Source organism: Thunnus thynnus, chromosome 21 (genome assembly GCF_963924715.1).
Source record: "Thunnus thynnus chromosome 21, fThuThy2.1, whole genome shotgun sequence".
Taxonomy (NCBI): domain Eukaryota; kingdom Metazoa; phylum Chordata; class Actinopteri; order Scombriformes; family Scombridae; genus Thunnus; species Thunnus thynnus.
This window is the reverse complement of record NC_089537.1, coordinates 4,221,243-4,344,957: the sequence shown is the minus strand read 5'-3', so window position 1 is coordinate 4,344,957 and position 123,715 is coordinate 4,221,243. Positions and strand designations below refer to the sequence as shown.

The window sequence follows — 123,715 nt, the reverse complement described above, 5'->3', positions numbered from 1 at the left end:
GAAGTAACATCTGTAAGTTACTGATATCAGTATTAACTAAAAACCAGCTGAGCTGCGGTGGAAGTTTAGTAACAAAAAGAGGGACTTTGGCACTAAAAGGACTGTAACAATGACAGATATCTACTTGATTTGCACAAAACTTTTGCACACTTTTTGCACAGGAGGACTGTGGATTTTGTCCCACATCACTTACATTGTGAGTGCTTTATGAAGGGATCTTCTAATGGTCAGTATGAACAGGAAGAATGATTACAACAAGAAGAACATGTTTCACTGTTCATTTGGGCTCCTGACTGTTGTCTTGGAAAATTGCGAACCCGTCCTTTAATCACTAGACTGGTAGTCAGTTCCACCTTATCTTTTTTTCTATTTTACATCCCTTTTCTGCTAATGACAAAATGTTCCTGCCATATTGATTTTTTTGGAATAAGGAATTTGTCCATTATTTATAAAAACACTTTAATATCACATCTGATCTTTCTGAGGACATTGCAATATTTGGAAAGATTGTGTAACTGTGTTGAGCAGAGACATTTCAACATTTCATTTTTCAAAGCGCCAGTTAGCTAACACACAAATTTGAAGTTGCAAAGGAGAAACTCTCATTAATATGTGAATATAAAAAAACACTTATGTCTGAAATCCAGGATCTGGTTTGAGCAGCTCTGCCTCCAAGAAATGTTTGAATAACTTCAACTTGTTGGGGAGTTGGCTTGTGAATATGATGGTGTTGAATTGTAGTACTCTGCTGGAGAAGTCAGTGCAGGTCAGTCTGGATGTGGGCATCAGTAAAGTGTGAATGTAAAAGCTGCAGCATCACCACTTAAGAGGATGCACAACAAACCTCAACATAGATGGACATGACCAACGAACTCCAGGGCGTTTGTAAGTCTGTCCATTTCCCTTGACAAGAACTGTTCCTCTTTTTTGTGAATCTGCAGAATATAAGATCACACATCTCTGGTTCACTCGTCATTAGACTTTAGCGAGTTGTTAGTAACTGAACACAGGAGGTGTTTACAGCAAAGATCCAGTGTCAACAAGCGTTTGAAGATGAGGAAGACTCTCTGCATTTGTCTGCTCACCCTGGCTATCGTGATGCTGTTCTGTGCATCAGGAGGTACAGCTCTTCATCTACACTTTTTGCATTGTTTTACATACAGAGTAATGAAGTTATACTAGTCAACAGACTATTGATCTGTGATGTCATTATGATTTTGTGCTTCATGTAACAAATGTAAGGCACAATATCTCATGTTTTTACAAAACAATAATAATTTGTACAGTAATGTAGTACCGTACATGAAAGGTTTTCCTCTGACCTATAGACTGCTGCACACAATAGCATTTAGTGTATAGTTTGTAAAAATAATAATTATTATTACTATTGTTTATTTATGTATTCATCTATTTAGCACATTTTCAAACATAGTTGCATAGTGCTTGTTCTACTGTCTACATTTGTTTACAATGTGAGATCTGTGAAACACTTTGAATCGCACTGACCTGTATGAAAGGTACTATACAAATAAATTGATTAAAAGTAAAAACCAACAGAGGAAACAGTAAAAATACTAAAATAATTAGATTACAAGAAGTCAACTCTAAAACAATGAGGAGCACAGACCACAACAAGATAAAAAAAACAGTAGTTACAATTTAAAGGTCTATATTTATATTCTTTGACTCTACTGGAATATATTTGTATGATTTACAGCTAAAAGCTCCTTATTGATCTTATACTGGCCCTTTATGCAACCTCTTGCAGCTGTAGAGTCTTGCTTCAATAAAAACTACAAACTGGGAAAGACCTACGTTTCTAAGTTTTTAACCCCTTTAGAAATGAATCACAGCCTGATGTCTATATGAATAAAGAAGTATTAGTGGTGAATCTTGGACCGATCATATTGTCTGGGTACCTCCCAGTGTGTAACAGTGTGTCATGCTTGTTGTATTGATGAGTAAAACATTAATTCACAGTGACTCTCTCTGTGTGAAGGTCTGGCAGGTCCTGGCATGGCAATTTCCTGCTGCGAGAAGGCCTATGCTCTGAAGAAGGATTGGCAAATCAAGGCGTGTTATGAACAGCAACCACGAAAGGGGTGCCCGCATGCCTTCATGTAAGTACAGCATGTTTTTTTGAACATGTCTTTAAACCAGTGGCGGCTGGTGACTCAAAAAATTGGGGAGGACAGGAGGAAAACCAACATGGAATCTTACAACAAACCACATCAAACTATATCATTGTCCACCTGATGAAATCGGAGGGGTGGGGGGAAATTTTATATGCCAATAAAACAATTTGCTTGAGTGGTGAAAAGGCTGCTTCTTTAAAGACATTTAGCATATACATATTGTTTCTAAACAAAGAAGAGCTAATTTTAGCCATGGAGTGATACAGATGTGTGATTTTACCAACAAAGTGAAATTCAAATTTATAGTATTGTTCTATTGTGACAACAAATTTATGTTCTCATCAAAAACGGACAACATATCACATGATTTACACGTGTTTCCAATATATTCTCTTAGTATACAGAAATATATAAAGAAGCACAAAGCTTATAATGTGATACAGGTTCAGATCAGTGCTGAAAACTAAAAAGATTGAACACTAAAAACATCTAAAAGTGTTCACATCAGAAAGTATTAATGCATGTATCAAATACATGACTTACACACTCTTATCTATATGTATGACATACAAAATATAGTCTACAAAGCTGACATGTTAACACTAGGGGTGTTAACATGAACACAAACCTCACGGTTCGGATCATATCACGGATTTGAGTCACGGATCAGATCATTATTAGGATCAGCGAAAAAAAGGGGGAGACAAATAAAACTTTGTTTTCCATTTATTCTGTAACACACTTACAGCCAGAAACAGCAAGAAACTTTTGCACATGGTCTTAAATGAAAACAACATTTAAGATGTCCAATGTTTGAATAAAATAAAAATATATAAAATATTCAATGCTCAGTTATTGTAATATGAGGCATGAAACCTTCCTCTTTTAAACGGTGAATGAAACAGCCTCTGTCCACATCATCAAAACTTGATGATAACAGACATTCACCGCTAACGTCAGTTAGTGGCTCAGCTGCAGCACATTAAACAGCAGGTAAACATAACTCAAATGTTACTTCGGAACCGTCAGACGCTGGTTTGATCATTGCTCTTCAAAATCCCTGTTAGCGACATGCTGTCTGTCCATGACTTGTACTTACAGCAGTTTGTTTACTTTGTCTTAAATGAGACATTAAATTTTGCAATTAATCCGCAGTTCATATACCTGCCGAACTGTGGGGGGCGATCCGTACGGATCACGGATCAACTAGAATCCGTTACACAACTAGTTAACACTTGTTATTCTAGTTACTTTAAGCTTATTACTCAATATACAGCTCAGCTTAAAACAAACTAAAGAAACTGTCAGAAGCAAGCAGCCAGACCTCCTGCACTCATTCACTAATCATACAACATCAACAGGTGACTGAACAACCGTTCAATTAAAAACGAATGAATGAGTGAGTCCAGACAGCTCACTGTGACTTCAACAAGCAAACTAATGTTACCCACAACACATTATATGATCTCTGCTGCATTCTTGTGTAGGAGATAAATTCAAACAACAGCCACACAGAGAGACATTTAACCATCAGAGATTAAATTAGCGACCAAAGAGACAGAGAGAGAGAAGCTGTATCTGACGCACGTTATCTGACGTTTTCTTCTGTCTTTCATGGAGATGAAATATTCATGTAATAACATCCATTTGTGGCTGTTGGTCATCTTGTTTGTTAGTTAACAGAACTTTATGGCTGCTGGTTAACCAGTCTGATATCATTAGCAACAATGACAAACTAACTCTCCCGGTTGTTTCTCTGGTTGCTTCTCTCTCCAGCCTCCCTGGCAATGTCCTGCTGCTGCTGCGCTGCCCAGTCCAGATAATTTCTCCCGTTAGCTTAACAACAGTCCTTAACAGTCCTTCCATGGATGTATAAAGAGTCCTTCAGGCTGCTACAACAAGCCAGCTGTTGCATTGGCTAACGCAAGGAGCTATCTACTGCTGCTACTCTGCCTTACAGTGGAGAGAATTGAAGATGAATTCTGGAAACTATCATTGGACCAACTCGATGTCAATATTGCATTCTGGTTGTTGATTGGTTAGAGAGGATGTCCTCCCTTGGAGCATCATTTTACGTGTCATGGCCAACCACAGATTAGCATGAAAAAAAATGAAATACATTGAGTCCAATGTAAGAGAGCCCGCCCTGCGGAGGACAGCAGGCACCCGTCCTCCTCTGTCCCCCACTCCACCTCCACCAATTGCCCCCCCTCCACTTCACACACTGCCCTTTCTCCTCCTGCCCTGCAGGTGTCGCTGTTGAAGTATTTTAAACAGAATTTCAGTAATGGATTTTTTCCAAAGAAGAGAGAAAAAATACTTTATAAATAATATTGAGATTTGGTAATGGTTTATTTCAACCAAATATTCTTTTTTATATTTTGATCTCCCTTTTGCCTCTCAAAAGATAGAGGAGGATCAACCTCCTCTGCCTCTATGGACCAGCCTCCACTGCTTTAAACATACTAAACCTGAATAAATCTGTATTCATCTCTCTCTGATGTCATTACTGTAATCTGCTGGAAAACCAGTCGAGAAGAACTTCATGATACCAGAACACCACTCAGTGACATGAAATCATAGCTGTTTCAGGGTTAAATATATGTATTACAGGATACTTGACCTTCATTCAGGTTTGGTTGCATAAAAGAATCTGTCAAATGATAAATGTTTGTCTGATATTCGACACTTAAGACACTGCTGTAACAACAACAGAGGAATACTGGGCTCTCTTCAAGTCAATATTTAATAAAAAAAAACACAGTGGGACTAATGTTTAATGAGGTGTTGTGGATAGAAACATCAGCCTACATTCAGGTAATAATAAAAATGTCTAATTGTTTCATTTCTCTGTTTCCTGTTTCTAGGATTATAACCGACAACGGTTTGAAGTGTCTCAACCCAAATCTCCCGTGGCTCAAAAAGGAAATAAATGAGGTGAGAATTAGCTGTTAAAATCTGCTGGGTTAACAAACGTGATATATTACGAGTCCATAGTGTGCTATAGATAGAAGGTCTGGAGAATCAGAATCGTTTCAAAACTTGCAGGATGACGTTGACTTTTCTTAACTGCTTAAACTACTGTTTTGCTTGTAATTAGTAAGTGTATATTTTAGTGAACTATATCTGAGAACACAACAAAATACTGTAATACTTTTCCAGTTGAGGTTTGGTTCACATAAAGAGAAAAAAGTAACACGTTATTTTACGAGCCTGTGATTTCCTAATTATTTCCACACAAGTATCTTGGAGAGAATAACGTGCTGTAATTTGGTACCAAATTTAGGGAAAGTATAAATTACCTTGACAGAAAAGTTAAATTTCAGTAAATATTGAGAACTTTGTCCTCCGTACATGATGAATTTCAGTTTTAACCATGTTGACAAATTTCACATTTTTGCATGTTCACTTGACTAAAAGATTCTCTCTTGGTTATACTAGCAATTGATTGGAATCAATTAATCTGAAGTGTACCAATTTAACACAGTCTCTATGTTCCCTGTGATAGATTATTATTATTATTATAAATATTATTGTTGTTGTTGTTGTTAATATTATTATTATCATTATTATTATTATTGTTATCATTAAATTATTCAGAAACTATGGGCCCATAAAAGGAGATATATTACACTCAGAGAGTAGAGCATCTAATATAAGTAATGTTGTAACTAGGGGTGTGCCCGAATACAAATACATTATTTGGCAAAGCACAAATAATGTTTTTTTTTTGTTGTTTTTTTTTTTTTTTTACGAATATCTGTTTCATACAAACATTTAAAAAAATATTTGTTAGTTAGAGATCTCTCTGCAATGAGGCAATGAGTAAACTTTTAGCTCAGTAGTCAGCGCAGTCGTCTATGATCTGGGAGACTCCAGTTCAAGACCCTGTGTGGGGACCTCCTTCATAAGGTAGTTTATTTATGAACACTTATTGTAACACTTTAAATTTCTACAATTAAAAGCGTAATAAAAACAAAAACAGGATTTTTAAGCCTCTTTCCACTTTTATTCAAATAAAAATAATTTTGCTGCCTCAACAAATACAGATACAAATACAAATACTGGGCTCTCTGCACATCCCTAGTTGTAACCTAATCATTATTAAATTAAAGGTAAGTTTACTACTCATTTGTTGTAAGAAAGTGGCTCTTTTGGAGACATATACATATATATACATATACATACATATATATATATACATACATACATACATACATATACACACACACATATATATATATATATATATATACATACATACATACATATATACATACATACATACATATACATACATATATATATACATATACATACATACATACATACATACATACATACATATACATACATATATATATATACACATACACACACACATATATATATATATATATATATATATATATATATATATATATATATATATATATATATATATATATATATATATATATACATATATACACACACACACACACACATATATATATATGTATGTATATATATATATATACATATATACACACACACACATATATATATATATATATATATATAAATATATACACCCCATGTTGGTGGGTGGGAAGCTGGTGAGGGATCATATCCTTGTTGCTGCCCTAGTGGTGGAAACTATAAATCATTTTGCTCACTTAAAATTGCTTCATTCAGTTCAGTTCAAAGATTCGTAGTTCATTACGATTCTTGTAAGCCAAGTGATCACCTCACTGTTGAAATGCAGTTCAGTGCGTTCATCAGCAAGCAGTCGTGTCACTGTTAATGCTGTGACGTTTGAGGAATTACTGGTTTTACAATGTATCCAAATAAAGCAAAAGTAATTTAAAAGTACATAAAAAAGAGTCAAGCAGTACAACTCAGCGATAAAAAAAATTCACTAAGATATAATGAATTTAATGGACATCTGCTCTGTCTTTTTTGACCTTTCCTTCTGCTTCTCTGCACCACAGGGAAAATTGAAGTGTGAGCCAGATATCTCAGCCAATCGCAGATTTGAAGTCCTGGATGAAGATGATCTGGAATAAAAACAGCAGCCCAGAACAATTTCTGATGATTTACTACTTATTGCTTTTACTGAAATATCAACATGTTTCAAGCAGAGTTGTTCTTTTTTGGGAGAAATAAACCTGAAGCCAGAAATAAATCATATTAAATTGATTTGAAAAGTGACCGACTGTTTTTTTTTCTACATTTATAAAGTTCACTTTTAGTACAGGAGTTCATAGTAGCAGAGCAGATGGACCCAAATGCAGGAGACATCAGGCACAGGAACTGAAGAATTATCTTTATTAAGTCTCAGAAATGCAGGCAAAGCAAAACTGAACAGGACAGAACAAAACTGAGCTACAAAGGATCCAACAAGACTGAACTAAAACACAAGACTGAAATACTAAATGAACTAACGAGGAGATGAGGTGCAGGTGGGGAGATGGGCTGAGAAACTCAAGTGAGGGGAATGAGGAGATGAAACAGGAGAACAGGAAAGAAGCTGATAGGTTGGGGAAAACACTGAGAAAAGGGCAGGGCCTACGAGGCTGAATGCAGGACAGGTGTGAGGGAAAAGCAGGCTGGGGAAGAGCACAGGAAGACAGGAGGGAAACAGTGCAAACAGACAACCAAAAACAAAGCAGGCTCAAGAAAGCCTTAAATACCAGCAGACCAAATACTAACAAAAAACACTACAGAGCTACGTGGGCTTAAAGTCCCAAAACATAGATCTGTTCCATGACCCAAAAACTGATACTTCACCAGTTGGAGGGTGAAAAGTAACGAAAACACTAAACCTGCAGCTCAGAGAAACCAGCCTGAAACACATTCTCACAACAATCTGGTCATAAAACAAATATTCTCAGTATTAACCAGGTGAAGACAAAAGTATTTCAGATTTCACTTCAGTTCTGTTTGCTCTTCCAATCGAGCACATGTATTATGAACTAGGCAGTAAAATGCCTGGACAAAGGTTCAATGCAACAAGCATCAGTATCTCCAGTGGTCCTTAAATATAATCTGCAACATATCTTCTCTTCTGTATCTTAACAGAATACAATGCAATGTAATGTGAAGCAATGATATACATTTACATGTCGTTCCACTTTATCTGAGCTTCTGATGAAATAACATCTGTCAGTTATTGATATCAGTATTAACTAAAAACCAGCTGAGCTGCAGTGGAAGTTTAGCAACAAAAAGAGGGACTTTGGCACTAAAAGGACTGTAACATTGACAGATATCTACTTGATTTGCACAAAACTTTTGCACACTTTTTGCACAGGAGGACTGTGGATTTTGTCCCACATCACTTACATTGTGAGTGCTTTATGAAGGGATCTTCTAATGGTCAGTATGAACAGGAGGAATGATTACAACAAGAAGAAGATGTTTCACTGTTCATTTGGGCTCCTGACTGTTGTCTTGGAAAATTGCGAACCCGTCCTTTAATCACTAGACTGGTAGTCAGTTCCACCTTATCTTTTTTTCTATTTTACATCCCTTTTCTGCTAATGACAAAATGTTCCTGCCATATTGATTTTTTTGGAATAAGGAATTTGTCCATTATTTATAAAAACACTTTAATATCACATCTGATCTTTCTGAGGGCATTGCAATATTTGGAAAGATTGTGTAACTGTGTTGAGCAGAGACATTTCAACATTTCATTTTTCAAAGCGCCAGTTAGCTAACACACAAATTTGAAGTTGCAAAGGAGAAACTCTCCTTAATAAGTGAATATAAAAAAACACTTATGTCTGAAATCCAGGATCTGGTTTGAGCAGCTCTGCCTCCAAGAAATGTTTGAATAACTTCAACTTGTTGGGGAGTTGGCTTGTGAATATGATGGTGTTGAATTGTAGTACTCTGCTGGAGAAGTCAGTGCAGGTCAGTCTGGATGTGGGCATCAGTAAAGTGTGAATGTAAAAGCTGCAGCATCACCACTTAAGAGGATGCACAACAAACCTCAACATAGATGGACATAACCAACGAACTCCAGGGCGTTTGTGAGTCTGTCCATTTCCCTTGACAAGAACTGTTCCTCTTTTTTGTGAATCTGCAGAATATAAGATCACACCTCTCTGGTTCACTCATCATTAGACTTTAGCGAGTTGTTAGTAACTGAACACAGGAGGCGTTTACAGCAAAGATCCAGTGTCAACAAGCGTTTGAAGATGAGGAAGACTCTCTGCATTTGTCTGCTCACCCTGGCTATCGTGATGCTGTTCTGTGCATCAGGAGGTACAGCTCTTCATCTACACTTTTTACATTGTTTTACATACAGAGTAATAAAGTTATACTAGTCAACAGACTATTTATCTGTAATGTCATTATGATTTTGTGCTTCATGTAACAAATATAAGGCACAATATCTCATGTTTTTACAAAACAATAATAATTTGTACAGTAATGTAGTACTGTACATGAAAGGTTTTCCTCTGACCTATAGACTGCTGCACACAATAGCATTTAGTGTATAGTTTGTAAAAAATAATAATAATTATTACTATTGTTTATTTATGTATTCATCTATTTAGCACATTTTCAAACATAGTTGCATAGTGCCCGTTCTACTGTTTACATTTGTTTACAATGTGAGATCTGTGAAACACTTTGTATCACACTGACCTGTATGAAAGGTGCTATACAAATAAATTGATTAAAAGTAAAAACCAACAGAGGAAACAGTAAAAATACTAAAATAATTAGATTACAAGAAGTCAACTCTAAAACAATGAGGAGCATAGACCACAACAAGATAAAAAAAAACAGTAGTTACAATTTAAAGGTCTATATTTATATTCTTGGACTCTACTGGAATATCTTTGTATGATTTACAGCTAAAAGCTCCTTATTGATCTTATACTGGCCCATTATGCAACCCCTTGCAGCTGTAGAGTCTTGCTTCAATAAAAACTACAAACTGGGAAAGACCTACGTTTCTAAGTTTTTAACCCCTTTAGAAATGAATCACAGCCTGATGTCTATATGAATAAAGAAGAATTAATGTTGAATCTTGGACGTATCATGTTGTCTGGGTACCTCCCAGTGTGTAACAGTGTGTTATGTTTGTTGTATTGATGAGTAAAAAATTAATTCACAGTGACTCTCTCTGTTTGTGTGAAGGTCTGGCACGTTCTCCCATGATATTTTCCTGCTGCACGACAGCCTATGCTCCAAGGAAGACTTCTATTGGGCCAATCAAGGCGTGTTATGAACAGCATCCACGATCTGGTTGCTGGCACCATGCCTTCCTGTAAGTGTAGCATGTTTTTTTGAACATGTCTTTAAACATACTAAACCTGAGTGAATCTGTATTCATCTCTTCCTAATGTCATTACTGTAATCTGCTGGAAAACTGGTCGAGAAGAACTTAATGATACCAGAACACCACTCAGTGACCTGAAATCATAGCTGTTTCAGGGTTAAATATACTGTATTACAAGATGCTTCAGCTTCATTCAGGTTTGGTTGCATGAAGGAATCTGTCAAATGATAAATGTTTGTCTGATATTTGACACTTAAGACACTGCTGTAACAACAACAGAGGAATACTGGGCTCTCTTCAAGTCAATATTTAATAAAAAAAAACACAGTGGGACTAATGTTTAATGAGCTGTTGTGGATAGAAGCATCAGCCATCATTCAGGTAATAATAAAAATGTCTAATTGTTTCATTTCTCTGTTTCTAGGATTATAACCGACAACGGTTTGAAGTGTCTCAACCCAAATCTCCCGTGGCTCAAAAAGGAGATAAATGAGGTGAGAATTAGCTGTTAAAATCTGCTGGGTTAACAAATGTGATATATTACGAGTACATAGTGTGCTATGGTTAGAAGGTCTGGAAAATCAAAATGGTTTCCAACCTTGCAGGATATGATGAATTTGATTTTTACCATGTTGACAAATTTCACATTTTTGCATGATCACATTTTTGCACTTACTAAAATACTTTCGGTTTTGCTGCTAAAAAATTGGAATTAATTAATTAGAAGTGTTCCAGTTAAACAGTCTCTATTTCCCCTATGATTACTGCCAAGCTGCAAAGTTCTCTGAAATTATTTGAACCGTAAAAACAAAATACTGTATTAACTGAACTTTTCCAGCCAAGGATTGGTTCACACTATTTCATGGTCCTAATTACTTCCTTGCAAGTATCCTGGAAAGAATAATATAATTTGGTACTGAATTTAGGGAAAAACAGAAAATTCCCTCAATTCTTCAATTTAAAGCCAAGTAAATATTCATTCATTATCCATTTATTGTTGAAAATTACATGTTGTGTTTAAGTGTTTAACCTTTTTTTCTGCCTCTCTCCACCACAGGGAAAATTGGAGTGTTATCCAGTTACCTCAGGCAAACGCAGATTTGAAGTGGTGGATGAAGATGATCTGGAATAAAAACAGCAGCCCAGAACAATTTCTGATGATTTACTACTTATTGCTTTTACTGAAATATCAAGATGTTTCAAGCAGAGTTGTTCTTTTTTGGGAGAAATAAACCTGAAGCCAGAAATAAATCATATTAAATTGATTTGAAAAGTGACCGACTGTTTTTTTTTCTACATTTATAAAGTTCACTTTTAGTACAGAAGTTCATAGTAGCAGAGCAGATGGACCCAAATGCAGGAGACATCAGGCACAGGAACTGAAGAATTATCTTTGTTAAGTCTCAGAAATGCAGGCAAAGCAAAACTGAACAGGACAGAACAAAACTGAGCTACAAAGGATCCAACAAGACTGAACTAAAACACAAGACTGAAATACAAAATGAACTAACGAGGAGATGAGGTGCAGGTGGGGAGATGGGCTGAGAAACTCAAGTGAGGGGAATGAGGAGATGAAACAGGAGAACAGGAAAGAAGCTGATAGGTTGGGGAAAACACTGAGAAAAGGGCAGGGCCTACGAGGCTGAATGCAGGACAGGTGTGAGGGAAAAGCAGGCTGGGGAAGAGCACAGGAAGACAGGAGGGAAACAGTGCAAACAGACAACCAAAAACAAAGCAGGCTCAAGAAAGCCTTAAATACCAGCAGACCAAATACAAACAAAAAACACTACAGAGCTACGTGGGCTTAAAGTCCCAAAACATAGATCTGTTCCATGACCCAAAAACTGATACTTCACCAGTTGGAGGGTGAAAAGTATGAAAAACACTAAACCTGCAGCTCAGAGAAACCAGCCTGAAACACATTCTCACAACAATCTGGTCATAAAACAATTATTCTCAGTATTAACCAGGTGAAGACAAAAGTATTTCATATTTCACTTCAGTTCTGTTTGCTCTTCCAATCGAGCACATGTATTATGAACTAGGCAGTAAAATGTCTGGACAAAGGTTCAATGCAACAAGCATCAGTATCTCCACTGGTCCTTAAATATAATCTGCAACATATCTTCTCTTCTGTATCTTAACAGAATACAATGCATTGCAATGTGAAGCAATGATATACATTTACATGTCGTTCCACTTTATCTGAGCTTCTGATGAAATAACATCTGTCAGTTATTGATATCAGTAGTAACTAAAAACCAGCTGAGCTGCGGTGGAAGTTTAGTAACAAAAAGAGGGACTTTGGCACTAAAAGGACTGTAACATTGACAGATATCTACTTGAATCTGTCCGTTTCCCTTGAGAAGAACTGTTCCTCTTTTTTGTGAATCTGCAGAATATAAGATCACACCTCTCTGGTTCACTCATCATTAGACTTTAGTGAGTTGTTAGTACCTGAACACAGGAGGCGTTTACAGCAAAGATCCAGTGTCAACAAGCGTTTGAAGATGAGGAAGACTCTCTGCATTTGTCTGCTCACCCTGGCTATCGTGATGCTGTTCTGTGCATCAGGAGGTACAGCTCTTCATCTACACTTTTTGCATTGTTTTCCATACAGAGTAATGAAGTTATACTAGTCAACAGACTATTGTTCTGTAATGTCATTATGACTTTGTGGTTAATGCAACTGCATCTCATGTTTTTACAAAAAAAAAAAAAAATTGTACAGTAATGTAGTACCATACATGAAAGGTTTTCCTCTGACCTAAAGACTGCTTCAGACAATAGCATTTAGTGTATAGTTTGTAAAAATAATGATTATTATTACTATTGTTTATTTATGTATTCATCTATTTAGCACATTTTCAAACATAGTTTCATAGTGCTTGTTCTACTGTTTACATTTGTTTACAATGTGAGATCTGTGAAACACTTTGTATCACAATGACCTGTATGAAAGGTACTATACAAATAAATTGATTAAAAGTAAAAACCAACAGAGGAAACAGTAAAAATACTAAAATAATTAGATTACAAGAAGTCAACTCTAAAACAATGAAGAGCACAGACCACAACAAGATAAAAAAAAAAAAACAGTAGTTACAATTTAAAGGTCTATATTTATATTCTTTGACTCTACTGGAATATCTTTGTATGATTTACAGCTAAAAGCTCCTTATTGATCTTATACTGGCCCTTTATGCAACCTCTTGCAGCTGTAGAGTCTTGCTTCAATAAAAACTACAAACTGGGAAAGACCTACGTTTCTAAGTTTTTAACCCCTTTAGAAATGAATCACAGCCTGATGTCTATATGAATAAAGAAGTATTAGTGTTGAATCTTGGACGTATCATGTTGTCTGGGTCCCTCCCAGTGTGTAACAGTGTGTCATGCTTGTGGAATTGATGAGTAAAAAATTAATTCACAGTGACTCTCTCTGTTTGTGTGAAGGTCTGGCACGTTCTCCCATGATATTTTCCTGCTGCATGAAAGCCTATGCTCTAAGGAAGACTTCTATTGGGCCAATCAAGGCGTGTTATGAACAGCATCCACGATCTGGTTGCCGGCACCATGCCTTCCAGTAAGTACAGCATGTTTTTTTGAACATGTCTTTAAACATACTAAACCTGAGTGAATCTGTATTCATCTCTTTCTAATGTCATTACTGTAATCTGCTGGAAAACTAGTTGAGAAGAACTTCATGATACCAGAACACCACTCAGTGACATGAAATCATAGCTGTTTCAGGGTTAAATATACTGTATTACAGGATACTTGAGCTTCATTCAGGTTTGGTTGCATGAAAGAATCTGTCAAATGATAAATGTTTGTCTGATATTCGACACTTAAGACACTGCTGTAACAACAGCAGAGGAATACTGGGCTCTCTTCAAGTCAATATTTAATTAAAAAACACAGTGGGACTAATGTTTAATGAGTTTTTGTGGATAGAAGCATCAGCCAACATTCAGGTAATAATAAAAATGTCTAATTGTTTCATTTCTCTGTTTCTAGGATTATAACCGACAACGGTTTGAAGTGTCTCAAACCAAATCTCCCGTGGCTCAAAAAGGAGATAAATGAGGTGAGAATTAGCTTTTAAAATCTGTTGGGTTAACAAATGTGATATATTACGAGTTCAGAGTGTGCTATAGTTAGAAGGTCTGGAGAATCAAAATCGTTTCAAACCTTGCAGGACATAATGAATTTGATTTTTACCATGTTGACAAATTTCACATTTTTGCATGATCAACTGACCTGGCAGTGCACTTATTAAAATACTTTCGGTTTTGCTGCTAAAAAATTGGAATTAATTAATTAGAAGTGTTCCAGTTAAACAGTCTCTATTTCCCCTATGATTACTGCCAAGCTGCAAAGTTCTCTGAAATTATTTGAACCGTAAAAACAAAATACTGTATTAACTGAACTTTTCCAGCCAAGGATTGGTTCACACTATTTCATGGTCCCAATTACTTCCATGCAAGTATCCTGGAAAGAATAATATAATTTGGTACTGAATTTAGGGAAAACAGAATATTCCCTCAATTCTTCAATTTAAAGCCAAGTAAATATTCATTCATTATCCATTTATTATTGAAAATTACATGTTGTGTTTAAGTGTTTTAACCTTTTTTTCTGCCTCTCTGCACCACAGGGAAAATTGGAGTGTTATCCAGTTACCTCAGGCAAACGCAGATTTGAAGTGGTGGATGAAGATGATCTGGAATAAAAACAGCAGCCCAGAACAATTTCTGATGATTTACTACTTATTGCTTTTACTGAAATATCAAGATGTTTCAAGCAGAGTTGTTCTTTTTTGGGAGAAATAAACCTGAAGCCAGAAATAAATCATATTAAATTGATTTGAAAAGTGACTGACTGTTGTTTTTCTACATTTATAAAGTTCACTTTTAGTACAGGAGTTCATAGTAGCAGAGCAGATAGACCCAAATGCAGGAGACATCAGGCACAGGAACTGAAGAATTATCTTTATTAAGTTTCAGAAATGCAGGCAAAGCAAAACTGAACAGGACAGAACAAAACTGAGCTACAAAGGATCCAACAAGACTGAACTAAAACACAAGACTGAAATACTAAATGAACTAACGAGGAGATGAGGTGCAGGTGGGGAGATGGGCTGAGAAACTCAAGTGAGGGGAATGAGGAGATGAAACAGGAGAACAGGAAAGAAGCTGATAGGCTGGAGAAAACACTGGGAAAAGGGCAGGGCTTACGAGGCTGAATGCAGGACAAGTGTGAGGGAAAAGCAGGCTGGGGAAGAGCACAGGAAGACAGGAGGGAAACAGTGCAAACAGACAACCAAAAACACAAGCAGGCTCAAGAAAGCCTTAAATACCAGCAGGCCAAATACAAACAAAAAACACTACAGAGCTACGTGGGCTTAAAGTCCCAAAACATAGATCTGTTCCATGACCCAAAAACTGATACTTCACCAGTTGGAGGGTGAAAAGTATGAAAAACACTAAACCTGCAGCTCAGAGAAACCAGCCTGAAACACATTCTCACAACAATCTGGTCATAAAACAAATATTCTCAGTATTAACCAGGTGAAGACAAAAGTATTTCATATTTCACTTCAGTTCTGTTTGCTCTTCCAATTGAGCACATGTATTATGAACTAGGCAGTAAAATGCCTGGACAAAGGTTCAATGCAACAAGCATCAGTATCTCCACTGGTCCTTAAATATAATCTGCAACATATCTTCTCATCTGTATCTTAACAGAATACAATGCAATGTAATGTGAAGCAATGATATACACTTACATGTTATTCCATGTTATCTGAGCTTCTGATGAAATAACATCTGTCAGTTACTGATATCAATATGAACTAAAAACCACGTGTGTTTTCAAACTGCCAGTCTAAACTGATTATTTCATATCTGATTAACCATTATTGCTACAGCATGATATGTTCCTTTTTATGCTGAAACACTAAGACACGTTGATGAAGATAAAAAGACATTGGCATGTTGATGCCTGTTTAGAGAAGCCAAAGAAACACATCGTCATGGTGACAGGACAGATGAAGGACAAATGAAGCAACAGGAAAGTGTTTTGGCTAAACCCAAACGGTGATATTCAAAAAGGTGGTTGCTTCACATTAACGTTCATGAGCATGAACATGTTGTTTATAATCTGCATTTCACTGGAAGCCTTAGCAAAGACAGAGAGAACTTTAATTTGGCTTGTATTCAGCCTGTTTTATTTTATTTTTAACTGGTCAGTTGTAGCTTTGTTTTTCAGACGGACATCCATCGATGGCCTTGCACATTACTTCCTGTAACACCTGCCACGTAATACACTTTAACTCAACCTACGAACACTGTGCCTGTCCCAACCCACCTCAAATCAACAATTATTCCTGCAAGACTCCTGAACCCTCTCACCCTCACAATGGTTCCAAAGACATTAAAATGGTGTGGTGAAGGTAAAGGAACTATTCACTTAGGAACATCCAAATGTGACACAATTTACACTTCAACAGAAGAACTCACTGATAAGTCAAAAAGGAATGTGCCTCTAAAACAACAGCCATCATCAGACCCCATTGATGATTATAATCACCTTGCTACAATGATCGGTCATTGTTCTATACCACTACCAAAGGGTGTATACTGGATTTGTGGCATGAAAGCTTATGAATTTTTACCGGATGGTCTGGAAGATGCGGTCTGGATCATGTGATAGCCATGAGAGTCTTTACTGTGCCACCTGAAGCACGCAATGACAGAAATGACTGCTGTTAGAATGATGACTTTACAAAATCATGCTGCATTGGATTATTTACTGGCTTCTCAGGGAAGAACCTGTGCACTAATTGGAGCTGAATGTTATACTTTCATACGTGACCACAATGCCACCATACAAGAGATAACTAACCACTTGAATAATATTGCCAAATCGTTGCATAACCCTGTCACCACTGGTCTGTTTGATTGGTTTGAAGAAAAATTAGGAGCATTAATTTATGTAATCTTTGAATTTGTCTTGCTTGGATTTGGAATCTAGACTGTTATTAGCCTTTTGATCACCTGTCTTAAATCCATTTGTAACTCATTTATCAAACAACCACTAAAATCATGTACACCACTGCAACTCAACCTATTCTACCAATGGAGGTGGAAAATTCAGATTTTTTGTTTAAAATTGAAATAGATTTCGACTGAGTAGACTATGGCTACATAAAAAAAGCGTGGATTGAAGAAGAATACACATTTGGGAGCAGACTTGATAATTGAAGAAGAATACACATTTGGTTTGGAGACTTGATGATCAAGTGATGTCTGAGACAACCCTTTGATCAAACATATGCCAGTTGTGTCCCTCCTACCTCCTGACCCCTGCTGATTTGACCCCTCCTGTATTTGCCCCTTGATTTGCCTTGATATTGTATGCAAATGCCCTCCCTTCCTATCTTCTGTTCACCATTTGTTGATCACTGCTTTGATCCTTACGGTATAAAATAATTTCTTCTGCTCTGGGTCAGTCTACTGTATCAGACCAGCTCTGTGTCAGTAAGCTCACCGCATTCCCGGAATGCTATTAAACCACTTCCACCACAGCAAACTTTGAACAAGGACTTGAGTGATTTTCTTCAACATTACTTTAAGCTTATTACTTAATATATGGCTCAGCTTGAAAGTGAACTAAAGAAACTGTCAGAAGCAAGCAGCCAGACCTCCTGCACACTAATCATACAACATCAACAGGTGACTGAACAACCACTCAATTAAAAACGGGATCAATTCCACATGAATGAGTGAGTCCAGACAGCTCACTGTAACTTCAACAAGCAAACTACCCACAGCACATTATATATATCTCTGCTGCACTCTTGTTAAGGAGATAAATTCACACAACAGCCACACAGAGAGACATTTAACCATCCGAGATGAAATTAGCGACCAAAAAGACAGAGAGAGAGAGAAGCTGTATCTGACTCACGTTATCTGATGTCTTCTTCTTTCTATCATGGAGATGAAGTATTCATGTCATAACATCCATTTGTGGCTGTTGGTCATCTTGTTTGTTAGTTAACAGAACTTTATGGCTGCTGCTTAACCAGTCTGATATCATTAGCAACAATGACAAACAAGCTAACTCTCCTGGTTGTTTCTCCAGTTGTTTCTCTCTCCAGCCTCCCTGGCGGTGTCCTGCTGCTGCTGCGCTGCCCTGTCCAGATAATTTCTCCCATTAGCTTAACAACAGTCCTTAACAGTCCTTCCATGGATGTATAAGAGTCCCTCAGGCTGCTACAACAAGCCAGCTGTGGCATTGGCTATTGCAAGGAGCTATATACTGCTGCTACTCTGCCTTACAGTGGAGAGAATTGAAGATGAATTCTGGAAACTATTATTGGACCAACTCGATGTCAATATTGCATTCTGGTTGTTGATTGGTTAGGGAGGCCGTCCTACCTTGGAGCATCATTTTACGTGTCTTCTCCAAAGAAGAGAGAAAAATTATGTTGTAAATAATACTAAGATTTGGTAATGGTTTATTACAACCAAATATTCTTTTTTACATTTTGATCTCCCTTGCATGGCTAAAATGAGCTCTTCTTTGTTTAGAAACAATATGTATATGCTAAATGTCTTTAAAGACGCAGCCTTTACACCACTCAGGGGTTTTTTGTTTTTAAAAGCAAATTGTTTTATTGGCATATAAAATTGCCCCCCACCCCTCTGATGTCATCAGACGGGGGACAATGATATAGTTTGATGCGGTATGTTGTAAGATTCCACGTGGGTTTTCCTCCTGTCCTCCCCAATTATTTCAGTCACCAGCTGCCACTGCCATGGGGGTTGAATGCAGTTCATTTTTGTAGGATACAGCAGAAAGGCCTATATACATAGAGTACATTATACAAACTTTGTATGAAGTTTGGTGTTATTATCATTTATTTTAAAAATGGAGTGAGAGTGACAGTTTAGTGATAAAGTGCTGTAGAAAAATACAATCAAAACTAAAAGTTGTAGCTCTGCACTGCAGTTTTTCCCTTATTAGGGCCCAAATACCTAGCGGTTCGCTCACACTCTCCATTCAAATATATGAGTATTTTTCTGTGTCCAGCTGCAGTTACTTATTGTCTCTACACACTTGACAGTACACATTTCAGTCAAACTTTGACCAGGTTATGTGGGTTAAAATTCTTTCCTTTTCTAAAAATAGACTTGATGAAAATTAGGAAAGTAATTTGTTTTACACACAAACTCATCAAGAGTTTTCAATTTACTAATTGAAATTCAAGTGAATGGGCCCAAAACTTGCATAATTTTGATGCCACAGATGTGAGCAAGACAGACATGTCTCACCCTGCAGAAAATTGTCATCCTCACACCGTTGAGATTTGATGTTTCGCCATGACAGAGGAAGTTGCTATAACTTTATTGTAAATGCTCCAGTCTGCACCACACTTTACATGTTTGATAAGACTCCTGGCCTGAACACGTCTACATGACAATATTCCATCAGTGATGCAAACTGGCTGAATAGAGCCCCCTATGAAATTTCAGCAAAGCAGCCCCAGCAGCAGGCAAAATAGAGGACAAAGAAAGTGAAATATATCTCCTTCTTGCACTGTCTGAAAACATCTACATGCCTGTGACAGAAGCCCTTCGATTGCACCGCAGCCTGACATCCGCGGAGGCGTGAGGGCCCGTTCAACGTTGCTTGCAGCTTTAATTTTAAGTTATATTCTGTTAATAACATTGTGCTGCAACCTCAGACTGGGATTAGTAATTTTAGTTTCTTTTAAGATTTCCCAGTGTGATTGGCTGCATAGATGGCACACACATTCCCATCACCGCTCCCTCACGTAATGAAGCCGATTATGTGAATAGGAAGTCCATTCACAGCGTAAATGTACAGGTACATTTAGATTGACTACTGTTTCAAAATGTTAAAGACTGCATCATAGTTCAACTAACATCTGTCATTCTCTGCACTGTCAAGATCATATGTGATGCTGCATACATCATTTCCAATGTGGAGGCCAAGTGGCCTGGGTCTGTTCATGACTCAAGGATATATCGCAAGTCTAACCTGAGCAACAGACTGCAACGTGGTAAGCAGCCTAAAGATTTGCACAATATAATTCACTTGTCTCCCTCCTTTAATACACTCTAATGTATCCACTATACATTACAGGAGAGTTTGATGGCCTTCTGCTGGGTGACAGGGATTACCTATGCCAACCTAGGCTGCTGACCCTTTACCCTGACCCTGAACCAGGCCCCCAACAGAACTTCAACCGGGCTCACTGCAGTACGACAGCCCGGGTGGAGATGACCATAGGCCTGCTGAAAGCCCGTTTCCAGTGCCTACGTCACCTCAGGGTGACCCCTTAGAGGGCCTGTGATATTATTGTGGCATGTGTTGTTCTTCATAATATTGCCACTATTAGAGGAGAGCAACACCCTGCCCTACAAATTGAAGACCCTGATGATGACCCCATCCACCTGCCAGCTATCCAGGACAGCAGAGCAGTCAGAGACACCATATGCCATAATCACTTTAGAGTTTAAGTCACCGTCATCACCACCACCACAGCAGTCAAATAAAGACATAATACACATTTCATTTGGTCTTCTTTATTTCCTACAAATACAAAAGCAAGTTTAGTTTATGTTCCAATAGTTAACAGGATCAACATAATTCACCTGTGACCATGCACCCACCTCTAACTTGTGCTCCAGTATTTCAATTTCCGAATCTGCCCTCCTAATCTGGCGGTCCAAGTATAACATTTCTTTATCGGTTTTCTTTATTTTTTTTTCCAGCAGTGTTTTTTTTCAACTGTGTCAATCTGTGCAGTGGAAGTTGAGGGACCCTCCTGCTGCTGCCCAGCCATGCTCTGTTAAAAAGGATGAGAATGTGTTAATACTTCAGTGTAGGCTAAATGTCACTCTATTTTCCACCAGAATGGTAAGAAATGTGAATGGGAAGAGAACTATCAGTAACATATCATGTTACTTCTATAGGCCTTTCTGGATCCCCGTCTGTAAAGGCAGCAGACACAGTTCCCTCGTCCTCTTCATCCTAGATGAGTGATATGTTTCAGTATACTTAAACTACAATTTGGCAAAATCTTTGGAGTATTGCCTACTTACAGTTACAAGATCTGTTATTGCATGAGGGGGCTCCACCAGGCAGATAGCACCATCAGAATCTGTTGGGACAAAAGAAAAAAAAAAAGACATGAAAGGGAAATAAATATTTGCATGAATAGGCCAAAAAAAAAAGATATATAGGCCTAGGCATATTACATTTTATAAAGGCACTTGTGTCTTGGGGGGTGGGCTCAGAGGATGAGCTCAGGGATTCCCTCAGCCACTGGCCTTCCTAAATTCTGGCTTAGGGCCAGCTCCTCTGCCTCCGTTAGAGGTGGTGGTGCTGGGCCACCACCCGTTTTACGGGCATCTGCCTTCTATCTGTTGGCTAAGTAGAAGTCTGTGTTAGTTTAAATAGGATTAATTATTTAACACAACAGCACAGTCACAGCAACAGCTACTTAATATTTACTTTACAATGTAAAACATGATCAAAATGAGGTACCCCCATGAAGTTATGCCAAGGTCTTACCTGTTTGAACAATGTTTTTATATTTCATCCTAAACTGCTGCCAAGTGCGCTTCTCCCCCGCGGGATTGCACCTAAATGAAATAAATGAATAGGCTACCATTCAAGCAGTTTTCCCCTGTAATATTATTGTGATTGCAAAGGACTAATTTAAACTTACGCATTGACCCGAGCAGCAATGTTCTCCCACGCTGTCTCCCTCTCTTTTGCAGCTGCAGCGGTATTGCACTTCTTTTTGAAAATGTGTTCAAACTCGCCGTATGAGCGCATTAAGATTTCTAATTCTAGTGGGTTGAAAATGCAGCCTTCCTTTTCCCCGTTGCCATGGTGACTCATCGAATCAGGGTTCCACTGATGCTGGCTTTTTATAGTTGTGGTGCATGTGCTTAACTCCAGGTGAAACTACTCTGAGTTGATTAAACTGATTCAAATTAGCTGTTCTGGAACCGGAAACTCAGAGTTTCCTATCTCAGAGTAGATCAACTCAGAGTTCAGGATTAGACTCAGAGTTTGTTGAACCTGCTTTGTGAAACGGACCCCTGTTCCATGACCCAGAAACTGATACATCACCACTTGGAGTGTGAATAGCATGAAAAACACTAAACCTGCAGCTCAGAGAAACCAGCCTGAAAAACATTCTCAAAACAATCTGGTCATAAAAAACAAATATTCCCAGTATTAACCAGGTGATGACAAACATATTTCAGATGACACTTCAGTACTGTTTGCTCTTCCAATTGAGCACATGTATTATGAACCAGGCAGTAAAATGTCTGGAGGGACTTTGGCACTAAAAGGACTGTAACATTGACAGATATCTACTTGCTTTGCACAGAAATTTTGCACACTTTTTGTGCAGGAGGACTGTGGATCTTGTCCCACATCACTTACATTGTAAGTGCATTATGAAGGGATCTTCTAATGGTCAGTTTGAACAGGAGGAATTATTACAACAAGAAGAACATGTTTCACTGTTCATTTGGGCTCCTGACTGTTGTTTTAAGACAGACTTGAAAAACTGTGAACCCATCCTTTAATTACTAGACTGGTAGTCAGTTCCACCTTATCTTTGTTTTTTTTCTATTTTACATCCCATTTCTGCTAATGACAAAATGTTCCTGCCATATTGATTTTTTTGGAATAAGGAATTTGTCCATTAATTATAAAACACTTTAATATCACATCTGATCTTTCTGAGGACATTGCAATATTTGGAAAGATTGTGTAACTGTGTTGAGCAGAGACATTTCAACATTTCATTTTTCAAAGCGACAGTTAGCTAACACACAAATTTGAAATTGCAAAGAAGAAACTCTCTTTAATAAGTGAATATAAAAAAACATTTATGTCTGAAATCCAGGATCTGGTTTGAGCAGCTCTGCCTCCAAGAAATGTTTGAATAACATAAACTTGTTGGGGAGTTGGCTTGTGAATATGATGGTGTTGAATTGTAGTACTCTGCTGGAGAACTCAGTGCAGGTCAGTCTGGATGTGGGCATCAGTAAAGTGTGAATGTAAAAGCTGCAGCATCACCACTTAAGAGGATGCACAACAAACCTCAACATAGATGGACATGACCAACGAACTCCAGGGCGTTTGTGAGTCTGTCCGTTTCCCTCGACAAGAACTGTTCCTCTTTTTTTGTGAATCTGCAGAATATAAGATCACACCTCTCTGGTTCACTCATCATTGGACTTTAGCGAGTTGTTAGTAACTGAACACAGGAGGCGTTTATAGCTGAGATCCAGTGTCAACAAGCGTTTAAAGATGAGGAAGACTCTCTGCATTTGTCTGCTCACCCTGGCTATCGTGATGCTGTTCTGTGCATCAGGAGGTACAGCTCTTCATCTACACTTTTTGCACTGTTTTACATACAGAGTAATGAAGTTATACTAGTCAACAGATTATTGTTCTGTAATGTCATTATGACTTTGTGCTTAATGCAACAAATATAAGGCACAATATCTCATGTTTTTATAGAGCAGTAATAAATTGCACAGTAATGTAGTACCATACATGAAAGGTTTTTCTCCAACCTATAGATTGCTGCACACAATAGCATTAAGGGTACAATTAGTAAATATAATAATAATAATGATTATTATTACTATTGTTTATTTATGTATTCATCTATTTAGCACATTTTCAAACATAGTTGCATAATGCTTGTTCTACTGTTTACATTTGTTTACAATGTGAGATCTATCAATGTATCACACTGACCTGTATGAAAGGTGCTATACAAATAAATTGATTAAAAGTAAAAGCCAACAGAGGAAACAGTAAAAATACTAAAATAATTAGATTACAAGAAGTCAACTCTAAAACAATGAGGGGCACAGACCACAACAAGATAAAAAGTAGTTACAATTTAAAGGTCTATATTTAAATTATTGGACTCTACTGGAATATCTTTGTATGATTTACAGCTAAAAGCTCCTTATTGATCTTATACTGGCCCTTTATGCAACCTCTTGCAGCTGTAGAGTCTTGCTTCAATAAAAACTACAAACTGGGAAAGACCTACGTTTCTAAGTTTTTAACCCCTTTAGAAATGAATCACAGCCTGATGTCTATATGAATAAAGAAGTATTAGTGGTGAATCTTGGACTGATCATATTGTCTGGGTCCCTCCCAGTGTGTAACAGTGTCATGCTTGTTGTATTGATGAGTAAAAAATTAATTCACAGTGACTCTCTCTGTTTGTGTGAAGGTCTGGCAGGTTCTACCATTTCCTGCTGCGAGAAGACCTATGCTCTGAAGAAGGATTGGCAAATCAAGGCATGTGTTGAACAGAAACCACGATCTGGTTGCCGGCACCATGCCTTCCTGTAAGTACAGCATTTTTTTTTGAACATGTCTTTAAACATACTAAACCTGAATAAATCTGTATTCATCTCTCTCTGATGTCATTACTGTAATCTGCTGGAAAACTAGTCGAGAAGAACTTCATGATACCAGAACACCACTTAGTGACATGAAGGCATAGCTGTTTCAGGGTTAAATATATTTTATTACAGGATACTTGAGCTTCATTCAGGTTTGGTTGCATAAAGGAATCTGTCAAATGATAAATGTTTGTCTGATATTCGACACTTAAGACACTGCTGTAACAACAACAGAGGAATACTGGGCTCTTTACAAGTCAATATTTAATAAAAAAACACCGTGGGACTAATGTTTAATAAGGTGTTGTGGATAGAAGCATCAGCCTACATTCAGGTAATAATAAAAATGTCTAATTGTTTCATTTCTCTGTTTCCTGTTTCTAGGATTATAACCGACAGCGATGAGGAGAAGTGTCTCAAACCAAATCTCCCGTGGCTCAAAAAGGAAATAAATGAGGTGACAATTAGTTGTTAAAATCTGCTGGGTTAACAAATGTGATATATTACGAGTACATAGTGTGCTATAGTTAGAAGGTCTGGAGAATCAAAATAGTTTCAAACCTTGCAGGATGTGATGAATTTGATTTTTACCATGTTGACAAATTTCACATTTTTGCATGATCAACTGACCTGTCATGCGTTTACTAAAATATTTTAGGTTTTGCTGGCTAAAAAATTGGAATTAATTAATTAGAAGTGTTCCAGTTAAACAGTCTGTATTTTCCCTATGATTACTGCCAAGCTGCAAAGTTCTCTGAAATTATTTGAACCGTAAAAACAAAATACTGTATTAACTGAACTTTTCCAGCCAAGGATTGGTTCACACTATTTCATGGTCCTAATTACTTCCATACAAGCATCCTGGAAAGAATAATATAATTTGGTACTGAATTTAGGGAAAAACAGAAAATTCCCTCAATTCTTCAATTTAAAGCCAAGTAAATATTCATTCATTATCCATTTATTGTTGAAAATTACATGTTGAATTGTATTCTTAGTAGTGATGTGCAGAGAGCCCAGTATTTATATTTATATTTGTAGCAAAATTATTTATATTTGTATTCAAATAAAAGTGAAAATAGGTGAAAAAATTCATTTTTTGTTTTTATCATGCTTTTAATTTTAGGACATTAAAGTGTTAAAATAAGTGTTTTAACCTTTCTTTCTGCCTCTCTGCACCACAGGGAAGATTGAGGTGTCCTCCAGTGATCTCAGCCAATCGCAGATTTGAAGTCCTGGATGAAGATGATCTGGAATAAAAACAGCAGCCCAGAACAATTTCTGATGATTTACTACTTATTGCTTTTACTGAAATATCAAGATGTTTCAAGCAGAGTTGTTCTTTTTTGGGAGAAATAAACCTGAAGCCAGAAATAAATCATATTAAATTGATTTGAAAAGTGACTGACTGTTGTTTTTCTACATTTATAAAGTTCACTTTTAGTACAGGAGTTCATAGTAGCAGAGCAGATGGACCCAAATGCAGGAGACATTAGGCACAGGAACTGAAGAATTATCTTTATTAAGTCTCAGAAATGCATGCAAAGCAAAACTGAACAGGACAGAACAAAACTGAGCTACAAAGGATCCAACAAGACTGAACTAAAACACAAGACTGAAATACTAAATGAACTAACAAGGAGATGAGGTGCAGGTGGGGAGATGGGCTGAGAAACTCAAGTGAGGGGAATGAGGAGATGAAACAGGAGAACAGGAAAGAAGCTGATAGGTTGGGGAAAACACTGAGAAAAGGGCAGGGCCTACGAGGCTGAATGCAGGACAGGTGTGAGGGAAAAGCAGGCTGGGGAAGAGCACAGGAAGACAGGAGGGAAACAGTGCAAACAGACAACCAAAAACAAAGCAGGCTCAAGAAAGCCTTAAATACCAGCAGGCCAAATACAAACAAAAAACACTACAGAGCTACGTGGGCTTAAAGTCCCAAAACATAGATCTGTTCCATGACCCAAAAACTGATACTTCACCAGTTGGAGGGTGAAAAGTATGAAAAACACTAAACCTGCAGCTCAGAGAAACCAGCCTGAAACACATTCTCACAACAATCTGGTCATAAAACAAATATTCTCAGTATTAACCAGGTGAAGACAAAAGTATTTCATATTTCACTTCAGTTCTGTTTGCTCTTCCAATCGAGCACATGTATTATGAACTAGGCAGTAAAATGTGTGGACAAAGGTTCAATGCAACAAGCATCAGTATCTCCACTGGTCCTTAAATATAATCTGCAACATATCTTCTCTTCTGTATCTTAACAGAATACAATACAATGCAATGTGAAGCAATGATATACATTTACATGTCGTTCCACTTTATCTGAGCTTATGATGAAGTAACATCTGTCAGTTACTGATATCAACATGAACTAAAAACCAGGTGTGTCTCCAAACTGCCAGTCTAAACTGATTATTTCATATCTGATTAACCATTATTGCTACAGCATGATATGTTCCTTTTTATGCCGAAACACTAAGACACGTTGATGAAGATAAAAAGCCATCGGCATGTTGACGCCTGTTTAGAGAAGCCAAAGAAACACATCGTCATGGTGACAGGACAGATGAAGGACAGATGAAGGACAAATGAAGCAACAGCAAAGAGGAAGAGACTCAAACCATGATATCCAAAAAGGTGATTGCTTCACATTAACGTTCATGAGCATGAATGTGTTGTTTATAATCTGCATTTCACTGGAAGCCTTAGCAAAGACAGAGTGAACTTTAATTTGGCTTGTATTCAGCTTGTTTTATTTTATTTTTAACTGGTCAGTTGTAGCTTTGTAGAAAATATCTCGATTTTCTACTCTTTTTTTTTTTTTTACAAAATGTTTTATTTGCATCTAATGAGCTCATCTTTCTCAGTGTGGAACATTTAATGAGGTTTTATATACAATTCTGAAAACATAAACAATTTTTCATCTCATATGGACCAAATTTGCTTCCTGCCAAAAATATGTATTTTAGTTTCCCATTTAAAAAAACATGTAAATCTTTAATCTCATCAATAACTTCTCACCATTTTATGCATTCGTAGATTTCTCACATTAAAGTTATTGTACAACTTCATGGTCTCAAGCTACAATAAATGTTTTCATAGGAAGCCAGTAAGATCAGCACCACTGCCATGTGCTTAAGAAATAAAATGTATATTCATTTTGACAACTTTATTAAATTTTCCAATTGTGAATTGATCTATAAATGTCAAATCGAAGCTGCTGGTGCTCAGAGACCTGAGAAAACCTGTCAGCATTTCTAGATCAGTAACTCAGGGTGCAGCTGTGGATATAGGACTGGCCGATACGGACAAAAAAAATCAAATATCAAGTTTTTTTCAAGCTTGGTGTCGATTCACGCTTTTTGTTTCCCTGCAAAATGCAGACCTGAAACATCAAGCAAGAATAATAAAAGACCTGCACCACCTGCAAGACTGTGATCATTATGCATAAAAAACACAAAACTCGTAATGAAATAGTCAGAGACAGCTCGCAACCTGGAGTCATGACAGACCCGTAAACTGCTGCAGGTGTTTAAGTATTGTGACTAATTAAGTCGTGACTCAAAAGGCTAATGTAGCAGCTATCATCTACCTCACTTTATGACTTAAAAATAAACTTTGTGTGCATAATTTAATATCTCAATTTATCTGATTTAGACATTTTACATATCATGCAAAAACAAAAATTCAAATTAATTTGAGATATCTCCCAGACTTATGTGGGGAGTTTTCAGACTTAATCTGTTTTGTGTAACACACAGAACTCAAACTGGATCATAACTGGGATTATTTTGACTCCAATCTGAAGCAGTTTCTGAAGAGTGATCATTACAATTTGTATTTGCTACGTCTTGTTTGTATTTGTGTAACTGCATATGTATTTTTGTTGCACTGTATGTAGTTTTAGCTGATGCAGTAAATTCTTGGATATGTGGATTGATCCATTGATGAGACTGATTGAGTTATGATTGAATTTATTATATATCAGGATAAACCCCTTGAGATGTATCATCTTGTTTTTAAGGGGGTCCCAAACAACACTCATAAAACAAATGGAAAAGGTACAAGACACAGTGATTTATAACACAGCAATGATACAACAAACAACATACAACAAACAAACAATGTAATGTCATGTAATACTGGAAACACTTGTGTGGGTGTGCAGGGCCTTTAACATTTCCTCAAAACTTTTTTTCATTTCAACTTGGTGGCTGCAGGACTTCTTTTCTCCACTTGCTGGCGACAAAGTTTTGATAAACACTGACCTGTAGTGAACATCGACTCCACACACAGGTGAAGTATGTGCTGTACATGGTGTTTGTGTGCAGCGAACCTTCAAAGACTCTCATCAGACTGGTTTCAGTGGACAGTTTCAGTGTTGCTGATGATCCAAACATCCATTCAGAGGCTTTTCCTGCATGAAGAGAACAAAAAGTCTGAGGAAAACATGAAATATTTCAACATTTTAGCATGAAAATTGGCAAAATATATATATCAACAATACAAAACGCTCCTCACAAATTAGTATTTTAATGGTTTGTCTTAGATATTTTGGGTATTTTTCAGTTAAAACTGTATCAAGTATGTCACAGGCTATTGTTTTTACCCTCTTCCACATGACAGTTGTGCATTAATGCATGTTTAATAATTGTTTTTACTGATTTTTTTCCACCACACCACCACCAACAAATATGAACAGGTCTTCATTTTGACCTGCAGGGGGAGACACTCACACACATCAATCACAGACCCACACCAAAAGGAAACAGAAATATTTCAGGCAAAAGAGAAGCTGCTTCAGGTTTCCTTCAGTCAGCTTAAGAGTTAAACTATGAAGACTTTCTGCTTTAAAATCCAAACATCAACTCTAAATCGGTCACCTGTTTTTGCTCGGACCATGCTTTTAATTTGGAAAAGTACAGGGTGAAATTTGTGTGGTCTATGAAACATTCCTAATCACAGTGCTCACTGCTCTTTTTTGAAAAAGAAATGAATAAATACATTTTAAATAAATCCGTCTGAAGTAAAAAGCAGAGTCAGAACTTACTGGAGATCAAACTTTTCAAAGTAACCTATTAATGAATGAAAATCTCCTCAAACTGCATAACAGATCACACCATCAATCATTCATCACTCTCACTGTATGTGTCGAAATGAGTCTGTGTGACCTTTTCTCTAGTTGACATTTACAACTTTACAGTCAACAGATCTCGCACTAACAAGTTACAAATGAATTAATTGAATAGTAATGATGAACAAGCAGCACAAAATGACAAAGACCAACATCTTTATATTTACATCTTAAAACAATGTAAAAGAGGTCAAAAGTTATATAAAGCTACTGCAGTTACAGACAATTCAATCCAAATTAAATTAAATTAAACTGACTGATTTATATTAAATACAATCTTTTCACTAGTCATTTTGATTCCCCTCTTTAATTCTAATTAGGGCTGAAAGATTCTGATAAAATATCTAATTGCGATTATTTTGACTGATATTGTAGTTGTGATATGATTTGTGATATTAGAAGGAATCATAATTTTTACATCAATTTTTTAATTTTAATTGAAAAACAAAAAAGAAGAGAAAAGAAAAGAAAAGAAAAGAGCAACTCTTCCTCGGGTGACTGAAAATGTCAATGCATGACGTGATCAGACTGTCAGCAAGAACAGTCTGTTGACAATTACATAAAGAGGGATATTATAGTAAGGTTGCGGTGAATAAACCCCTTATTTCAAAGATGAATGTACATTTGAGAGTTCAGTGGTCTACAGAGATGTGGATAAAAGTGATCATATGAGTCATCTTTCACCATATTCTTGACAAGTGGGCGAGTGCACGTGTGGCGTTTGCAATGTGTGCACTAAAAAAGAAAGAAACATACACACCAAGAAGAAAAAAGCAATCCAAGCGTCCAGCAGTGCTCATGTTGTAAAAAAAAAAAAAAGATTCAGTTGAGAGAAGATACAATAAAGCCCAGAAATATACACAACACAATCTGAACATAAACTTTAACATATGTGGAGATACATGGTTTTCACTCAACAGTAATTATGTTCACTCACTTCAGGTTACAGTGCCTCCAGTTTTAATAGCATAATGTATCAGATGAGAAGACTAAAATAACACTGTGCTGTGGCAGGAGGTTGGTACAGTCCAGGGTCCAGGTGTACTATATTTAACAGTGCTTAATGCATCCGTCAGTATTTTACAGATTGGCAGCCAGGGGCCTGTAACACAAAGCAAGTTCAACTTAGTCTGGCTGTCTTGGGGTTGCCTGCTGCACTGAACATTGGCCATCCTGGATAACCAGTATCATGAAGCTGTCAACTCTGATGGAAAAGAGGGAAGATTGGTAATTACAGGCGACATCATCAGAACCATAAACAAAGTACTTAATATGAAACAGTAGATACTGTGCCTGTGGGAAAATTTGGTCATAGCGACAGCAAAAAGTGGTATTCCATTAGGTGAAATGTAAATAATACAATCACATAACTACAATAGAATAAGAAGATGTATTAAACCCAAGTTAAACTAATCTTGCTTCGTGGTACAAGGTCCCAGACGTCACCTGCACCAGCAACATAACTCAAAAAATGAAAATTATATTTGTACCATTTAAAGATAACAGAACTTAAGTGTTGACAGTACAAAATTAACTAAATATGCACATTTGCATTAAATAGTAAATAGATAATTGGCTGCATATATATATATATACGCTTTTATCCAAAGTATTTTACAGTGTTTCTGCTGCTCACTCAACCGTTTACACACACATTCACACACAATGATGACAGCAAGCTACCACGCAGGATGCTGCCACAACCATCGGGAGCGATTTGGGGTTCGATGTTTTGCCCAAGGTCACTTTGGCAAGCAGACGGGAGGAGTCGGGGATCGAACTACAGACCCTCTGATTGGTGGACGACCCGCTCTACCTCCTGAGCCACAGCTGCCCCCTACATCTATGAATTATGTGGATTAGGGTTAGGGTTAGGGTTATGTCAAAAATGCTACTAAACTTAATGCAAAATCAAATTGTGTTGGTTTAATTATGAAAAATGTCCAACTGAATGTAAACCTAAATGAGAAAAAGCAGAATCAAAGTGAAAGTGAATGGAAAACATTGAATATCTTAGACTGCTTGTCACGCAATCCAAACTATGAATGTCACAAGACAGAAGAGTCTGAGATCTTTCTCGGATTCTCTGAAGTTGTTCACAGCAACAGCAAAACTACTGAGAAGTTGTCGTTGTGGTTGAAATGTTTTCATGCTGATTATCATGGGTCACGTGTTTTCGTTTCATGACAGTGAGAAAGAGAGGACAGCAGCAGGTGTGAACTTCACATCTCTCACCAGTCATGTTATTTATGAGCTTGCAATGATTTGTTGATTTAGTTTGAGTTTATTTATTTGTACAGGTTAAAGTCAAACAAATACACAAACAGCAACAACAACATAATCAATGTGCAGGGAGAGGGAAAAAACTAGTAGGCTTATTGATTACCTTTACCTACATAATATACCTACATATGTACATGAAAAACTAAACAAATAACAAACCAAGCAAAGCAAAGTCAACTTTATTTATATAGCACATCTTAACACAATAAAACAAGTACAGGTGCAGAAAGAATCAGTGCAGAATATAAAAATATCAAAATATACAAAATACACACACACACATAAACACATGTTGTCATTGGTCACTTTTGGGGACATTACATAGACTTACATTCATTTCCTGGAAACTTACCCTAACCCTAACCATAACCATTGTTTGCCTAAACCTAAACCTAACCCTAACCTTAACCACTGACCCAAAAATTTTGTCCCCAATTGGACAAGCCGTCCCCCCTTAACTGGTTTTTGTCCCCGAAAGTAGCCTATGACAGACCACACACACACCACACACACACACACACACACACACACACACACACACACACACACACACACACACTAAGAATGTCGCCGTAGACTGTTGTGAGAAGTAAGGTTCTTAACGTGCTTTTAAAACTGTTCAGTGTGGGGGCCTCTCTCAAATGGGATTATTAAACCAAAATTAAAATCTTTTTTTTTTATAAATCTGCTCTAAAACACTTTGAGGATGAATAAATTTTAACCCAATGAGAATAGTAGTTCCATAAATTTGGACCCTTGTATCTGATGGAAAATTGACCTCTGGTTTTCAGATGAAGGTTAGATGATTGTCTGAGAGTTGGTTTCAAAGTGAGACCTGAAATGATCACGAATATTTCCCTCCTTGAAGTGTATCTTACATATAAAAGTACATGTTTGGAAGATGTTAACATCATAAATTGTGAGAATTTCAGTTCCTCGAAATGAAAGAGCCGACGGGGAGCAAAGATTTTGTCTGGTTGCAATTCTGAGAAAAGTGTTTTTGTAGGAGAAAGATTCTGTGAAGAGTTTAGTGAGCTTAAAGCAAAGAATTCAGGTCCAAAAAAGGAGAAAAAGAGGACCAATTGAGGAAATTATTCCTGTAGCACTGATTCCTACTGTGTATATTGAGAACTCTAATACGAGTAAAGTTTTTAGAGATTGATTAATTAACACATACACTCACATGTAATGTGGTTAGGGAATAAATTCTCTATGTTCCTGTACAAATCCTTAGTGTTAATTTGCATTAATATATAACAGAGGTCTCATTTTATCTAAAAGTTAAGCACAGTAATTAGTCATTGACCTTACAAAATGTAGTGACAAAATATTCACAGCAGATCCACATCCTAGCTTTTTTCCTGAATTTTGAATTTATTTATGAAAAGGTCATGATGAGTAGCTGAAGACTACTCAGATGTCACATGAGTAATCAGCAGCTGTCATGATTGCTGCCGCTTTAGACTGTCAACAGATCTATTTCCATGACAACTGAGCAAACTCCTTCAACTGATGAAGACCATTTGATTACGGTTCAAACCTCCAGAAAAATCTACTGAGTGGAATTTGAATTGGGATTGTTTTGACAAACTATTTTTTATGTTATCTCTGTATTGTGCAACCAGTATCTTGTCCTTCACTTTACTGTAAAAACAAATGTGTACACAACTTTATAGAGACATGATTATTATGGATCATGTCTCTATAAAACATAATTTGTTTGTTTCACTTGCTGCAGATATTATTTCTAAACAACTGGTGGTTAAAGTCATTGGCTAACGTGTTAGCAGAAAACAGACAATCATTTCACAACATCCTGTCAGACAGAAGTGTGATGAGCATGACACTGCATCTCATCTGCCCTGGTGAATAATAAAGTACTGAAACTTATTAGTAACATACTGAATGCTGATATCTGCATTAACCCCCATGAAACGGAGGTATGATTATTGTGGCACATGACCCAGTCATCCTCCTCCTTTCACAGTGAATCCACAAACTCTGTCTTATTTTGCAGAATTACTTCTTCTTTTCTGGGTCTTTGCACAATTTGAGGCAGATTTCACAGGAAATGCAGGAAGTAATTGATGGGTTTAAAGGAAATATTGTCTTTCCTGGCATGTGGAAATCATGAAGTCACAAATTTTCCACTGTAAAACAACATGTTCTGCAAAGCCTACCCATCTAAAACCTACCTACATCTATCATTCTGCTTGTCTATTTATATATTTCTTATGCATTTGTTTAATCAGAGCTCTCAAAAAGATGTGACTCATGTGTCATCTTACTTTAAAAATGAAACCATTTGTGGTTGTGGAATGTATCATGGTTGTCGTGGTGACGGCAACTGTTGAAAACATGCACCAAACATGTAGGCGTCCTCCTACAAGTCTTAAATTATCATATGTTCAATACAGTATATATTCGTCTAGTCCTTTTTATAATACATTAAATTAAATGGTTTCGCCAACAAGAAGCATTCACATTTCCTCACTTATTTTATTTTTATTTTTAATCTTTTTAAAGTTGAATCTCATTGCAGTATCCACACTGATGGTGTCACAAGTTAAACAGACGTTAGGCTGGTCAAACCCAGTGAATCCTGGCTGTGTGACCACACAGTTTACACACTATTTAGCCACAAACTCTACTTTTAGTGCACATTGACAAAGCAGGTTAACTGATTGAATACAGGCCACTTTCCAACTGAAGATAACACAATAAAATCACAAGTTAGACTGTAGCTGCACTGCCAACTGTTCCCCACATTATAAGAAACGTTACAGGGTGAAGGCTTCTTGCTGAGCACAGTTTAACTTGACAGACAAACACACTGATTGATTGATTAAAATGAAATAAGGCTTTCAGGAACCAGCTGCCGTCACTGCAAGCAACCACGACGCATTCAACTGAAAGTTGGCAGTTAACACAGTCACTTGTTTAACCGAAAAAGGCGTTTCTGGTGATTTTCAAGGGAATGTGTCATGGTTGTCGTGGTGATGGCAACTGTTGAAAGGTCTTAAAAACCAAATGCATGGCCAGTTACTTTCCTCTGAAGTTAGGAAGGAAGATCTCACAAATAAGTGTTACCACCAAATGTTCAACCTCACTACACTTTTGGGTTTGCTAGGTTTGTCCAACAGCCTCTCACCTGAAGCCGTGTGTTTAGTCTATACCACAATGCTGTTGTGATGACATGATTATCACATCTTGGCTACCCCTGGGTTCAGGTGTGATCATTTGCTTTTTTTAAATTAGAATGGCATCATCTAAACATATAACCATGCATGTAGAAATAGCACTGTAACATTCCCCAGCATTTCAAAACCTTTCATAAAGATCACACAGACGGCCTTCTTGCATCTCCTCTGCACTCGTGGTAAACCACAAGCTTGCAGAGATGCTAAAAGTGTGAGCAGATGTGACAGGAAAGGAAATAACGCCCTTGTGTGGATTTAGAGTACATAGTTCCTCTTTAAGCCATGCAAACTAATGAGATCAATAAACAATCTTACACTAATACAAATACTAATACATTTGTATATTAATATTATATACAAATACTGATGCAGTGCTCACACTGATTACAAACAGTGAACCTCCAGTATGCAAAAACATGGAGATGCATTTGAAAATGACTTTGTTGATTATGTTGCATGCAACTGTGAACTGTAAATGTGAAATGAACCATGTTTATGTTTAAAATTATTTCTGCAATCAGTCTGTGCAAGTTGCAACCGTTGCCAGACAAGCCACAGACGTACACTCAACACCGATTGAAGGAGAGATGGGGAAGTGTTTTACGAATGCAAGCTGTTGAAAAGAGGAAAGAAGGGCTATAAGTCTTTAAAAACAGCAGAATAAACAACTTTCAGACTGTTTATCTCACATGTCTAGACTGTAAAGTTGATCAGTGTTTCTTTCCAAACTCATGTTTCACTCACAAAATGGCATCTCGGAGAAAAAGCAGGTGTTAATTGTGTTAGTTAATACATTACTGTGAAATATGGATATCAAAGATGATAAAAAAAATGACTGTGGGTCATACAAACAAGACACTGATATCAGTAAATATGCTCCTTCGCTGATTTCAGCCCATAAACACCCTATATATTGTGTGACTAACTGTGACTTTTTCCACATTCCTTCCATGCTGCTCATGTCAAATACTGTATGTCATGAACTGAATGCAAGATAAGGTTAAATAACCACAGTCACACCTAATATTGACATAAGCACACATTACTTAAAAGGACGCTATTTGAAAAATGCAACTCCTCCTCTGTTATCAGCTCTTTGCTTACACCATACTAAGATTTTTGAGATAAAATTGTTTTAGACATTCGATTGAGAAATGAAACTCTGGCTACATTTAACTTAGGCAAAGTTTTTTTTTTTTTTTTTTTTTTTTTTTTTTTAGAGGGAAACTCTCAGAAAATAAGAAACTGTACATTCTGCATGTTACGCCGGTGAAAAACATCCTATGTGTTGCAATCGAGAATGAGAAGTGGCTAAAAGAAGAAGGAAGGAAGGAAGTTTGGTTTATTTTAATCTTCTAACCATCAACACCAATCTAAGTGATAGCCGCTCGGGGAATTCAATCTCAAGTCACTTGTCTGGGCTCATCACTTTCTCAATCTGCTGTGCAAACATGGTGGGAAAATGACAACTGACCATAGCCTTTAAAGTGCATCAACTTTCAGAGGTTAAGTACCATAACCTTTATACTTTCTGAGTTAACCCCCCCTATTGTCCTTGGGTCAATTTGGGCCAAAACAGTATCCTGATTAAGAAAATTATGAATTATTTTAACTATAGTTGAGATCAGAGGAAAATATCTTGATGAATTATGGCAGACTGGTATATGTAAAAGTTTAGTCAGGATACTGTTTTAAAACCAATTCGATTTTTTTGATGACAGCACATAATGACACCTGTTGTCCTCCCGGATCAAAATTGACTCGAGAACAACAGGAAGGTTAAACTTCCATGCTGCAGGTCACATTTTTTTACATTGGCCTCAAACCACATCTAGGCCTCATTTACATGTCTCCTTCCTGGTTTTACTTCAGTTTTTAGTTCAGTCAGAGACAAGCAGCAACTACCATTCGGTTGAAGCTAATCCAGAAGTCCTTAAAGGTTCAATGTGTGAGAATTGGCCATCTGATCCAAACAAATAAGGGGCAGCATAACACCCCCAAACCCTTCTCCCCCAAACGCATCACCCCACCACCATTAAGTATAAAGCTGTTTACAGTGAATATGTGTTATGGTGTTGTCAAGATATCAAAATGCTGCAGAGACATTAGAGCCAGTGGTAAATTACAAAAAAGCTGCACAGATCACAAAGCGGTTGCACCACGGAGATAAGTTACAACATAACTCTAAGTAACAGCTAACTGTTACTTATTTTATTTTTATTTTTAATCTTTTTAAAGTTGAATCTCATTGCAGTATCCACACTGATGGTGTCACAAGTTAAACAGACATTAGGCTGGTCAAACCCAGTGAATCCTGGCTGTGTGACCACACAGTTTACACACTATTTAGCCACAAATTCTACTTTTAGTGCACAATGACAAAGCAGGTTAACTGGTTGAATACAGGCCACTTTCCAACTGAAGATAACACAATAAAATCACAAGTTAGACTGTAGCTGCACTGCCAACTGTTCCCCACATTATAAGAAACGTTACAGGGTGAAGGCTTCTTGCTGAGCACAGTTTAACTTGACAGACAAGCACACTGATTGATTGATTAAAATGAAATAAGGCTTTCAGGAACCAGCTGCCGTCACTGCGAGCAACCACGACGCATTCAACTGAAAGTTGCCAGTTAACACAGTCACTTGTTTAACCGAAAAAGGCGTTTCTGGTGACTTTCAGGGGAATTTGTCATGGTTGTCGTGGTGATGGCAACTGTTGAAAGGTCTTAAAAACTAAATGCATGGCCAGTTACTTTCCTCTGAATGTAGGAAGGAAGATCTCACAAATAAGTGTTACCACCAAATGTTCAACCTCACTACACTTTTGGGTTTGCTAGGTTTGTCCGACAGCCTCTCACCTGAAGCCGTATGTTTAGTGTATACCACAATGCTGTTGTGATGACATGATTATCACATCTTGGGTACTCCTGGGTTAAGGTGTGATCATTTGCTTTTTTAAAATCAGAATGGCATCATCTAAATATATAAGCATGCATGTAGAAAGAGCTATGCCAGAGACATTAGAGCCAGTGGTAAATTACAAAAAAGCTGCACAGATCACAAAGCGGTTGCACCACGGAGATAAGTTACAACATAACTCTAAGTAACAGCTAAATATTTACACATGCCTGTAGAGTGGGTGTAAATCATAACATGTCACAGAAATCACTGATGGTAAAACAGCAGTTTTTCTGCCACACAGCATCATTTTTTCATCAATTGCTGCCATTTTACAACACAGTAAACCAGTAGATACTTCATTTATTGATATGATATTTCGGTATCGATCCAGCTTACTGCAATGTGCTAAGATGCCAAATGGCTCATATAGCTGGTGCAACCCAGTGCGGTTCATCAGACCGCACTGGCTGGACAGCAGATTGAATCTGCTAGATAATGGCTCCAAAAGATCCCTAGTTCCAACTGACTCCCATTCAAAAAGTGTTAGCTTCTCTCTAGAAATACTAAGTCAATCATTTATTTTAACCTGTTAAATGACATTGTCCCACCCAAGGGACCTGTGAGACCCATAATATTAGTTGTGCTATTTGGCACAAATTTGGTACACGTTTGGAAAGTTACCTTTCAAATGAGACCAGGGTTATGATTGTAATCAAAAGATTTGAACAACAGTAACCTTTTTATTTTGGATACATTATTTTCAGGCTTTTTCACAAAAATGAGGGTGCCTGATAAGAGGTTAACAAGGGATTATGGTCTCAAACTCTATATTCTGGCCCTCTAATAAGTGTGCTGGTGGTCATTTGGGAAATTATTTCTCCGTTAATAAGATTTGAAGACTTATAGTTGCTTTGATGTCTGCCATGTGGGCGTTGATTGACAATCATGATTGACAGTTGGCTCACCTGCTGTTCTTCCCAGCTCAACACCCTGCACTCCTTATTTGGAAGGTCCTGGCTCTAAATGTAAAAGATGGTACTGATCATAAGCTGCATCTCTTGGCTTCAAACTGGCTCCAATGCAAAGCAACAGGTGACGTCACACCTTGCTACGTCCATCTTTATATACCGTTTATGGTCAGAGGTAGAGATGGAAATCACAAATCTTTGCTGATTCAAATCACTTCATTCAGTTCAAACATTCATAGTCACAACTCTGTTGTCCGTTGGCTTTTTTGCTAAGTTAAGCAGTCACATTACCGCTGAAATGCATTTCAGTACATACAACAGTAAATGCATCATGCTTGATACATTCGCATGATGACTGTGTTCAGTTCAGTTGTATGTTCAGTCTGTTGAATCCAAACTGTCACGTTCAGTTCAGGACAAAACGAGTATTTACAAGCACACAAATTTAATAGCTCAGCAGCCTGTTAATGACCGTTATCAGATGAGTTTCTGTAGCTTTCATTGTCCTTTAATATGCTTTTTTTCAACTTAATTAACATAAAGTAATTATCCAGTTATTACGACATTTTTTCTTTTAAATTCAACTAAATAGAAATCCAAAACTTGTAATCTGTATAAATCTCCTTTACTTACCCTCTCCTCCCAATTTTACGTCACTTCCCCAACCCTACCCACTGTTTATACTGAACTCCTTCGTCATTCATTCTCTCGACCGACCAGTTTTCATACCGCCATCACCTCTTCTTCCACCCACACACATGTTCCAACAAACGCCCCTTCATAGACACATCTCTACCCTCCTCCACTGTCCTCCGCCCCCTCACCACCTCATCACTTCTATCTATGTGACAGTATCATCCAGAAAGAGTGTGTTTATAAAACCGCTAGTTACCCAGAAAATAGGAACAACGAAACAAAAAATAAGTAACATACACACCACGTCATCACGTCTAGCCAAGGTGACAATCGGTCTGTGAATTGTGCATTTTGCATTCTCACCATGAAAGTTTTCCATTGTGTAAATTCCTTCAACTACTGACTGCCATGTATCACAGGCTGGAGGGTCTTTTTTGAGCCAGCTCAGTGTTATTGCTCTCCTATATATGTAGTAAGTACATATTTTTCCTGCTCATCACTGCTTCTGGGATTGCCCCAGGGATGACCAGCAATGGGTCCCTGGGTAGTTGAAAACCAAATATTTTATCAGGTAAATCAAATATCTCCCTCCAAAAGTTATCCAAGAGATGGCACTTCCAAAATTTATGTGTATGGTTTGCAGACTCCTCATTACATTTCCTCCAACATGCACTTGTTTGACTGGGGTCTATTTTGGAAAGGATGTGAGGGGCTCTAAAGACTCTGTTAATATTTTTCCACTGGAACTCTTTCCATAAGTTTGCATTAGTGACTTCATGAGTTTCTGAAGTGATATTTTCCCAGACTGCCTCACTATTTTCTAATTCAAGCTACCCTCTTCCCCAACAGATGGCTGCAAAGAAAATTGCACTTGCCACAACAGACAAGTAGAAGCTATGCAACATCGTCCTTCAATGTGTGCAGCAAGATGTTGCAGATCTTCTACCAGTCTGCTGTGACAAGTGTAATTTTCTTTGCAGACATTTGTTGGGGCAGCAGCATCAGAACCAGCGACTCTAAGAAACTGAACAAACTGATAAAGAAGGCGGACTCTGTGCTTCTATCTATATTTTGTTTAATATGAAGTCTTGAGTCTTTATCAAGTATCGTTCAACAGGGGAATCAGATTTCTTGAGGCAATTCCAGTTTGGATGTTCGAGCAAAAACCTTCTTATCTGAAGATATCTAAAAAAAAATCTGATCTTTGCAGGTTAAATTCATTAGTTAATTTTTTTTGAATTCCTGATCCTCAATGGGCTGGTGGACAAAACTAAGATTTAGGTGTCTCCATCTTTTGTATAAAACTTTTTAGATGAGCAAAACTTGACAAAACCAATACATCACTGAGGAGTAGGGATGTGCAGAGGGCCCAGTATTTGTATTTGTATCTGTATTTGTTAAGGCAGCAAAGAGTCCCTTGGGAGCACTTTGTGTGTGTCAGTAGCTCAGCTTTATCTCTGGGGAACACCCCCTACTCTGGGAGTGATGTCCAAATTAGGAAATGTGCGTCATGTAGCAGGTGGATGTGACTCCCCTCATTGAGACCTGCTGACAAACGTAACAGCGGAGCAGAGGAGAGAGATTGAGATAGCGATGTAACTGACCTGCGCACTGGTATTTGACATTGCTTTTTTTTCTTCCCCAAAACAAATAATTTTTAAAATATTTGTATGATACAAATATTTGTAAAAAAACAAAAAAAACAAAACTATTTGTGCTTTGCTGAATAATGTATTTGTATACTAAGGAGACCAAATGTGCACTGCAGCTCTCTCCATGCTAAGGGTAGTTTTTGACCTTTTGATCTACCGGAGGTCTCTTCTAGGGTTTTATCCTCAGTGAATGGAGCATATGATAAGGTCATTGGAGTATAGATTGACTTCTCAATCTCCAGCCACATTGTGTTCCTTTAACATGCTTTAACGAGGAGGTAACAGCCTGTCAACACTCAGTCACCACAGAGGGGAACTGCTAAAAGTTACTGATTCAATCAGTGACATTAGTGATTCAGTATAGTCAATTTGCTTTGATAGTTACTTCAAGGAAATTGCCATTTAAAGCAAATGGTTACACAGTTAGATTTGGCAGTAAAGACTCTGCTTTTTATGGGAACTGTCAAAGAATCTGAGCAGCACTGAACCTTTTGCTGAGAGAGCAAATCCCCCTAATAAACATACATGAATATCAAATGTAGGTTAAATCTGCTTCAACAAACGGAGTTGGCATGAGCTGTACACCTGCATGAATACAAATGGATGCAAGTGGAAGCAACTGATACCAGTTAGCCAATACAAGCATGACTTCAGTACTCTGCCTACACTAACACTATGCTTCAGTTTTCCCTGGCCTCTCTTTCTCCTCCCAACTGCACACACAATCAATCATTTCTTTATATCTGTTACTCTTAATTTTAATAGCTGCTTCCACAAGACTTTTTTATATATTTTTCATGGCAACATAATATCTGCAAGCTTGTGTTGACATTAGTTCACCAAAGTGTTATCAGCCTCAGTATGTGCAACACCTCCTACTTCACTGACTTCTCAGAAAAATCTGTCATCAAAGTCACACATAGTCTTAACACCCTTTACAGAAATGATGACTGCTTACTTTGAATACCCTGTGAAGAAGAGGCGACATCTGGCTATGAACTAATCCATGACTGACATAAATAAATCATCAGAAAATGCATAGTCAGCAGGGTGATCAAGACGGTTTTGGAGCCATAATGACTGCTTATACTAATTATATAGTTAATCTTCTAATTTTACCAAATACAGTAAGATGCAAGCAGCATTAAGGATATTGGTCTGTCAGGCAGCCGCTTGGTCCAAACAACCTGCATTAAAATTGAAACAGCAGCATGGCTTCAAGCTGGTTTTGTTTTCTCAAAGATGCTTTTACTTTTACATTTAGATCTTACGAGAACCCAGTAAACTGAAAGTCTGCTCGGTGTGGAAGGTTCTGCTTTTCACTCTGATTCACTTTCTAGTCATTTCCTGTCTCTTCTCTATAATCTTTTCATTTTGGTTGAATGAGTTTGATGAGTGAGAATTTTCTTGCTTAGTCCCCCACCAGTCTTTACTCAATGTCACAGTCTTGGATGCACACAAGTTTCACCGAAATGTGGGTGCTGATTTTGTTTAGAGAAGTCTTGGTGTTTGCCATTTACTGCTTTATAGCCTCACAGCTGTCCAAAATGTGTATTTTTCCTGTGCTGATTCTCTCTACTTACTTCACACTAACATCACAACCAATATAAACCAGCAAAATCCACTGTTAAATTCACTGCCTCCCCTTACTGCAAACTATCTTCTGGCTGTACAGTTTCATACTGTATTTACACCTATTTATACTCCTCTGATTCCAGTATTCTCTAGAGCTGTTCAGTTTTATCCTATCAATGAGTCTTAGAGTATCTATCAGAAAACCATGTTCACAATATTAAGATTTAACAATCATCTATGGTCTGTTACTGCATCTACATACTTAGTTTGCAGTATATATTTATAAGAAGAAATGATGGCTGTCATAGGAGGTCTTGTTTCCAGTCAAAGAACATCAGGGAACACAACAGTTCTGCTTGTTGTTTTCCACTTCAGTGCATCACACACACACGTTGAAAAATCATAGTCAAAAGATGCCGTCGTGGTACAGTAACCAGAATTTAGTGATCCAGGGACTGAGTGTAATAACATTGCTGCTGTTTTGAAGAATCGATGTGCATCAATGCAGGGTGGTGTATCCTGATGAGTTGACACCATGGCGCATGACGTAAGGCCTTATGCAGGCTTAAATTAAATAAGTAAATAAATAAATAACAATGGGTGCAGGTGTGTCGGCGCAGGTCAGAGGGCATCCACATACTTGGTCTGTATGTATAAATTTATAAGAATTTGAGTGAGTGTTGACTAGACTATAACTGTGTATTCAGACAGAACGCAAATTGAAAATGTCTCAACATGAGGGAAAAATCCATGCATATCCTGGAGCTTTATGAATCTACTGCATGAATGTAGAGAGACAAGAGGAAAAGGAAGAGAGACTTTAGGGAAATGAACTGGAGTTTCTGGTGAGTTCTGAGCTCAGTCAGAAGTTGAACTAAACACAAACACTCAGAAACACTCCAATAGACCAGGGATGTATTAAAGGGTAATTCTGGTATTTTTCAACCTGGACCCTATTTTTCCATCATTTTGGGGTCTAACTGACTAATGGGGACAAAAAATTTTGAGTGAGAGCGCTTCAGCCGGCAGCCACGAAATGGGCTGCAATGTAAACGTTTGGGGCAATTGCATCCTATCAAAGTACATCCATTAAAAGTGCTTGTTTTTACCACTGACAGGGTGACAGACTGTTTTTTTAAGTGTCAGACAATGAAAGTAAACACAGGAAGTAGCTGTCTGTAGCAGCATTATGGTGCGTCTGTTGCTTCTAGCTTACAGCCATGCTCAGTTGGTGTTTTGGCTGTTCAGGGCGGTTACAACGGTCACATGGGCATGAATGAGGCGAGGTGAAGGTCAATGCATGATGGTAGTTTTGAGATAATTTGACTCCTCACTTTCTCTCTTTCATTCTTTATATATATGTTTTTCTTTTTTCTTTATTTTTCTTGACAGATAATTTGGTTATCACGACCAAATGGTGGATTAAATTAAATTTATTCCAGACAACAATTTAATCCAGACCACAAGAAATCGTGACCTTGACCTTGAGTGTGACCTTAGGCTTGTAAGGGTTTCCTGATCCCCGCAGAATCATCTTAACAAGAGAAACCCTGACGTGATTTTTTCCAAATGAAGTGTGATGATGAAAGTGCTTCCTGATAGGTTGTCAGTCAATTAGTGGAAATACCCATGCATCTTTTTTTTCACACAAAGAGAGACGGGGGAAAACAGGATTTAAAAAAAAAGATGACAGGGGGGGACCACTTCTGCTTTTTCAGGCCATAAGTATCCGATGTCTCTGAACGTTTGTCAGTTCACCAAACTCTCTGGAGAGGAAGGAGAAGAAAGACAAACAGAGATTGCTCCATTCAATATTTATCAATTTAAGCTCTTAATAATCATCCTATTTGAAAATGGTGAACTGTGGAAACCTGCTGAAGAGTGCGCTGGTCGCCATCGTGCTGATGAATCTGGCTGTTTCTCAGTCAACTCGTAAGTTTAAACTTAAGACATCTTATAGATAAACCATTTAAAATAACCATTACTGTATTTAACTCTTTCCTGTTTCCTTGTGTCTCCAGCTCAGAAGTTTGCATCCTGCTGTACGTCAGTCACCAGTCGAGAGATTACTGAACCGATTTTAGGATACTTGGTCCAGAAACCTAACCCTCCATGTGTCCGAGCTGTCATGTAAGTAAGAAAAGCAATGTGAAAAATCAAGTTCAAGTTCATCGTTCATAATCTCTAAAACTGAATTATGAGTCTAGAAAGTGATTCCCAAAGACAAAAAAAAGCTCCTTAATAACTTTATTTTTCAACTTTATTATTAAACATTTGCCATAAACTGACATGTCTTCTTGACTACTTTCAAAAGAAGCTAATTATACAAACTTATAAATATCACACAAAGTCTAGCCAGCATGTATTTCAAGAGAAAATCATTTTAAAAGTACTAATGTTGCATTCGTTTATCCTTCCTGCAGCTTTCAGACAAAGACGGGTCTGTTCTGCAGTCAGCTGACCGCTCCCTGGGTTCGCCGCAAGATCATAGCGTTTGAGTGAGTTTCATATCATTATTCATTCACTCACACGCTCACTCTGTCATTTCTACATTCATTCATTCAGTCCTACAACACCAAAACTCTTTGGTTTGTTCACTCTTTTAAAATAACCTTTTTATTTTAATCTTTCTCACAGGAAAGCAAAAGCTGAAGCCATTGCTGCGTCTGTGATCTCTACGTCTCCTGTCTCCCTGCTCTCCATCATCACATCCACCGCCTCCCCTCCTTCATCCTCCTCTTCTCTTTTATCCTCCACCTCCTCCTCCACATCCCAGAAGCCTGCTGATGAGACTTTTCAGTGAGGGGACGATGAGTCGACCGCCTTCTTCTCCACCTCCAGCCAATGAAAACAACAACCACATTTTGTCAAAAAGGTTAATGATTATGGCCTCAACATTGATATAAACGTTGTTTGAAATAGCACTTGAAGAACATAAATATGTCACTAATATATCACTCTATGTTCAATATTTAGTTTCCTTCAATTTTGAGTGGAATTATTTATTAGTTTAATTTAATTGACCAGTGCTGTTAGAAGTATTCATGTATTTATTACCAAATGTATTAAGCAATGTTTACAAGTTACTGCATACAACTTTATGATGTTGTGTCTCTCACAACATTTGAATTATTGAAATTATCCTGAGAAAATGCTTTGAGTTATTTATTCATTTGAAAATGTATGAGAGCATGTGCAATCATGAAAACATTGGTCAGAAATAAAGTGTTCATTCTATGAGCTTATATCCAGTGTCTTGACTATAACTGTGTGTTCAGACAGAACGCAAATTGAAAATGTTTCAACATGAGCGAAACATTCATGCATATCCTGGAACTTTATGAATCTAGTTCTTGAATGTAGAGAGACAAGAGGAAGAGGAACTTGAGCTTCTGGTGAGTTCTGAGTTCAGTCAGAAGTTGAACAAAACACAAACACACAGAAACACTCCAATAGACAGTGGACGTATTAAAGGGTAATTCTGGTATTTTTCCATCTGGACCATATTTTTCCATCATTTGGGGCGTAAGTGACTTCAGCCGGCAGCCACGAAACGGGCTGCAATCTAAACCTTTGGGGCAATTGTTCCCATCAAAGTACGTCCACTAAAAGTGTGTCTTATAATTGTTTTCCAGTTGGTTTATGTTTAATGTGACCAACAGAAGCATACCATTAAGATGACTCACATGCAAACATACTCATTGATAAAACTACTTCTGTTTCTGACTTTCATTGTAACGATAACTCTGATTTAAAGGCTAATTCTGACTGATCGTCATTCAACTTTCATTCTGTTTCCGACTCTTCTAATTATGAGTCTGACATTGATTTAGACTATAATACAGTATCTGATTCTGACTTTTGACTCACTGGATTTAAAAACTATTCAAGTAATTCTCTACAGAAAACTATAATATGTTGCAGTCAGTTGTTGACTAAATAAATAAATAAATAAGACACTATTCAAGTCAGTGCATGATGGCAGTTAGTTCTTAGTGACCATTGCTTGTTCACTGCTTCTTAAACTGTATTCTGGGATTATTTGACTCCTCATTTCTCTCTTTCATTTTTTACATATATATTTTTCTTTTTTCTTTACTTTTCTTTACAGATAATTTGGTTATCACAACCAAATGGTGGACATACTCTCAGTATGGATCCAATTTAATTTAATCCAGACAACAATTTAATCCAGACCACAAGAAATAGTGACCTTGACCTTGAGTGTGACTTTAGGCTTGTAAGGGTTTCCTGATCCCTGCAGAATCATCTTAACAAGAGAAACCGTGACTTGATTTTTTCCAAATGAAATGTGATGATGAAAGTGCTTCCTGATAGGTTGTCAATCAATTCGTGGAAATACCCATGCATCTTTTTTTCACATGAAGAGAGAGGAGAGAAAAAAGGATAAAAAAAAAAAGATGACAGGAGGGGACTACTTCTGCTTTTTCAGGCCATAAGTATCCGATGTCTCTGAACGTTTGTCAGTTCACCAAACTCTCTGGAGAGGAAGGAGAAGAAAGACAAACAGAGATCACTCTATTCAATATTTATCAATTTAAGCTCTTAATAATCATCCTATTTGAAAATGGTGAACTGTGGAAACCTGCTGAAGAGTGCGCTGGTCGCCATCGTGCTGGTTAATCTGGCTGTTTCTGAGTCAACTCGTAAGTTTAAACTTTAGACATTTTAATAGATGAACCATTTTAAAATGATCATTACTGTATTTAACTTTTCTGTGTTCCCTTCTATCTCCAGATCCGAAGCTTGCATCCTGCTGCACGTCAGTCACCAGTCGAGAGATTACTGAACCGATTTTAGGATACTTGGTCCGGAAACCTAACCCTCCATGTGTCCGAGCTGTCATGTAAGTAAGAAAAGCGATGTGAAAAATCTGAAGTTCATCGTTTATAATCTCTAAAACTGAATTATAAGTCTGGAAAGTGATTCCTGAAGACAAAAAAAGCTCCTTAATAACTTAATTTTTCAACTGTATTATTAAACATTTGCCATAAACTGACATGTCTTCTTGACTACTTTCAAAAGAAGCTAATTATACAAACTTATTGATATCACACAAAGTCTAGTCAGCATGTATTTCAAGAGAAAATCATTTTAAAAGTACTAATGTTGCATTTTTTTATTCTTCCTGCAGCTTTCAGACAAAGACGGGTCTGTTCTGCAGTCAGCTGACCGCTCCCTGGGTTCGCAGCAAGATTAAAGCATTTGAGTGAGTTTCATATCATTATTCATTCACTCACATGCTCACTTTGTCATTCCTACATTCATTCAGTCCTGCAACACCAAAACTCTTTGGTTTGTTCACTCTCTTAAAATAACCTTTTTGTTTTAATCTTTCTCACAGGGAAGCAAAAGCTGAAGCCATCGCTGCGTCTGTGGTCTCTACGTCTCCCGTCTCCCTGCTCTCCATCATCACATCCACCGCCTCCCCTCCTTCATCCTCCTCTTCTTTTATCCTCCTCCTCCTCCTCCTTTACATCCCAGAAGCCTGCTGATGAGAGCTTTTTAGCAAGGGGACGATGAGTCGACTGCCTTCTTCTCCACCTCCAGCCAATGAAAACAACAACCAAATTTTGTCAAAAAGGTTAATGATTATGGCCTCAACATTGATATAAACGTTGTTTGAAATAGCACTTGAAGAACATAAATATGTCACTAAAGAAATACTATCACACTATCAGAAATAAAGTGTTCATTCTATGAGCTTATATCCAGTGTCTTGACTATAACTGTGTGTTCAGACAGAACGCAAATTGAAAATGTTTCAACATGAGCGAAACATTCATGCATATCCTGGAACTTTATGAATCTAGTTCTTGAATGTAGAGAGACAAGAGGAAAAGGAACTTGAGCTTCTGGTGAGTTCTGAGTTCAGTCAGAAGTTGAACAAAACACAAACACACAGAAACACTCCAATAGACAATGGACATATTAAAGGGTAATTCTGGTATTTTTCCATCTGGACCATATTTTTCCATCATTTGGGGTGTAAGTGACTTCAGCCGGCAGCCACGAAACGGGCTGCAATCTAAACCTTTGGGGCAATTGTTCCCATCAAAGTACGTCCACTAAAAGTGATCGTTTTTACCACTGACAGGCTCGTTATGGAATTTTCCATATGTAGGGATTACAAATTGGGTTACATTGGGTCAATCATGGGCCTTGAGGTCACACTATAATTCTTAAAGTAGAAAGGAGACATTCTCTCCTCTACTTGAGACTCGAAGTAACCCTCTGTGATGTTTGAGGGAAGCAGAGGCCTCTCTGATAAAGGGTAAATCAGCATTGCCATGGTTACCAAGGTCGGAGGGGGCCTTCCTAGACAACACAGATAGGTGAATGCGTAGATTCTATTGACATAATCAGACATTCAAACCAGAATGTGCTGACAGTGACCTGAACTAACACGGGTAAAGTGTAGTTCCTTGTTTAGAAACTAGTGAACCAATAAGACTACTTTTTCATATTGTAGGCTGATCTGTTGGGGTTAAAGACTAAGAGTCAGACCTTTAGAGTGCCGAACACTTCGATGTTTGCTGTTTCAGTTTCTCTGCTTGATCAAGTGCTTCAATAAACATTTTTTAAGTATTAAGACATCAAAGGCTCGTGTGATATATATATAATGTCTGTTGCTGCTAGCTTACCGCTATTGTCAGTAGGTGTTTTGGCTGTTTTCAGGGCGGCCCAATTGTCAAATGTGCATGAATCAGGCAAAAATTCACTTCAATCTCTGTCTTAACGCACATTAAGGGAACTTTATTCATTATTTATTAGATTTGTGTATCTCACCTTTTTATTATACTGCCTCTTAAAGAACTATATTCCATAAATTGTTCTTTTAAAAGAAGATAAGAAACCTCTGTCTTATAATTGTTTTCCAGTTGGTTTATGTTTAATGTGACCAACAGAAGCAAACCATTGAGATGACTCACATGCAAACATACTCATTGATAAAACTACTTCTGTTTCTGACTTTCATTGTAACGATAACTCTGATTTAAAGGCTAATTCTGACTGATCGTCATTCAACTTTCATTCTGTTTCTGACTCTTCTAGTTATGAGTCTGACATTGATTTAGACTATAATACAGTATCTGATTCTGACTTTTGACTCACTGGATTTAAAAACTATTCAAGTAATTCTCTACAGAAAACTATAATATGTTGCAGTCAGTTGTTGACTAAATAAATAAGACACTATTCAAGTCAGTGCATGATGGCAGTTAGTTCTTAGTGACCATTGCTTGTTCACTGCTTCTTAAACTGTATTCTGGGATTATTTGACTCCTCATTTCTCTCTTTCATTTTTTACATATATATTTTTCTTTTTTCTTTACTTTTCTTTACAGATAATTTGGTTATCACAACCAAATGGTGGACATACTCTCAGTGTGGATCCAATTTAATTTAATCCAGACAACAATTCAATCCAGACCACAAGAAATAGTGACCTTGACCTTGAGTGTGACCTTAGGCTTGTAAGGGTTTCCTGATGCCGCAGGAGTCATCTTAACAAGAGAAACCGTGACTTGATTTTTTCCAAATGAAATGTGATGATGAAAGTGCTTCCTGATAGGTTGTAAGTCAATTCGTGGAAATACCCATGCATCTTTTTTTCACATGAAGATAGAGGAGGGAGAAAAGGATAAAAAAAAAAAGATGACTAACAGGAAGGGATTACTTCTGCTTTTTCAGGCCATAAGTATCCGATGTCTCTGAACGTTTGTCAGTTCACCAAACTCTCTGGAGAGGAAGGAGAAGAAAGACGAACAGAGATCACTCTATTCAATATTTATCAATTTAAGCTCTTAATAATCATCCTATTTGAAAATGGTGAACTGTGGAAACCTGCTGAGGAGTGCGCTGGTCGCCATCGTGCTGGTTAATCTGGCTGTTTCTCAGTCAACTCGTAAGTTTAAACTTTAGACATTTTAATAGATAAACCATTTAAAATGACCATTACTGTATTTAACTCTTTCCTGTTTCCTTCTGTCTCCAGATCAGAAGCTTGCATCCTGCTGCAAGTCAGTCACCAGTCGAGAGATTACTGAACCGATCTCAGGATACTTGGTCCAGAAACGTAACCCTCCATGTGTCACAGCTGTCATGTAAGTAAGAAAAGCGATGTGAAAAATCTGAAGTTCATTGTTTATAATCTCTAAAACTGAATTATAAGTCTGGAAAGTGATTCCTGAAGACAAAAAAAGCTCCTTAATAACTTTACTTTTCAACTTTATTATTATACATTTGCCATAAACTGACATGTCTTCTTGACTGATTTCAAAAGAAGCTAATTATACAAACTAATTTATATCACACAAAGTCAAGCCAGCATGTATTTGAAGAGAAAATAGTTTGAAAAGTACTAATGTTGCATTCGTTTATCCTTCCTGCAGCTTTCAGACAGAGAAGGGTCTATTCTGCTGTCAGCTGAACGCTCCCTGGGTTCGCCGCAAGATCATAGCATTTGAGTGAGTTTCATATCATTATTCATTTACTTACACGCTCACTCTGTCATTTCTACATTCATTCATTCAGTCCTGCAACACCAAAACTCTTAAAATAACCTCTTTAAAACTCTTAAGATAACCTTTTTATTTGAATCTTTCTCACAGGAAAGCAAAAGCTGAAGCCACTGCTGCATCTGTGATCTCTACGTCTCCCGTCTCCCTGCTCTCCATCATCACATCCACGGCCTCCCCTCCTTCATCCTCCTCTTCTCTTTTACCCTCCACTTCCTCCTCCTCCACATCCCAGAAGCCTGCTGATGAGACTTTTCAGTGAGGGGACGATGAGTCGACCGCCTTCTTCTCCACCTCCAGCCAATGAAAACAACAACCATATTTTGTCAAAAAGGTTAATGATTATGGCCTCAACATTGATATAAACGTTGTTTGAAATAGCACTTGAAGAACATAAATATGTCACTAATATATCACTCTATGTTCAATATTTAGTTTCCTTCAATTTTGAGTGGAATTATTTATTAGTTTAATTTAATTGACCAGTGCTGTTAGAAGTATTCATGTATTTATTACCAAATGTATTAAGCAATGTTTACAAGTTACTGCATACAACTTTATGATGTTGTGTCTCTCACAACATTTGAATTATTGAAATTATCTTGAGAAAATGCTTTGAGTTATTTATTCATTTGAAAATGTATGAGAACATGTGCAATCATGAAAACATTGGTCAGAAATAAAGTTTTCATTCTATGAGCTTATATCCAGTGTCTTGACTATAACTGTGTGTTCAGACAGAACGCAAATTGAAAATGTTTCAACATGAGCAAAACATTCATGCATATCCTGGAACTTTATGAATCTAGTTCTTGAATGTAGAGAGACAAGAGGAAAAGGAACCTGAGCTTCTGGTGAGTTCTGAGTTCAGTCAGAAGTTGAACAAAACACAAACACACAGAAACACTCCAATAGACAATGGACATATTAAAGGGTAATTCTGGTATTTTTCCATCTGGACCATATTTTTCCATCATTTGGGGTCTGACTAATGGGGACAAAGATTTTTTTAATGAGATCACTTCAGCCGGCAGCTGCAAAACAGGCTGCAATCTCAACCTTTGGGGCAATTGCGCCCATCAAAGTACGTCCACTAAAAGCGATCGTTTTTACCACTGACAGGCTCGTTATGGAATTTTCCATATGTAGGGGTTATAAATTGGGTTACATTGGGTCAATCATGGGCCTTGAGGTCACACTATAATTCTTAAAGTAGAAAGGAGACATTCTTTCCTCTCCTTGAGACTCGAAGTAACCCTCTATGATGTTTGGGGGAAGCAGAGGCCTCTCTGATAAAGGGTAAATCAGCATTGCCATGGTTACCAAGGTCGGAGGGGGCCTTCCTAGACAACACAGATAGGTGAATGCGTAGATTCTATTGACATAATCAGACATTCAAACCAGAATGTGCTGACAGTGACCTGAACTAACACTGGTAAAGTGTAGTTCCTTGTTTAGAAACTAGTGAACCAATTAGACTACTTTTTCATATTGTAGGCTGATCTGTTGGGGTTAAAGACTAAGAGTCAGACCTTCAGAGTGCCGAACACTTCGATGTTTGCTGTTTCAGTTTCTCTGCTTGATCAAGTGCTTCAATAAACATTTTTTAAGCATTAAGACATCAAAGGCTCGTGTGATATATATATAATGTCTGTTGCTGCTAGCTTACCGCTATTGTCAGTAGATGTTTTGGCTGTTTTCAGGGCGGCCCAATTGTCAAATGTGCATGAATCAGGCAAAAATTCACTTCAATCTCTGTCTTAACGCACATTAAGGGAACTTTATTCATTATTTATTAGATTTGTGTATCTCACCTTTTTATTATACTGCCTCTTAAAGAACTATATTCCATAAATTGTTCTTTTAAAAGAAGATAAGAAACCTCTGTCTTATAATTGTTTTCCAGTTGGTTTATGTTTAATGTGACCAACAGAAGCAAACCATTGAGATGACTCACTTGCAAACATACTCATTGATAAAACTACTTCTGTTTCTGACTTTCATTGTAACGATAACTCTGATTTAAAGGCTAATTCTGACTGATCGTCATTCAACTTTCATTCTGTTTCTGACTCTTCTAGTTATGAGTCTGACATTGATTTAGACTCTAATACAGTATCTGATTCTGACTTTTGACTCACTGGATTTAAAAAACTATTCAAGTAATTCTCTACAGAAAACTATAATATGTTGCAGTCAGTTGTTGACTAAATAAATAAGACACTATTCAAGTCAGTGCATGATGGCAGTTAGTTCTTAGTGACCATTGCTTGTTCACTGCTTCTTAAACTGTATTCTGGGATTATTTGACTCCTCATTTCTCTCTTTCATTTTTTACATATATATTTTTCTTTTTTCTTTACATTTCTTTACAGATAATTTGGTTATCACAACCAAATGGTGGACATACTCTCAGTGTGGATCCAATTTAATTTAATCCAGACAACAATTCAATCCAGACCACAAGAAATAGTGACCTTGACCTTGAGTGTGACCTTAGGCTTGTAAGGGTTTCCTGATGCCGCGGGAGTCATCTTAACAAGAGAAACCCTGACTTGATTTTTTCAAAATGAAATGTGATGATGAAAGTGCTTCCTGATAGGTTGTCAGTCAATTCGTGGAAATACCCATGCATCTTTTTTTCACATGAAGAGAGAGGAGGGAAAAAAGGATAAAAAAAAAAAAAGATGACTAACAGGAAGGGACTACTTCTGCTTTTTCAGGCCATAAGTATCCGATGTCTCTGAACGTTTGTCAGTTCACCAAACTCTCTGGAGAGGAAGGAGAAGAAAGACGAACAGAGATCACTCTATTCAATATTTATCAATTTAAGCTCTTAATAATCATCCTATTTGAAAATGGTGAACTGTGGAAACCTGCTGAAGAGTGCGCTGGTCGCCATCGTGCTGGTTAATCTGGCTGTTTCTCAGTCAACTGGTAAGTTTAAACTTTAGACATTTTAATAGATAAACCATTTTAAAATGATCATTACTGTATTTAACTATTTCCTGTTTCCTTGTGTCTCCAGCTCAGAAGCTTGCATCCTGCTGTACGTCAGTCACCAATCGAGAGATTACTGAACCGATCTCAGGATACTTGGTCCAGAAACCTAACCCTCCATGTGTCCGAGCTGTCATGTAAGTAAGAAAAGCGATGTGAAAAATCTGAAGTTCATTGTTTATAATCTCTAAAACTGAATTCTGGAAAGTGATTCCTGAAGACAAAAAAAGCTAATTAATAACTTTACTTTTCAACTTTATTATTATACATTTGCCATAAACTGACATGTCTTCTTGACTACTTTCAAAAGAAGCTAATTATACAAACTTATTAATATCACACAAAGTCAAGCCAGCATGTATTTGAAGAGAAAATAGTTTGAAAAGTACTAATGTTGCATTTGTTTATCCTTCCTGCAGCTTTCAGACAGAGAAGGGTCTATTCTGCTGTCAGGTGAACGCTCCCTGGGTTCGCAGCAAGATTAAAGCATTTAAGTGAGTTTCATATCATTATTCATTCACTCACACGCTCACTCTGTCATTTCTACAATCATTCATTCAGTCCTACAACACCAAAACTCTTAAAATAACCTTTTTGTTTTAATCTTTCTCACAGGGAAGCAAAAGCTGAAGCCACTGCTGCGTCTGTGGTCTCTACGTCTCCCGTCTCCCTGCTCTCCATCATCACATCCACGGCCTCCCCTCCTTCATCCTCCTCTTCTCTTTTACCCTCCACCTCCTCCTCCACATCCCAGAAGCCTGCTGATGAGACCTTTTCAGTGAGGGGACGATGAGTTGACCACCTTCTTCTCCACCTCCAGCCAATGAAAACAACAACCACATTTTGTCAAAAAGGTTAATGATTATGGCCTCAACATTGATATAAACGTTGTTTGAAATAGCACTTGAAGAACATAAATATGTCACTAATATATCACTCTATGTTCAATATTTAGTTTCCTTCAATTTTGAGTGGAATTATTTATTAGTTTAATTTAATTGACCAGTGCTGTTAGAAGTATTCATGTATTTATTACCAAATGTATTAAGCAATGTTTACAAGTTACTGCATACAACTTTATGATGTTGTGTCTCTCACAACATTTGAATTATTGAAATTATCCTGAGAAAATGCTTTGAGTTATTTATTCATTTGAAAATGTATGAGAACATGTGCAATCATGAAAACATTGGTCAGAAATAAAGTGTTCATTCTATGAGCTTATATCCAGTGTCTTGACTATAACTGTGTGTTCAGACAGAACGCAAATTGAAAATGTTTCAACATGAGCGAAACATTCATGCATATCCTGGAACTTTATGAATCTAGTTCTTGAATGTAGAGAGACAAGAGGAAGAGGAACTGGAGTTTCTGTCAAGATGTGAGTTCAGTCAGAAGTTGAACAAAACACAAACACACAGAAACACTCCAATAGACAGTGGACGTGTTAAAGGGTGATTCTGGTATTTTTCCATCTGGACCATATTTTTCCATCATTTGGGGCGTAAGTGACTTCAGCCGGCAGCCACAGAAACGGCCTGCAATCTCAACCTTTGGGGCAATTCCGCCCATCAAAGTACGTCCACAAAAAGTGTGTTTTTGCCTCTGACAGGCTCATTATGGAATTTTCCATCTTTAGGGGTTACAAATTGTGTTACATTGGGTCAATCATGGGCCTTGAAGTCACACTGTAATTCTTAAGTAGAAGGAGACATTCTCTCCTCTCCTTGAGACTCGAAGTAACCCTCTTTGATGTTTGGGGGAAGCAGAGGCCTCTCTAGTAAAAGGGTAAATCAGCATTGCCATGGTTACCAAGGACGGAGGGGGCCTTCCTAGACAACACAGATAGGTGAATGCGTAGATTCTATTGACATAATCAGACATTCAAACCAGAATGTGCTGACAGTGACCTGAACTAACACGGGTAAAGTGAAGTTCCTTGTTTAGAAACTAGTGAACCAATTAGACTACTTTTTCATATTGTAGGTTGATCTGTTGGGGTTAAAGACTAAGAGTCAGACCTTCAGAGTGCAGAACACTTCGATGTTTGCTATTTCAGTTTCTCTGCTTGATCAAGCTCAGGTCCTCTACCAGAGGCCTGGGAGTTTGAGGGTTCTGCGCAGTATCTTAGCTGTTCCTAGGACTGCGCTCCTCTGGACAGATCTGGACCTCAGATGTTGTACCCGGAATCTCCCAGTTTATGGGTCACAGCCCCCAGTGCTCCAATTACCACTGGCACCACTGTTGCCTTTACTCCCCACATCTTTTCTAGCTCCTCTTTCAGCTCTTGGTATTTTTCGATCTTCTCGTGTTCCTTCTTCTTGATGTTGCTGTCGCTTGGGATTGCTACGTCTATCACCACCGCCTTCTTCTGTTGTTTGTCGATCAACATGATGTCCGGTTGGTTAGCCATCACCAGTTTGTCAGTCTGGATCTGGAAGTCCCACAGGATCTTGGCTTGGTCATTCTCAATCACCTTAGGAGGTGTCTTCCATTGTGACCTTGGGACCTCCAACCCATACTCAGTGCAGATGTTCCTGTACACTATGCCAGCCACTTGGTTATAGCGTTCCATGTACGCTGTTCCTGCCTGCATCTTACACCCTGCTATTATGTGCTGAACTGTCTCAGGAGCATCTTTGCACAGCCTGAACCTGGGGTCCTGTCTGGTGTGGTAGATCCCCGCCTCTATTGATCTTGTACTGAGTGCCTGTTCATGTGCTGCCATGTTTAGTGCTTCTGTGCTGTCCTTCAGTCCAGCCTTTTCCAGCCACTGGTAGGATTTCTTGATATCAGCCACTTTAGTTATCTGTCGGTGGTACATGCCATGTAGGGCCTTGTCCCTCCATGACGGTTCCTCCTCCTCCTCCTTTTTTAAGGAAACTTAATTAATTATTTATTAGATTTGTGTATCTCACCTTTTTATTATACTGCCTCTTAAAGAACTACATTCCATAATTTTTTTCTTTTATAAGAAGATAAGAAACCTCTGTTTTATAACTGTTTTCCAGTTGTTTTATGTTTAATGTGACAGAAGCAAACCATTGAGATGACTCACTTGCAAACATACTCATTGATAAAACTACTTCTGTTTCTGTTTCTGACTTTCATTTTAATGATAACTTTGATTTATACACCTATTCTGACTGATCTTCATTCAGATTTCATTCTGTTTCTGACTCTTCTAGTTATGAGTCTGACACTGATTTAGACTCTAATACAGTATCTGATTCTGACTTTTGACTCACTGGATTTAAAACTATTCAAGTAATTCTCTACAGAAAACTATAATGTGTTACAGTCAGTTGTTGATTAAATAAATAAATAAATAAGAAACTATTCAAGTCAGTGCATGATGGCAGTTAGTTCTTAGTGACCATTGCTTTTAAACTGTACGACTCCTCACTTTCTCTCTTTCATTTTTTATACATATTTTTTTTCTCCTTACAGATAATTTGGATATCATGACTGAATGGTGGAAATATTCTCAGTGTGGATCCAATTTAATTGAATCCAGACAACAAATTTATCTAGACTGGGAACAAAATTTAACCACAACCTGACACAGGGCCACTTCTGAATGACACATTGCTATCACGTAACCTCACTTATCATCATCAGCCACCCACTAGTCGCCACTATCCATGATGGTCGCCACAGTTAGTGGGATTGTTATTGGATGTAGGCACTCCGGCTGATAAAGTAAAGTGTCTCATTTGAAAATAGCAGATACAAAAAAAAAGAAAGGTTGACAGTGAAAAACATATATTTAAGGATGACTGGACTGAGAAATAGTCGTTCATTTTGCCTGAGGGAAGTACGAGACCATTGTGCTTGACTGGCAATGAAACAGTGGCCATAATGAAGAGTGGGGACACAAACATGCCTGTTTTCAACAAAACTATCCAAAAACACAAAGAACCACAAAGCTGAACCATTTGAAACTGTGATCTCAAGTCTCCAGCAGAATAATTGTAAAATCATTTTCAACAGTCAATGCAGTGAAGAATACACCAGACACCAGTGTCTCCACATGGCCATCGCACCTTTTCATGCTCAAGTTTAAAGACTTGGTTACACAAGGGTTACCATTAATAATGGTATAAATGCTGTTCATATACAGAGTTGTGGAGTTTTTGTTCCTGTAAGATTTGTATTTGAGTACAACCGCTCTATAATTTACTGCTGATGAAGTGGTGAATCATTTCATATGTGGCGCCTGCAGTATATTACATGTTGGTGGGATGTCTGTGTGTCACTGGGCTGAAGTGCAGTATCACTCCACCTTGCAGCATGTCCTGCCCAGTATGATTGCTAAATTCATTATGACTTAAATTCCACAAAAGTGACTTCCTTAAAATAGAAAATAGTGTCACCATGGAAAAAATGAGATAATTTGTTTATTATTCATTTTTATTGAGAAATAAAAAACGCAGCCATTGTCGGTAGATTACATTTTTGGTTATAGATTTACACTAAGTAAGGGTCATTTTACTGATTGATTCTTAACTTCTTTTCTTTGTTAACACTTTGATGAATCCACTGACAAAAAAGAAATTGTGACATAAGTGTGACCTTCGGCCTGTAAGGGTTTCCTGACGCCCCTGGAATCATCTAATCAAGAAAACCCGTGACTTCATTTTTTCCCATGATGAAAGTATTTCCTGTTGGTAAGTTCTTGGTCATTTCATGAAAACCCCCTGTTTATTCACATAAAGAGAGAGGATGGAACAAAGAAAAAAAAAAAAGCAGAACGATGACTAACAGGAAGGGTCCACTTCTGCTTTTTCAGGCCATAAGTATCCGATGTCTCTGAACGTTTGTCAGTTCACCAAACTCTCTGAAGAGGAAGGAGAAGAAAGACGAACAGAGATCACTCTATTCAATATTTATCAATTTAAGCTCTTAATAATCATCCTATTTGAAAATGGTGAACTGTGGAAACCTGCTGAAGAGTGCGCTGGTCGCCATCGTGCTGATGAATCTGGCTGTTTCTGAGTCAGCTCGTAAGTTTAAACTTAAGACATCTTATAGATAAACCATTTAAAATAACCATTACTGTATTTAACTCTTTCCTGTTTCCTTGTGTCTCCAGCTCAGAAGCTTGCATCCTGCTGTACGTCAGTCACCAGTCGAGAGATTACTGAACCGATCTCAGGATACTTGGTCCAGAGACCTAACCCTCCATGTGTCCCAGCTATCATGTAAGTAAGAAAAGCGATGTGAAAGATCTGAAGTTCATCATTTATAATCTCTAAAACTGAATTATAAATCTGGAAAGTGATTCCTAAAGACAAAGAAAGCCCTTAATAACTTTACTTTACAATTTTATTATTATACATTTGCCATAAACTGACATGTCTTCTTGACTGATTTCAAAAGAAGCTAATTATACAAACTTATTAATATCACACAAAGTCTAATACTCATATAGTTTGAAAAGTACTAATGTTGCATTTGTTTATCCTTCCTGCAGCTTTCAGACAGAGAAGGGTCTGTTCTGCAGTCAGCTGAGGGCTCCCTGGGTTCGCAGCAAGATCATAGCATTTGAGTGAGTTTCATATCATTATTCATTCACTCACACGCTCACTCTGTCATTTCTACATTCATTCATTCAGTCCTACAACACCAAAACTCTTTGGTTTGTTCACTCTTAAGATAACTTAAGATAACCTTTTTATTTTAATCTTTCTCACAGGAAAGCAAAAGCTGAAGCCACTGCTGCGTCTGTGATCTCTACGTCTCCCGTCTCCCTGCTCTCCATCATCACATCCACGGCCTCCCCTCCTTCATCCTCCTCTTCTCCTTTATCCTCCACCTCCTCCACATCCCAGAAGCCTGCTGATGAGACTTTTCAGTCAGGGGACGATGAGTCGACCACCTTGTTCTCCACCTCCAGCCAATGAAAACAACAACCACATTTTGTCAAAAAGGTTAATGATTATGGCCTCAACATTGATATAAGCGTTGTTTGAAATAGCACTTGAAGAACATAAATATGTCACTAATATATCACTCTATGTTCAAGATTTAGTTTCCTTCAATTTTGAGTAGAATTATTTATTAGTTTAATTTAATAGACCAGTGCCGTTAGAAGTATTCATGTATTTATTACCAAATGTATTTATCAATGTTTACAAGTTACTGTATACAACTTTATGATGTTGTGTCATCAATTCTCTCTGTGTAATGTTTTTGTTATTATTACACAACATTTTAATTATTTAAATTATCATGAGAAAATGCTTGCAGCTATTTATTTATTTGAAAATGTATGAGAACTTGTCCAACCATGAAAACTTTGGTCAGAAATAAAGTGTTCATTCTATGAGCTTACATCTGGTGTTTATCTGCATATTATTTCATTTCTGTCTGCAAATCGTCTAAAACAATAAGAACCCGTAGGAGTATAAGAGCTACAGAGTTTATCTGTCTGTGTATCAAATATGAAACATCTCCTGTGGCAGCTGTGGTTAGCGGTTGGAACATTAAACCACTAAATATGTCAAGACACAGGAAAGATGCTATCTTTTGTTTTCACGTTATCATCACACTATCTTGTCATTCATTTTCCATTCTGGTCTTCCGTCCAAACTAAGCAGCAGTTTTCCACCACTGAAGTATGTGGAAATACTGATGTTCACACAGTCGTGGTTTGGTACAAATGCCAACATTTGCCATCTTTAACTCTCTGTGAGAATTTATTTTATGTTTCAGTACAATAAATGCCACAATCAAAACTGACATTGATGTGTTTTTCTGCTTTTGGAGGCCTCCTCGGTCAGCCTGCAAGAAGATCTGTGAGCCTCAGCACTCATGGTTTTAATCCCCTATTGATCTCCTTTTCTTTTCCTTTATGTTATTCCTGTTGCATCGATTGTTAGGACCAAGCCCAAAAGGCAGAGGACTACTGTAAAACAGTATTGTTTTTCATGTGTTTGTTTGTTTCTTTCTTTCATTATTATTACGCCACTTAAACCCTAAATTTGACCCCCTAAACATGCTCAAAAACTCACCAAATTTGGCACACACATCAGGTCTGGGTAAAAATTTGATAAAATTAACCCCTAGAGTGCCAAAATGTGCTCTCTAGCACCACCTATGTAACTAAAATGGCTGCCATGGCCCGTAGGAATGTCGTAGAGAGATCGAACCAAAACTCAATTATTCATCTCATCAAGACCTACAAATCGTACACTGACACCCCTGACCTAAATCCAACAGGAAGTCCACAATCAGACTTTCAAAGTAAGACTTTGCTCCGATTTGGGACCCCGAACAAACGCTATCTCCTCTGAGGGTGTTAATGGTATCGGCTTCAAACTTTAATACATGACTTAAAGCTGTGCTGAAAAAAAGTTATTTAAAACTTTGTTATAACTCGAACGGTTTGAATTTTATAAGCCCTCAAAGTTGCAGTGCCACATCACCCTTACAATGTGAACCAATGGGGAGGCAATCTATGGGCATGGACTTTGTGTCAAACAGAGGCTTCTGTCATCTAAACTATAAGTCTGACCACTTTGAAACCTGTATCAATGGAATCGCAATGAAATTTCCTGCTAAAATATGATTTTTAATGTAAGATTTGGCCAAAGTCATGGGATTTATGAGGATATTTCACAAAAAGCGTACTAAAATCCTCCTCTCCAACTGCTCCTGGTGATGTCACTCCCTCAGTGCTGTGAAACATTCCACAATACACACTCATTATAAAATCACAGGAGGAGCAAGAAAAGACTTTAAAACTCACACTCTAATATCTCAAAAACAGTAAAAGATAGAAAAAACATGTCAATTCAAGATTTTTAGGTCAAAGTCTTGTGACTCAGTTAAAGTTCAAATGAAGTTTGTATCTAAAACTATGTGGAAGCAGTAAATGTTCAAAAAGGTGTGGGTTCGCTCACACTCTTCATTCAAATATATGAGTATTTTTCTGTGTCCAGCTGCAGTTACTTATTGTCTCTACACACCTGACAGTACACATTTCAATCACACTTTCAAAATAAAAGCACACCACACTTATGAGAAATATCCCTCATTTTTAAAAAGCTAAATGATTTGATCCCGTCGGGCCAGAGTGCGAGGTCCCGACCAACGCTGCTCGCAGCTTTAATTATATTTGCTTTTGTTGTGTGTTTTGTTTATAAATGTGCAGACAATGTCAGGCACTTTGTAAACAATGTTTACATAAGTAAAGTTAGTATTATTATTATTATTATTATCATGTCAAACACCTGCTTCAGTATACAGTGAAATTATGATTTAAATGCAGGTGATAGAAGCTTCAAATGAAGCTCTTCTCAGATTGTTGAGCAGACTCTGAAATCCCCTCACACCACACATGTTCAACGTCAGAGTTGAGGAGGTTGCGTCTGTGTTATTTTTTATTCTTCACACAACTACCTCTGACATTTTTCCGGTTCAACCAAGTGCAACAACACATTTGAGAAGAAATTGTCCAAAAGCGTGCACCGTTACGTACATTAATGCAACTGATTGCGTCTCACCTCTCTCTTTATGACAGTAAGTTTTTCCGCCTGCCTTCAAGTGTCGTCAGTCTGAACAGATATACTTTTGCATTAAGTGGTTAGATAAGGAAGTTGCCTAATTTCAGTGAGGCACCAGTTATTAGGAACATTCTGAAAACTTCAGTGTGGTTTAGTGTGACAAACAAATGATATTTTTAAATTTGTACACAGTAGTGTGGACATGGCGTGGGACTTCCCACCAGCCAGTAGAACTGAGAAGGCCTCTTTGATGACTAGCAAACACTAATTATCTGATGTCAAGAACCAAAAGACATCTAAGTTAATTACAGCTGAAAAGTTCAATGTAAAGCAGGTTGTAACTCCAGTACAGTAAAAAGAAGTTTCACATGTCAACCCACGTGCTGCAAGTTACCAAAAAAACATTTTTACTGTGGTTGTTTTTCAAGACCAGAAAATCCAGCTTACTACAAATTTCTAATTTTTGGATGTCTAGATGACTAAGAATGTTCTCTGTTTGCTTGTTTGCCTCCAAGCCTCATCATCACAACATCAAACCACTTCGTCATTCACCAGCACCGTCCTACAATTGTACTCTGTATATGAGTTGGTGTTCTCCGAAGGGTGTTTGACAGTTTCTGTCTAATAAATGCTGACATAAGCCTAATGAGTCACAACCAAAGCATTTTCTTTTTCTCTTTCTGCATAGTAAGTCAACGTACAAACAAGAGAGCAGCAAGTCCCTGCCTCTTTTCATTGTAAGGAGTGCTCGGCAGTAGCTTAACCGCTAGTCTGGTACAGCCTTTACTGTCATTGCAGTCTACAAGGATGATATAAGTGGGTTAGAGGTTTGTGTCAGTCACTCAGGGTCTGCCTCTTCTTTCCGTTCAACTTGCTGATGTTGATAGAGATTATTTTCCTTAGTCTGAGGAAGCTGTCAGTCTTTCTTAGTATTCTCAGTCTGAAAAACAATTTCCAGAGAGCTAGAAAATCCATCACAGTAAACTCAAGGCCATAGAGAGCCAGTGACACCAGAACTTCCAGGTTCTGTTCCAGAAGTAAGAAAAACTCATTCAAAATCCCTTTGACGTGTAGTTCAGACGTATCTGTACTACAGTAACAGCATCTCTCGTCTCTACGCAGTACAGATTACAACTACAAAGTTGAAAAAAGACTTTAGTAGAAAGCATTGGGGAGATTTATGGATATGGAAGAAACCAAGTTACGATGATGTAAATGCAGTTGTAGTTTTCTCGTGGGAGCTGTTTTATCTGTGATCACAAAGTAAACATTGTTTCATTTTCTCAAAATTGAGAAAGTTTCAGTTTCTGATATCAGCTGCTGTAGTGGAGCAGAGAGGTCTGAGAATATGGGAAGTAAAATCTTGGAACACACTTCATTTTTTTTTTAAATAAAGGCAGATGAAAGAGATGCTGAATGAGAGATTGCATTGAGTTGCAGACGCTGGTGGAACAGAGGCCAGACAGGAAGTGATGTCATAGCTGATGTTGCAAGTTTTCTTTGGTCTCAGTCTTTTTTTTCTTTGTTCATTAGGGTGAAAGTGTCTCAAGAGGTTTATTTCTTATCTTACTTATTCCTTTTCTCTCCCACGTCTGACCGGTTTTTCAGATTTTGCCTCACTAATAAGATTTAATGTGACAGACACTGAACTGCGTGTTCACTCATGTCCTGTTATCTTCTGTCAGTTTCTAATAAAGCTTTTAGCAAAATATATATGTGTTTTGGTTTAAAATAAACAATTTTATTAGTTGTAGTAGTAGTTTAGTAGTTCTTGTTTTCTCTGCAGTATTCAGTCATGGCCCAGTCTGTGAAAGGTTTCAACATCTAGCAATAAAGTATTACATAAAGATGTCAGCAGAAGTTTCTGTTTGTCACATCTCAAACGTTTCTGTAGCATCTCAATGACTAGATATGAAACGGGGAAAGAGGGGAGATATGTTCTGCTTTTTTGTGCATTGATGAACTTTGTTGAACTTGAAACTTGCATAGGAAGTAACTGGTGGTGCACTCGTTTGTGAAGTAAAATTGGAGATTTGGTCAAGTAATACAGCCTGACGCTACAGCTGCTACCAGACTGACCAAACCTCTGCACATTGTGGCTGTTACATACATTGATTGCAATAACATGGGCAATGTTTCGAAAAGGAAGCAGCGTCTTAGCTGAAAACTTTATGTGTGACACTAATTAGAAAGAGAAACGAAATGACAAGTCAATGTCAACACTGTCACATTCATGTCACTGAATTAGTTCCCTTCAAAGTGTGTGAGAGAAACTTAACTGACATGATAACCTGTCAAAAAATTCTTAAATGCATGCGCTATATAAAATGTTAGAGGGGAAATAAAAGACTGCTCAGTTAAACATTAAAATAATCAGAAAATAAGTCATGTAAGAGCAGATTGAGGAGCATTTAAGCAACATTTAGTTCTTATCTTTGGTCCAATAAGGATAAAATTAAAGTGTTTTGCCTCTCAAGACTATCCAAGGTAATTTTGTGTTTATCAGTTGATTATGTCACAATACTAAAGAATGTGAGTCACTGTCAACCCAAGTTGATTTGAGAGGAATCATGACACAAACTTGCTACCATATATATACTTGAAGCTTTAATTACTGTTATAATCGCAGCCTCTGTGTGGTTTTGTGTGTGTACTTCTTTAGAAGTGTGTCAGGTTGTTTCTCAGAAAGATGTTGCTGACATGTTAGTGGTTTGAAGTGGCAAAGAGGGCTATAAAGATTCTCTGATGAGGGGAGGAGGTGTGATAGCATCATGACCCCTCACACACAAACAAACACACACACACACACACACACACACACACACACACACACACACAGTATTTACATGTACAAAAATAACACGTAAGAAAGTACGTCATCAGTACTGCCCTCCAAGGTTTGGAGTTTAAAAGCAACCAAACCCACCTGAAGACAATCATTCTGCTGTTACCAATAAATATCATCTGTCAGTTTGTGCAGTCAATCAATCAGCTACCATGAGGATCCTAACCATCACTCTCCTCCTGCTCTCAGTGTGTCTGTGCACCCTCGCCAGACCGAGCCGTAAGTACTAAACATCATAACACTTCAACTGCCTCTGTTGAGCTTTCTCTCATTTTCTTATGTTTTAAGGTTTTAGGCCTTGTCTTGTCAGAGAACTTGGGCTAGTTCAGGATGTGAGCCTGTAAATACACTGTATGTGATAACTGGGTAGTACAAGTTAATTAGACTTTAATGAGTATATGTGTATGTTCATTTCTAATAATTAGAGATGCAGCAATGTGGAGTTAGTGAACTGAAAATGATAACAAACAATTATCTGTGTGTTGTAGCTGATACTGATAACCAATAATGTTAATCAGAGCACAATAAAGGCTATTTGTATGTTGACAGGTTTATTTTTCTAATATATCACTAATGTTTAAGGAGCATTTACCATCTATTTATTGTAAACTTGTTTGTAATAATCAAACATCAGACCTTGTCTACTTATTGACAAGCATATATAAGCTACAAAAATCATTCAATAGTTACAAAAAGCCTTTCAACTCCACTGTTTAGAAAAGATTCAGGTGTTTTATTTCCTGTCTCAGCCTCAAAGTCTACAAGAATTCAACTTATTTAAGATATGTTGCTAATTAGGCTCAACAATTAGTGTTTGTGTTCAGCTTGTTCATAACAATTCACTATTAGCTTTAGATTAGATTCTCAGTCATCCAGGTCATCGTTCACCCACCGGCCACTTTATTAGGAACAATTGTGCAATCTAATGAAATCCAATACAACAGCTCTGCCATAAATTCTACATTTATGAAGCTTATACATTTTCAGTTTTTGTTGACATTGTCAGAAAGGTGATAATTCTACTTTATGTTTATTATTGAGGTCGTAGTTGGTTGTGGTGGTGCACTGGAGTGCATTATATTGAATGGTGTTCCTAATATTTTGTCCACTCTGTTAACATACATGAGGAGGGAAAATATTACTAAATGTAGAATTCATGGCAGAGTTGTTGTATTGGATTGTATTAGATGCACAGGTGTATCTAATGAAGTTACCAGTGAGTGTAGATTCAAAAAGTCAACGGCAACTGGACTTGGATATTTTCAAGAATCTGAAACAGGTTCAGTTGCCGTTGACTTTTTGGATATACAGTAAAATTTTGCTATTAGCATAACAAATGTAAAACATGCTGTGGATAATATTTTGACATTTTTTTCTATTAACATTAATATTACCCATTTGCATATTTTGTTAAGTAAACCAATAAGAAAAAAAGAACAAAAACTCAGACTATACTTCTGGAAGTAAAGTAAAAACCTGCATCTATTTATTATTTTGCAAGAAAATGCTTCTAATTTGTAGAGTTTGGAATATAAAAGTGGAATAATTATTCACCTTTCAGCTTTAAGTTATAATTTAACAAATTTAAGAAATGAAACAATCATTACAATTGCCATTACATAATTCAATATCTGTATATCTCTAATCTTCTATCTTTAAATTATGAATTACTAATTGATTTATGTGTCCTTCTCACAATTAATTTGTCACCTGCTTCAAAGGATGCATTCACAAGTTTTTAAGTCTGTCTTAAAATACAGACTTGACACATGTTTTTCTTGCTGTAATCATTCCTCCTGTTCATACTGACCATCAGAAGATCCCTTCATAATGCACTTACAATGTAAATGATGGGTCCTCCCTCTGTTTTCTTGAAGCTAACATGACGTTGTCAGCTGTCCAAATTAGTTAAATCATGTCAATATCTTTTCAATTTTTATTGAAGGTATTCAGCACAGTTTCAGGAGCAGGACCACACCTCTACTACGCCATTTCCAGCATTCCTATAAATACCACCTAACCCTCTCCTCTTCTTCCGCTCTCGTATTCTGTGCCCCCCCCCCCCCCCCCCCCCCCCCCACCCTATTTCTCTCTTCCTGTTTCTTCATGATTCTTCTTCTCCTTCATAAGGTCCTGAGGGGGTCCGCTGTTGCCCGGGTGCTGCGGCAGATTCCCCATAAGCTTCCCCACAACGCATTCCTCAACCGGAAGTTGTTTTCCTTAATAAATCATCCAAATGCATGTTGTTGATAGTGTGGTCCTTGCAAGTGAAATGATAAATTCATTCTTTTTGTTATGATCTTTCCACTGCAGCTGTTCACTGAGACACAAAGAGGGATTTTATTTTACTAAGAAAGACTGTAACTGTAGGAGATATCCACTTTATTTGACTGCTGAAGACTGTGGATTTTGTCCCCCATCACTTACATCTTTATGGTCATTTGGAGGGAATCTCTCAATGATCAGTATGAACAGGAGGAATAATTTCAGCAAAACCTGTTTTCATGTGGGCACCTGATTATTGTTTTAGGAAAGACTTGAAAAATTGTGAACCCGTCCTTTAACGTTTACAGTTTCTATTTTTAGATCACTCTAATGTGAAGATGCTCTCTTTAAAGATGTGTAAGCAGTGTGCCACCTGCAAATTAAAATAAGTTTCTCTGTCCAACACTCAACAGCTCTCTCCCTCTCTCTCTCTCTCTCTTTCTCTCTCAGGGCGTCATGCCTCCAAAATCTTCACTCCATGTTGCGTTAATCTCACCTCAACTGATATCAGCAGCCGCATAATTGGGGACAGTTACGAAAAACAGACTGCCAAAGAAGGATGTGTGGAGGCTATAATGTAAGTTTAAACAGTCTCTGCCACATACACACACACACACACCCTAGAATCACTGTCATCTTCCTGTTTTGCTTTTCTTTTTTCAGTCTCCGCACTAGTAAGGGAAAGGTCTGTTCTGATCCTAAAGCTGAATGGGTGAAGACACGTAAGTTACTCATAGTGACACAACACACATAAAAAAAGACTCAACACACAACAAAAAACACACACAAGCAGTTTGTGATTTGTTTTCTTTCTGCTTTCTAGTCATCAGCGGTATGACATCTGGAAACCAGTGAAGCATCACCGCTTGTCTTCATCTTCCTGCTACTGCATGAGAACATGTTACACACACAGTAACATGTATATACACACATATGTTATATTCTAGCCTTAATAATCTCCTCTGAATGCAAATACCTCTGTCCTCGCAACTGATATATATGCAAAAAGTGTATTGTCAAGCTATTAATATATTTTTATCCCAAACCACAAAGTGTGTGTGTGTGTTTTTGCTGTTTTCTGAATTAACGTTTAATTCATGACGTGATATTTTGTTGATCATCGTCTCTTTAAAGGTCATGTTTGTCGATTTCTTATATAAAACTTAACCATTGAGATTAACTACAGCCTTGACTTCACATGAATAAAGAAGAAGAAGACACGGATGTGAAAGTGAAGTTTCTAAATTTAGATATTTTGGGGGGAATTCTTAGAAGGAGACAAATTATGGAACCGAAAAAGTGCTCAAAAGGCTCATTTATTAAGTTATTGTAATAGAGAATGAAAGTAAACACAGTGATTGAACTCTAGACAAGCGGCAGAGGTCAGTAATTGTAATGGATGTTATCTCGCTTTGTGGAAGCACTTTTAGCACAATATTGATTTGATCTCCTTCAAATTTCCAAAAAAGATGCAAAACATAATGTGTGTTTTCATTAAACATACTCAAGTGGATGTGACAAGACTGAAAGAGGCTTTTCATCACCTCTTTCCTCCTGAGATGTATTTATAATCTTTTAAGTATTGGTTTTGTCTCCTTCGTCCAAACTCACAATGTTGTGCTTTTTAAATTATTACATTTATTTCTTGTTGTAAACATTTATTGCATTATTAGAATAAAAGGAAACACAGGGATGCACATAACATGTGATGTTGCACTCTAGACAGGCAGCTGTGTTGCTCTTTTTGTTCTTTGTTTTTTGGCATCCTGGTGGAGTGGAGCTCTGTAACAGTGAGTTGCAGCAAGATGAAGATTTTTATCTTCAGTAAAAGAAAAATAAGTTCCAAGTGTTTAAAGATGTCATACTCTGCACATTTCCAGCTCTATATTTATATTCTGTGACTCTACTGGAATATCTTTGCATTATTTACAGTTAAAAACTCCTTATTTATCTTATACTGGCCCTTGTCTGAAACAAGCCGTTTTAGCTCCTGTCACGTCCTGATGAGCCCACTGTGTTCTGATTGGTTAGCTTCTGGAAGCTTCCTCTGACTCTGGACACCACGTAAACAAACAGTAGTAATTGGATTTTGCTTCTTTTTCTCAATCTTTACTCAAAATATAAAGAGTCTGTGCAAGTCTGAAATAATCAAGTGGACAATGTGGACAATGCATGGAACAACATTAGCAACAAAGACTACAGAACGGACGGCTGTTTGTGGGCATGTGAAAACAATCTGATGTCAACATGAGGAGGAAGTAAAGGCAAGTTTGCAAACAGTGTTCAGATCAGGTTGAAGCCCTGACTTTTGACTAGAAGGCAGCATTTTTTACATAAGTTCACCTCAAGTTTTGGATTTTTGATCATGTTAAACATTCAACATTATTAAAGTATATAAATAACAAATTCACAAAAAGCATATTATGTCCCCTCTAAAACTTTGTATTTGCACTAGTTTTTAATTGTGCAAATACACAATGAGCACACATAGGTAGATGAAATTGAAATCATAAATAAACACAGAATAAATCTGACTTATCATATCAGCTGGAGAACAGTGTGACCTTTGACCTGATGAGCACTAAACCAAGCACCTTGGTGTGGAGTCAACAACCTGAGATCAAAGGCTTCAGTGTTAATTAAAGCTGCAAGTAGCGTTGGTCACACAAGTGTGGCGTGCTTTTATTTTGAAAGTTTGATTGACAGGATGAGAATTTTCTGCAGGGTGAGACATGTCTGTCTTGCTCACATCTGTGTCATCAAAATCATGCAAGTTTTGGGCCCTTTCACTTGAATTTCAATTAGTAAATTGAAAACTCTTGATGAGTTTGTGTGTAAAACAAATTAATTTCCTAATTTTCATCAGGTCTATTTTTAGAAAAGTAAAGACTTTTAACCCACATGATCTGGTCAAAGTTTGATTGAAATGTGTACTGTCAGGTGTGTAGAGACAATAAGTAACTGCAGCTGGACACAGAAAAATATATCAATATATATTTGAATGGAGAGTGTGAGCGAACCCACACCTTTTTGAACATTTACTGCTTCCACATAGTTTTAGATACAGACTTCATTTGAACTTTAAATGAGTCACGAGACTTTGACCTACAAATCTTAAATTGACACGATTTTTCTATCTTTTACTGTTTTTGAGATATTAGAGTGTGAGTTTTAAAGTCTTTTCTTGCTCCTCCTGTGATTTTATAATGAGTGTGTATTGTGGAATGTTTCACAGCACTGAGGGAGTGACATCACCAGGAGCAGTTGGAGAGGAAAATTTTAGAGTATACTTTTCATGAAATATCTTCATAAATCCCATGACTTTGGCCAAATCTTACATTAAAAATCATGTTTTTGTAGGAAATTTTGTTGCGAATCCATTGATACAGGTTTGAAAGTGGTCAGATTTAAAGTTTAGACGTCAGAAGCCTCTGTTTGACACAAATTTCATGCTCATAGATTGCCTCCCCATTGTTTTACATTGTAAGGTGTGATGTGGCACTGCAACTTTGAGGGCTTATAAAATCCAAACCATTTGAGTTATCACAAAGTTTTTAACACCTTTTTTTCAGCACAGTGTCATAAGTCACCTATTAAAGTTTGAAGCCGATACCATTAACGTCCTCAGAGGAGATAGCATTTGTTCGGGGGCCAAAATTGGGGCAAAGCCTTATTTTGAATGGCTAATTGTGGACTTCCTGTTGGATTTAGGTCCGGGGTGTCAGTGCATGATTTGTAGGTTTTGATGAGACGAATAATTGTCCACTGAGAAGGGTGGCCAAGAGGCTGGATGTCGGTAAGGACAGCTGACTGCTTGGGACCAGGTGACTCTGTGGCACTGGGCAGCAGAGACTCTGGGGTGCTGTTCAGCAGAGACTTTGACTAGATGGTGTTTGGTCTGGCGCAGGAGGAGTATAACTGACTCCATGGGAGCTTGTAGGTTTGGGACATTGTGGATACGAGGGAGAGGTGTCGCATAGTGTTTGGTCCCAACCATTTTTACTCTGACGGTTTTGGCTTCCAGCGCTTTCATGGCCGCCTTGTCCTGTCTGGGTCTTGTGATTAGTTTCTCAGATTTAAAGGGGAGAATATCTATCTGCCATAACTTTTTCACATGATAACTGAGTTCGGTATAGGAGGTACCAGTTGAGGTGAAGAGAGCTTGGGTGGCATTTGGACGCTCTTGGAGAAAGGTTGGCCCTTGAAGTGTCCAACCCAGCTGGGTGTTGTGGGCCGCTGATGCCCCTGGTGGACCAAAGCAGACTGTCTTTCTCTGAGTTATAAGGTGAGAGTTATCGGATCCTATCAAAAGAAGAGGCTGCACCTTGATGAATGAAGGAGAAAGCCCTTGAGGTGGCAATAGCATTTTTGGAGCTTATCCACCGGATAACTCTGGTCTACAAGTGATAGCTTTCCAGAGGTGAATACATGTTTTTTGTGGATTTAGGGAGTGTGCACTATGAGACGTTCCATGGACCCTTCAAGTCCTAGCTGTTCACAAGCTGCTGGCAGGAGCATTGTACACTGAGAGCCATCATCCAAAATGGCATAGGTATCCAAAGTGTGGTGTCTATTCCATAGGGTCACTTTGACCACCTTTAGAAGGACGTTGGAAGAGCTGGACTTAGGATTCAGATACAGAACCTCGGAATCTGTCTCTCTTTGGTTCACATGGTGGAGAATTCCAAGGTGTTGCCTCTTGCAAAGGTGACATAGCTTTTCCAGATTGCAGTTCATAACCATATGTGGTCCTGCACACCTCCAACATCTCTTTTACCGCTTAATCCAGCCTATTACATTCTCCGTCCTCAGATCCTTCAGCTCTTTGCATTTGATTATTGAATGGTCAGGTGAATTGCAGTATTGGCATGCTCTGAGTTTAGTCCCTAGTTGTCCTGAAGGGGATGGAGGAGGGGGGTTGGTGTTGGTACTGTGCAGTATGGGGGCAGGCCTCAGTGCTGACCTCCTGGTTTGTATGGAGGTTTCAGGGGTCAGATGTCTGACTTGAGCAGCCACAGACTGACACTCTGCTTCACCCTGGCGCCATGTAGCAAAATCCACCAATGTGTAGTGGGTTACTGGCTGAACGGGTATAACGTATGAAGTATGCTACTGAATCAGCCGGCAGTTTACTAAGGAGATGTTGCACACGAGGGGAACAGGCAAGCTCAGCTGCTCCCTCACTCTGCCCCATAGCCTGCAGCATTCCTACTAGGGATTGGACTCTAACTGCAAAGTTTTGAAAAGCTTTAGAATCACCAGGTTGAACCTTTGAGAGGTCTATTATAGTGGTTATGTCTTTCAATGCTAAATGGTGGGGCTGCCCATACTGTTGGTCTAGAGCAGCTAAGGACTTAGTATAAGGCTGTGGATCATGAGCATAGGCCAATGCAATACATGGTGCAGAGGGTAGCTTTAGGTGGTCTAACAGGATATGATACTTAGGCAGGAGGTTTGTAAGGGTCATCTTAAGCATTGTATATTCATGGGGCTCTTCATTTTACAAACTAGGGAAAGTGGGTCCCTCAACACGTGACCTGTACCCAGGTGGGGGGGCTGCATACAGTTGTTGATTATGTACTGGAGCTGGGGGCCATAATGGGGGAAGGAAATTAATGTAATAATGATGAGCTTGGTTAAGGTCATAAGGATACTGGGGCTGCATAACAGGGGCTGACCAGCCTGGAGGAGCAGGAGGCACCTGGGGGGGAAAAGTCTTATTGGTACCTGAGATACTGGAAGCACTTGTTGGGGAGGAGGTGCTGGGGCTGCCTGGATTGGAGGAGGCACTAGGGGTGCCTGGAGTAGAGGTGGCCCTTGGTGGGGGGGAGCTGGGGGTGCCAGGGGTAGAGGAGGCACTGGGGGCACCAGGAGTGGAGGCGGCACAGGGGGCCACTGGAGTGCCTGGAGTAGAAGATTTGTTGGAGGTACTTGCTGGGCAGGAGGTGCTGGGGGCACCTGGAGTGGAGAAGGCACTTGCTGGAGGTGCCTGGAGGAGAGGAGACATTTGGGGCACTTGTAGTGGAGGAGGTGCTGGGGGCACCTGAGGAGGGGCCAGCTGGAGTAGTGGAGGAGGTGCTAGGGGTGCCTGGAGGGTAGACTCCAGACCATGCAATAATGTGCAGAGGTTTGGTCAGTCTGGTAGCAGCTGTAGTGTCAGGCTGTATTACTCGACCAAATTTCAAATTTTACTTCACAAATGAGTGCACCACCAGTTACTGCCTATGCCAGTTTCAAGTTCAACAAAGTTCATCAATGCACAACCAAGCAGAACATATCTTCCCTCTTACCCTGTTTCATATCTAGTCATTGAGATGCTACAGAAACGTTTGCGATGTGACAAATGGAAACTTCTGCTGCCGTCTTCATACAATGGTGGTGCAGACAACCATCAAAAGAAACATACTTTATTGTGGTAATGTAGGGCAATGTTTCGAAAAGGAAGGATTGTCTTTGCTGAAAACGTTTATGTTTGATGCTAATTATAAAGTGAAACGAAATGACAAGTGGTCGTCTGAGTGTGTGTGTGTGTCAACACTATCACATTCATGTGAATTAGTTAGTGTGTGAGAAACTTATCTGACATGATAACCTGCCAAAAAATTCTTAAATGCATGCACTAAATATAATGTTAGAGGGGAAATTAAAGACCAAATTCAGATGGGCTGTAATTGTAAATGGCACCTGTGTGTGTGTGTGTGTGTGTGTGTGTGTGTGTGTGTGTGTGTGTGTGTGTGTGTGTGTGTGTGACCTGGCACCTGGGTTCAATTCCACTCCTGTCTACAATCAGCTCTTCAAGCCACAGCTCAAATACTCCAGCTCTCCTTCCATTCATCACCAGGTTGTTCAGTCACCTCAGTGGTACCTATTCTTTTGGCCACTCAGTATTATCAATACTAGAGTTGTTTTCATGTGCTCTATTTTCTGTGCTTCCACTAAAATGACTTCTCCTGTGCCCAGGTCTCCAGTGTCAACCCATCCACCTGGTCATCTGTTGTTCTTCAGCTGCAAACCCATTCTCCAGCCACACCACGCCAAGCGCACCCAGCCACCTGCCTCTCTCTGCCACACAACCCCTCTCCAGCCTGCCTGCCCCTTGCCAGCGTCAGCCCCCCCCCCCCCTCCCTTCTACCCTCCATAACCATAGGTTGCTCATTAAACCATCCTTTCTCATCGATCCGTCTGTTTTCCGTGTCTGCTTTTGGGTCCAAAAAACAACCTCAGCCATAACAATTTAGTTCTTATCTTTGGTCCAATAAGGACCAAATTAAAGTGTTTTGCCTCTGAAGACTATCCAAGGTCATCTTGTGCATTTTAAGGTGTTTATCAGTTGATTATGTCACAACACTAAAGAATGTGAGTTATTGTCAACCCGAGTTGACATCATGACACAAACCTGCCACCATATACAGTGGTGTGAAAAAGTGTTTGCCCCCATCCTGATTTATTTTTTTTGCATGTTTGTCACACTGCCACACCTGTTCTCAACCAAGAAATCACTTAAATAGGACCTGCCTGACAAAGTGAAGTAGACCAAAAGATCCTCAAATGCTAGACATTCAGGAACAAATGAAAAAGAAAGTAATTGAGATCTATCAGTCTGGAAAAGGTTATAAAGCCATTTCTAAAGCTCATGTTGTGAGAGCCATTATCCACAAATGGCTCTCACAACATGGAACAGTGGTGAACCTTCCTAGGAGTGGCCGGCAAAATTACCCCAAGAGCACGGCGACGACTCATCCAAGAGGTCACAAAAGACCCCACAACAACATCCAAAGAACTGCAGGCCTCACTTGCCTCAGTTGAGCTCAGTGTTCATGACTCCACCATAAGAAAGAGACTGGGCAAAAATGGCCTGCATGGCAGCGTTCCAAGACGAAAACCACTGCTGAGCAAAAAGAACATTAAGGCTCGTCTCATTTTTGCCAGAAAACATCTTGATGATCCCCAAGACTTTTGGGAAAATACTCTGTGGACTGACGAGACAAAAGTTGAACTTTTTGGAAGGTGTGTGTCCCATTACATCTGGCGTAAAAGTAACACCGCATTTCAGGAAAAAGAACCTCATACCAACAGTAAAATATGGTGGTGGTAGTATGATGGTCTGGGGCTGTTTTGCTGCTTCAGGACCTGGAAGACTTGCTGTGATAAATAGAACCATGAATTCTGCTGTCTACAAAAAAATCCTGAAGGAGAATGTCTGTCCATCTGTTCGTGACCTCAAGCTGACGCAAACTTGGGTTCTGCAGCAGGACAATGATCCAAAACACACCAACAAGTCCACCTCTGAATGGCTGAAGGAAAAACAAAATGAAGACTTTGGAGTGGCCTAGTCAAAGTCCTGACCTGAATCCTATTGAGATGCTGTGGCATGACCTTTTTAAAAAAAGGTGGTTCATGCTCGAAAACCCTCCAATGTGGCTGAATTACAACAATTCTGCAAAGATGAGTGGGCCAAAATTCCTCCACAGCGCTGTAAAAGACTCATTGCAAGTTATCACAAACGCTTGATTGCAGTTGTTGTTGCTGCTAAGGGTGGCCCAACCAGTTATTAGGTTTAGGGGGCAATCACTTTTTTACACAGGGTCATGTAGGTTTGGATTTTGTTTTCCCTTAATAATAAAAACCTTCATTTTAAAAACTGCATTTTGTTTGTTTTTTAAATTTAAATTTGTTTGATCTGAAACATTTAGGTGTGACAAACATGCAAAAGAAATCAGGAAGGGGGCAAACACTTTTTCACACCACTGTACACGTGCAGCTTTAATTACTGTTATCGCAGCCTCTGTGTGGTTTTTGTATGTGTTCATGTGTTGTTTAGAAACGTGTTAAGTTGTTTCTCAGAAAGATGTTGCTGACCTGTTAGTGGTTTGAAGTGATAGAGAGGGCTATAAAGATTCTCTGACAAGGGGCGGAGGTGTGATAGTATCACGACCCCTCGCATGCACGCACACACACACACACAGTATTTACATGTACAAAAATAACACGTAAGAGAGAACGTCATCAGTACTGCTCTCAGAGGGTTGGAGTTTAAAAGCAACCAAACCCTCCTGAAGACGATCATTCTGCTGTTACCAATATCATCTGTCAGTTTGTGCAGTCAATCGATCAGCTACCATGAGGATCCTAACCATCACTCTCCTCCTGCTCCCAGTGTGTCTGTGCGCCCTCACCACATCCAGCCGTAAGTACTAAACATAACGCTTCAACTGCCTCTGTTGAGCTATACTGATAACCAATAATGTTCAGAGCACAATAAAGGCTATTGTTATGTTGACAGGTTTATTTTTCTAATATATCACTAATGTTTAAGGAGTATTTACCATCTATTAATTGTAAACTTGTTTGTAATAATCAAACATCAGACCTTGTCTACTTATTGACAAGCATATATAAGCTACAAAAATCATTCAATAGTTACAAAAAGCTGTTCAACTCCACTGTTTAGAAAAGATTCAGGTATTTTATTTCCTGTCTCAGCCTCAAAGTCTACAAGAATTCAACTTATTTAAGATATGTGGCTAATTAGGCTCAACAATTAGTGTTTGTGTTCAGCTTGTTCATAACAATTCACTATTAGCTTTAGATTAGATTCTCAGTCATCCAGGTCATCGTTCACCCACCGGCCACTTTATTAGGAACAATTGTGCAATCTAATGAAATCCAATACAACAGCTCTGCCATAAATTCTACATTTATGAAGCTTTTACATTTTCAGTTTTTGTTGACATTGTCAGACAGGTGATAATTCTACTTTATGTTTACTATTGAGGTCGTAGTTGGTTGTGGTGGTGCACTGGAGTGCATTATATTGAATGGTGTTCCTAATATTTTGTCCACTCTGTTAACATACATGAGGAGGGAAAAATACAGTGGAAACCGCATATAGTGACCATGGTTACAGTGATCAACCGCTTATATGGATCAAAAAGCTCAGGACAGAATCAGTCCTATACAAAAGCTGTTTAAATAATTTGATTACAGTAATCAATAGTCCGCTTACAGTGTTCATTTTGGGTCTCTTCATAAGTAATAACATATGGAGAAAGTAAAATTAAAGTACAGTAATTCTATTTTCTTTTTACCTTACTGCCATAATACACCTATGATGTGTATTTAGCAGCTGCTGCATTATTAACATTTTCTTCCTCTCATTCACCAGCTTTCTTTCTTCCACTACTTTTGAAACAGTCAATAACATTCAGTAAATAGCGAAGCTGCCCGTTTCATTACTTTATATTCATGTAATAAATATACAGATGCCAATTAAATGGTCATTTTCATGAGAAATTAAGAAATAGAAAATTTTTCACTGTATTACTAAATGTAGAATTCATGGCAGAGCTGATGTATTGGATAGATACACCTGTACATCTAATGAAGTTACCAGTGAGTGTAGATTCAAAAAGTCAACGGCAACTGGACTTGTTTTATATTAAGTTCAGTCGCCTTTGACTTTTTGGATATACAGTAAAAATTTGCTACTTACATAAAAAGTGTAAAACATGCTGTAGATAATATTTTGTCTTTTTTTTTTTAACATTAATATTACCAATTTGCATATTCTGTTAAGTAAACCAATAAGAATAAAAACTCAGACTATACTTCTGTAAGTAAAGTAAAAACCTGCATCTATTTATTACTTTGCAAGAAAATGCTTCTAATTTGTAGAGTTTAGAGTATAAGTGTTAATTATGCACCTTTTCAGTTTTTTTGTCTGTCTTAAAACACAGACTTGACACATGTTTTTCTTGCTGGGGGACAAAATCCACAGTCCTCCTTCTGTTTTTCTGAAGCTAACATGAGGCTGTCAGCTGTATGAATTAGTTAAATCAAGTCAATATCTTCTAAATTTCTTCTTTTTAGTGCCAAATTCATTCTTTTTGTTATGATCTTTCCACTGCAGCTGTTCACTGAGACACAAAGAGAGATTCTTTTTACTAAAAAAGACTGTAACTGTAGAAGATATCTACTTTATTTGACTAATTCGGACTGCTAAAGCCTCATATTATCTTCAGATTACCTTTTTAAATACATTTTTGCTCAAAACAAGGACTGTGGATTTTGTCCCCCATCACTTACATCTTTAAGATCATTTGGGGGGAATCTCTCAATGATCAGTATGAACAGGAGGAATAATTTCAGCAAAACCTGTTTTCATGTCGGAACCTGATTATTGTTTTAAGAAAGACTTGAAAAATTGTGAACCCGTCCTTTAACGTTTACAGTTTCTATTTTTAGATCGCTCATATGTAAAGACGCTCTCTTTAAAGAAGTGTAAGCAGTGTGCCACCTGCAAATTAAAATAAGTTGCTCTGTCCAACACTCAACAGCTGTCTCTCTCTCTCTCTTTCTCTCTCTCTCAGAGAAGCATCCCTCCAAAATCTACACTCCATGTTGCATTCATCTCACCTCGGCTGATATCAGCAGCGACATAATTGTTTATGGATACGAAAAATCGACTGCCAAAGGAGAATGCATGGAGGCTGTAGTGTAGGTTTAAACAGTCTCTGCGGCCACACACACACACACACACACACACACAAAAGAATCACCGTCATCTTCCTGTTTTGTTTTTCTTTTTTCAGTCTCCAAAGTAATAATGGAGAGGTCTGTGCTGATCCCGAAGCTGAATGGGTGAAGACAGGTAAGTTACTCATACTGACAGACACAACACATTAAAAAAAAAACCTCTCACACTACAAAAACACACACAAGCAGTTTGTGATTTGTCTTCTTTCTGCTTTCTAGTCATCGCCAATTTGACATCTGGCGCCCTCACCACACCGAGCCGTAAGTACTAAACATCATAACACTTCAACTACCTCTGTTGAGCTTTCTCGCATTTTCTTATGTTTTCAGGTTTTAGGCCTTGTCTTGTCAGAGAACTCGGGCTAGTTCAGGATGTGAGCCTGTAAAGACACTGTATGTGATAACTGGGTAGTACAAGTTAATTAGACTTTAAAGAGTATGTGTGTATGTTTATTTCTAATAAATAGAGATGCAGCAATGTGGAGTTAGTGAACTGAAAATGATGACAAACAATTATCTGTGTGTTGTAGCTGATACTGATAACCAATAATGTTAATCAGAGCACAATAAAGGCTATTTGTATGTTGACAGGTTTATTTTTCTAATATATCACTAATGTTTAAGGAGCATTTACCATCTATTTATTGTAAACTTGTTTTTAATAATCAAACACCAGACCTTGTCTACTTATTGACAAGCATATATAAGCTACAAAAATCATTCAATAGTTACCAAAAGCTGTTCAACTCCACTGTTTAGAAAAGATTCAGGTATTTTACACTTACATAATTGTCACTTACATCTTTAAGCTCATTTTGAGGGAATCTTTCGATGGTCAGTATGAACAGGAGGAATAAATTCAGCAAAACCTGTTTTCATGTGGGCACCTGATCATTGTTTTAAGAAAGACTTGAAAAATTGTGAGCCCGTCCTTTAACGTTTACAGTTTCTATTTTTTGATCGCTCTAATGTAGAGATGCTCTCTTTAAAGAAGTGTAAGCAGTGTGCCACCTGCAAATTAAAATAAGTTTCTCTGTCCAACACTCAACAGCTGTCTCTCTCTCTGAGAAGCATCCTTCCAAAATCTACACTCCATGCTGCATTCATCTCACCTCAGCTGATATCAGCAGCGACATAATTGTTTATGGATACGAAAAATCGACTGCCAAAGGAGAATGCATGGAGGCTGTAGTGTAAGTTTAAACAGTCTCTGCAGCCACACACACACACACACACACATACACACACACACACATACACACACACACACCATAGAATCACCGTCATCTTCCTGTTTTGTTTTTCTTTTTTCAGTTTCCGCAGTAATAATGGAGATGTCTGTGCTGATCCCGAAGCTGAATGGGTGAAGACAGGTAAGTTACTCATAATGACACAACACACATTAAAAAAAAAACCTCTCACACTACAAAAAAACACACAAGCAGTTTGTGATTTGTCTTCTTTCTGCTTTCTAGTCATCGCTAATATGACATCTGGAAACCTGTGAAGCATCAACGCTTGTCTTCATCTTCCTGCTACTGCATGAGAACATGTTACACACACAGTAACATGTATATACACACATATGTTATATTCTAGCCTTAATAATCTCCTCTGAATGCAAATACCGCTGTCCTTGCAACTGATATATATGCAAAAAGTGTATTGTCAAGCTATTAATATATTTTTATCCCAAACCACAAAGTGTGTGTGTGTGTTTTTGCTGTTTTCTGAATTAACGTTTAATTCATGACGTGATATTTTGTTGATCATCGTCTCCTTAAAGGTCATGTTGCTTGATTTCTTATATCAAACTTAACCATTGAGATTAACTACAGCTTTGACTAAGAAACTTATCACATGAATAAAGAAGAAGAAGACACTGTAGTTTTGGGACATTGTGGATACGAGGGAGAGGTGTCGCATAGCTGACACCAGAATTAATTTTAGAGCCGAATCAAAAATAACACCGAGATTTCTGGCATGAGAATGAAGGTAAGGGGCCAGGGGCCCTAAGAGATTAGCTATATCCCCACTGGAGTCGGAGGGACCAAATAAAACCACTTCAGTCTTACTAGCATTTAACTGAAGATAGTTTTGTGCCATCAAAGTATGTTTGAACGAACTGTACAAGTAAATAGCACTGAACTCAAATGACTGATCTTAAACAAACTGACAGCCCTGCGTCTAGACAGTGGACGGAGTTGAACTGTGTGCAGGGGTGAAATCAGGACAGACGTCAAATGGATACATTACCATCTGCATGGATCGGTTTGCATTGAAGGACAGTCATTTCGGTTGACCTGTGTTCAGTTTGACCTGTGTTCGGCCGAATAACGAGACTTTGTCTCTGTTTGCTGATTGCTGTTGGTTGTTCATTTTAATTTGACTTGATACTCTGTAATAAATTCCTTAAATCTGAGAGCAAGCTCAGTGTTGTTAATCAGCCTGTAATTTCTTGTTCCTCACCACGGAGCAAAGTTTTTTTTGCCTCAACACATACAATGGTGGTGCAGACAACCATCAAAAGAAACATACTTTATTGTAGTAACCTGGGCAATGTTTCGAAAAGGACATATCGTCTTTGCTGAAAACTTTTATGTTTGATGCTAATTATAAAGTGAAACGAAATGACAAGTGGTGGTCTGAGTGTGCGTATGTGTCAACACTATCACATTCATGTCATTGAATTAGTTTCCATTAAAGTGTGTGAGAAAGTTATCTGAAATGATAACCTGTCAAAAAATTCTTAGATGCACTAAATATGATGTTAGAGGGGAAATAAAAGACCAAATTAAGACGGGCTGTAAATGCACCTACAGTATATTTTACTCAATTAAAATCAGAAGATTTTATTGGCTCTTGCAATCCAGTTTCTTCTTCATTTCATGGCTCAGTTTTCCAGTACTTTGCAAGTTTAGGCGATCGGTTGCTTAATTATACATTAAAATAATCAGAAAAATCATTCATGTAAGTGCAGATTGAGGAGCATTAAAGCAACATTTAGTTCTTATCTTTGGTCCAATAAGGACTAAAATAAAGTGTTTTGCCTCTCAAGACTATCCGAGGTCATTTTGAGCAGTTTAAGGTGTTTATCAGTTGATTATGTCACAATACTAAAGAATGTGAGCCACTGTCAACCTGAGTTCATTTTAGAGGAGTCATGACACAAACTTGCCACCAAATATATACTTGAAGCTTTAATTACTGTCATAATCGCAGCCTCTGTGTGGTTTTGTGTGTGTCTTCTTTAGAAGTGTGTCAGGTTGTTTCTCAGAAAGATGTTGTTGACATGTTGGTGGTCTGAAGTGGCAAAGAGGGCTATAAAGATTCTCTGACGAGGGACGGAGGTCTGATAGCATCATGACCCCTCACACACAAACAAACACACACACACACAATATTTACATGTACAAAAATAACACGTAAGAAAGTACGTCATCAGTACTGCCCTCAGAGGGTTGGAGTTTAAAAGCAACCAAACCCACCTGAAGACGATCATTCTGCTGTTACCAATAAATATCATCTGTCAGTTTGTGCAGTCAATCAATCAGCTACCATGAGGATCCTAACCATCATTCTCCTCCTGCTCTCAGTGTGTCTGTGCACCCTCGCCAGACCGAGACGTAAGTACTGAACATCATAACACTTCAACTGCCTCTGTTGAGCTTTCTCTCATTTTCTTATGTTTTAAGGTTTTAGGCCTTGTCTTGTCAGAGAACTCGGGCTAGTTCAGGATGTGAGTCTGTAAAGACACTGTATGTGATAACTGGGTAGTACAAGTTAATTAGACTTTAATGAGTATGTGTGTATGTTCATTTCTAATAATTAGAGATGCAGCAATGTGGAGTTTCAGGGCTGAATTGATAAACCTTTATCTGTGTGTTGTAGCTGATATCGATAACCAATAATGTTAATCAGAGCACAATAAAGGCTATTTTTATGTTGACAGGTTTATTTTTCTAATATATCACTAATGTTTAAGGAGCATTTACCATCTATTTATTGTAAACTTGTTTGTAATAATCAAACATCAGACCTTGTCTACTTATTGACAAGCATATAAAAGCTACAAAAATCATTCAATAGTTACCAAAAGCTGTTCAACTCCACTGTTTAGAAAAGATTCAGGTATTTTATTTCCTGTCTCAGCCTCAAAGTCTACAAGAATTCAACTTACTTAAGATATGTCGCTAATTAGGCTCAACAATTAGTGTTTGTGTTCAGCTTGTTCACAACAATTCACTATTAGCTTTAGATTAGATTCTCAGTCATCCAGGTCATCGTTCACCCACCGGCCAGTTTATTAGGAACAATTGTGCAATCTAATGAAATCCAATACAACAGCTCTGCCATAAATTCTACATTTATGAAGCTTATACATTTTCAGTTTTTGTTGACATTGTCAGAAAGGTGATAATTCTACTTTATGTTTACTATTGAGGTCGTAGTGGGTTGTGGTGGTGCACTGGAGTGCATTATATTGAATGGTGTTCCTAATATTTTGTCCACTCTGTTAACATACATGAGGAGGGAAAAATACAGTGGAAACCGCATATAGTGATCATGGTTACAGTGATCAACCGCTTATATGGATCAAAAAGCTCAGGACAGAATCAGTCCTATGCAAATGCTGTTTAAATAATTTGATTACAGTAATCAATAGTCCGCTTATAGTGTTCCTTTTGGGTCTCTTCATACATAATAACATATGGAGAAAATAAAATTGGACTACGGTAATTCTATTTTCTTTTTACCTTACTCGCATAATACACCTATGATGTGTATTTAGCGGCTGCTGCATTATTAACATTTTCTTCCTCTCATTCACCAGCTTTCTTTCTTCCACTGCTTTTGAAACAGTCAATAACATTCAGTAAATAGCGAAGCTGCCCGTTTCATTACTTTATATTCATGTAATAAATATACAGATGCCAATTAAATGGTAATCTTCATGAGAAATTAAGAAATAGAAATGGCTTATAGTGATCAATTTGACCCGGACAGAAGTGATCACTTCAAGCGGTTTTCACTGTATTAATAAATGTAGAATTCATGGCAGAGATGTTGGATTGTATTGGATTGTATTAGTTGCACATGTGTATCTAATGAAGTTACCAGTGAGTGTAGATCAGTGGCGGCTGGCGACTCAAAAAATTGGGGAGGACAGGAGGAAAACCAACATGGAATCTTACAACAAACCACATCAAACTATATCATTGTCCCCCACCTGATGAAATCAGAGGGGTGGGGGGCAATTTTATATGCCAATAAAACAATTTGCTTGAGTGGTGAAAAGGCTGCTTCTTTAAAAACATTTAGCATATACATATTGTTTCTAAACAAAGAAGAGCTCATTTTAGCCATGGAGTTGATCAAATGTGTCATTTTACCAACAAAGTGAAATTCAAATTTATAGTATTGTTCTATTGTGACAACAAATTTATGTTCTCATCAAAAACAGACAATATATTACATGATTTACACGTGTTTCCTATATAATTTCTTAGTATACAGAAATATATAAAGAAGCACAAAGCTTATAATGTGATACAGGTTCAGATCAGTGCTGAAAACTAAAAAGATTGAACACTAAAAACATTCACAGATCTAAAAGTGTAGGTTCACATCAGAAAGTATTAATGCATGTATCAAATACATGACTTACACACTCTTATCTATATGTACGATATACAAAATATAGTCTACAAAGCTGACATGTTAACACTAGGAGTGTTAACATGAACACAAACCTCACGGTTCAGAAAGTATCACGGATTTGAGTCACGGATCAGATCATTATTAGGATAAGCGGAAAAAAAGGGGGAGACAAATAAAACTTTGTTTTCTATTTATCTGCAACACACTTACAACCAGAAACAGCAAGGAATTAAATGAAAACAACATTTAAGATGTCCAATGTTTGAATAAAATAAAAATATATAAAATATTCAATGCTCAGTTATTGCAATATGAGGCATGAAACCTTCCTCTTTTAAACGGTGAATGAAACAGCCTCTGTCCACATCATCAAAACTTGATAACGAACATTCACCACTAACGTTAGTTAGTGGCTCAGCTGCAGCACATTAAACAGCAGGTAAACATAACTCAAATGTCACATCGGACCCGTTAGACGCTGGTTTGATCGTTGCTCTTCAAAATCCCTGTCAGTGACATGCTGTCTGTCCATGACTTGTACTTTCAGCAGTTTGTTTACTTTGTCTTAAATGAGACATTAAATTTTGCAATTAATCTGCAGTTCATATACCTGCCGAACTGTGGGGGGCAATCCGTACGGATCACGGGTCAACTACAATCCGTTACACCACTAGTTAACACTTGTTATTCTAGTTACTTTAAGCTTATTACTCAATATACGGCTCAGCTTAAAACAAACTAAAGAAACTGTCAGAAGCAGGCAGCCAGACCTCCTGCACTCATTCACTAATCACACAACATCAATGGGTGACTGAACAACTACTCAATTAAAAACGAATGAATGAGTGAGTCCAGACAGCTCACTGTAACTTCAACAAGCAAACTAACGTTACCCACAACACATTATATGATCTCTGCTGCATTCTTGTTAAGGAGATAAATTCACACAACAGCCACACAGAGTCATTTAACCATCAGAGATTAAATTAGCGACCAAAGAGACAAAGAGAGAGAGAAGCTGTATCTGACGCACGTTATCTGACGTCTTCTTCTTTCTATCATGGAGATGAAGTATTCATGTTATAACATCCATTTGTGGCTGTTGGTCATCTTGTTTGTTAGTTTACAGAACTTTATGGCTGCTGGTTAACCAGTCTGATATCATTAGCAACAATGACAAACAAGCTAACTCTCCTGGTTGTTTCTCCAGTTGTTTCTCTCTCCAGCCTCCCCGGCAGCGTCCTGCTGCTGCTGCGCTACACAGTCCAGATAATTTCTCCCGTTAGCTTAACAACAGTCCTTAACAGTCCTTCCATGGATGTATAAAGAGTCCTTCAGGCTGCTACAACAAGCCAGCTGTTGCATTGGCTAACGCAAGGAGCCATATACTGCTGCTACTCTGCCTTACAGTGGAGAGAATTGAAGATGAATTCTGGAAACTATCATTGGACCAACTTGATGTCAATATTACATTCTGGTTGTTGATTGGTTAGAGAGGACATCCTCCCTTGGAGCATCATTTTACGTTTCATGGCCAATCACAGATTAGCATGAAAAAAAAAAAGAAATACATTAAGTCCAATGTAAGAGATCCTGCCCTGTGGAGAACAGCAGGCACCCGTCCTCCTCTGTCCCCCCCCCCCCCACCACCACCACCACCACCACCACTTCACACACTGCCCTTTCTCCTCCTGCCCTGCTGAAGTATTTTAAACAGAATTTCAGTGATAGATTTTTTCCAAAGAACAGAGAAAAAATACTTTATAAATAATACTGAGATTTGGTAATGGTTTATTTCAACCAAATATTCTTTTTTATATTTTGATCTCCCTTTTACCTCTCAAAAGATAGAGGAGGATCAACCTCCTCTGCCTCTATGGACCAGCCTCCACTGGTGTAGATTCAAAAAGTCAAGAGCAACTGGACTTGTTTTAAATTCTTGAAGATATTTTCAAGAATCTAAAACAAGTTCAGTCGCCTTTGACTTTTTGGATATACAGTAAAAATTTGCTATTAGCATAACAAGTTTAAAACATGCTGTAGATAATATTTTGTCAATTTTTCTATTAACATTAATATTATCCATTTGTATATTCTGTCAAGTTAACCAATAAGAAAAAAAAGAATTAAAAAATCAGACTATACTTCTGGAAGTAAAGTAAAAACCTGCTTCTATTTATTATTTTGCAAGAAAATGCATCTAATTTGTGAGTATAAAAGTGGAATAATTATTCACCTTTTCAGTTTTAAGTTCTAATACGACTAATTTGTTTCTTTTTCAAAAAGCTACAATAAAGAAACAATTGTTAAAATTGCCACTTAATAATTCAATATCCGTATATCTCTAATCTTCTATCTTTAGCACATTTTCAAACATAGTTGCATAGTGCTTGTTCTACTGTTTACATTTGTTTACAATGTGAGATCTGTGAAACACTTTGAATTGCACTCACCTGTATGAAAGGTGCTATACAAATAAAGTTAGATTGATTGACAGTAAAAACCAACAGAGGAAACAATAAAACAATAAAAATAGTAAAATAATTTGATTACGAAAAGTCAACAACAGTGACAATTTAAAGGTCTATATTTATATTCTTGGACTCTACTGGAATATCTTTGTATGATTTACAGCTAAAAGCTCCTTATTGATCTTATACTGGCCCTTTATGCAACCTCTTGCAGCTGTAGAGTCTTGCTTCAATAAAAACTACAAACTGATAAAGACCTACGTTTCTAAGTTTTTAACCCCTTTAGAAATTAATCACAGTCTGATGTCTATATGAATAAAGAAGTATTAGTGTTGAATCTTGGACCGATCACGTTGTCTGGGTACCTCCCAGTGTGTAACAGTGTGTCATGCTTGTTGTATTGAGGAGTAAAAAATTAATTCACAGTGACTCTCTCTCTCTGTGTGAAGGTGTGGCACGTTATCCCTTATATCTCTGCTGCCCTACTATAAGGAAGACTGATATTGGGACACCCAAGCCGTGTTTTATACAGGAATATTATCCCTGCAAGTCTTCCTGTAAGTACAGCACGTTCTTTTGAACATGTCTTTAAACATACTAAACCTGAATAAATCTGTATTCATCTCTCTCTGATGTCATTACTGTAATCTGCTGGAAAACTAGTTGAGAAGAACTTCATGATACCAGAACACCACTCAGTGACATGAAATCATAGCTGTTTCAGGGTTAAATATACTGTATTACAGGATACTTGAGCTTCACTCAGGTTTGGTTGCATAAAAGAATCTGTCAAATGATAAATGTTTGTCTGATATTCGACACTTAAGACACTGCTGTAACAACAGCAGAGGAATACTGGGCTCTCTTCAAGTCAATATTTAATTTAAAAAAAAACACAGTGGGACTAATGTTTAATAAGGTGTTGTGGATAGAAGCATCAGCCAACATTCAGGTAATAATAAAAATGTGTAATTGTTTCATTTCTCTGTTTCCTGTTTCTAGGATTACAGCCGACAGCAATGAGGAGAGGTGTCTCAAACCAAATCTCCCGTGGCTCAAAAAGGAGATAAAGGAGGTGAGAATTAGCTGTTAAAATCTGCTGGGTTAACAAATGTGATATATTACGAGTACATAGTGTGCTATAGTTAGAAGGTCTGGAGAATCAAAATAGTTTCAAACCTTGCAGGATGTGATGAATTAGATTTTTACCATGTTGACAAATTTCACATTTTTGCATGATCAACTGATCTGTTGTGGGTTTACTAAAATACTTTAGGTTTTGCTGGCTAAAAAATTGGAATTAATTAATTAGAAGTGTTCCAGTTAAACAGTCTGTATTTTCCCTATGATTACTGCCAAGCTGCAAAGTTCTCTGAAATTATTTGAACTGTAAAAACAAAATACTGTATTAACTGAACTTTTCCAGCCAAGGATTGGTTCACACTATTTCATGGTCCTAATTACTTCCTTGCAAGTATCCTGGAAAGAATAATATAATTTGGTACTGAATTTAGGGAAAAACAGAAAATTCCCTCAATTCTTCAATTTAAAGCCAAGTAAATATTCATTCATTATCCATTTATTATTGAAAATTACATGTTGAATTGTATTCTTACTAGTGATGTGCAGAGAGCCCAGTATTTATATTTGTAGCAAATTATTTATATTTGTATTCAAATAAAAGTGAAAATAGGTGAAAAAATCCAGTTTTTGTTTTTATCATGCTTTTAATTTTAGGACATTAAAGTGTTAAAATAAGTGTTAAGTGTTTTAACCTTTCTTTCTGCCTCTCTGCACCACAGGGAAGATTGAAGTGTGTTCCAGAATTGTAAGGCCAAAAGATGCAATCTATGCAAACTCACAGATTTGAAGTCCTGGATGAAGATGATCTGGAATAAAAACAGCAGCCCAGAACAATTTCTGCTGATTTACTACTTATTGCTTTTACTGAAATATCAAGATGTTTCAAGCAGAGTTGTTCTTTTTTGGGAGAAATAAACCTGAAGCCAGAAATAAATCATATTAAATTAATTTGAAAAGTGACTGACTGTTGTTTTTCTACATTTGTAAAGTTCACTTTTAGTACAGGAGTTCATAGTAGCAGAGCAGATGGACCCAAATGCAGGAGACATCAGGCACAGGAACTGAAGAATTATCTTTATTAAGTCTCAGAAATGCAGGCAAAGCAAAACTGAACAGGACAGAACAAAACTGAGCTACAAAGGATCCAACAAGACTGAACTAAAACACAAGACTGAAATACTAAATGAACTAACAAGGAGATGAGGTGCAGGTGGGGAGATGGGCTGAGAAACTCAAGTGAGGGGAATGAGGAGATGAAACAGGAGAACAGGAAAGAAGCTGATAGGTTGGAGAAAACACTGAAAAAAGGGCAGGGCCTACGAGGCTGAATGCAGGACAAGTGTGAGGGAAAAGTAGGCTGGGGAAGAGCACAGGAAGACAGGAGGGAAACAGTGCAAACAGACAACCAAAAACAAAGCAGGCTCAAGAAAGCCTTAAATACCAGCAGGCCAAATACAAACAAAAAACACTACAGAGCTACGTGGGCTTAAAGTCCCAAAACATAGATCTGCTCCATGACCCAAAAACTGATACTTCACCAGTTGGAGGGTGAAAAGTATGAAAAACACTAAACCTGCAGCTCAGAGAAACCAGCCTGAAACACATTCTCACAACAATCTGGTCATAAAACAAATATTCTCAGTATTAACCAGGTGAAGGCAAACGTATTTCATATTTCACTTCAGTTCTGTTTGCTCTTCCAATCGAGCACATGTATTATGAACTAGGCAGTAAAATGTGTGGACAAAGGTTCAATGCAACAAGCATCAGTATCTCCACTGGTCCTTAAATATAATCTGCAACATATCTTCTCTTCTGTATCTTAACAGAATACAATGCAATGCAATGTGAAGCAATGATATACACTTACATGTCGTTCCATGTTATCTGAGCTTATGATGAAGTAACATCTGTCAGTTACTGATATCAGTAGTAACTAAAAACCAGCTGAGCTGCGGTGGAAGTTTAGTATAGTGATCACAGTTACAGTGATCAACCACTTATATGGATCAAAAAGCTCAGGACAGAATCAGTCCTATACAAATGCTGTTTAAATAATTCGCTTATAGTATTCAACAGTCCGCTTATAGTGTTCATTTTGGGTCTTTTCATACATAAAAACATATGGAGAAGAAAAAAATTAAACAACGGTCATTCTGTTTTCTTTTTACTTTACTCTCATAGTACACCTATAATGTGTATTATGCGGCTGTGGTACCATCATCAGGCGTTGCAACAGCTCCGCAGGGTTGTGTGGAGGTGTGGAGGTGTGGGTGTTTATTTGTAACCACCGTGAAACAAATTATAAGAAAATATCGTTTTCTTCCTCTCATTCACCAGCTTTCTTGCTTCCACTGCTCGCTCTCCTCATCCACTTTCTAGCTTGCTCAACCACCGCTTCTCTCTCTCTCTCTCTCTCTCTCTCTCTCTCTCTCTCGCCTTTTTTAAAATGAGTCGGGAAGCCGTCAGCAAAGCCTAACTTTACTTTTAACGTTATCAAACAAAGAGAAATGTCCTCCCCTCTTCCTCATAATGTTTTTGTCTTCCCTCATAGCAGGGTTGTACAGCATTGCAGGTTGCATTTCTCCAAAAGTTGATTCTGGTTCAACTTTAACGCTGCAGCGCCCCTGCGGCCTCCACCTTCACAGCCTAAACGCACAACACACAACTGTTCACTTCCAGCTGGTGACCTGACGCTGGTGTTGCACATTGAAATCATGACAGGAAAAAGAAAAGGAAAAAGTCATTTTCTCCCAGTGAAAAGCGTAGTCTCCTTGAAGTTTATGACAAACTGCCAAAAACGAGCCAACCAGATGCAGCAGTGAAACAACAAGCGTTTGAAACAGCTGTTCTGTATCTTGAAACAGTCAATAAAATTCAGTAAATAGCGAAGCTGCCCGTTTCATTACTTTATATTCATGTATAAAGATGTCAATTAGATGGTAATCTTCATGAGAAATCAAGAAATTGGTTATAATAATCACCCACTTATAGTGATCAATTTAACCCGGACAGAAGTGATCACTATAAGCTGTTTTCACTGTATTACTAAATGTAGAATTCATGGCAGAGTTGTTGTATTGGATTGTATTAGATGCACAGGTGTATCTAATGAAGTTACCAGTGAGTGTAGATTCAAAAAGTCAAGAGCAACTGGACTTGTTTTATAATAAGTTCAGTCGCCCTCAACTTTTTGGATATACAGTAAAAATTTGCTATTAGCATAACAAGTGTGAAACATGCTGTAGATAATATTTTGTCAATTTTTCTATTAACATTAATATTATGGCATTTGTATATTCTGTTAAGTAAACCAATAAGAAAAAAAGAATAAAAACTCAGACTATACTTCTGGAAGTAAAGTAAAAACCTGCATCTATTTATTATTTTGCAAGAAAATGCATCTAATTTGTAGAGTTTAGAGTATAAAAGTGGAATAATTATTCACCTTTTCAGTTTTAAGTTATAATATAACTAATTTGATTTTTTTTTTCAAAAAGCTACAATAAAGAAATGAAACAATGATTAAAATTGCCACTTAATAATTCAATATCCGTATATCCCTAATCTTCTATCTTTAAATTATTTATTACTGATTATTATTATTATTATTGATTTATGTGTCCTTCTCACAATTAATTTGTCACCTGCTTCAAAGGATGCGTTCACAAGTTTAAGTCTGTCTTAAAATACAGACTTGACACATGTGTTTCTTGCTGTAATCATTCCTCCTGTTCATACTGACCATCAGAAGATCCCTTCATAATGCACTTACAATGTAAATGATGGGTCCTCCTTCTGTTTTCTTGAAGCTAACATGAGGTTGTCAGCTGTCCAAATTAGTTAAATCAAGTCAATATCTTTTAAATTTCTTCTTTTTAGTGACATATTCATTCTTTTTGTTACGATCTTTCCACTGCAGCTGTTCACTGAGACACAAAGAGAGATTCTTTTTACTAAAAAAGACTGTAACTGTGGAAGATATCTACTTTATTTGACTAACTCAGACTGCTGAAGCCTCATATTATCTTCAGACAACCTTTTAAATACAAATTTGCTCAAAATGAGACTGTTGATTTTGTCCTTCATCACTTACATCTATAAGATCATTTTGAGGGAATCTTTTGATGATCAGTATGAACAGGAGGAATAATTTCAGCAAAACCTGTTTTCATGTTGGAACCTGATTATTGTTTTAACTTGAAAAATTGTGAACCCGTCCTTTAACGTTTACAGTTTCTATTTTTAGATCGCTCATATGTAAAGACGCTCTCTTTAAAGAAGTGTAAGCAGTGTGCCACCTGCAAATTAAAATAAGTTGCTCTGTCCAACACTTAACAGCTGTCTCTCTCTCTCTCTCTCTCTCTCTCTCTCTCTCTCTCTCTCTCTCTCTCAGGGCGTCGTCACGCCAAAAAAATCTACACTCCTTGTTGCATTCATCACACCTCAGTTAATATCAGCAGCGATATAATTGGGGATGAGTACGAAAAACAGACTGCCAAAGGGGCGTGTGTGGAGGCTATAATGTAAGTTTAAACAGTCTCTGCCACACACACACACACACACACACATAATAGAATCACTGTCATCTTCCTGTTTTGTTTTTCTTTTTTCAGTCTCCGCACTAGTAAAGGAAAGGTCTGTGCTGATCCCGAAGCTGAATGGGTGAAGACACGTAAGTTACTCATAGTGACTCAACACACAACAAAAAAACACACAAGTAGTTTGTGATTTGTCTTCTTTCTGCTTTCTAGTCATCGCCGGTATGACATCTGGAAACCTGTGAAGCATCAACGCTTGTCTTCATCTTCCTGCTACTGCATGAGAACATGTTACACACACAGTAACATGTATATACACACATATGTTATATTCTAGCCTTAATAATCTCCTCTGAATGAAAATACCTCTGTCCTCGCAACTGATATATATGCAAAAAGTGTATTGTCAAGATATTAATATATTTTTATCCCAGACCACAAAGTGTGTGTGTGTGTTTTTGCTGTTTTCGGAATAAACGTTTAATTCATGACGTGATATTTTGTTGATCATCGTCTCCTTAAAGGTCATGTTGCTTGATTTCTTATATCAAACTTAACCATTGAGATTAACTACAGCCTTGAGTAAGAAAGATATGACATGAATAAAGAAGAAGAAGACACGGATGTGAAAGTGAAGTTTCTAAATTTAGATATTTTGGGGGGAATTCTTAGAAGGAGACAAATTATGGAACCGAAAAAGTGCTCAAAAGACTTTATTAAGTTATTGTAATAGAGAATGAAAGTAAACACAGTGATTGAACTCTAGACAAGCAGCAGAGGTCAGTAATTGTGATGGATGTTATCTCGCTTTGTGGAAGTGGGTTTTAAGCACTTTTAGCACAACATTGATTTGATCTCCTTCAAATTTCCAAAAAAGAGGCGAAACATAATGTGTGTTTTCATTAAACATACTCAAGTGGATGTGACAAGACTGAAAGAAGCTTTTCATCACCTCTTGCCTCCTGAGATGTATTTATAATCTTTTAAGTATTGGTTTTGTCTCCTTCGTCCAAACTCACAGTGTTGTGCTTTTTAAATTATTACATTTATTCCTTGTTGTAAACATTTATTGCATTATTAGAATAAAAGGAAACACAGGGATACACACAACATGTGTTGTTGCACTCTAGACAGGCAGCTGTGTTGCTCTTTTTGTTCTTTATTTTTTGGCATCCTGGTGGAGTGGAGCTCTGTAACGGTGAGTCGCAGCAAGATGAAGATTTTTATCTTCAGTAAAAGAAAAATAAGTTCCAAGTGTTTAAAGATGTCATACTCTGCACATTTCCAGCTCTATATTTATACTACTGGAATATCTTTGCATGATTTATACAGTTAAAAACTAAGGCCGTTTTATCTCCTGTTCCCTCCCAATGGGCCCACTGTGTTCTGATTGGTTAGCTTCTGGAAGCTTCCTCTGACTCTGAACATCACGTAAACAAACAGTAGTAGTTGGATTTTCCTTCTTTTTCTCAATCTTTACTCAAAACATAAACTTTTGTACATGTTCGAGTCTGAACAAATAGTTGACTGTCATAGTTGATTTAAAGGCTAAAAGGCAGATGAAAACAATTACCAGCAAACAAAGGTACTCTAGTAAGTCTTAATCAAAGCAATAATCTGAACACAAAAGGTACTCTAATACTTTAAATCTTAACTCAAAACACTCATTTGGTCATTAGGCAAAGAAACAGCAATAACTACAACAAATGTCTTCAACTTACTCAAATAATGCATCTTGTGCATAGTCAACTGGAGAAGACAGCTAATACCACAGTCAGGCCAGCATGCTGCAGCAGACAACAGGAGAGACTGAGCAAGGCCTGAGCCAGTTCAGGTGTGGCCTGTTAGGTTGAGGCTAAGTCCCGCCAACCTAGGACTGGGCAGGAAGGAGGATTTTCTACAGCCGCCCCTCAAATACAGTAACATATTTGATAATTAACAAATTAACCATCATCACCAGACTAAGTGGGTTCTGGTTCTGTGGCCCTTTTCCTGTCTGGCGGATTTGAAGGCTGGGTAAGTGGTCTATGATGAAATGTGATCTGAGTCATCATACATTGCCTGGGGAAGGAAGGCATTCAGCCGCCATGAGGAGCAGATTTGGGGTCACATTGTCACGATAAGCCAGGTCAGGATCAGCCAGGTCTGATGACACATATCCAAGTGGTTTGAGTTGAGGATGCTATCAAAACTGTATTTAGCAGGGCATGAGGACTCAGGCAGACAGCCCAAGGACAGAACAGGGGCTGAGTAAGGACCCTCAGGAGGAAGGCCCGGGGGCTGGAAATCATGACTGGAGGAGACAGGGCAGATGAATGGAGTTGCCCCAGAGGACAACCAGAAGGCAAGACAGATGGGCAGAGCCACTCCAGAGGTTGCTGACACAGGTGGGGCTGCTCTGGAGGTCGACAGAGATGTTCTGGACAAAGACCTTGAGAGCTGAGGCTTCGGCAAAGCCACTGAGAAGGGTGGCCAAGAGGCTGGATGTTGGCAAGGACAGCTGACTGCTCGGGACCAGGTGACTCTGTGGCACTGGGCAGCAGAGACTCTGGGGTGCTGGGCAGCGGAGACTCTGGTTTTTTGGCTAAATGGTGTTCGGTCTGGCGCAGGAGGAGCATAACTGACTCCATGGGTGCTTGTAGTTTTGGGACATTGTGGATACGAGGGAGAGGTGTCGCATAGCTGACACCAGAATTAATTTATTTATCAAATTTTAGAGCCGAATCAAAAATAACACAGAGATTGCTGGCATGAGAATGAAGGTAAGGGGCCAGGGGCCCTAAGAGATTAGCTATACCCCCACTGGAGTCGGAGGGACCAAATAAAACCACTTCAGTCTTACTAGCATTTAACTGAAAATAGTTTTGTGCCATCAAAGTATGTTTGAACGAACTGTACAAGTAAATAGCACTGAACTCAAATGACTGGTCTTAAACAAACTGACAGCCCTGCGTCTAGACAGTGGACGGAGTTGAACTGTGTGCAGGGGTGAAATCAGGACAGACGTCAAATGGATACATTACCATCTGCATGGAACGGTTTGCATTGAAGGACAGTCATTTCGGTTGACCTGTGTTCAGTTTGACCTGTGTTCGGCCGAATAACGAGACTTTGTCTCTGTTTGCTGATTGCTGTTGGTTGTTCATTTTAATTTGACTTGATACTAGATACTAAATTCCTTAAATCTGAGAGCAAGCTCAGTGTTGTTAATCAGCCTGTAATTTCTTGTTCCTCACCACGGAGCAAAGTTTTTTTTGCCTCAACACATACAATGGTGGTGCAGACAACCATCAAAAGAAACATACTTTATCATAGTAACCTGGGCAATGTTTCGAAAAGGACGTATCGTCTTTGCTGAAAACTTTTATGTTTGATGCTAATTATAAAGTGAAATTAAATGACAAGTGGTGGTCTGAGGGTGCATGTATGTCAACACTATCACATTCATGTCATTGAATTAGTTTCCATTAAAGTGTGTGAGAAAGTTATCTGAAATGAAAATGAAAATTCTTAGATGCACTAAATATGATGTTAGAGGGGAAATAAAAGACCAAATTAAGACGGGCTGTAAATGCACCAACAGTATATTTTACTCAATTAAAATCAGAAGATTTTATTGGCTCTTGCAATCGAGTTTCTTCTTCATTTCATGGCTCAGTTTTCCAGTACTTTGCAAGTTTAGGCGATCGGTTGCTTAAATATACATTAAAATAATCAGAAAAATCATTCATGTAAGTGCAGATTGAGGAGCAATAAAGCAACATTTAGTTCTTATCTTTGGTCCAATAAGGACTAAAATAAAGTGTTTTGCCTCTCAAGACTATCCAAGTTCATTTTGAGCAGTTTAAGGTGTTTATCAGTTGATTATGTCACAATACTAAAGAATGTGAGCCACTGTCAACCTGAGTTCATTTTAGAGGAATCATGACACAAACTTGCCACCAAATATATACTTGAAGCTTTAATTACTGTAATAATCGCAGCCTCTGTGTGGTTTTTTGTGTGTCTTCTTTAGAAGTGTATCAGGTTGTTTCTCAGAAAGATGTTGTTGACATGTTGGTGGTTTGAAGTGGCAAAGAGAGCTATAAAGATTCTGTGACGAGGGACGGAGGTCTGATAGCATCATGACCCCTCACACACAAACACACACACACACACACACAATATTTACATGTACAAAAATAACACGTAAGAAAGTACGTCATCAGTACTGCCCTCAGAGGTTTGGAGTTTAAAAGCAACCAAACCCACCTGAAGACGATCATTCTGCTGTTACCAATAAATATCATCTGTCAGTTTGTGCAGTCAATCGATCAGCTACCATGAGGATCCTAATCATCACTCTCCTCCTGCTCTCAGTGTGTCTGTGTGACCTCACCACACCGAGACGTAAGTACTAAACATCATAACACTTCAACTGCCTCTGTTGAGCTTTCTCTCATTTTCTTATGTTTTAAGGTTTTAGGCCTTGTCTTGTCAGAGAACTCGGGCTAGTTCAGGATGTGAGCCTGTAAAGACACTGTATGTGATAACTGGGCAGTACAAGTTAATTAGACTTTAATGAGTATGTGTGTATGTTTATTTCTAATAATTAGAGATGCAGCAATGTGGAGTTTCAGGGCTGAATTGATAAACCTTTATCTGTGTGTTGTAACTGAAACTGATAATCAATAATGTTAATCAGAGCACAATAAAGGCTATTTTTATGTTGACAGGTTTATTTTTCTAATAAATCACTAATGTCTAAGGAGTATTTACCATCTATTAATTGTAAACTTGTTTGTAATAATCAAACATCAGACCTTGTCTACTTATTGACAAGCATATAAAAGCTACAAAAATCATTCAATAGTTACAAAAAGCCTTTCAACTCCACTGTTTAGAAAAGATTCAGGTATTTTATTTCCTGTCCTTTTTTTTATAGTGATCAATTTAACCCGGACAGAAGTGATCACTATAAGCTGTTTTCACCGTATTACTAAACGTAGAATTCATGGCAGAGTTGTTGTATTGGATTGTATTAGATGCACAGGTGTATCTAATGAAGTTACCAGTGAGTGTAGATTCAAAAAGTCAAGAGCAACTGGACTTTAAATTCTTGAAGATATTTTCAAGAATCTAAAACAAGTTCAGTCGCCTTTGACTTTTTGGATATGCAGTAAAAATTTGTTATTAGCATAACAAGTGTAAAACATGCTGTGGATAATATTTTGTCAATTTTTCTATTAACATTAATATTATCCATTTGCATATTCTGTTAAGTAAACCAATAAGAAAAAAAGAATAAAAACTCAGACTATACTTCTGAAAGTAAAGTAAAAACCTGCATCTATTTATTATTTTGCAAGAAAATGCTTCTAATTTGTAGAGTTTAGAGTATAAAAGTGGAATAATTATTCACCTTTTCAGTTTTAAGTTATAACTAATTTGATTTTTTTTTCAAAAAGCTACAATAAAGAAATGAAACAATGATTAAAATTGACACTTAATAATTCAATATCTGTTTATCCCTAATCTTCTATCTTTAAATTATGAATTACTAATTGATTTATGTGTCCTTCTCACAATTAATTTGTCACAAGTTTTTAAGTCTGTCTTAAAATACAGACTTGACACATGTGTTTCTTGCTGTAATCATTCCTCCTGTTCATACTGACCATCAGAAGATCCCTTCATAATGCATTTACAATGTAAATGATGGGTCCTCCTTCTGTTTTTCTGAAGCTAACATGAGGTTGTCAGCTGTCCAAATTAGTTAAATCAAGTCAATATTTTTTAGATTTCTTCTTTTTAGTGACAAATTCATTCTTTTTGTTATGATCTTTCCACTGCAGCTGTTCACTGAGACACAAAGAGAGATTCTTTTTACTAAAAAAGACTGTAACTGTAGAAGATATCTACTTTATTTGACTAACTCAGACTGCTAAAGCCTCATATTATCTTCAGACAACCTTTTAAATACATTTTTGCTCAAAATGAGACTTGATTTTGTCCTTCATTACTTACATCTTTAAGGTCATTTGGAGGGAATCTCTCAATGATCAGTATGAACAGGAGGAATAATTTCAGCAAAACCTGTTTTCATGTGGGCACCTGATCATTGTTTTAGGAAAGACTTGAAAAATTGTGAGCCCGTCCTTTAACGTTTACAGTTTCTATTTTTAGATCACTCTAATGTGAAGATGCTCTCTTTAAAGACATGTAAGCAGTGTGCCACCTGCAAATTAAAATAAGTTTCTCTGTCCAACACTCAACAGCTGTCTCTCTCTCTCACTCTCTCTTTCTCTCACAGGGCGTCATCCCACCCGCAAACAAATCTACACTCCATGTTGCACTCGTGTCACCTCAGCTGATATCAGCAGCGACATAATTGGGGATAAGTACGAAACACAGACTGCCAAAGAAACGTGTGTGGAGGCTATAATGTAAGTTTAAACAGTCTCTGCCACACACACATACACACACACACACACACACACCATAGAATCACTGTCATCTTTCTGTTTTGTTTTTCTTTTTTCAGTCTCCGCAATAGTAATGGAAAGGTCTGTGCTGATCCTGAAGCTGAATGGGTGAAGACACGTAAGTTACTCATAGTGACACAACACACATTAAAAAAAAACAACCTCTCACACAACAAAAAAAACACACAAGCAGTTTGTGATTTGTCTTCTTTTTGCTTTCTAGTCATCGCCGGTATGACATCTGGAAACCTTTGAAGCATCACTGCTTGTCTTCATCTTCCTGCTACTGCATGAGAACATGTTACACACACAGTAACATGTATATACACACATATGTTATATTCTAGCCTTAATAATCTCCTCTGAATGAAAATACTTCTGTCCTTGCAACTGATATATATGCATAAAGTGTATTGTCAAGATATTAATATATTTTTATCCCAAACCACAAAGTGTGTGTGTGTGTTTTTGCTGTTTTCAGAATAAACGTTTAATTCATGACGTGATATTTTGTTGATCATCGTCTCCTTAAAGGTCATGTTGCTTGATTTCTTATATCAAACTTAACCATTGAGATTAACTACAGCCTTGAGTAAGAAAGATATGACATGAATAAAGAAGAAGAAGACACGGATGTGAAAGTGAAGTTTCTAAATTTAGATATTTTGGGGGGAATTCTTAGAAGGAGACAAATTATGGAACCGAAAAAGTGCTCAAAAGGCTCATTTATTAAGTTATTGTAATAGAGAATGAAAGTAAACACAGTGATTGAACTCTAGGCAAGCAGCAGAGGTCAGTAATTGTGATGGATGTTATCTCGCTTTGTGGAAGTGGGTTTTAAGCACTTTTAGCACAATATTGATTTGATCTCCTTCAAATTTCCAAAAAAGATGCGAAACATAATGTGTGTTCTCATTAAACATACTCAAGTGGATGTGACAAGACTGAAAGAGGCTTCTCATCACCTCTTTCCTCCTGAGATGTATTTATAATCTTTTAAGTATTGGTTTTGTCTCCTTCGTCCAAACTCACAATGTTGTGCTTTTTAAATTATTACATTTATTTCTTGTTGTAAACATTTATTGCATTATTAGAATAAAAGGAAACACAGGGATGAACACAACATGTGTTGTTGCACTCTAGACAGACAGCTGTATTGCTCTTTTTGTTCTTTATTTTTTGGCATCCTGGTGGAGTGGAGCTCTGTAACGGTCAGTCGCAGCAAGATGAAGATTTTTATCTTCAGTAAAAGAAAAATAAGTTTCAAGTGTTTAAAGATGTCATACTCTGCACATTTCCAGCTCTATATTTATATTCTGGGGCTCTATTGGAATATCTTTGCATGATTTACAGTTAAAAACTAAGGCCGTTTTATTTCCTGTTCCCTCCCAATGGGCCCACTGTGTTCTGATTGGTTAGCTTCTGGAAGCTTCCTCTGACTCTGAACATCACGTAAACAAACAGTAGTAGTTGGATTTTGCTTCTTTTTCTCAATCTTTACTCAAAACATAAACTTTTGTACATGTTCAAGTCTGAACAAATAGTTGACTGTCATAGTTGATTTAAAGGCTAAAAGGCAGATGAAAACAATTACCAGCAAACAAAGGTACTCTAGTAAGTCTTAATCAAAGCAATAATCAGTACACAAAAGGTACTCTAATACTTTAAATCTTAACTCAAAACACTCATTTGGTCATTAAGCAAAGAAACAGCAATAACTACAACAAACGTCTTCAACTTACTCAAATAATGCATCTTGTGCATAGTCAACTGGAGAAGACAGCTAATAGCACGGTCAAGTCAGCATGCTGCAGCAGACAACGGGAGAGACTGAGCAAGGCCTGAGCCAGTTCAGTTGTGGCCTGTTAGGTTGAGGCTAAGTCTTGCCCACCTAGGACTGGGCAGGAAGGAGGATTTTCTACAGCCGCCCCTCAAATACAGTAACATATTTGATAATTAACAAATTAACCATCATCACCAGACTAAGTGGGTTCTGGTTCTGTGGCCCTTTTCCTGTCTGGCGGATTTGAAGGCTGGGTAAGTGGTCTATGATGAAATGTGATCTGAGTCATCATACATTGCCTGGGGAAGGAAGGCATTCAGCCACCATGAGGAGCAGATTTGGGGTCACATTGTAAGGATAAGCCAGGTCAGGATCAGCCAGGTCTGATGACACATATCCAAGTGGTTTGAGTTGAGGATGCTATCAAAACTGTATTTAGCAGGGCATGAGGACTCAGGCGGACAGCCCAAGGACAGAACAGGGGCTGAGTAAGGACCCTCAGGAGGAAGGCCCGGGGGCTGGAAATCATGACTGGAGGAGACAGGGCAGATGAATGGAGTTGCCCCAGAGGGCGACCGGAAGGCAAGACAGATGGGCAGAACCACTCCAGAGGTTGCTGACACAGGTGGGGCCGCTCTGGAGGTCGACAGAGATGCTCAGGACAAAGACCTTGAGAGCTGAGGCTTCGGCAAAGCCACTGAGAAGGGTGGCCAAGAGGCTGGATGTTGGCAAGGACAGCTGACTGCTCGGGACCAGGTGACTCTGTGGCACTGGGCAGCAGAGACTCTGGGGTGCTGGGCAGCGGAGACTCTGGTTTTTTGGCTAAATGGTGTTCAGTCTGGCGCAGGAGGAGCATAACTGACTCCATGGGTGCTTGTAGTTTTGGGACATTGTGGATACGAGGGAGAGGTGTCGCATAGCTGACACCAGAATTAATTTGTTTATCAAATTTTTGGAGCCGAATCAAAAATAACACCGAGATTGCTGGCATGAGAATGAAGGTAAGGGGCCAGGGGCCCTAAGAGATTAGCTATACCCCCACTGGAGTCGGAGGGACCAAATAAAACCACTTCAGTCTTACTAGCATTTAACTGAAGATAGTTTTGTGCCATCAAAGTATGTTTGAATGAACTGTACAAGTAAATAGCACTGAACTCAAATGACTGGTCTTAAACAAACTGACAGCCCTGCGTCTAGACAGTGGACGGAGTTGAACTGTGTGCAGGGGTGAAATCAGGACAGACGTCAAAGGGATACATTACCATCTGCATGGATCGGTTTGCATTGAAGGACAGTCATTTCGGTTGACCTGTGTTCAGTCTCTTGATGCCACCTTGGTTAAGAGAGGCTGCACCCTATTCGGCCGAATAGCGAGACTTTGTCTCTGTTTGCTGATTGCTGTTGGTTGTTCATTTTAATTTGACTTGATACTAGATACTAAATTCCTTAAATCTGAGAGCAAGCTCAGTGTTTTCTTTTCTTGTTCCTCACCACACAGCAAAGTTTTTTTTGCCTCAACACATATAATGGTGGTGCAGACAACCATCAAAAGAAACATACTTTATCGTAGTAACCTGGGCAATGTTTCGAAAAGGACGTATCGTCTTTGCTGAAAACTTTTATGTTTGATGCTAATTATAAAGTGAAATGAAATGACAAGTGGTGGTCTGAGCGTGCATGTATGTCAACACTATCACATTCATGTCATTGAATTAGTTTCCATTAAAGTGTGTGAGAAAGTTATCTGAAATGATAACCTGTCAAAAAATTCTTAGATGCACTAAATATGATGTTAGAGGGGAAATAAAAGACCAAATTAAGACGGGCTGTAAATGCACCTACAGTATATTTTACTCAATTAAAATCAGAAGATTTTATTGGCTCTTGCAATCGAGTTTCTTCTTCATTTCATGGCTCAGTTTTCCAGTACTTTGCAAGTTTAGGGGATCGGTTGCTTAATCATACATTAAAATAATCAGAAAAATCATTCATGTAAGTGCAGATTGAGGAGCATTAAAGCAACATTTAGTTCTTATCTTTGGTCCAATAAGGACTAAAATGAAGTGTTTTGCCTCTCAAGACTATCCGAGGTCATTTTGAGCAGTTTAAGGTGTTTATCAGTTGATTATGTCACAATACTAAAGAATGTGAGCCACTGTCAACCTGAGTTCATTTTAGAGGAGTCATGACACAAACTTGCCACCAAATATATACTTGAAGCTTTAATTACTGTCATAATCACAGCCTCTGTGTGGTTTTGTGTGTGTCTTCTTTAGAAGTGTATCAGGTTGTTTCTCAGAAAGATGTTGTTGACATGTTGGTGGTCTGAAGTGGCAAAGAGCACTATAAAGATTCTGTGACAAGGGACGGAGGTCTGATAGCATCATGACCCCTCACACACAAACACACACACACACACACACAATATTTACATGTACAAAAATAACATGTAAGAAAGTACGTCATCAGTACTGCCCTCAGAGGGTTGGAGTTTAAAAGCAACCAAACCCACCTGAAGACGATCATTCTGCTGTTACCAATAAATATCATCTGTCAGTTTGTGCAGTCAATCGATCAGCTACCATGAGGATCCTAACCATCACTGTCCTCCTGCTCTCAGTGTGTCTGTGCACCCTCGCCAGACCGAGGCGTAAGTACTAAACATCATAACACTTCAACTGCCTCTGTCGAGCTTTCTCACATTTTCTTATGTTTTAAGGTTTTAGGCCTTGTCTTGTCAGAGAACTCGGGCTACTTCAGGATGTGAGCCTGTAAAGACACTGTATGTGATAACTGGGTAGTACAAGTTAATTAGACTTTAAAGAGTATGTGTGTATATTTATTTCTAATAATTAGAGTTTCAGGGCTGAATTGATAAACCTTTATCTGTGTGTTGTAACTCAAACTGATAACCAATAATGTTAATCAGAGCACAATAAAGGCTATTTTTATGTTGACAGGTTTATTTTTCTAATATATCACTAATGTTTAAGGAGCTTTTACCATCTATTTATTGTAAACTTGTTTGTAATAATCAAACATCAGACCTTGTCTACTTATTGACAAGCATATATAAGCTACAAAAATCATTCAATAGTTACCAAAAGCTGTTCAACTCCACTGTTTAGAAAAGATTCAGGTATTTTATTTCCTGTCTCAGCCTCAAAGTCTACAAGAATTCAGCTTACTTAAGATATGTGGCTAATTAGGCTCAACAATTAGTGTTTGTGTTCAGCTTGTTCACAACAATTCACTATTAGCTTTAGATTAGATTCTCAGTCATCCAGGTCATCGTTCACCCACCGGCCACTTTATTAGGAACAATTGTGCAATCTAATGAAATCCAATGCAACAGCTCTGCCATGAATTCTACATTTATGAAGCTTAAACATTTTCAGTTTTTGTTGACATTGTCAGACAGGTGATAATTCTACTTTATGTTTACTATTGAGGTCGTAGTGGGTTGTGGTGGTGCACTGGAGTGCATTATATTGAATGGTGTTCCTAATATTTTGTCCACTCCCTCCACATACATGAGGAGGGAAAAATACAGTGGAAACCGCATATAGTGATCACAGTTACAGTGATCAACCGCTTATATGGATCAAAAAGCTCAGGACAGAATCAGTCCTATGCAAATGCTGTTTAAATAATTTGATTACAGTAATCAATAGTCCGCTTATAGTGTTCCTTTTGGGTCTCTTCATACATAATAACATATGGAGAAAATAAAATTGAACTACGGTAATTCTATTTTCTTTTTACCTTACTCCCATAATACACCTATGATGTGTATTTAGCGGCTGCTGCATTATTAACATTTTCTTCCTCTCATTCACCAGCTTTCTTTCTTCCACTGCTTTTGAAACAGTCAACAAAATTCAGTAAATGACGAAGCTGCCCATTTCATTACTTTATATTCATGTAATAAATATACAGATGCCAATTAAATGGTAATCTTCATGAGAAATTAAGAAATAGAAATGGCTTATAGCGATCAATTTGACCCGGACAGAAGTGATCACTTCAAGCGGTTTTCACTGTATTAATAAATGTAGAATTCATGGCAGAGATGTTGGATTGTATTGGATTGTATTAGTTGCACAGGTGTATCTAATGAAGTTACCAGTGAGTGTAGATCAGTGGCAGCTGGTGACTCAAAAAATTGGGGAGGACAGGAGGAAAACCAACATGGAATCTTACAACAAACCACATCAAACTATATCATTGTCCCACCTGATGAAATCGGAGGGGTGGGGGGCAATTTTATATGCCAATAAAACAATTGGCTTGAGTGGTGAAAAGGCTGCTTCTTTAAAGACATTTAGCATATACATATTGTTTCTAAACAAAGAAGAGCTCATTTTAGCCATGGAGTGGTACAGATGTGTGATTTTACCAACAAAGTGAAATTCAAATTTATAGTATTGTTCTATTGTGACAACAAATTTATGTTCTCATCAAAAACAGACAATATATCACATGATTTACACGTGTTTCCTATATATTTTCTTAGTATACAGAAATATATAAAGAAGCACAAAGCTTATAATGTGATACAGGTTCAGATCAGTGCTGAAAACTAAAAAGATTGAACACTAAAAACATCTAAAAGTGTTCACATGACTTACACACTCTTATCTATATGTACGATATACAAAATATAGTCTACAAAGCTGACATGTTAACACTAGGGGTGTTAACATGAACACAAACCTCACGGTTCAGAAAGTATCACGGATTTGAGTCACGGATCAGATCATTATTAGGATAAGCGGAAAAAAAGGGGGAGACAAATAAAACTTTGTTTTCTATTTATCTGCAACACACTTACAACCAGAAACAGCAAGGAACTTTTGCACATGGTCTTAAATGAAAACAACATTTAAGATGTCCAATGTTTGAATAAAATAAAAATATATAAAATATTCAATGCTCAGTTATTGCAATATGAGGCATGAAACCTTCATCTTTTAAACGGTCAATGAAACAGCCTCTGTCCACATCATCAAAACTTGATAACGAACATTCACCACTAACGTAGTTAGTGGCTCAGCTGCAGCACATTAAACAGCAGGTAAACATAACTCAAATGTCACATCGGACCCGTTAGACGCTGGTTTGATCGTTGCTCTTCAAAATCCCTGTTAGCGACATGCTGTCTGTCCATGACTTGTACTTTCAGCAGTTTGTTTACTTTGTCTTAAATGAGACATTAAATTTTGCAATTAATCTGCAGTTCATATACCTGCCGAACTGTGGGGGGCAATCCGTACGGATCACGGGTCAACTACAATCCGTTACACCACTAGTTAACACTTGTTATTCTAGTTACTTTAAGCTTATTACTCAATACACAGCTCGGCTTAAAACAAACTAAAGAAACTGTCAGAAGCAGGCAGCCAGACCTCCTGCACTCATTCACTAATCATACAACATCAATGGGTGACTGAACAACTACTCAATTAAAAACGAATGAATGAGTGAGTCCAGACAGCTCACTGTAACTTCAACAAGCAAACTAACGTTACCCACAACACATTATATGATCTCTGCTGCATTCTTGTTAAGGAGATAAATTCACACAACAGCCACACAGAGAGTCATTTAACCATCAGAGATTAAATTAGCGACCAAAGAGACAGAGAGAGAGAAGCTGTATCTGACGCACGTTATCTGACGTCTTCTTCTTTCTATCATGGAGATGAAGTATTCATGTTATAACATCCATTTGTGGCTGTTGGTCATCTTGTTTGTTAGTTTACAGAACTTTATGACTGCTGGTTAACCAGTCTGATATCATTAGCAACAATGACAAACAAGCTAACTCTCCTGGTTGTTTCTCCAGTTGTTTCTCTCTCCAGCCTCCCTGGCAGCGTCCTGCTGCTGCTGCGCTACACAGTCCAGATAATTTCTCCTGTTAGCTTAACAACAGTCCTTAACAGTCCTTCCATGGATGTATAAAGAGTCCTTCAGGCTGCTACAACAAGCCAGCTGTTGCATTGGCTAACGCAAGGAGCTATCTACTGCTGCTACTCTGCCTTACAGTGGAGAGAATTGAAGATGAATTCTGGAAACTATCATTGGACCAACTTGATGTCAATATTACATTCTGGTTGTTGATTGGTTAGAGAGGACGTCCTCCCTTGGAGCATCATTTTACGTGTCATGGCCAATCACAGATTAGCATGAAAAAAAAAAGAAATACATTAAGTCCAATGTAAGAGAGCCCGCCCTGCGGAGGACAGCAGGCACCCGTCCTCCTCTGTCCCCCACTCCACCTCTACCAATTGCGCCCCCCCCCCCACCACCACCACCACTTCACACACTGCCCTTTCTTGTCCTGCCCTGTTGAAGTATTTTAAACAGAATTTCAGTGATAGATTTTTTCCAAAGAAGAGAGAAAAAATACTTTATAAATAATACTGAGATTTGTAATGGTTTATTTCAACCAAATATTCTTTTTTATATTTTGATCTCCCTTTTACCTCTCAAAAGATAGAGGAGGATCAACCTCCTCTGCCTCTATGGACCAGCCTCCACTGGTGTAGATTCAAAAAGTCAAGAGCAACTGGACTTGTTTTAAATTCTTGAAGATATTTTCAAGAATCTAAAACAAGTTCAGTCGCCTTTGACTTTTTGGATATACAGTAAAAATTTGCTATTAGCATAACAAGTTTAAAACATGCTGTAGATAATATTTTGTCAATTTTTCTATTAACATTAATATTATCCATTTGTATATTCTGTCAAGTAAACCAATAAGAAAAAAAAGAATTAAAAAAATCAGACTATACTTCTGGAAGTAAAGTAAAAACCTGCTTCTATTTATTATTTTGCAAGAAAATGCATCTAATTTGTGAGTATAACAGTGGAATAATTATTCACCTTTTCAGTTTTAAGTTCTAATACGACTAATTTGTTTCTTTTTCAAAAAGCTACAATAAAGAAACAATTGTTAAAATTGCCACTTAATAATTCAATATCCGTATATCTCTAATCTTCTATCTTTAGCACATTTTCAAACATAGTTGCATAGTGCTTGTTCTACTGTTTACATTTGTTTACAATGTGAGATCTGTGAAACACTTTGAATTGCACTCACCTGTATGAAAGGTGCTATACAAATAAAGTTAGATTGATTGACAGTAAAAACCAACAGAGGAAACAATAAAACAATAAAAATAGTAAAATAATTTGATTACAAAAAGTCAACAACAGTGAATTTAAAGGTCTATATTTATATTCTTGGACTCTACTGGAATATCTTTGTATGATTTACAGCTAAAAGCTCCTTATTGATCTTATACTGGCCCTTTATGCAACCTCTTGCAGCTGTAGAGTCTTGCTTCAATAAAAACTACAAACTGATAAAGACCTACGTTTCTAAGTTTTTAACCCCTTTAGAAATTAATCACAGTCTGATGTCTATATGAATAAAGAAGTATTAGTGTTGACTCTTGGATTGATCACGTTACAGTGTGTCATGTTTGTTGTATTGATGAGTAAAAAATTAATTCACAGTGACTCTCTCTCTTTGTGTGAAGGTGTGGCACGTTATCCCATATATCTCTGCTGCACGACAGCATATGCTCTAAGGAAGACTGATATTGGGCCAATCAAGAGGTGTTTTGAACAGAAACAACAAGGCAGTTGCCTGCATGCCTTCCTGTAAGTACAGCATGTTCTTTTGAACATTTCTTTAAACATACTAAACCTGAATAAATCTGTATTCATCTCTCTCTGATGTCATTACTGTAATCTGCTGGAAAACTAATTGAGAAGAACTTCATGATACCAGAACACCACTCAGTGACATGAAATCATAGCTGTTTCAGGGTTAAATATACTGTATTACAGGATACTTGAACTTCATTCAGGTTTGGTTCCATAAAGGAATCTGTCAAATGATAAATGTTTGTCTGTTATCCAACACTTAAGACACTGCTGTAACAACAGCAGAGGAATACTGGGCTCTCTTCAAGTCAATATTTAATTAAAAAAAAAAAAACACAGTGGGACTAATGTTTAATAAGGTGTTGTGGATAGAAGCATCAGCCTACATTCAGGTAATATTAAAATGTCTAATTGTTTCATTTCTCTGTTTCCTGTTTCTAGGATTACAACCGACAACGATGAGGAGAGGTGTCTCAGACCAAATCTCCCGTGGCTCAAAAAGGAAATAAATGAGGTGAGAATTAGCTGTTAAAATCTGTTGGGTTAACAAATGTGATATATTACGAGTACATAGAGTGCTATAGTTAGAAGGTCTGGAGAATCAAAATAGTTTCAAACCTTGCAGGATGTGATGAATTTCATTTTTACCATGTTGACAAATTTCACATTTTTGCATGATCAACTGACCTGTTGTGCACTTACTAAAATACTTTAGGTTTTGCTGGCTAAAAAATTGGAATTAATTAATTAGAAGTGTTCTAGTTAAACAGTCTGTATTTTCCCTATGATTACTGCCAAGCTGCAAAGTTCTCTGAAATTATTTGAACTGTAAAAACAAAATACTGTATTAACTGAACTTTTCCAGCCAAGGATTGGTTCACACTATTTCATGGTCCTAATTACTTCCATACAAGTATCCTGGAAAGAATAATATAATTTGGTACTGAATTTAGGGAAAACAGAAAATTCCCTCAATTCTTCAATTTAAAGCCAAGTAAATATTCATTCATCATCCATTTATTATTGAAAATTACGTGTTGAATTGTATTATTACTAGTGATGTGCAGAGAGCCCAGTATTTATATTTGTAGCAAATTATTTATATTTGTATTCAAATAAAAGTGAAAATAGGTGAAAAAATCCAGTTTTTGTTTTTAATCATGCTTTTAATTTTAGGACATTAAAGTGTTAAAATAAGTGTTAAGTGTTTAACCTTTCTTTCTGCCTCTCTGCACCACAGGGAAGATTGGAGTGTGTTCCAGAATTGTAAGGCCAAAAGATGCAATCTGTGCAAACTCACAGATTTGAAGTCCTGGATGAAGATGATCTGGAATAAAAACAGCAGCCCAGAACAATTTCTGATGATTTACTACTTATTGCTTTTACTGAAATATCAAGCTGTTTCAAGCAGAGTTGTTCTTTTTTGGGAGAAATAAACCTGAAGCCAGAAATAAATCATATTAAATTGATTTGAAAAGTGACTGATTGTTGTTTTTCTACATTTATAAAGTTCACTTTTAGTACAGGAGTTCATAGTAGCAGAGCAGATGGACCCAAATACAGGAGACATCAGGCACAGGAACTGAAGAATTATCTTTGTTAAGTCTCAGAAATGCAGGCAAAGCAAAACTGAACAGGACAGAACAAAACTGAGCTACAAAGGATCCAACAAGACTGAACTAAAACACAAGACTGAAATACTAAATGAACTAACGAGGAGATGAGGTGCAGGTGGGGAGATGGGCTGAGAAACTCAAGTGAGGGGAATGAGGAGATGAAACAGGAGAACAGGAAAGAAGCTGATAGGTTGGGGAAAACACTGGGAAAAGGGCAGGGCCTACGAGGCTGAATGCAGGACAGGTGTGAGGGAAAAGCAGGCTGGGGAAGAGCACAGGAAGACAGGAGGGAAACAGTGCAAACAGACAACCAAAAACACAAGCAGGCTCAAGAAAGCCTTAAATACCAGCAGGCCAAATACAAACAAAAAACACTACAGAGCTACGTGGGCTTAAAGTCCCAAAATATAGATCTGTTCCATGACCCAAAAACTGATACTTCACCAGTTGGAGGGTGATAAGTATGAAAAACACTAAACCTGCAGCTCAGAGAAACCAGCCTGAAACACATTCTCACAACAATCTGGTCATAAAACAAATATTCTCAGTATTAACCAGGTGAAGACAAAAGTATTTCATATTTCACTTCAGTTCTGTTTGCTCTTCCAATTGAGCACATGTATTATGAACTAGGCAGTAAAATGTGTGGACAAAGGTTCAATGCAACAAGCATCAGTATCTCCACTGGTCCTTAAATATAATCTGCAACATATCTTCTCTTCTGTATCTTAACAGAATACAATGCAATGCAATGTGAAGCAATGATATACACTTACATGTCATTCCATGTTATCTGAGCTTATGATGAAGTAACATCTGTCAGTTACTGATATCAATATGAACTAAAAACCAGCTGAGCTGCAGTGGAAGTTTAGTATAGTGATCACAGTTACAGTGATCAACCACTTATATGGATCAAAAAGCTCGGGGCAGAATCAGTCCTATACAAATGCTGTTTAAATAATTCGCTTATAGTAATCAATTGTCCGCTTATAGTGTCCATTTTGGGTCTTTTCATACATAAAAACATATGGAGAAGAAAAAAATTAAACAACGGTCATTCTGTTCTTTTTACTTTACTCCCATAGTACACCTATAATGTGTATTAAGTGGCTGTGGCACCATTATCAGGCGTTGCAACAGCTCCGCAGGGTTGTGTGGAGGTGTGGGGTGTGGGTGTTTATTTGTAACCACCGTGAAACAAAATATAAGAAAATATTGTTTTCTTCCTCTCATTCACCAGCTTTCTTGTTTCCACTGCTCGCTCTCCTCATCCATTTTCTAGCTTGCTCAACCACCGCTTCTCTCTCTCACCTTTTTTAAAATGAGTCGAGAAGCCGTGTTGATCATCGTCTCCTTAAAAGTCATGTTGCTTGATTTCTTATATCAAACTTAACCATTGAGATTAACTACAGCCTTGACTAAGAAAGATATGACATGAATAAAGAAGAAGAAGACACAGATATGAAAGTGAAGTTCCTAAATTTAGATATTTTGGGGGGAATTCTTAGAAGGAGACAAATTATGGAACCGAAAAAGTGCTCGAAAGACTCATTTATTAAGTTATTGTAATAGAGAATGAAAGTAAACACAGTGATTGAACTCTAGACAATCAGCAGAGGTCAGTAATTGTGATGGATGTTATCTCGCTTTGTGGAAGTGGGTTTTAAGCACTTTTAGCACAATATTGATTTGATCTCCTTCAAATTTCCAAAAAAGAGGCGAAACATAATGTGTGTTTTCATTAAACATACTCAAGTGGATGTGACAAGACTGAAAGAGGCTTTTCATCACTTCTTTCCTCCTGAGATGTATTTATAATCTTTTAAGTATTGGTTTTGTCTCCTTCGTCCAAACTGACAAGTTATTAATACATTTTTTTCTTGTTGTAAACATTTATTGCATTATTAGAATAAAAGGAGACACAGGGATACACGCAACATGTATTGTTGCACTCTAGACAGGCAGCTGTGTTGCTCTTTTTGTTCTTCATTTTTTGATGTCCTGGTGGAGTGGAGCTCTGTAACGGTGAATTGCAGCCAAGTGCCAAACTCCGAGGCTGAAAAATGAAGCCAATGCGGAAGTGCTAAAAACCTGCATTCTATCTAACGGCCATCAGGGGGCGACTCCACTGGCTGCAAAAAGAAGTCCAATTATATGGAATTCTTTGAGAAAATGACCCTACTTCTCACTTGATTTATTACCTCAGTAAACTGTTTCCTAATGAGTTTATGGTCTCAATCACTAGTTTCAAGTCTTTTTCAACACAGAATGATGTTCATTTTGTAATTTATGGACCCATTTAGATGGAATTAGACGATAAAGCAGGATATGCTTTAGGACGTGGCTACATTGTGATTGACAAGTGGCTACCACGGTGACAACGTTAGTTATGTAACGTAACCATGGCGTACAGGCATAGCTGCTGCTATTTGTGTTTTCAGTTCACTAAAGTTAATTGTAACATTGTGGTCGCCTAAATAAAATCTTGTTCAGCATTTGGTTGTAATAAAAGACCCATCAATGAGGTTTGATGGGTCAAAAAACAGGCCAAACGGTTTTAGGCCTGTTTTTTGCTAGCAAAAATTAGCATTAGCATTAGCATTATCACTGTTAACCATAGATTGTAAATGCACCGTGCTAACCAAGCTAGCAGCCAAGCGTTTAAAGAAGTCATATTCTCCACATTTCCAGGTCTATATTTATATCCTGGGGCTCCATTGGAATGTCTTTGCATGGTTTACAGTTAAAAACTCCTTATTTATCTGCTCTTTGTGCAGCCCTTCAGTTCAGCCTCTGTCTGAAACAGGCAGTTTTACCTCCCATCCCTTCCTGATGAGCCCACTCTGTCCTGATTGGTTTGCTTCTGGAAGCTTCCTCCGACTCCGGAGACTACATAAACAAACAGTAGTACACGTTAACAACATGTGGAACAACCTTAGCGGCAACATTAGCAACAAAGACTACAGAACGGACGCCATTTGTGGGCATGTGAAAACAATCTAAGTTTTGGAATTTTAACCATGTTCAACATTCAACATTATAAAAGTATATAAATAACAAAAATTCACAAGAAGCATGTCTCCTCTAAAACTTTATCACTAAAACATATCTAAAACATATCATATTAGCTGGAGCCCAGTGTGACCTTTGACCTGATGAGCACTGAACCAAGCATCTTGGTGTGGGGTCAACGACCTGAGATCAAAGGCTTCAGTACTAATAATGTAGTGATGTTACATATAAGTAGAAAAAGCAATTTCAGAAGAAATTGTGTGTGATTGCTGAAAGCTCAATAATACTAAAATTCTACCAAGACTAACGTTTCCTGCAGGAGATCCAACTAACAATTTCATGATTATAAAACAGCAGTGCTGTAAACTGACACAGCGAACTGTCAGCAGATCACATTTTCATATTTGGACTTTTAATTGCATAAAAAATAAAGGTTGCAGCTCTTACATCCTTATAATATTTGGAGCGCTGGAGTCACATTGCATGATGGTACATAATAAACATGTTAATCAACTTTGTTTATAAGAGCAGATTTATGAGGAGCACTGCTCTCAGAGGACATCGAACCCAGAACTTTGTAATCTAAGAGGGAAAGCTGAGCATAAACAAGGCGAAACCACAGAGCCAGCAGGGGAATCATTGAAACACAGAGAACAAATTCACATTTTGTTGAGGAAAAATTGTTTTGTGAAGTTTCTAGCTCAGAGGTTTGAACATTATTAGTGGTAGCAGGACTTGCTGAGCATGAAGAAGTGAGAGGAGACACACAGCCTGCAGTGGCCTTGTGGCAACATTTTAAGGTATATGTGCTTAATGAGTTAAAACTGGGGATGGAGACATGTTTAGAATGTTTTTTCTGGTCTAAAAACATCTCTGCTCTGCACTCAGTCTGATCACGACACACAGATGAGGTCTGAAAACTGCTGTTGGACTTAAATTGCTCCAAAATTACAAAAGGTATCACAACACAGAATACAACTTTGAAAATTCAAAGTTTTATGAACATTTTAAAGGAGCAGTGTGTAGTGGCACCTAGTGGAACAGACTCGGCAGAAATGGAATATAATATTCATAAGTATGTTTTAATTAGTGTATAATAACCTGAAAATAAGAATTGTTGTGTTTTCGTTACAGCCCGGCTCAATTCAATACTACAAAGGTAAATTTATTTTAAAGTAAGTACTCAAAACACACAAAAATAATAAATGGGTGGTGTAAGTCTGTAAAGTTAGTAATGTAGGGAGTGGATGAGTGAGTGAATGGTTAGTGGGTGTTGTATTGTGAAACAAAGGAAAAAGCAACGCAGCAGTGTGTCGGGGGAGAGAAGACAGACAGACACACCTGCTCAGGTGTGTCCAATAATGCTAATCACTGTTCCCTCAGGAACCTGTTCCTGCTGACAGAGATCACAGCAACAACAAGAAGAGCAAAGCAGAGAGACTGTCACACCTTCATATCTACATAAAGAGCAGGTCTTCATTCACAGAATCCACCATGTTGCACTGCCATGTTTCTAAAGTAGCCCAGATTAGACAAACCAAACACTGGCTCTAGAGAGGGCCATTTTTTTGGAAGTTTCATGGCAACTGTAGGTTCTCTTACATGCCACTAGATGCCACTAAATTCTACACACTGGTCCTTTAAAGTTTGAATGGGGTCTGTAGGATAGGGGATATCTGAGCAGTTGAGTTTCAACTCCCTTAGTCTGCCGTTATACATTTTGATGTTTAAAAAGTAACATAAAATTGCTGGAATATGTTAGAAAACAGAAAAGTAATAGCACACATCTGCTGAATAAGCTGCACAGTTTGACTTTTGAATGTTTTTTGCTTTCAGCAATCACACAATAATAAAGATTGAAGAGGACTAAAGTGTGATTGATCTCAATATGTCATCTAAGTCTGCCCTTAGGAGGACGAAGGCGAAGGACAGTCACTATGAGTGCATGACTGAGTGAATGAGTCAGTCAGTGAATATCAGTGAGTGAGTGAGTTAATGACCGAGAATAACTCAGTGAGTAACTGAAATGTGTGTCAGATCTGTGACAACACCCATGAAGACATTACAAAGTTATGTGTTTCCACTTATGTCATCATTATCAGTTATTTTCAGCCAAGGGAATCTGAGGGTGGATCTGCAGAAACCACAGCTGTCCCATTAGTCAGGCCAACACAGACACAGGAGTAATAATCATAATAATAAAGAGCCTAAATATTATTTAAGTTAAGCAATACTTTTATAAAAGGGATCTCATTTTATACATAAAATCAGATGATTAGTTGATTAATTTCATGATTAGTACAAGTACAGTTACCAGTTGTATGATGTCTTAAGTGGCTCCGGAGAAGCTTTGTTATCTGAGGAAATAACCCTGGTGATGTCATTATGATGTCATCAGGTTATCTCAGTTTGGGACAAGAAATGAAGACAACAAACGTTAAACAGAGAGCCTTTGTCACGCAGTGGAGGTGTGGATTTTGAAAGATGTGGTCAAGTAACACAAAGGATGGGTCTGACAAAGAGGTATGATTATGCATTATGGGAAGTGTAGGATCCAGCGGTTTTTAAACCTGACTCATAGTAGGAACTAAAAGTCAGGACATTTCAGTTGCTTCAATTCTCACCATTCATTCAAAAATCTGTCTCTTCTGAGTCACAACTTCACAGAAGTGCAGTGGGTCACTGGAGAACTACTTTAAAATCACCACCATACATAAGACATTGTGGATAAAAGAGGAACTTCACCAATATTACACATCAAACTGTGTTTCCAGGCGGTGGGGACTTCTACTGCATGCAAAAATAGTAGTATAAAGCTTTTGTGTCTCCAGAGGAAGCTGTATGAAATCTGATAAATGGCCTCAAGTGATGTCACATGAGTCAGCGTCAGTTAGGGCTGAAGACTACAAGTTTGAAAATGACCAGACCTCTGTAGCTCTTCATCTCTGCTGGAGGCAGCAGCTCCAGGATACATTACATCTCTGTCGGCCGTGGAGTTGCATTGTGGGTAATGTAGCGCAATGCTAAATCGGTGGCGTACTCTTAATGGATTTCATTCTTGTCTCTGAATGTCCACCACGCCCCCTCGCTTTCTTTGCCAATCTAAAAGCTTAACCAAGTCAAATTCAACTCAATTAAAATCCATTTGATGGGTGAAGGACACATTGACGTCTTCTTCTGCAGAGTTGAGATCAATAAAAATCAGCTTGTGAGGACAAAGGGTGGGATGGATATATAAAGGGTGTGGACCAAATGTACCTTCAACCGAGGTACATTTCCTAGTGTTTTCCAGTGTTTTCAACTGCATCTTAAAGTCCTACTATGGGGAAGTCTGTCCAGGGTGTGAAGGAAGGTGGTCTATCTCCACCGTGCAACCAAAGATTCATGTGTATCTCCACAAAGATGGAAAGAAAAACAAACTAAAACAAACCTTGCTTACCAGAGAAAAACTTCACTCACAAAACTTGCAGCACGCTCATGTAAACACGGACAAATAACAATTCCTTAAATAGCTCCTACAATCAGTTTATGAACCATATCTCTCTCAGGGGTGTCTGTGAGATGTTTAACAAGCAAATAACAATGTTACTTGTATCAGTAGACAACATATCTGTACAAACATGACTTTAAATATTTCTCTCCAACTTGCCAAGAAAGTAATCATATCAGAAATAAACAAATTATAATCAACAAAACATTTTATCACAATAATCCCCCCCTCATATTTCCTTTAACCCATTACATCATTGATGGTGTGACCTACAGTCCATAACCAAACGATATTCTGTTTACTGTCATAGAGGACAAAAGAAACCAGAAAATATTCACATTTAAGAAGCTAAAACGTAAGAAATGACTCAAAACAATAGTTGCTGATTAATCGACTAATCATTGCAGCTTTATAGTGTGTCGTCCACACACAGAAACGAGGCTTCTCAAGCCCGAAAACAGCCAGAATATTGTGTGTCTTGCTTATTCAACGTGGAACATGTCTTGTCTGATTGAGCCAAGAGTTCATCTGTTATAACCCACTTCACAGACTCTTAGCCTGACTGAAGAGCTGACGCAAGCTGTGCCTCATCTGGAGGGGAGATGAGGGATGGAAAAAAAAAAAGGAAAGGAAGATCAAAAGGGAGGACAACAGATATGAGAGGAGTAGTAAGAGAGAGCACAGATTGATAGAAGGGTGAAAGGAGGAGGAGGAGGAGGAGGGATAGATGGAACAGCAGATGGAGGCTAATTGAAAAGATGGAGGTGAAAGAGAAGTACAGGACACAGGAGGACTGTTGTCTGTGTACTGTTTCTGGTGAGTGGATGATCCTCTTGTGCTTCTATCTTTCTGAGGACAAAAACCTTGGGAAGTTTCTGGATAAAGGACGGGGTTAGACTTCTGGTTGTGAAGGTAAAGGGTATGGATAGATTTCGGGAATCTATTATTGCACAAGCAAAAATGTGCAAATATGTGTATGTGGTTCATTTTCCCAAGGCACAAATGCAAGTCATGCAGGCACAAAAGCACAACGTCAGGGGCACTAAGGGTGTTTGAGAAAGTTATCAGTACAATATTGACCCAAATCTGTCAGAAGAGTTCTCAGTTTCCAGCTGCAATACTGGAGGTTTACTTTAAAGTTTACTGAGCAACATTGCTGCCAAATGACGTCTCTGTTCAGTTTTGTTCAAACAGACACAACAGTAGGCTGCAGTATGTCTGTCTGCAGCTGAACATTTCACAACCCATGGAGGTTTTCATTTTTGAATAACATCAAATATCTAATTACTTTTGTTGTTTCTAATATGACAGTTAAATGCAGAAAACACAAATATTGCTCATTTTTGAAAATGGAATAAGTCAGACTTTGAAATGTATAAAATACCTTGACCTGCTTTTCAGCACTAGTGGTTTCCTCAATCTGCTACGTGTGGCAGCAAACAATTCAGCTGTGTGGCAAAATAAACGCAGGGCTGCAAACAAAAGCACTAACATACAGGTTCAACTAGTGTCTCAATCAGACATGCAGGCCTCCACCAACAAAACAAGACAGCCCTGATGTTTACAGCTGCAATAAGTCGATCGACAGAAATTTAATAGAAGACTGTTTTTTAAAAGTTTATCTGAAGCTAATATGAAGCTTCAGCGTCCAATTGAGTCAAATCAAGTAGATATCTTTCAACGTTACAGTCTTTTTAGTGCCAAAGTTCCTCTTTTTGTTACTATACTTCCACCTGCAGCTCAACAGGGAAACACTGTCCGAGGAAACACAAAGAGGGAATTTGATGCTAAAAAGACTGTAAATGTGTCAGATATCCACTTGATATGACTAACTCAGACTGATGAAGCTGAATATAAGCTTCACATCAAGTTTAAATGACTGTGTGGACGCACTGTGGATTTTGGCCTCAATCGCTTACATTGAAAGCACATTTGAAGGATCTTTTAATATCCAGTAGGAAAACCTATTTCACTGTTCATATGTGCACCTGACTGTTGCTTTAAGATGCACTTAAAAAATTGTGAAACTGTCCTTTAACACAGACCCCTGTGAGCACAGGCTTATTTAACTCTATAACACAGCAGGAAAGGTTTGTTTTTATAAAAGTATTTCTCAGAGGCAAAGCTGTTCTGAGAAGTTTTTATCACCTTGAAAAGGGCAAAGAGTAAAAGAAGAAGAAGCTCAGCCCAAAATCTGCACTTTTCTAATTGTAATCTGACATATTGATGAATATCTCAGAAAACTGTACAGTACAACAGATGATTGACATTTTTTTTTACCATCACTCAGGATGAACTCTTCCAGCTGATTGGACAAATGCGCCCCTCGTTAGCCTGTGCTGCTGCTGTTTGTGTAATATTTATATCTCATATGTTTCTTACTAGTTTTCCAGATATCAGTCTTGCTTGTCTTTGTCTCTTCTGACTTCACCAATGAGATGATGTCAACCTCTCAGAAATAATTGCACTCCAGTCAGCCACAGTCCAAAATAAACAGGACCCCTCCCAGAAGAAACACGAGGCCTCCCAACAATGAATTAGTTTCACCCTCAAGTTTGTTTCTTCTATTTACCAGCGGAGGAACATGCGCTCTTCCTCATTGACCTCTGACCTCTCATAGCATGGGTCAGTGTGAACTGTCAAGTGCGGATAAACACACACTGCCATGGTGGGCTTACTGTGGCCAACGGAAATATAAACACTAGATAAGAACAAGAAGAAGTGACAGAGAGTTTAAAACCAGAGTTCTTTTTAGTTTGTGGCAGAAATACTGTAGAGAAGTAAAGTTTTTCACATCAACTAATCTTTCTAATCGTTCATGACAGGTTTGCATCGCTTATTCTTTCCACTTTGTGCGTCTGATGCAGGTTTCAAACATGATAAACAGAATAAAACTCAAACTTTTTATGCAAGAAAGACAAAGAAACCAGCCAGTTGTAACAGAGTGTTAATCGATTGTGTGTTTTTATTTTTATCAATAAAGTTGAATCCTAAAACAGCAGCACTGGGAATAATCTCTGCAGGTTTCAACGTTTTATTCAATTTATTAAATATTCTTTTGGTTACAGCAAAGAAATATATAAGCTGGTATATAAGACGAGGACGCAGCTTCCACAGGAGAATCGAGGTTAAAGGAAGTGTGAGAGCATTTGAAAAAAATGGCTCCCACTCATCAGAAATAATATCTTAAGCCCATGAAATGAACAAAATTAAACAAAAAAATCAATGTCAATGTTGCGTTATAATGCAGCTTTATTATGAATCCATAAGCTCTTATTACTTACTCTCTTTTTATTTGTTTTTGTGCTTTGTTTGTTTCCCAATTTCTTATTTTTTTTCTTTTTTTTGCATCTTTTCTTCCTCCTGTTTTTTAATCTGTTTTGTTGTCATTGTTGTTGTTGTTGTCTGTGTATTTGTTTGTGTGTTTACTGTCTCATTTCTGCAACGGCATTTATAAGATTACGTGAGCAAATTACAAGACTTTTTTTTAAATACTAATTTTTACGCCTTTGTGGTCAGTTTAAGCCATTTTCTGCTTAGTTTCATGAGGAGGAATTGGTAAATTAGCACAAACCATCATCACTGTTGCTATGGTTACCTGCGGTTTATTGTTTTTCTCAGTTGCTTTGGCCATTTACAATTATTTTTACCATTTTTACCATTTGTAAATGTTTTAGCACATTTAGGCAAATGATTATGTACAGTTGTATATAATTTGAACAATTATTGGCTGTATATGTCTTTGTAATCAAAATAGATTATGTTTCAATAGTTTTACTCTCAAAAATATGTTAGATTTCTTTCATTGTGTCAGTAATCACATGCAGAATGATCCATCTAACTGTCAAAATCTGCCGAGTTCATTGATGCACTGATATGTAGACGTCTAAAACTGCTAAATTGATACATTTGTTATCAGGTGAAACTCGAACTTCACTTAAGAACGCAGAGTTTTTCACATCTTAGATCAACCGATGGCACCTGCTGTCCAGTCAGCTTACAAACTCGGCAAACAGAGTTACTACAGTTTGTAGTAACTTTGGACGAGGCAACAGAGGTGTGAAGTGGAGGTGTGAAGTTTACCATCAACGACAAAATCAGATGTCTGTGCCTGCTGCAGTGGATGTTGCTTGTGATGACATAACAGAGGAAGTGTGGAAGTGTGCAGAGGATGGTTGCAACATGCGAGACGAGCAGTAGGTGTGAAGCCAAACAGAAGCGACAGGATGTCCCGTGATTCCAAGTATGTTACTACACTGCTGCATATAGATATCAGATATTTTTCTGTTTACTGTGCTGTAATGTGTTTTGTTTTGACCATTGCAGGAAAATGAAATTGTTTTTCCTCACATTGCATGCAAATCTAAGTGATCTTTTGCTTTACACAGTGGAATATGTCTACTGGTACAGTAAATAGAGAAAAACTGTAATACACTTTTGTGCACTGAGTCAGAGCAGCAGCTGCTCTATTTGTTTGCGTTTGCTTCGGCACATTTCTCGCAACATTTTTCAAGTTCTCAGCACTGAATATGCATTTCCCAAAGCAGCTCATACATGCAGGAAAACACTATAGTTAACCTGCAAAAAGCTGTAACTCACCCAAAACCTTTAATCCATGCTTCAAAATTAAGTTATTGCATCAATGAATAGGTCAAAGCCACTAAAATGACACGTTCTTTTGACACTGTTTAAAACTAAAATGTTTAGATGTTTGGTCAGAGTGACCGTGGACTCTGGAAGTTTGTTCCTCATCTCCTGATCTCCACAGTCTTGTCCTCCATGCTTTCACTGACACTGAATGCCTGCAGTACCAGACTGTTGTTTTTCTGAACCTAACTGACTGCTTTTGTGTGTCAAAGTGACTCTTCAGATGCTAATTTCAAGAATACAAGGTTTCATATTCCACTATGTAAAGCAAAAGAGCTTTTAGATTTGCATGTAATGAGAGGAAAAACATCTTTATTTTCCTGCAATGGTCACAAAACACATTACAACACAGTAAAACAGAAAAATATCTGAAAATTGAAAGAAAACATCGGCCTACTATATGCAGCAGTGTAGTAACATACTGGGAATCACGGGATATCCTGTCACTTCTGTCTGTTTGGCTTCACACCTACTGCTCGTCTCGCATGTTGCAACCATCCTCTGCACACTTCCACACTTCCTCTGTTATGTCATCACAAGCAGCATCCACTGCAGCAGGCACAGACATCTGATTTCGTGGTTGATGATGGTTGATGAAACTTCACACCTCTGTTGCCCCCGTCCGATGTTCATCTGAGCAGCAGCTCCTCCATGTTCACAAACTGTAGTAACTCACCTGTAGGCTGACTGGACAGCTTGATGTAAGATGTGAGAAACATTTGTAAGTTCCAGTTTCGCCTGACAACAAATTTATAAGTTTAGCAGACTTTACGACCACTGAAACATGGACTCGGCAGATTTTGACAGTTAGATGGATTAATCTGCATGTGATGACTGACACAATGAAAGAATTCTAACATATTTTTGGGAGTAAAACTATTGAACTGAGAAGAAACATAATCTATTTTGATCACAAAGACGTATACAGCCAAAAATTGAAGATAATTGTACATAATCATTTGCCTAAATGTGCCAAAACATTTGCAAATGATAATAAAGAATGAGAAATGCTCTTTCTGTAAGAAAATGTTGTGAAGAATTTCACATATTTCCTGCACTGGAACACCTGGTTGTGTGTTATTGTTTACATGAGAGACAGAATATCACAGAAAAATCATCAAAAACAGAGTAAACAACAAACATAAACACTCTTTTCTTTTCATAATCAATTTTCAAATACCAATTCAGCATTTACATGTTTGCATGTATGCCAGTATGTGTTTGCACTAGAGCTGCAACAATTAGTCAATTAATTGATTAGTTGCCTACTATTACACTAATCATCAACTATTTTG

At 37.7% G+C, this 123,715-nt stretch overlaps 2 protein-coding genes and 4 long non-coding RNA genes across 9 annotated transcripts in view; 3 read left to right on the top strand and 3 right to left on the bottom strand.

Moving 5' to 3' along the window:
* LOC137172989 (uncharacterized) overlaps positions 1–11,899 on the bottom strand; it is a 51,393-nt gene extending 39,494 nt beyond the window's left edge. For both annotated transcript variants that reach the window (XR_010925095.1, XR_010925096.1), the window contains exons 1-2: positions 11,738–11,899; positions 11,500–11,539 (exon numbers count right to left, since the gene is read on the bottom strand). This is a non-coding gene — a long non-coding RNA (uncharacterized lncRNA). The remainder of the gene's footprint in view (positions 1–11,499; positions 11,540–11,737) is intronic.
* Positions 11,900–20,153: 8,254 nt separating this feature from the next.
* LOC137173317 (uncharacterized) lies at positions 20,154–21,024 on the top strand. The gene is made up of 2 exons (XR_010925148.1): positions 20,154–20,509; positions 20,593–21,024. It is a non-coding gene; the product is annotated as an uncharacterized lncRNA (long non-coding RNA).
* A 97-nt stretch (positions 21,025–21,121) lies between these two features.
* Positions 21,122–22,316, bottom strand: LOC137173318 (uncharacterized). 2 transcript variants are annotated; one of them, XR_010925150.1, is made up of 3 exons: positions 22,184–22,316; positions 21,711–22,097; positions 21,122–21,613 (listed from the first exon to the last, which is right to left on the bottom strand). It is a non-coding gene; the product is annotated as an uncharacterized lncRNA (long non-coding RNA). The 2 variants fall into 2 exon arrangements; XR_010925149.1 differs by having other exon boundaries at positions 21,122–22,097.
* Positions 22,317–28,877: 6,561 nt separating this feature from the next.
* Positions 28,878–89,947, bottom strand: LOC137172988 (uncharacterized). The gene is made up of 2 exons (XR_010925094.1): positions 89,880–89,947; positions 28,878–29,337 (listed from the first exon to the last, which is right to left on the bottom strand). It is a non-coding gene; the product is annotated as an uncharacterized lncRNA (long non-coding RNA).
* LOC137172986 (C-C motif chemokine 20-like) lies at positions 66,239–94,406 on the top strand. 2 transcript variants are annotated; one of them, XM_067577651.1, is made up of 4 exons: positions 66,239–66,391; positions 68,888–69,014; positions 69,101–69,159; positions 69,261–69,489. In XM_067577651.1, the coding sequence occupies exons 1-4, from the start codon at positions 66,325–66,327 to the stop codon at positions 69,290–69,292; spliced, it is 285 nt and encodes a 94-aa protein (XP_067433752.1). In that variant the 5' UTR covers positions 66,239–66,324; the 3' UTR covers positions 69,293–69,489. The 2 variants fall into 2 exon arrangements, with proteins under 2 accessions (XP_067433752.1, XP_067433751.1); XM_067577650.1 differs by lacking the exons at positions 68,888–69,014; positions 69,101–69,159; positions 69,261–69,489 and adding exons at positions 93,584–93,713; positions 93,804–93,862; positions 93,942–94,406 and having other exon boundaries at positions 66,247–66,391.
* LOC137172983 (C-C motif chemokine 3-like 1) lies at positions 77,457–90,147 on the top strand. The gene is made up of 10 exons (XM_067577649.1): positions 77,457–77,624; positions 79,807–79,933; positions 80,029–80,087; positions 80,192–80,233; positions 81,024–81,165; positions 81,287–81,345; positions 81,448–83,598; positions 88,554–88,661; positions 89,107–89,179; positions 89,907–90,147. The coding sequence occupies exons 1-7, from the start codon at positions 77,558–77,560 to the stop codon at positions 81,477–81,479; spliced, it is 528 nt and encodes a 175-aa protein (XP_067433750.1). The 5' UTR covers positions 77,457–77,557; the 3' UTR covers positions 81,480–83,598; positions 88,554–88,661; positions 89,107–89,179; positions 89,907–90,147.
* Positions 94,407–123,715: the final 29,309 nt, after the last annotated feature.

Excerpts from the sequence above, each read along its gene's own strand:
- LOC137172983 (XM_067577649.1), top strand. The coding sequence starts at position 77,558 with ATGAGGATCCTAACCATCACTCTCCTCCTGCTCCCAGTGTGTCTGTGC. Across the intron at positions 81,166-81,286 it reads GAATGCATGGAGGCTGTAGT|TTTCCGCAGTAATAATGGAG; the intron begins GTAAGTTTAAAC and ends TTCTTTTTTCAG. Across the intron at positions 81,346-81,447 it reads AGCTGAATGGGTGAAGACAG|TCATCGCTAATATGACATCT; the intron begins GTAAGTTACTCA and ends TCTGCTTTCTAG.
- LOC137172986 (XM_067577650.1), top strand. The coding sequence starts at position 66,325 with ATGAGGATCCTAACCATCACTCTCCTCCTGCTCTCAGTGTGTCTGTGC. Across the intron at positions 66,392-93,583 it reads CACCCTCGCCAGACCGAGCC|GGCGTCGTCACGCCAAAAAA; the intron begins GTAAGTACTAAA and ends TCTCTCTCTCAG. Across the intron at positions 93,714-93,803 it reads GCGTGTGTGGAGGCTATAAT|TCTCCGCACTAGTAAAGGAA; the intron begins GTAAGTTTAAAC and ends TTCTTTTTTCAG.